Genomic DNA, 111720 nt, shown 5'->3' on the forward strand with positions numbered 1-111720 from the left:
AAGACTGGTCTTTTAACTCACACATGTCAATCTTTTCCTCCTGTGTTGATCTTCAGTTGAACAATTTGATTACCTATATATTTTTTGCTCATTTAATCTTGTAATCTCACTCTAAACAACCAGAAAGTTACAACAAGTCAGGAGCTGTTCGTCTACATGACTGCCTCTCTCTCTCATATACTTTATTGACAAGGCTCAAAGTAAACATTAAAAAATATGACATATAATATCAAACTCTCTCTCATACTCACTCACCTGCTAACAAAATTCTGTTCACAAATGTATTATTTTCTCTCTCTCTCTTTCTTTCTCGCTCTCACCTATCATTCCTTTCTCTCTCTCTCTCACTCTCCCCATGCCTCTAATACCCCTCTGACCTCCCTCTCCACTTTATAATCTCTCTCCCTCACTCGTTCTCTCTCTCTAGTCTCTATCGCACTCTCACACTTCCATTAAATTCAGTCCCGAAATTAAATACAATTTGCTACATTGTCATGGCTTACAAAATGCTTATTGTGCCCAAGTATTTACCTAACAACTAGATGTAACGCGTAAAACAACGTTAAGCAAGTATGAAGGATTAAAGAGCAAGGCATTCAATTCATATAAAACCACAATAAAAATAACTTTTAGAAATATTATATTCTTAAAAATGAAATATAAATGAACATTTGGGAGAAAAGTCTCCATAAGCTAATAAAGGGGAAGTTAAAGTAGAAACTGCAATCCATGGTTCACCTGGTTCATAGACTGCTTTCAGGGTGAGGAACCATCTAACATTGAGTTATAAAACACTGAACTTTCCCTTTAACACGTGCTGTGACAAACAAAAGGAATTGGTTTGATAAGATATGGCTTTAGTAAGGAAATTATTAACGGAGAGGGAGAAAATTTCTGGCAAAAACTCAACATGCTGATCTAAGCCGTGTCCTAGACTGGAACAGGTCCTTCTCTCTCTCTCTCGCTCTGCCAGCCAACCTTTTAACGCACCTCCACGCTCCCACTCACACACCGACAGCACATCTACACACACTCACGGTACATTCGCACACACACACATTTTTACAGACCACAATGCCTCTTCTATCCCTCGTTCTCCTTCACAGAAACCCATTCAAAAATACACATAACGACATAATGACAGAGATTCTCTCCAACACTGTCTCTCTTTATTCAACACTTACACCCACACACCATACAGTGTTCTCACATAACTACTGTACTGTTCACATATTGTAGATTGGCAAACAAACATGAACACTGAATACCTTTAGTAAATAGACATACCTATATTCACATCCCCCAAAAACATACCTACACCTACCTCCTCCTTTTCCAAATGACCACCACCTGGTTTGCCACATAGCCAGTGGGTGACACAGGCCTGCCCCTCCCCATGGCATGGTGTGATGTGATGTGATGCAGTGCTGTAGGACTGTATACTGGATAAAGAGCACGCAGGTGGAATCTTTGAAATGGTAAAGAGGTTTGTTTATAGAGCAGCACAGATGAAAGAGCCGCGAGGAGAAGCACGAGGCTGGAAGGAGGGAGGTAGGTAGGGAGGAGGAAGAGGAGGGGGAGCTGTTTTCTACTCCTCCGGAGCACATAGCCTTCTATTTGACACCTCTTCTTGCCAGAGGATAAGAAACACGCTCGCTATGAAAGATATACGGATGAAAGGACTGTATGCTGATGTAGTGCCAGCGGGGCACTTCATTAGATACACAGATCACCCTACAGAGCACAACCAAGACCATGGAGGTCATACAGAGAACTAGGTAGGGTAGGGCTATAGACTGTGTTTTGTACTAAAGTCTACGGCTAGGGCTGGGCAATATATTGTATTTTAAGGTATACACTCTTAGAAAAAAGGATTCCAAAAAGGTTCTTTTGTCCCCATAGGATAACCCGTTTTGGTTCCATGTAGAACCCTTTTATGTTCCATGTAGAACCCCCTACATGGAACCAAAACGGGTTCTACCTGGAACCATCAAGGGTTCTTCAAAGGGTTTTCCTATGGGGACAGCCAAAGAACACTTTTAGGTTATATTGCCAACTGCATACCACCCTGCATCCCACTGCTGGCTTGCCTCTGAAGCTATGCAGGGTCGGTCCCACAGATGTTGCTGGAAGTGGTGTTGGAGAGCCAGTAGGGGGCACTCTTCCCTCTGGTCTAAGGAGAGCCCAATACCCCAAGGCAATGAAGGGGACATTGCCCTGCGTAAGGTGACGTCTTTAGCTGATGTGTGGTGAGCGTTCTGGCACAAGCAAATGGTTGCTGTGCATCACCCAGGTGGGTGCTACACAATAGTGGTGGATGAGGTGAGTTCCCCCTACTATGTAAAGTGCTTTGAGTGCCTCATTTGGGTGAAAAGTGCTATATGAGTTCAATCAATTATGAATTAATAGTGCCTTTTTATCTAAGAGTGTACCGGTATGGATCCACATTCTGGTATGGATTTTTACAATACTGTCTATAACGATATTTTGATACAGTGCTAAATAAATAAAAAGTTCTACAAATTGGACTACTTCAATGTCAGTTTTGTCCTAGTTTGGTTCGTTATTAAACAATCAGAATGGAGAAAGACCATTGAAACCATAAACTATAATTAATTTGTTGCCATCCTACAGTCATCAACTATTCATTAAACAAGGGATGTAGTGGAGGGTAAACGCAGTTTACGCAACTTTTTATTTGGTCACTTAGCATTTACCCACTTATTATTGCAATTTTTAAGGTCCCACGTCTCCAGACGTTTCTACAGACATCCCCCAAACAAAAAAAACCTGACTCTTGAAGAATGAGTAAATGTAAAAGAACTGGTAAATAGTTGCTTATATATACACACTAAGTAATCTGAGGGGGGGGGGGTGTGCCTCCTTGTCAACAACAGTTGTGCGCAATCTCTAATATTAAGGAAGTCTCGAGGTTCTGATCGCCTGAGTTAGAATACCTCATGATAAACTGTAGACCACACTATTTACCAATAGTTTTCATCTATATTTCTCATAGCTGTCTATGTACCACCACAAACCGATGCTGGCACTAAGACCACACTCAACAAGCTGTATAAGGACATAAGCAAACAAGACAATGCTCAACCAGATGCGGTGCTCCTAGTGGCCGGGGATTAAATGCAGGGAAATAAATCAATTTGACCTCATTTCTACCAGGATGTCTCCTGCGCAACTAGAAGTGAAAAAAAGCTCTAGATCACACCTACTCTACACACAGAGACACATACAAAGCTCTCCCTCACCCTTTGGCAAATCTGACCATAACTCCATCCTCTTAATTCCTGCTTACAAACAAAAACTCAAACAGGAAGTACTAGTGATGCGCTCAATACGGAAGTGGTCCGACACTAAGCTACTGGACTATTTTGCTAGCAGAGATTCGAATGTGTTCCGGGATTCATCCAATGCCACTGAGGACTTTACCACATCAGTCACTGGCTTCATTAATAAGTGCATCAACGACGTTGTCCCCACAGTGGCCGTACATACATATCCTAACCAGAAGCCAAGAATTACAGGCAACATCCGCACTGAGCTAAAGGCTAGAGGTGGTGCTTTCAAAAAAACACTTTTTTCCGGATGCTTTAAAAAGAAAAATCACACTATGCCCTCAGACGAACCATCAAACAGGCAAAGCCTCAATACAGGACTAAGATCGAATCCTACTACACCGGCTCTGACACTTGTTGGATGTGGCAGGGCTTGCAAACTATCACGGATTACAAAGAGAAACCCAGCCACAAGCTGCCCAGTGACACAAGCCTACCAGAGAAGGTAAATGCCTTCTATGCTGGCTTCGAGGCAAGCAACACTGAACCATGCATGAGAGCACCAGCTGTTCCGGACGACTGTGTGATCACACTCTCCGTAGCCGATGAGAATAAGACTATTAAACAGGTTAACATTCACAAGGCCGCAGGTCCAAACGGATTACCCGGACACTAAGCATGCGGTGACCAGCTAGCAAGTGTCTTCACTGAGATTCTTAACCTCTCCCTGACCCAGTCAGTAATATCCACATGATTCAAATAGACCACCATAGTCCGTGTGCCCAAGAATGCTAAGGTAACCTGTCTAAATGACTATTGCCCCTTAGCACTCACATCTGTAGCCATGAAAAATGTTGCTAGGCTGGTCATGACTCACATCAACACCGAACACCCTGGACCCACTCCAATTCGCATACCACCCCATCAGATCCAAAGATGGCACAATCTCTATTGCACTCCACACTTCCCTTTCCCACATGGACAAAAGGAACACCTCCGTGAGACTGCTGTTCATTGACTACAGCTCAGAGTTCAACACCATAGTGCCCTCCAAGCTCATCACTAAACTAAGGACTAAACGACTCCTGCCACCCAAGTCACAGACTGTTCCCTCTGCTACCACACGACAAGCGGTAGTAGAGGGCTAAGCCAAAAGGCTCCTGAACAGCTTCTACCTCAAAGCCATAAGACTGAACAGTTAATTTATTAAACGCCTACACAGACTTTCTGCTTTTCACCCCCTACCTACATGTGCATAGTACTTTAATCAGACATCTAACCAAATCTACATGTAAAGTGCATTGAGAAAGCATTCAAACCCCTCGACTTTTCCACATTTTCTTACATTGCAGCCTTATTCTAAAACGTATTAATGTTTTTTTTCTCATGAATCTACGCACCATATCACATAATGACGAAGTGAAAACAGGTTTTTAGACATTTTTGATAATATAAAAAAAAAGTAAACTGAAATGTACATAAGTATTCAGGCCCTTTGCTATGAGACTTGAAATTGAGCTCAGGTGCATCCTGTTATCATTGATCATCCTTTAGATGTTTCTACAACTTGATTGGAGTCCACCTGTGGTAAATTCAATTGATTGGACATGATTTGGAAAGGCACACACCTGTCTATATAAGGTCCCACAGTTGACAGTGCATGTCAGAGCTAAAACCTAGCCATGAGGTCGAAGGAATTGTCCATAGAGCTCTGAGACAGGATTGTGTTGAGGCACAGATCTGGGGAAGGGTACCAAAACATTTCTGCAGCATTGAAGGTCCCCAAGAACATAGTGGCCTCCATCATTCTTAAATGGAAGAAGTTTGGAACCACAAAGACTCTTCCTAGAGCTGAGCAGGGCCTTGGTCAGGGAGGTGACCAAGAACGCGATGGTCACTCTGAGAGTGGTCCTCTGTGGAGATGGGAGAACCTTGGGAGAACCTTCCAGAAGGACAACCATCTCTGCAGCACTCCACCAATCAAGCCTTTGTGGTAGAGTGGCCAGACGGAAGCCACTCCCCAGTAAAAGGCACCTAAATGACTCTCAGACCATAAGACACAAGATTCTGTGGTCTGATGAAACCAAGTTTGAACTCTTTGGCCTGAATGCCAAGCATCACATCTGGAAGAAACCTGGCACCATCCCTACAGTGAAGCATGGTGGTGGCAGCATCATGCTGTGGGGATGTTTTTTCAGCGGCGGCAGGTACTGGGAGACTAGTCAGGATTGAGGGAAAGATGAGAGAGAGATCCTTAATGGAAAACCTGCTCCAGAGCACTCAGGACCTCAGACTGGGGCGAAGGTTCACCTTCCAACAGGACAACAACCCTAAGCACACAGCCAAAATAACGCAGGAGTGGCTTCGGGACAAGTCTCTGAATGTCCTTGAGTGGCCCAGCCAGAGCGGGCTTGAACTGATCGAACATCTGTGGAGAGACCTGAAAATAGTTGTGAAGCGACGCTCCCCATCCAACCTGACAGAGCTTGAGAGGATCGGCAGAGAAGAATGGGAAAAACTCCCCAAATATGTGTGTGCCAAGCTTGTAGCATCATACCAAAGAAGACTCAAGGCTGTATTCACTGCCAAAAGTGCTTCAACAGAGTAAAAGGGCTGAATACTTATGTAGATGTGATATCAGTTGTTTTCTTTAATAAATTTGCTTACATTTCTAAAAACCTGTTTTTGCTTCGTCATTATGGGGTATTGTGTGTAGATTGATGAGGGGAAAAAATAATTTAATCAATTTTAGAATAAGGCTGTAACATAACAAAATATGGGAAAAGTCAAGGGGTCTGAATACTTTCCGAATGCACTGTACATATTACCTCAATCAATCACCACAACTACCTCGTACAGTGGCAAGAAAATTATGTGAACCCTTCGGAAATACCTGGATTTCTGCATAAATTGGTCATAACATTTGATCTGATCTGCATCTAGGTCACAACAATAGACAAGCACAGTCTGCTTAAACTAATAACACAAACAATACGTTTTCATGTCTTTATTGAACACATTGTGTATGTGAACCCTTGGATTTAGTAATTGGTTGACCCTTCTATGGCAGAATTAACCTAAACCAAACATTTTCTGTAGTTGTGGATCAGACCTGCACAATTGCCAGGAGGAGTTTTGGACCATTCCTCTTTACAAAACTGTTTCAGTTCAGCAATATTCTTGGGAGGTCTGGTGTGGACTGCTCTATTGATGTCATGCCACAGCATCTCAATCGGTTTGAGGTCAGGACTCTGACTGGGCCACTCCAAGCTGTCCAGGCCCTGAGGCAGCAAAGCAGCCCCAAACCATGATCCTCCCTCCACCATACTTTACAGTTGGGATGAGGTTTTGATGTTGGTGTGCTGTGCCTTTTTTTCTCCACACATAGTGTTGTGTGTTCCTTCCAAACAACACAACTTTAGTTCCATCTGTCCACAGAATATTTTGCCAGTAGCGCTGTGGAACATCCAGGTGCACTTTTGCAAACTTCAGACTTTTTTTGGGGACAGCAGTGGCTTCTTCCGTGGTGTTCTCCAATGAACACCATTAGCCTAAGGGTTCACAAGCACACTATGTGTGTCTATTGTTGTGACTTAGATGAAGATCAGAACATCTCCCCATTCTATTTCTCTTGACTTTTTCAAATGTCCAGTGTAAATGAAGTATTTTGGGAGGGCTGACCTGATGTGTAACTCGTTTCATATTTGAAATACATAAAATTACATTAGGCCTTCCCTATACGACTACATTAAAATGCAAAAAATACACTTTTCGTTTTCGTTTAAATCTGTTGTTTGACTTATCTTGATCGCCCACTGTCACGTTCGTCATACGAATCGGACCAAGGCGCAGAGTGGTATGCGTACATTTTTCTTTATTAAAGAAAGAACACTGAACAAACTAACAAAACAACAAAACGAACGAAACAGGAAGCTATATAAAATAGTGCAGACAGGCAACTAAACATAGAATAAGAACCCACAAACACCAAAGGGAAATGGCTACCTAAATATGATCCCCAATCAGAGACAACGACCAACAGCTGCCTCTGATTGGGAACCATATCAGGCCACCATAGACATACAAATCACCTAGACCTACAAAACTCTAGACATACAAAAACCCTAGACAATACAAAACCCCTAGACAATACAAAAAATAGCGTATCCACCCTAGTCACACCCTGACCTAACCAAAATATAAAGAAAACAGGGATATCTCAGGTCAGGGCGTGACACCCACTGGAGTTTATAGTTTACACACTTCTTCTACCATTACATCACTGCATAAAACGTATTTACAACTTACATTTTTCAGAAACCGCCAAGTACCGTCATACCATCAAAAAATACTGTGGCATTATAATTTGGCTGTTGACAATGTCCTTTCCAACACAGTTCCAGCAACTATGGTGGCTGCGTAACCAGGCCAGCCAGTATAGCTTGGCTTGGCATGGTTTGGACATATAGTGCTGCTACAAAGGGAAGAAAGACAAGAAAGAGAGTGTAGCATGCATGAAGAATAAATATTGCAGCTAGGAACCATGCAGATGAGCCCAAATATCAAAAGAGGTAGCTAAATAAGATGCATGCATGCTTGCATAAACTATACCACACAAACACACAATCCCAAACTAGTGGCACAATCCCCTAGCTATGCCCTCTGTGTGTGTGTGTGTGTGTGTGTGTGTGTGTGTGTGTGTGTGTACAGTAATAAGACAGAAGCAGGGTTGTTATGGGGCTGAGGAAGGGTACAGACAGGCCGAATGTGTCAAATCACACTTGTGTGGTAGAAAAATAATTATATGACCACACACTCTCTAATCTAGCAAAGGAGGAACAGACAGATATTTGTATTTTGGCACTGGAGGTCAAAGTCTGATGATGAGTTACCAGTACTTGCTGTAGCGCTAACTGCTAACCATACAAAACAGTCTGTGACACATGATCCCGTTAGCTATTTCTTTTGACTGGTGTTCCCCAAGGCTCATAAGCTCAAGTTGCGTTTCAAAGCATGAGCAAATTTAGGACACATCTGAAGAGACTATGTGACTGGCTACAGCGCTTGGTCACTGGAGGGTCCTTCACAGCTGCCACTCTGTGTGCATGCAAGCGTGAAATGCATATTTGCTGCAGGAGGACTCAAGAATACTAATCATAATTTCAGCCTGTCAGAAGAGGAAAGCGGATTCCTCCTCTGTGTCTCAACAGGAAAGTCTGTGTTCAGTAGGCTACAATCTGAATACAGGAAAAACTTAAATGTAGGTTTCACGCTAGATGGATAGAGGAAGGGGAAAAGAAGCGTTCTTACATTAGAGGTTTATAAAAAAAAAAGGAGACAGGAGAGAAATCCACTTAGCATTGAAAGAGAACTGTGACACTGAAATAGTATGAAAGAACTTGACACCTGCTAAGAGAATATCGTTAGGGAAAGCACCAGGGTAAGATGAACTTCAAATGTCTATAAATTCTTCGGTGAAGATATTAAATAACTGTTATTTGATGCTTTGAAATAATGTATAGAGAATAGACACTGGGGGGAAAAAATGTTTAATCAATGTTGTTTCCATGTTGCACAGAAGAAGAAAAAAATCTATGTTATGGCGATGAATCAACGTGGTTAAAAAGTCATCAACGTAAGGAAACGCAAGGATATATAGACAATCTGCGCCCTGTGACATTACTTAAAGGTGCAATTCACCCGCAGAAATAAAAATCATGAAACTCCTGTCAATTTCGATGAAACTCCTGTCAATTTAGCGAAAGCCTATGTCCTGTCAGTGTGTAAAATAAAACAATTCATTATGATTTAAGTGGTCAGTCTGTGAAAATCAGGAAAACGTGTAGGAACGTGTCATAGCTACATCATTCTCATCCCTGGAGATAGGGGATAACACACTATCACATTTCATAATGTTTTTAAAACAATTGCCTGCACTCCAGATCGCCTAATGAACCAATAGATGGTATACACATACTAGTCTAGAGAACGCATCCATCCACTCATACCACCATGACAAAGGATATATTTCGCTTAGATATGCTCAAGCTAAACAGTATACCAAATTATTCAACTCCATTTCTACTTCAAGTTACCATGTCACACTGCGCCCTGTGTCTGTAGGAAACCGAGATATTACAACAAGAAAGAGATAGAAATCCCATTGGGCAATGAATGGAGAAACGACCCACCCAACTGGCTGTCGACCAACCGCATTCACGTTGTCATGCAGCGTCACGCGGTTGCTAAGCTAATTGTCCCTTCTCAAAGTCAGAGTATGAGTCGAGAAACGTGCCCGTCTTCCTCGAAAGTACTTAATGTCACGATTCCAAAGCTATACGATATTACAGACAACGCGTTATCTCACATCTTGTCTCACATCTTGGAAAATATTTGCAATGTTGTACTTCTTGTTGCAATGTGGTACTTCTTGTTGCAATGTGGTACTTCTTGTTGCAATGTGGTACTTCTTGTTGCAATGTGGTACTTCTTGTTGCAATGTAGTACTTCTTGTTGCACTGTTGTACTTCCTGTTGCAATGTTGTACTTCCTGTTGCAATGTTGTACTTCCTGTTGCAATGTGGTACTTCTTGTTGCAATGTGGTACTTCTTGTTAAGCTAAACGCCAAATTGACTCCCATTCAATCCTTGAAGGAGAGCTCTCCTAGTCCCAGAATCAACCAGAATGCACCGTGCGGCCCATTGTCAACTTATGGGCAAAGTCCACAATGGGAGTTAATACTATTCCAATGGAGTTTCCCATCTCCTCCTTAATGCTGAGAGTGACCTTGTTAGGACTGGAGTGGAAAAGCAGGACTCTGGGATACAGGACCTAGTATAGTAAAACAGCATGTTTTTAACATTGAGACCAAGTGTTTTGCCTTCTCCATTATTATGTTTCTTCATGTTCAACTGGGCTCTGGGTGTCTATTGTCAAATGCTCAGGAATGTTTTAAAAGTATTCTACCAGTCAAAGGTTTTAGAACACCTACTCCTTCAAGGGTTTTTCTTTATTTTGACTATTTTCTACATTGTGGAATAAAAATGAAGACATCAAAACAATGAAATAACACATGGAATCATGTAGGAACCAAAAAAGTGTTAAATAAATCTAAATAGATGTTATATTTGGGGTTCTTCAAATTGCCACCCTTTGCCTTGATGACAGCTTTTCACACTCTTGGCATTCTCTCAACCAACTTCACCTGGAATGCTTTTCCAACAGTCTTGAAGGAGTTCCCACATATGCTGAGCACTTGTTGGCTGATTTTCCTTCACTCTGCGAGCCAACTCATCCCAAACCATCTCAATTGGGTTGAGGTCGGGGGATTGTGGAGGCCAGGTCATATGATGCAGCACTCCATCATCTCTCACAAGAGGAAATCATCCGTTCACCCACACCACATCTCACAAAGCCACGGTGGTTGGAACCAAAAATCTCAAATTTGGACTCCAGACCAAAGTACAGATTTCCACCGGTCTAATATCCATTGCTCATATTTCTTGGCCCAAGCAAGTCTCTTCTTCTTGCTGGTGTCCTTTAGTAGTGGTTTATTTGCAGCAATTCGACCATGAAGGCCTGATTCACATGGTCTCCTCTGAACAGTTGATGTTGAGATGTGTCTGTTACTTGAACTCTGTGAAGCATTATTTGGGCTGGAATTTCTGAGGCTGGTAACTCTAATGAACTTATCCTCTGCAGCAGAGGTAACTCTGGGTCTTCCTTTCCTGTGACGGTCCCCATGAGAGCCAGTTTCATCATAGCACTTGGTTTTTGCGACTGCATTTGAAGAAACTTTCATAGTTCTTAAACGCTCTGTATTGACTGACCTTCATGTCTTAAAGTAATGATGGACTGTCGTTTCTATTTGCTTACTTGAGCTGTTCTTGCCATAATATGGACTTGGTCTTTTACCAGATCCGTGGGGCGACGCACAATTGGCATAGCGTCGTCCGGGTTAGGGAGGGTTTGGCCAGTAGGGAGGGTTTGGCCGGTAGGGATATCCTTGTCTCAGTATGTAAAAATGTAATAAAATGTATGCACTCTACTGTAAGTCGCTCTGGATAAGAGCGTCTGCTCTTGGCCGGTAGGGATATCCTTGTCTCAGTATGTAAAAAAAAATTTAATAAAATGTATGCACTCTACTGTAAGTCGCTCTGGATAAGAGCGTCTGCTAAATGACAAAAAAAAAAAATGTAAAAATGTTACCAAATAGGTATATATTCTGTATACCCCCTACCTTGTCACAACACAACTGACTGGCTCAAATACATTAAGAAGGCACACCTGTTAATTGAAATGGATTCCAGGTGACTACCTCATGAAGCTGGCTGAGAGAATGCCAAGAGTGTGCAAAGTTGTCATCAAGGCAAAGGGTGACTATTTGAAGAATCTCAAATATTAAATATATTTTGATTTGTTTAACACTTTTTTGGCTACTACATAATTCCATATGTGTTATTTCATTGTTTTGATGTCTTCACTATTTTTCTACAATGTAGAAAATAGTAACAATAAAGAAAAACCCTTGAATGAGTAGGTGTTCTAAAACTTTTGACTGGTAGTGTATCTCTGTGGTAAAGCAACATTACTCTGGTCTCCCTCTCTCTCTGGGTAGAGACGTTTATAGCGCAGTGGCAGAGACATACCGCAAGTTGAACTCATGAGTAAGACTGCTCAATTGATAGTGCAGTTTGTTTAGGCGATCTTACAGCTAGCTACAACACATGCTGATATTGACCTTTGCATTATTACGTGTAGCTATGTTTTCTCGCTAGCTAGCAACCTAGCTAGCTAGCCAGCCTGCCCAGAGAGACAGAGCATTGGATTGTGGGTTTTGTAGTAAACTTGAGCTGCAACAGACTTGAGCTGCAACATTTCACATGTTTCTACCAACCTTGTTATAATTACAAAATGAAACATTTGTTCACAAAAATTGCTTTCACATATTAGTGTGGTTAGGGGGCTATTATTTCATTCAGAAAAATAATAATCTTTGCACCAATAGACTACAGCGCTTAAGGCAATTTCACAAGTAATTATTATTATAGTCAAAGGAATGTTGACTTATTCTGTTGCAGTACCACAGATGTTTTCATTACTTATTGGTACATATGATTTCTTAGATAAAAAATGTAATACATTCCGAAGAACTACTCTTATTGTAGTGTTTCAGCTTCGAAAGGAAATACAGTGCCTTCGGAAAGTATTCAGACCCCTTGACATTTTCCACATTTTGTTAGGTTACAGCCTTATTCTAAAATGGATTATTAAGATATTGCTCCTCATCAATCTACACACAATACCCACACAAGACAAAGCAAAAACAGGTTTAAGAAATGTTTGCTAATTTATTACAAATAAAAAACCTGAAATTACATTTACATAAGTATTCAGACCCTTTACTCAGTACTTTGTTGAAGCACCTTTGGCAGTGATTACAGCCTTGAGTCTTCTTGGGTATGATGCTGCAAGCTTCGTACACCTGTATTTGGAAACGTTCTCTCATTCTTCTCTGCAGATCCTCTCAAGCTCTGTCAGGTTGGATGGGGAGCATTGCTGCACAGCTATTTTCAGGTCTCTCCAGAGATTTTCGATCAGGTTCAAGTCCGGTCTCTGGCTGGGCCACTCAAGAGCATTAGGAGACTTGTCCCGAAGCCACTCCTGCTTTGTCTTGGCTGTGTGCTTAGGGTCGTTGTCCTGTTGGAAGGTGAACCTTCGCCCAAGTCTGAGGTCCTGAGCGCTCTGGAGCAGGTTTTCATCAGTGATCTCTCTGTACTTTGCTCCGTTCATCTTTCCCTCAATCCTGACTATTTTCCCAGTCCCTGCCTCTGAAAGACATCCCCACAGCATGCATGTATTAAAAATAAAAAACAGAAATACCTTATTTACATAAGTATAAAGTCCCTTCGCTATGACACTCAAAATTGAAATCAGTTGCAGGATTGTGTCAAGGCACAGATCTGGGGAAGGGTACCAAAACATTTTGCAGCATTGAAGGTCCCCAAGAACACAGTGGCCTCCATCATTCTTAAATGGAAGAAGTTTGGAACCACCAAGACTGTTCCTACAGCTGGCCGCCCGGCCTTAACTGAGCAATCGGGGGAGAAGGCTCTTGGTCAGGGAGGTGACCGAGTTCCCGATGGTCACTCTGACAGAGCTCCAGAGTTCCTCTGTGGAGATGGGAGAACATTCCAGAAGGACAACCATCTCTGCAACACTTCACCAATCAGGCCTTTAAGATAGAGTGGCCAAACGGAAGCCACTCCTCAGTAACAGGCACATGACCGCCCGCTTCAAGACTGTTGGAAAAGCATTCCAGGTGAAGTTGGTTGAGAGAATGCCAAGAGTGTGCAAAGCTGTGTCTACTTTGAAGACTCTCAAATATAAAATATATTTTGATTTGTTTAACACTTTTTTGGTTACTTGTCACGTCCGTCGTTAAAGGAAGACCAAGGCGCAGCATGAGTAGAGTTCCACATATTTTTTATAACCCGAGACTCAGCAAAACAAAACAAAATCAACGAACGAAACGTGAAGCTATACAAATAGTGCTGACAGGCATCTAAACATAGACAAGATCCCACGAAACACAAAGGGGAAATGGCTGTCTAAATATGATCCCCAATCAGAGACAACAATAAACAGGTGCCTCTGATTGGGAACCGTATCAGGCCACCATAGAAATACAATTCCCCTAGATGACCCACCCTAGTCACTATCACGCCCCAACCAACATAGAGAATAAACAGCTTTCTATGGTCAGGGCGTGACATTACTACATGCCACCATATGTGCTATTTCATAGTTTTGATGTCCTCACTATTATTATACAATGCAGAAAATAGTAAAAATAAAGAAAAACCCTGGAATGAGTCAGTGTCCAAACTTTTGCCTAGTACTGTATATAAAATGAAATATTACTCTGATACCGAGAAATGGGTTATAGAACTGTGATACAGTGACCAAAGAAGCGAAATCTTTAGTAGCTTATTTCACACACACACACACACACACACACACAGTTAGTAACGTAAGCATTTCGCTGCACCTACTATAGCACCTGCTAAACTGTGTACTCGACCAATAAACTTTGATTTGATACATCTAATAGATAATTCACTTTGATTGAGCCAAGGTAGGCCTATATAACCTTCAGTTCTCCAATCCCACTCATGCATTTACGTCACATCGTGCCAATCATTCTAATTTACACTGATTAGCTAGGCCTAATCAGAGAAAATGAGTCGGAACGCGAGAGGAGCATCAGTGTGTCGGATAAGTGATTCCTGAATAAGTTTAAAAGGACGGTCCTATCCTCAATAAGTTCGTATAATTACTGTAGCAGTCGGTGCCGTTCACTTCATGTGGTGTTGAAAGCTAATGAGAGAGAGAGAGCGCGCACAGTACCCCCACCAGGGAAGGAGAAAGACATTCCCTCACCCCCTTCACTGGTTTTCGCTAACCGTCATGTAGGAAACTGTTGCTATAATAAAAGCAAACCACGGGACTGTAGAGGAAAAGAGGGGCAAAGGGGGGAAAGAGAGCAGGTGGTGTATAGGCTACGAAACATGTAGGCTGGGGAGACCGCCTAAGTAAATTGACCATAAATCTAATGAGAGAGAGCGAGAGAGAGAGAGAGAGAGAAAAAAAATCCGGGAAAGAAGAAGCAAATAGCAAAGAGACGCCAATTAGACCGGCAAAATCGGCCCGGAGCCGTGGAGAGCATAGCCACTTGCCTACTTCTGCATCGTCGGTTTTATAAATCAGAATTTTGAAGATATTATTTTCACAGTTGGCTTATTCTATCGATGCTGTTGGCTTGAATTTAGTTTTTTTCAAGGTAATTTACGGCCACAGTAGTTGGACCGCGTTTTACATTGTATGCTGTGCCTAGCTCTCCGTGGATTAAACGGTCGTCTCCGGAGCCTGCTGCAGAGGAATAGGGGAATTTCAGCACCCTGGACAGCGACTAGCAGTTGAGGTAAGCGGGTCCGCTAAACTTATCAGCTAGTGGTAGATATTCAAATGTGTTTTGCGTAATGTTTTACCACAGATGTAAGGGAGAAAAGTGCATTATTACATTTGAATGAGACATGTCAAAATATTAGCATAACTTGAATAAATTCGAGGAGGGTGAGACCTTCACAAAGGCGATAATTGGGTTTCGGGGGAGTTAGGTCAATGAGGGTGGTTTGTAATATATTCCAAAGGATGCAGACTGTTTGAATATGAACGCTGCTGCGGCTCTATTTCCTAATGAGTCCCTGCCTCTGCGCTCTCAAGTTTATTAGGCTACTCAACATAACATTCAGAAGAATAAATATGAAGTTAGTACGCCTTATCTATTTCGATACTGGATGTGTGTATGGTCAAGAATATTGTTCACTATGAGAGAGAGTGAATAGAGGTTCAAGTGATTGTAAACCAAAAATTGCACGTGCAGAATTGTCAAAGGATGGTGTTTCCGTTTGGGGGAGGCGGGTGGGGGAGAAAAACCCTAATTTTATTTAAGGCAGCTATTTATTCTGAGGAGTCAGCGCGTGCCCACTCAGCAGCAAAAAGCAGTGCATGCCTCCGAGTCTCCACAGAGAAAATCATCTCTTGTTCAGCGCGAGACATTTCTTCGCATTGGCACGGAGCCAAGAGAAGTCCCCCCGCCACACCACAAAAAAAGATTCAGAAACGGCGCGTGCTGCACTCACACCCCCGAATCCTAATTCAAACCGGTTAATAAACGATGTCTGACAAAGGAAGAAAAAAAAACACACGAACACACTGATATCATAAACAATTTTATTTGCATACAATACATAGTCCTACAAATGAGCTGGAGATAGCAACACTAACCAATGGACCTTGTCCTTCAGTGTCCAGTAATCTGGAAACATGCAGACATCCTGACACCTTGCATTACCTGCGGTTCTGACTCTCCTTTCTAGCACAACCACTTACCTCATCACCCTCTCAAACATTCGAAAAATGACAGGCCTCTCTCTCACTCTCTATTTCTCTATCGCTCTCACTCACTCACTGACTCTCACTCTCTCAATCTCTCTCCCACTCTCTCTGTCCACTATTCCCGAATTCCGGTGAGAGGAACTGTTTCAGTTGCAGCTTCAAATACGCCTATTGCGGTTTTACATTTTCCATAACACTGAATATGAAAATAAATCTCCTTCCTAGTAAACGCATAACAACAAAGATATGGTCCTTCACACTGTGTGAGTGAAAATAATGTTAGTTGTTAAGTAGGGGCGCAGACTCTGACAGAAATGAGAAGAAGCAACCAACAGAAATGACATTATTCCAGAAGACTGCACTCTGGCTTCCTTGAGGACTGAAAACAGTCTGAGCTCTGCCTGTAAAGTAGGAGTTGTGGGTTATGAAGTCTGCAGTGCTATTGTCTGTAAACGCTTCATTTTATCTTTACTATGTGAAACAATGACAAACGAATATGTCATGCTCAATTTATTGGACAATAAATAGCCGAGGTATTTCAAGTTGAATAGACACCCCACAGAAACATCAGAGAAAATATGCATCAGTGGAGGCTCCTCAGAGGAGGAAGGGGAGGACTATCCTCCTCAGTGAATTTCCAAAAAATGTAAGTGGTAAAACATTTAAAAAGTTATCCATTCTAGATAAAATTATGCTAAATATCATCACATCACCAAATAATTTATTAAAACATACAATTTTGCAAAGAAGGTCTACAGTGGCCTCAACAGCACTACTGTATGGTGTAGCTAGTGTAGCTGGAGGACAGCTAGCTTACGTCCTCCAGACTATCAGAGCTCTTGAAACATGAACTGACTTGTTGTCCACCCAATCGAAGGATCAGAGAATTAAATTAGTACCAATCAGAATCCACACTTCAAGATTGTTTTGATCACGCGGACTGGGAAATGTCCCGGGCAGCCTCAGAGAACAACATTGATTTATACGCTGATTCGGTGAGTGAGTTTATAAGGAAGTGCATAGGAGATGTTGTACCCACTGTGACTATTAAAACCTACCCGAACCAGAAACCATGGATAGATGGCGGCATTCACGCAAAACCGAAAGCGCGAAAAACCGCATTTAACCATAGAAAAATGACTGGGAATATGGCCGATTATAAACAGTGTAGTTATTCCCTCCGCAAGGCAATCAAACAAGCGAAATGTCAGTGTAGGGACAAAGTGTCGCAATTCAACGGCTCAGACACGAGACGTTTGTGGCAGCGTCTACAGGCAATTACAGACTAAAAAAGGAAAACCAGCCACATCACGGACAGCGACATCTTGCTTCCAGACAAACTAAACACCGTCTTTGCACGCTTTGAGGTCTTTACAGTTCCCCACTACCAAGGACTGCGAGCACTCCCTCTCCTTCTCCGTGGCCGAACGTGAGTAAGACATTTAAATGTGTTAACCCTCACAAGGCTGCCGGCCCAGACGGCATCCCTAGCCGCGTCCTCAGAGCATGCACAGACGAGCTGGCTGGTGTGTTTACGGACATAGTCAATCACTTCCTATCCCAGTCTGCTGTCCCCACATGCTTCAAAATGGCCACCATTGTTACTGTACACAAGAAGGCAAAGATAACTAAATGACTATCGCCCCGTAGCACTCACTTCTGTCATCATGAAGTGCTTTGAGAGACTAGTCAAGGATCATATCACCTACACCTTACCTGCCACCCTAGACCCACTTCAGTTTGCATACCGCCCCAACAGGTCCACAGATAATGCAATCTCCATCACAATGCACACTGCCATATCTCATCTGGACAAGAGGAATACCTACGTAAGAATGCTGTTCATTGACTACAGCTCAGCATTCAACACCATAGTACCCTTCAAGCTCATCATTAAGCTTGAGGCCCTGTGTCTCAACGCCGCCCTGTGCAATTGGGTCCTGGACTTTGACGGTCCGCCCCCGGGTGGTGAAGGTAGGATACAACATCTCCACTTCGCTCATCCGCAACACTGGGGCCCCACAAGGGTGCATGCTCAGCCCCCTCCTGTACTCCCTGTTCACCCATGACTGCGTGGCCATGTACGCCTCCAACTCAATCATCAAGTTTGCAGACAACACAGCAGTAATGGGCTTGATTACCAACATCGACGAGAGCCTACAGGGAGGAGGTGAGGGCACTCGGAGTGTGGTGTCAGGAAAACAACCTCTCACTCAACGTCAACAAAACAAAGGAGATTATCGTGGACTTTAGGAAACAGCAGAGGAAGCACCCTCTTATCCACATCGATGGGACAGCAGTGGAGAAGGAGGAACGTTTTAAGTTCCTCGGCGTACACATCACGGACAAACTGAAATGGTTCACCCACACAGACTGTGTGGTGAAGAACCTCATGAGACTCATGAGACTACAGAAATTTGGCTTGTCACCTAAAACCCTCACAAACTTCTACAGATGCACAATTGAGAACATCTTGTCAGGCTGTATCACCGCCTGGTACGGCAGCTGCACCACCCTCAATCGCAAGGCTCTCCAGAGGGTGGTGAGGTCTGTACAACGCATCACCGGGGGCAAACTACCTGCCCTACAGCACACCTACAGCACCCGATGTCACAGGAAGGCCAAAAAGATCATCAAGGACAACACCCACCCGAGCCATGTTCACCCTGCTACCATCCACAAGGCGAGGTCAGTACAGGTGCATCACAGCTGGGACCGAGAGACTGAAAAACAGCTTCTATCTCAAGGCCATTAGACTGTTAAACAGCCATCACTAACACAGAGAAGCTGCTGCCTACATACAGACTCAAATCATTGGATCACTAGTGACTTAATGCCACTTTAATAATGTTTACATATCTTACATTACTCATCTCATATGCATATACTGTATTTTATACAATCTATTGCATCTTGCCTATGCCGCATCTATATATTTATATGTACATATTCCTTTCCATCGTTTTAGATTTGTGTGTATTAGGTAGTTGTTGTGAAATTGTTAGATTACTTGTTACATATTACTGCACTGTCGGAACTAGAAGCACAAGCATTTCGCTACACTCGCATTACCATCTGCTAACCATGTGTATGTGACCAATACAATTTGATTGATTTGATTTGATAGCCATTCAGTGTATAAAATGTGGTGAGTGGTTGACTTAAAGAGAGAGAAAGACAGTAGTGGAACAGTTAACAAATCAATATCTCCCAAAATGAAGGGGAAGCAAGAGAGAAATAGAGAAAGAGCGAGATTGCCATTTTCTTTTCATTTTAGTTTCACTTAGTTAGCGAATGCAGCTAGCTAGTTTAGCCTAGTGAAACACCCTGCTCAAACAGAGGGATGCTATGTTAGCTAGCTGGCTATGACTTTCCAACACAACACTGGAACTCTTCCAAGTCAAGGTAAGCTTTTGGTATTACTGGCTTGGAAAGTTTTTTTTGCCTGGTCACATACAGCTGATGTGTTGTGCATTGAAGTCCACAAGCTAAGGGAAGAGGTGAGAGGAGAGCGCATAGATGCGAGAAGGAATACAACGTGGCTGCTATGAAAGTGAACTGTGTTTACGCGTGATCAGTGATGTAATCAAGCCACAGATTCTGTTGAAAAACGTTTGTTATACGGAAGCAAACGGAACAAAATGGGGATAAACATTTTTATTTTACCTTTTTTTATACAGGTTTTTCTCATTGAGATAACATCTCTTTTCCAAGAGAGACCTGGTCCAATAGCAGCAGGGGGAACAATGTTTCAGATAAAACAACTTACATACACTAACACAACATTAAACAAAATGATAAACACACATACAGTACAACAATTACATATTATGTTAAAAAACACGAAATTCTTGACTAAAAAACAGCTGTCCTAAAGACAATTACACTCTTCTATGATATATACTGTACATCAATCAAGTGTTTAAACTCCACCAACAAAACTAGATCATCAAATTTTTAAATGTTCAGGAGAGAATTCCAGGACCACGGAGCTGAGTAACTAAAACTATTTCTACCATGACCTGTTCTAATTTTTGGTACTGTTAGAAGCAAATCAGAATGGGACCGTAATTGATATTTATTTACCGACCTGATTAAAAAAGAACAGAGATAAAATGGCATTTTACCCAATATGGCCTTATAAATCAGTGTATACCAGTGTTTAAGCCTACGCAAGGTCAATGACGACCAGCCAACGACGCTGTAGAGATCACAATGTGTTAGACGTTTGTGATTTGTAATGAACCTGAGGGCTGCATGATACACTGAAGCAGGTGCTCTCAGGGTAGTGGTTGAGGCCTGCATATATATAACATCACTAAAATCTAAAACCACCAGTAATGTACATCGTACCAGCTCCGTCCTGGCCTCCAGAGAAAAACAAGCCTTATGCCGGTAATAAAAACCTATTCTCAGCTTGAGCTTCCTTATCAAGTTCTCTACATGCACAGTGAAACTCAGCTTGTCATCAACCCACACACCCAAATATTTGTACACTTTGACTTGATCTATAGTATGTCCAGCCAATGTAGCAATGACATGATTAGTAACATGCCTGGCATTAGAAAATACCATGCATTTTGTTTTACCTGGATTTAGAACCAGCTTTAAATCATACAGATTGTTGTATCATGTTAAATGCTCTTTGGGCATTTCCAAAAGCTAAAGATAAACAACTAACACTTGAATAAAGAACATACTTGAATTGGTCCAATAGAAACTCTCGTTTGCAACTGTTGAACTAATGATTACACCCTTTATCAGCTAGATGCAGGCAAGAGTGTGCAAGGCGTTATTGAATGTCACTGTCTGTCCATGTGTCACTGTCTGTCACCTCAAATTTGTCTCGCAAACTTTCGTTCATAGGCTAGGTTGTAGCAACCTCATGGTCGGTATAGGGGAAATTTCAGTATCATATAGTAGCCTAAACCTATCGATGTTACATTGAACTGGGTGGATGGAATATGAATGAGTCACTCAATATGATGTAATGGAAATAAGGCCCTGCTCATGAAAACAAATGTCTCCTCCCTCATCTTAAACGGCACCGACCGCCACTGATATTCATATACCTCTTATTTCCTCTCAACCGCATTTTGTTGACTTGAAAATGAACGTAATACACAGAGGGTAGAGTAAACTTGCTAGGTATGTGTCTCCTAATACCAAAATCAGCTCTGTATTCATCCTGATGTCCTGCGAGAGTACTAGGGTTATGGGTTGCATGGTGCACTGCCTTGGATTTCCTCTCTGTGAGGAACATGGCCTGGTGGTGTGAGTAGTCACACACACACACACACACACACACACACACACACACACACACACACACACACACACACACACACACACACACACACACACACACACACACACACACACACACACACACACACACACACAGCAGCACAAACAGCACCAGGAACCCAATACGACTGGCTGACCGCTTGATAACTGTGTTCACTGGGAGTTTTCCATGATCTAGATTTCAGGTCAGAGCGTTTTCATCAGAGTGCATGCTAACTGTACTGTGGCTTGTGTTCCTATACGCCCCAAATCACATTTATGAGTCTCTTTAAATTCAAACCCTGCTAGACGGATGTCATTACAACTGCATACAGTATAGCAGGCCAGTATGAACATGCAGAGAGAAGGCTGAGGTAAAACACACACCATCCCACACGGATGCACATACAGACACACACACGCAAACACACACAAATACTGTACACAGCAGTGGCGGTCGGTGCCGTTTAATGTTTTTTATTTATTTTCTATTACAGCATATTGGATGACTGTCATTCATATTCCATTCACCCAGCTCAATGTAACAGTGATAGGTTTAGGCTACTATATGATACTCCAATTGTCCCTATACCCATCATGAGGTTGCTACAACCTAGCCTATGAATGAAAGTTTACAACGCAGGTGCACATGTCGAGAGAAATTTGAGTGATCAAGGTGACAGACAGTGACACATTCAATAACGCCTTGCACACTCTTGCCTGCATCTAGCTGATCTAGGGTGTACCAGGGGTGGGCAACCCTGTCCTCAGGGGCCTGATCGGTGTCACACTTTTTATCCATTCCTAGCAAACACAGCTGATTTAATCAACTTTCATTCTAAACTGAAGATCATGATTAGGTGATTATTGGAGTCAGGTGTGTTAGCTGGGGCAAAACTGTGACACCAATCAGGCCCTCGAGGACTGGAATTGCCCACCCCTATAACCATTAGTCCAACAGTTGCACACAAGAGTTTTCTATTGAACAAACTCAAGTATGTTTCTCTGTTACGTTCAGTTTGCTTCTGTTTTAGAAACGTGTTTCAGCAGAATCGGCAAAATGAATACAACCCTGATGACACGCAAACACAGTTAGATTTTATAGAAGCCACAAACAAATAGCATGATCCCTTTGATCGTTGTATAATTCCTTTTCGCGTCTACTCGCTCTCCTCCTCTCACCTTTTCCCTTCGCTTCTGGACTTCAGTGCACAACACGTCAGCTGTCTGTGACGAGGTGAAAAAAACGTTCGAAGCCATATCATAACCACTAAAAGCAGTTCAGCAGTTACACTGGCAGGCCCCGGTGGCAATAAATATATACAACCAAAAGCTTACCTTGACTTGGAAGAGTTCCAGTGTTGGATAGCCTTCGCTAGCAAATTAAGTGGAAGATAAAAAATATATAAAATACTACATATAGCTCTCTCTCTCTCTCCTTAATTTTTAAAAGAAATGAATTTGTTCAAAACTGTTAAACTATTGTCTTTCTGTCTCTGTGAGTCAACTACTCACCACATTTTATGCACTACAGTGCTTGCTAGCTGCAGCTTATGCTTTCAGTACTAGAGTCATTTTCTGATCCTTTGATTGGATGGACAACATGTCAGTTCATCCTGTAAGAGCTCTGATTGGTTGGAGGACGTCCTCTGAAAGTTGTCATAATTACTGTGTAAGTCTATGGAAGGGGGTGAGAACCACAAGCCTCCTGTGTTTTGTATTGAAGTCAATGTACCCAGAGGAGGACAGAAGCTAGCTGTCCCACGGACTAAAGAGTGTAGTTAAAGCTACTGTTGACCTTCATTGCAAAACAGTGTGTTTTAATCAATTATTTGGTGACGTGAACATAATTTAGTATAGTTTTACCTAAAAAGGATAACTTTAATGTTTCACAATTTTTTTTAATGAAATTCAGAAAAGGATGATCTTCCCCTTCCTCATCTGAGGAGCCTCCACTGATACACACAAACCCCTGAACCCTTTCCCTTTCCTCACTCTTAGTCAATTGTGGTCAATTTGAATAATCAGAGCAAGCCAAACTCAGTAGCGCTGGATGTGGCTGTCTCAGAGAATATTAGGTTGCAATGAGCCATGCCAATAAAGGATGCGTGTGTTCAGAATACAGAATGCGCTTACTCACTCCGCTGTGCACTTTGTCAGCCTTTTCTACAGAGTACAGAGAGAGAGCAAGGTGCATGGTGGGATGTATTTTGGAGCACTGTGCTCTTTCTGTGCTGTGCTGTGTTGTGCTATGCTGTGCTGTGCTGTGCTGTGCTGTGCGTTGGTATCTTGGCTGAAACACACAGCTGCTTTAACAGTCAGCAGTCATCTCATCACTGGTTCTCGTCTCTTCAGAAACAGTGCTGCAGGGCTATAATCTCACTGGCATAATGACATCCACTCCAATCAATAGCCAAATGGCAGCAGGAATCAATAGGCCTAGATACCGTAATGTACAAAACGTGGTAATGCTAGAGACAGTGGAAATGGCAGCTCGAGGCTATTTCAGTTCAGCATCGGGACTTGAGAAAAAAGTAGCTTTTAGTATTAAAATCAACATAACGTTAATGAGCCATTTATTATAAATGGATGTGTCATCTGTGTTTATTATGTCAATATAATTGCAGCATTAAAAAAATATATAATAATAATTTTTATTGTTCCTAGCCCATTTTCCACATACACACACACCACACGCATACACACACACACACACACACACACACACACACACAACAGAGCATGGCTGCTGCGCAGGGATGCGGTGCAGGGTGAAACAGTGGAGACCTTGCAGCCCTCTAAGCATGCAGTTATCAGAGACACAGGGCTGATGGGAAATCAGTCAGCTGAAGTGGTGTGCCCTGTCCTGGAGGAGAGGAGAGACCACTCCACTATAGAGTGCCTGGTCTATGACTGTTCTATGTCTGCTAAAGTACATGACTAATCTATGCTTGCTCTCTCACTACTCCACGATTCATTTATGACTGCTATGTGACCAGTTTATGCATGCACTATATTGCCCTATGCAGGGTGAAACCTGCTCAGAAAAAGATTTGGTAGCATAGGGCAGGGATCATCAACTAAATTCAGTGCTGGGACGGTTTTTGTCTTTAGCTGACAGTCAGGTGGCCATCAACAAATCATTTGTACACTGCAAATTGACCGCAAGAAGCCCAAACAGATCTAACATTTGACTAAAACATAATCCTTTCAAATCTTGCTTATATTTCTATTGGATCAAATACATTGCTCTATCATGCGTGGGAATACTTTGAAACCGATTTCCAAAATTAAAATCCCTTGGAGCTGATTTGCTGGTGTTTTTACAGTCTTTTATGTCCAGCAATAAAACAAATATAATTATAATTTTTTGCTCAGAAAACTTGAGGGGCCAAATAAAAATCACCCACAGGCCAAATTTGTCCGGCGGGCCGCCAATTGGGGAACCCTGGCATAGGGTGATTGTAAAAAGGGATAACACTCAAAGTAGAGGCCATACCTCAAAGGATTAATGGCAGAGGAAGCAGGGCAGAGGAAGGAGGACAGAGGAAGAGAGGCAGTGGGACAGAGGCAGGGGGACAGAGGAAGAGAGGCAGGGGGACAGAGGCAGGGGGACAGAGGCAGGGGGACAGAGGCAGGGGGGCAGGGGGACAGAGGAAGAGAGGCAGTGGGACAGAGGCAGGGGGACAGAGGAAGAGAGGCAGGGGGACAGAGGAAGAGAGGCAGGGGGACAGAGGCAGGGGGCAGGGGGGCAGAGGCAGGGGGACAGAGGAAGAGAGGCAGGGGGACAGAGGAAGAGAGGCAGGGGGACAGAGGAAGAGAGGCAGGGGGACAGAGCCAGGGGGACAGAGGAAGAGAGGCAGGGGGACAGAGGAAGAGAGGCAGGAGGACAGAGGCATGGGGACAGAGGCAGGGGGACAGAGGCAGTGGCTGGCAAGCTACTTCGGACTGGCCAGGGGACAGAGCAGGGACGGTGAGTTAGCCAGAGGCAATGGTGGCTGCAGTCCAAGTGGCCATAAACATTAATAAAGCATGTAATCCCAAAGAGATTGTTTCTTTTACAATCCATTAAAGTGATGAATATAAACTCATTTTCACCAGGACATAGAGGGCTATCCTCTTAGTGGAAGTTAGGGTATGAGTAGGTGTGATGCGGACGAAAGACTAGTGCATGAAGGAGTTCACTTCTACTGCAGCGTTCGCTGTAAAATATAACGCCATGTTCTTGTGTGTGTGTGTGTCTCAGGCTCGGGGGTGAATACGAGGCTAGGCCGTCTAATGTCCCTACCGCCACGGCGTTTAAGACGCAAGTCAAATGGAGATCATCTCAGAGTGTGACGATCTGTAAATCAGGCATCAGGCAAGCCCAGCCCAGCTGCTTTGTGTACATCAACAGATGGTTGTGCTCACATTCATTTGTTTGTACAGCTGTACAGGGTACAGATGGAGGCTAGGTTGTGTTACGGCGCAGCTGTGCAGACCGACAGAGGTGAACCTGATGAAACTGATAGCGAAACGCGGCACTTGTTTGCACTGCATCATGAAAGAGAAAAACAAGGTTGGACGCCTGGTTTTTTTCTGTGTCCGGTTGGTTAGTCTTGTTTTTGAATATTAGAGGTAAAGTTGTGTTATGGTTCATGCTCATGCTGTGTAAGAACAGGAGTTTGGGTGTGAAGAAAAAAAAACGGGGGGATTAAATAAGGTATTGACTCAACACAGCCAGCAAATACTGAGAAACATTATCCTAACTCCGCATGACAAGCTACAATATGTGGAAGATGCATTTGCCTTTTAAGATTATATTGATCATGATATGCTGCAGTCAGTCCCGCTAACAAGCTATGTTCCAATAACGTTGCGGCAATGACTTTGGAATGTCCTCTGTAACTGTGTCATGTAAGCGGAAATACAAAATGAAATTATGCTCTCTTATTACTTTGCAGCCTACCTTGTCAGCTTGGGGATTCGATCTAGCAACCTTTCGGTTACTGGCCCAACGCTCGAATCACTAGGCTAGACTCTCTGGTGGGAATGTCTCTAGCCTGGTCCCAGATCAGTTTGTGCTGGCAAGACAGCACAATCAGTTGCGGGACCAAGCTAGAACGTCCCCAGGCCCAAGCAGTGTTTGCTGTGCAGGTGTAATTACATTCTATACTCTGGGTGTAATTTAGGCAGGTCCACAGTGTCAGCAAACAGGCTGGTGTTCTGTGGTCCCTCTATGCTGTCTCAGAACACTGGGTTATTTAATTACACACACACACACACACACACACACACACACACACACACACACACACACACACAAAGTACGAGCAGTCACGGTCACGCAAGCAAGCACACACACAGCCACACATTCGCTCTCTCTGTATTTCCCTCTCTCGCTCTCTCTCACACACATACTATGTGTGTGTGTGCCCGTGCAAACACACACACTCAGTGCCCGCTCACCCCCCCTCGTTTGTCCCCTGCTGCCCCCCTGCCCTGCTACAAGCCCTCACGGCTCAGTGACAGGGGTCACTGCTGTCTGGGTCTCTGTGACCTGCTTGTCGGACATTATTGCCTGTGTGGTGGTGCATCTCGCCCCATTGAGCATGGAGCTGTATAGCAGCAGTAGCGGGCCTAGGTGGGTGAAATGTACTAGACCAGTGCTTGTCGACTTTTTTTGTACCAGGCTGTGGTACAAAAACTGACTGAATTGGTTTCAGTGAACCATCTGACGAACCAGTCAGCAACACCCTCGGGACCGATACTGGTCTGCGAATCACAGGTTGAGCAACACTATATTAGGCTAGCTGGGGTAGAAAGCTAAGCAGTTGGTCTGGCTGGTCTGAACTGGTCATTTCTGGTCTGGACTGGTCTGGCTTGTCTACTGACTGAGGAAAATCAGCCTGCTTGATTTGACTGCGGGCAGTAGCTCTACTAGCTGCAGCAGCTGGCTGCTGTGTCACTACCTCTGGGCTCTGAGCTGTGGCTCCTTGACTGCTATGGCTCCTGTGTCACTTGAGACACCACGGCTCCTCTCCCACTGCTGCAATAAGACTTTCTGCGCTGCTGAGAGAATGCAAGGACACACACAAACCCACACACACACACTAACACACACAGGCTGCCGCTAGTGCTGTGTTTGTGTGTGATGTTTATGCGACATTTGTGCCATGTTGGTGCGCATATCTGAGTCTGTGTCTCTGTGTGTCGATCCCAGTTCAGTGATTTGCATGTTCTCTTTAGCTGTTCCATTTTCCTTCTCAAGGCATCCTGAGAGCAGCAGAAGCGCTCTGTAATTAGCCTGGAAAAGCCTTGAAAAACATCAACAAACAAAGATGAAACAATCCACGCCTAGCCTTCATTTTGCTACTGAGCACTATCATCATTACAACTAGATATTTTCAGTTTCCACAGGTGTAAGCTTATTCGCTAATTACAAACAAGCAACCCGACTCACTCTGGCCTTGAACAACATCAAAACATCAAGCATGTTCCAATAAGGAGTAAAACCCATATAGCGTTTTATATAATGGTTTTGGGTGCCAGATTGGGCTTGTTGGTTATTATAGTTGGACCTTGGACCCATCCATATCCACAGCTCTCTGTCCAACTGCAGGAGGTACCCAGTATTAGTGCCCATGGTTTCATCTGAGAGCCAGACAGAGGGAGAGGTATGGCTGCAGCAGCCCTTGTAGAAAGCAATAATGAGGGAAAGAATCATCCAGCCAACCCATCCAACTCCAGCCCTCCAATGGCAGACATGTTGGGTAAAAGAGATGGCTATATGTGATAAACAGATAGCTCTCACTATATATAGGTGTCTCTTTTTCTCTCCTTCCCCTTTTTGCCCTTTCTTTTTTTCTCATAACTCTTCCCCTATTCTCTCGCTTCCCCCTCTCTCTCTCTACCCTTCCCTCTCTCCTTCTTGTTCTCAATGTTTTTTCTGCCCTGGAAATCTTTACTTTTTGCATGAGTTCACCATGAGAATTAAGAACGAGTATGCATTATGTTTCATCCTGCACCATACAACCTTCTGAAGGTTATGTTCAGACCTGGCAAATTGATAATATTATTTATATGCTACTCTATCTATTATCATTGTAAAGGGCTACATTTATTTTGTTGGATTTGGAGACTCAGTAGGAATCATAATGTATCTGTTAGGTATCGGAGCTGTGGAGCTAGGAGATATGGTCTGTTTATCAAAACAGGAGTGTGACTATCACATGTTGAATATAAGCGCAGGGTAGACCTACACAACATCACATCATATAGTTGTCATATCTAACAACGCAGAGGAACGGAGCGAACTTAGGAATACCAAGAGAAGTCCACAACTAACTGTAAACAGACAGACAACAAGCTTTCATTTTAAAAGACATTTTAGAGTATTAGTCTGGTGGCAGACCTGTGTTGAAATAGCTACACTCTAAGAAAAAAGGTTCCAAAAGGGTTCTTCGGCTGTCCCCATAGGAGAACCATTTTGGGTTCCATGTAGAACCCTCTGTGGAAAATGTTCTACATGGCACCCAAAAGGGTTTAACCTTTTTTCTAAGAGTGTAGTATTTGAAATCCTCTAAATACTTTGAGCATTTGATTGAGTTTGTCTGGAGTACCAGATTACCTGTGGAACTGTTGCATTGGTTCTATTGCGCCAGGCGAACTCAAATAAATAACAGCTAAAGTACTTGAAAGAAAACAAATAGTATTGGAACGCAGGTCTGTCTGGTGATGGTCTTTTCCAAACCATGTCAGAAGCCTCTGTGTCAAATCAAATCCAAGTTTATTTGTCACGTGCGCCGAATACAACAGGTGTAGACCTTACGGTGAAATACTTACATACAGGCTCTAACCTCTGTGCTCCTTTTCCTGTAGCCCACAATCATCTCCTTAGTCTTGGTTACGTTGAGGGATAGGTTGTTATTCTGGCACCACCCGGCCAGGTCTCTGACCTCCTCCCTATAGGCTGCCTCGTCGTTGTCGGTGATCAGGCCTACCACTGTTGTGCCTTCTGCAAACTTAATGATGGTGTTGGAGTCGTGCCTGGCCATGCAGTCATGGGTGAACAGGGAGTACAGGAGGGGACTGAGCACGCACCCCTGGGGAGCTCCAGTGTTGAGGATCAGCGTGGCAGATGTGTGGCTACCTACCCTTACCACCTGGGGGCGGCCCGTCAGGAAGTCCAGGATCCAGTTGCAGAGGGAGGTGTTTAGTCCCAGGTTCCTTAGTTTAGTGATGAGCGTTGAGGGTACTATGGTGTTGAACACTGAGCTATAGTCAATGAATAGCATTCTCACATAGGTGTTCCTTTTGTCCAGGTGGGAAAGGGCAGTGTGGAGTGCAATAGAGATTGCATCATCTGTGGATCTGTTTGGGCAGTATGCAAATTCACATCAAATAAAATGTATTTATATAGCCCTTCTTACATCACCTGATATCTCAAAGTGCTGTACAGAAACCCAGCCTAAAACCCCAAACAGCAAGCAATGCAGGTGTAGAAGCACGGTGGCTAGGAAAAACTCCCTAGAAAGGCCAAAACCTAAGAAGAAACCAAGAGAGGAACCAGGCTATGAGGGGTGGCCAGTGCTCTTCTGGCTGTGCCGGGTGGAGATTATAACAGAACATGGCCAAGATGTTCAAATGTTCATAAATGACCAGCATGGTCAAATAATAATAATCACAGTAGTTGTCAAGGGTGCAACAAGTTAGCACCTCAGGAGTAAATGTCAGTTGGCTTTTCATAGCCGATCATTTGGAGTATCTCTACCGCTCCTGCTGTCTCTAGAGAGTTGAAAACAGCAGGTCTAGGACAGGTAGCACGTCCGGTGAACAGGTCAGGGTTCCATAGCCGCAGGCAGAACAGTTGAAACTGGAGCAGCAGCACGGCCAGGTGGACTGGGGACAGCAAGGAGTCATCATGCCAGGTAGTCCTGAGGCATGGTCCTAGGGCTCAGGTCCTCCGAGAGAGAGAAAGAGAGAAAGAATTAGAGAGAGCATACTTAAATTCACACAGGACACCGGATAAGACAGGAGAAGTACTCTACATATAACAGACTGACCCTAGCCCCCCGACACATAAACTACTGCAGCATAAATACTGGAGGCTGAGACAGGAGGGGTCAGGAGACACTGTGGCCCCATCCGATGATACCCCCGGACAGGGCCAAACAGGCAGGATATAACCCCACCCACTTTGCCAAAGCACAGCCCCCACACCACTAGAGGGATATCTTCAACCACCAACTTACCATCCTGAGACAAGGCCGAGTATAGCCCACAAAGATCTCCACCATGGCACAACCCAAGGGGGGGCGCCAACCCAGACAGGAAGATCACGTCAGTGACTCAACCCACTCAAGTGACGCACCCCTCCTAGGGACGGCATGGAAGAGCACCAGTAAGCCAGTGACTCAGCCCCTGTAATAGGGTTAGAGGCAGAGAATCCCAGTGGAGAGAGGGGAACCGGCCAGGCAGAGACAGCAAGGGCGGTTCGTTGCTCCAGAGCCTTTCCATTCACCTTCACACTCCTGGGCCAGACTACACTCAATCATATGACCTACTGAAGATATGAGTCTTCAGTAAAGACTTAAAGGTTGAGACCAAGTCTGCGTCTCTCACATGGGTAGGCAGACCATTCCATAAAAATTGAGCTCTATAGGACAAAGCCCTGCCTCCAGCTGTTTGCTTAGAAATTCTAGGGACACTTAGGAGGCCTGCGTCTTGTGACCGTAGCGTACGTGTAGGTATGTACGGCAGGACCAAATCGGAAAGATAGGTAGGAGCAAGCCCATGTAATGCTTTGTAGGTTAGCAGTAATACCTTGAAATCAGCCCTTGCCTTAACAGGAAGCCAGTGTAGGGAGGCTAGCACTGGAGTAATATGATAACATTTTTGGTTCTAGTCAGGATTCTAGCAGCCGTATTTAGCACTAACTGAAGTTTATTTAGAGCTTTATCCGGGTAGCCGGAAAGTAGAGCATTGCAGTAGTCTAACCTAGAAGTAACAAAAGCATGGATACATTTTTCTGCATCATTTTTGGACAGAAAGTTTCTGATTTTTGCAATGTTACGTAGATGGAAAAAAGCGGTCCTTGAAACAGTCTTGATATGTTCATCAAAAGAGAAATCAGGGTCCAGAGTAACACCGAGGTCCTTCACAGTTTTATTTGAGACGACTGTACAACCATCAAGATTAATTGTCAGATTTAACAGAAGATCTCTTTGTTTCTTGGGACCTAGAACAAGCATGTCTGTTTTGTCCGAGTTTAAAAGTAGAACGTTTGCAGCCATCCACTTCCTTATGTCTGAAACACAGGCTTCTAGCGAGGGCAATTTTGGGGCTTCATCATGTTTCATTGAAATGTACAGCTGTGTGTCATCCGCATAGCAGTGAAAGTTAACATTATGTTTTCGAATGACATCCCCAAGAGGTAAAATATATAGTGAAAACAATAGTCGTCCTAAAACGGAACCTTGAGGAACACCGAAATGTACAGTTGATTTGTCAGAGGACAAACCATTCACAGAGACAAACTGATATCTTTCCGACAGATAAGATCTAAACCAGGCCAGAACTTGTCCATGTAGACCAATTTGGGTTTCCAATCTTTCCAGAAGAATGTGGTGATCGATGGTATCAAAAGCAGCACTAAGGTCTAGGAGCATGAGGACAGATGCAGAGCCTCGGTCTGACGCCATTAAAAGGTAATTTACCACCTTCAAAAGTGCAGTCTCAGTGCTATGATGGGGTCTAAAACCAGACTGAAGCATTTCGTATACATTGTTCGTCTTCAGGAAGGCAGTGAGTTGCTGCGCAACAGCTTTTTCTAAAATGTTTGAGAGGAATGGAAGATTCGATATAGGCCGATAGTTTTTTATATTTTCTGGGTCAAGGTTTGGCTTTTTCAAGAGAGGCTTTATTACTGCCACTTTTAGTGAGTTTGGTACACATCCGGTGGATAGAGAGCCATTTATTATGTTCAACATAGGAGGGCCAAGCATAGGAAGCAGCTCTTTCAGTAGTTTAGTTGGAATAGGGTCCAGTATGCAGCTTGAAGGTTTAGAGGCCATGATTATTTTCATCATTGTGTCAAAAGATATAGTACTAAAACACTTGAGTATCTCTCTTGATCCTAGGTCCTGGCAGAGTTGTGCAGACTCAGGACAACTGAGCTTTGGAGGAATACGCAGATTTAAAGAGGAGTCCGTAATTTGCTTTCTAATGATCATGATCTTTTCCTCAAAGAAGTTCATGAATTTATTACTGCTGAAGTGAAAGCCATCCTCTCTTGGGGAATGCTGCTTTTCAGTTAGCTTTGCGACAGTATCAAAAATAAATTTTGGATTGTTCTTATTTTCCTCAATTAAGTTGAAAAATTAGGATGATTGAGCAGCAGTGAGGGCTCTTCGATACTGCACGGAACTGTCTTTCCAAGCTAGTCAGAAGACTTCCAGTTTGGTGTGGCGCCATTTCTGTTCCAATTTTCTGGAAGCTTGCTTCAGAGCTTGGGTATTTTCTGTATACCAGGGAGCTAGTTTCTTATGACAAATGTTTTTAGTTTTTAGGGGTGCAACTGCATCTAGGGTATTGTGCAAGGTTAAATTGAGTTCCTCAGTTAGGTTGTTAACTGATTTTTGTCCTCTGACATCCTTGGGTAGGCAGAGGGAGTCTGAAAGGGCATCAAGGAATCTTTGGGTTGTCTGAGAATTTATAGCAGGACTTTTGATGCTCCTTGGTTGGGGTCTGAGCAGATTATTTGTTGCGATTGCAAACGTAATAAAATGGTGGCCCGATAGTCCAGGATTATGAGGAAAAACATTAAGATCTACAACATTTATTCCATGGGACAAAGCTAGGTCCAGAGTATGACTGCGACAGTGAGTAGGTCCAGAGACATGTTGGACAAAACCCACTGAGTCGATGATGGCTCCGAAAGCCTTCTGGAGTGGGTCTGTGGACTTTTCCATGTGAATATTAAAATCACCAAAAATTAGAATATTATCTGCTATGACTACTTTGTCCAATAGGAATTCAGGGAACTCCGTGAGGAACGCTGTATATGGCCCAGGAGGCCTGTAAACAGTAGCTATAAAAAGTGATTGAGTAGGCTTCATAGATTTCATGAATAGAAGCTCAAAAGACGAAAACTGTTTTTGTAAATTGAAATTTGCTATCGTAAATGTTAGCAACACCTCCGCCTTTGCGGGATGCACGGGGGATATGGTCACTAGTGTAACCAGGGGATGAGGCCTCATTTAACACAGTAAATTTATCAGGCTTAAGCCATGTTTCAGTCAGGCCAATCACATCAAGATTATGATCAGTGATAGTTCATTGACTATAACTGCCTTTGAAGTGAGGGATCTAACATTAAGTAGCCCTATTTTGAGATGTGAGGTATCACGATCTCTTTCAATAATGGCAGGAATAGAGGAGGTCTTTATTCTAGTGAGATTGCTAAGGCGAACACCGCCATGTTTAGTTTTGCCCAACCTAGGTTGAGGCACAAACACAACCTCAATGTGGATAGCTGAGCTGACTACACTGACTGTGCTAGTGGCAGACTCCACTAAGCTGGCAGGCTGGCTAACAGTCTGCTGCCTGGCCTGCACCCTATTTCATTGTGGAGTTAGAGGAGTTAGAGCCCTGTCTATGTTGGTAGATAAGATGAGAGCACCCCTCCAGCTAGGATGGAGTCCGTCACTCCTCAGCAGGCCAGGCTTGGTCCTGTTTGTGGGTGAGTCCCAGAAAGAGGGCCAATTACCTACAAATTCTATCTTTTGGGAGGGGCAGAAAACAGTTTTCAACCAGCGATTGAGTTGTGAGACTCTGCTGTAGAGCTCATCACTCCCCCTAACTGGGAGGGGGCCAGAGACAATTATTCGATGCCGACACATTTTTCTAGCTGATTTACACGCTGAAGCTATGTTGCGCTTGGTGACCTCTGACTGTGTCATCCTAACATCGTTGGTGCCGACGTGGATAACAATATCTCTATATTCTCTACACTCGCCAGTTTTAGCCTTAGCCAGCACCATCTTCAGATTAGCCTTAACGGCGGTAGCCCTGCCCCCTGGTAAACAGTGTATGATCGCTGGATGATTCGTTTTAAGTCTAATACTGCGGTTAATGGAGTCGCCAATGACTAGGGTTTTCAATTTGTCAGAGCTAATGGTGGGAAGCTTCGGCGTCTCAGACCCCGTAACAGGAGGAGTAGAGACGGCTCGGCCTCAGGCTCCGACACGCTGCTTAATGGGGAAAACCGGTTGAAAGTTTGTCGGCTGAATGAGCGACACCGGTTGAGCATTCCTACAGCATTTCCCTCCAGAAGCCATGAGAAAGTTGTCCGGCTGCGGGGACCGTGCGAGGGGATTTATACTAACGTTACTATCTGTACTTACTGGTGGCACAGACGCTGTTTCATCCTTTCCTACACTGAAATTACCCTTGCCTAACGATTGCCTCTGAAGCTGGGCTTGCAGCACAGCTATCCTCGCCGTAAGGCGATCGTTCTCCTGTATATTGAGTACAGCAACTGCAATTAGAAGGCATCATGTTAATGTTACTACTTAGCTGGAAGTCCTGACGAACCATGTCCAGATAAAGCGTCCGGAGTGAAAAAGTTGAATGAAAAAAACAAAGTTGAATGAGGGAAAAACTAAAAATATAAACGGTAATTAAAAAGTAAAAACCGTAAAGTTGTCAGGTAGCAAAGTAAGGTGGGCAACAAAACGCACAGCAACACGTAAACAAATCGGAGTGAGTCTAGGGTTTTTGGGATAATGGTGTTGATGTGAGCCATTACCAGCCTTTCAAAGCACTTCATCGCTGCGGACGTGAGTGCTACGGGTCTGTAGTCATTTAGGCAGGTTGCCTTTGTGTTCTTGGGCACAGGGACTATGGTGGTCTGCTTAAAACATGTTGGTATTACAGACTCAATCAGGGAGAGCGTGATCACACAGTCGTCTGGAACAGCTGATGCTCTCATGCATGCCCCAGTGTTGCTTGCCTCGAAGCGAGCATAGAAGTGATTTAGCTCGTCTGGTAGGCTCGTGTCACTGGGCAGCTCGCGGCTGGGCTTCCCTTTGTAGTCTGTAATAGTTTACAAGCCCTGCCACATCCGACGAGCGTTGGAGCCGGTATAGTATGATTCGATCTTAGCCCTGTATTGACGCTTTGCCTGTTTGATGGTTCGTCGCAGGGCATAGCGGGATTTCTTGTAAGCTTCCGGGTTAGAGTCCCCACCTTGAAAGCGGCAGCTCTACCCTTTAGCTCAGTGCGAATGTTTCCTGTAATCCATGGCTTCTGGTTTTGGTATATACGTACAGTCACTGTGGGGACGACGTCCTCGATGCACTTATTGATAAAGCCAGTGACTGATGAGGTGTATTCCTCAATGTCATCGGAAGAATCCTGGAACATGTTCCAGTCTGTGATAGCAAAACAGTCCTGTAGTTTAGCATCTGCTTCATCTGACCACTTTTTTATAGACCGAGTCACTGGTGCTTCCTGCTTTAATTTTTGCTTGTAAGCAGGAATCAGGAGGATAGAGTTGTGTTCGGATTTACCAAATGGAGGGCGAGGGAGAGCTTTGTACGCGTCTCTGTGTGTGGAGTTCAGGTGATCTGAATTTTTTTCCCCTCTGGTTGCACATTTAACATGTTGATAGAGATTTGGTAGAACTGATTTAAGTTTCCCTGCATTAAAGTCTCCGGCTACTAGGAGCGCCGCCTCTGGGTGAGTGGTTTCCTGTTTGCTTATTTCCTTATACAGCTGACTGAGTGCGGTCTTAGTGCCAGCATCTGTTTGTGGTGGTAAATAAACAGCCACGAAAAGTATAGCTGAGAACTCTCTAGGCAAGTAGTGTGGACTGCAATTTATCACAATATACTCTACTTCAGGCGAGCAAAATCTAGAGACTTCCTTAGATTTCGTGCACCAGCTGTTGTTTACAAATATGCACAGACTGCCCCCCCTCGTCTTACCGGAGTGTGCTGTTCTATCCTGCCGGTGCAGCGTATATCCCGCTAGCTGAATATCCATGTCGTCATTCAGCCACGATTCCGTGAAACATAGGATATTACAGTGTTTGATGTCCCATTGGTAGGATATTCGTGATCGTACCTCGTCTAATTTATTGTCCAATGATTGCACGTTGGCGAGTAATATTGATGGTAATGGCAGCTTTCCTACTCGCCTTCTGTGGGTCCTGACGAGGCATCCGGCTCTTTGTCCTCTGTACCTGCGTCACTTCCTCTTGCGAATAACTGGGATGTCGGCCCTGCCAGGTATTTGGAGAATATCATGCGAGTCTTGCTTGTTGTTGAAAAAATCTTAATCTAATCCGAGGTGAGTGATCGCTGTCCTGATATCCAGAAGCTCTTTTCTGCCGTAAGATACGTTTGCAAAAACATTATGTACAAAATAAGTTACAAATAACGCGGGGAAAAAACACATAGTAGCACAATTGGTTGGGCGCCCGTAAAACTGCTGCCATTTCTTCCGGCGCCATGTAATATATATGTAATATGTAGAAATAGCTCTGCTATTTCCTGGTGTCTGAAACGTTTGTCTGATTTCAATTTATGTGACAAAACAAGCACTGTAGGAGAATCATTGTGCATTCTAAACCCCTGTGAAATATCTTTTGAATAATCAAAAATATTGTATTTTCAGCTGATGTACAAAACAGAAAGTAAAAAAAATATCTAAAACATGACACTTACGGAGGAGAAGCATAGAAAATATTGCAAATAGAACAGGGCCCGTATCCGCAAAGCAGATCAGAAAAGGTCTTAGGAATCCTGTTAAAACCTGTTTTAAGGCAACAACAAACAAAAAAACTCCCAGCTCAGAGTAGGTTTTAGGATGACACTGCTCAGACAAACGCTGAGCCAGGAGTAAAATCAACTCGTAAATGTTTCTCAGCTGGTAATCACAACAGTTTGAGGTACCGCAAAGGAAAAATAGTGATGACGCTCATTGACATTGTTGCAAATTATGGGAATTAACCAATCGTGATGAGGCATCGCCAGCTGTGCACGCTTCAGACAAGCACGGTGAATGTGACTGTCAAATTTTGGTAACATTAGGGACGCACCGATATGACATTTTTGGCCGATACAAATATCCGATATTTTCCCTGACAATTTTTTAAAAACATTTTTGCGGCCTTTTAAGCATTTTAGTACAGTTAAATAGTTGAAACACACACACACACACACACACACACACACACACACACACACACACACACACACACACACACACACACACACACACACACACACACACACACACACACACACACACACACACACACACACACACTGACCAAAACGTTATTCTGTTAGCATTTACGTATGTCCCCATTACCAGTAAAACATAATCATAACCTATTTCTTTCACTTACTTGCTGTACTCTTTCGTTGTTCATTTGTTCAGTTGTTTCATTCTCAACCAGGATTTCATCATACATGTCAAGCAGTGAAGTTTCAGCTCTGTCTGTCCGTGGCCTCTCTTCCTCAGTGCGCACTGTCACTGTATCCGTTTCCATCTTGTCCAGCTGTGTCTGTAACATTTCAACTAAACCCTGCTTCTTGTCTGCATCGAAGTAGCGGTCCTTGTACCTAGCATCGAGCATGGTGGCGGCACAGTAAAGAGGCTCAAAAGAATGCCACCGAATCACATGTTCACAGCCCCTTGTAGAGTACTTTTGCAAGTTCTAACCCCACGGTCTGTGTCGGCAGTTTTGTTGAGCAGGCATTTCAGTGCCATGACAGAGGGTATCACGTCTGCTACAGACACAGTTGATGAGCTTATTTCTCGAGTCAGTTGTTCGAATGTAGCTAGGAGTGTGTTCATGTTTCCAAGTTTCAAACGTGTTCTCAAATGCCATTGAAATGACAGCAGCGGTATGAGAACCAGCACATTCTTGAGCATAAAATATGGCTTTCCTCAGTACGAAATCCTCATCGACCCACTGTGCTGTCAGACTCAGCATGCTCATGGGGCTGACATCGCTGGTCCAAATGTCAGTTGTGAAGCCAATAGCAGTGACGCCTATAGCAAGAAGCTCAGTTGGCGAAAGACAACATCATCCACGACAGAGAACGGTTGATTGTCAAGGGCAATGATTCCATTATTTTGGCGTTAAAGGATTTCGCCTTGGAGTTGTCTCACTGACATTTTCTTACTCTTTCAAATGACTGCTCGACTTGAACTTGTTTAGTTGCTGGAAGTGTGTGCTTAGTATTTTTCTGCTTTTGTTCTGTGTAGCGCTGTATTTTTCATGGCGTCATTACGTCATATAGGTATCCACGTCAGCTTTTACATCAGTTTTGCACATCGGCGTTAAACTAAACAATGTTCGCATTTTTAGCTAATATCAGCCGATTCCGATATGCTTACTGATATATCGTGCATCACTAGGTAAAATGTTTGATAACATTTTCACCTGACACAATCACTTTGCCTACTCTTAATTATTTGCTAAAATGTTGACGTGCATATTATTTTTGTGACAAATCAACACACTTGTCACACTCGTTATCAACACACTCGTCACTCCCATTTAACAACTCTAAATTGGCTTGGCACAGTTGGCATCCAACCACTTGCTGATAATGTGACATAAAACGTTAGAAAGGTCTATAATTCTAATCGAACAAATTCAAAGTTAACATAGGCCCGAGATGCCTTTAATTCCCCAACTTATAGGCATGACCACTTAAGGAATAGTTTTTCACAACGTGATGTTGCGCTCCAAAGGGATAACTTGAAATCAATAATCAATAATAATGATGTAGGTTAATTAAATAATTGAAAGAAAAATATGTGATTATTTATTAGCCTGTGGGGTTATAAGCATTTAGGCATATCATGTGAAATAGGACTCATGTGAAATCATTTTCAAAAGCATGTATGTCTACATTATTTATGGATTTATCATATAGAAATATAAAAACATTATTTTAACAACTCCAAAGCAATTGCATGTGGCGCAGGAACCACATACTACTTTTTCTATTATCAAGACACCTGCTGGTAACTCTTACCTGGTTACCTGTTCAGAGGTCTGGAGTACCAGATTACCTCATGAGGTGTCCTAAATATCTGTCAACTAGGTAGGACTCTTATGACTAAAGAGACTTCATGCATAGCTTTAATTTTTACCCATAAGAGTAGGAGTAAAATGTTTCCATTCTCAACACTTACGACCAATTTCCTCCTCTGAGACGCTTAATACTGACCAAGATCTACAGCTTATTAAACTTGTTTTCAATGAGTGTGACAGATCTTTAACTCGCATTTCCATCTGAAATCAGTTGGGTGGTACACATAAACGACATAATTGTCCTTTAAAGAGATGTAACATCAGGTGAGCTCATCCACCAGCCAGATAAATACAGTGGCAATTCAGCCAGGTCACACCAGATCCACTGCATTATTAGACGTTTGTCCAGGTACCTAGGACATCGGGAGATGCCTTCAATACCGTCCACTATGGGCAACATGAAGGCCTATTACCATCCAATACCATTGCGGCTTGGATGTTGATAAAGGAAGGGCTTAAACCGCGAGCTACAGCTCCGAGGTTATGGGTTCAATCCCAGTGCTAGGCACTATTGTTTTGTTTCGTGTTAACCCTGTCCAAAACCTTAACCCTTACCTTAACCACTCTGCATTAATTCCCCAACGTAACCGTCAAACCCTTACCTACTTTCACTTCACCCATAGATGTTTACCCCCCCCTCCCCTCCGGATACACGTTGAGTACTGAAATGAGACCTTGAGATTGTGTTGGGCAATTAGCCTGGGGATGAGGTTAATCATAAGGTAGACTCTGTTCAGCTGGTCCATGTCTTATTAGGTTGACATCTCTCATTTCACAGCACGCGTGTGTCACAAATGGCACCATATTCCCCATAGGGCTCTGGTTAAAAATAGTGCACTATATAGGGAGAAGCCTGCCATTTGGGAAGCACACCTGTGTCTGCACTGTAGCTTACCTGATCAATGTTCCAATTTCCTCATATCTATCCCATACTAATTATGCTATTCCTGTCTATTCTCATCATGGATTTCACACAAAGATCCAAGTGCCTACGCCATCGCTGATGGATTTAATGACGCTGGGTTTCTATTTCTGTGTAGCTAGCTGTCCCTGTCCGGGTAACAAACCTGCTGTATGAAGGATGAAGTGTTGGACTGTGTGGTCTGCGTGACACACACACACACACACACAACCATACCCCAACCTAGCTCCCTCTCCAACTTCATCAAATTCACTTCCTCTAATAATCACCTCATGTTTCATTGGGAGCTAGCCATCCCCAGGAACAAATTATCACTATAAATATACAGGGAAACAAATTAACCAGCAGTGTCAAGATTCTAATGGTCACAATTAGTCAACACTTGGGCTAATGTGAATAATTTATAACTTCTACACACTGGATCTAATTGTAATTGCTCAACAGTTTAAAAGCTGCAAAACAGATGGAGTCCGGTGGTTATTACACGTGTCCTCTGCAGGCCTTTCATGAGTATTATTGGTATTAATCAATAGGTTTGGAAGGAGATTGGATATCTAATGTGAGACTACTTCAGTACTGAGACACTAACATGCAGAATCCAAGAGCCACATCTTAAGCCTAATTTACACCACTTGTAGTTAGGTCGCTGGTTCCTCTCCGGCTGGAAGGACCTTGAAACAAAATAGAGTCACCCTGTAGTATGTGGAGGGTTTTTGTATACCAAGGGATATACCTAGTCATTTAGTAGTAGAAGTTCGGTGTGAATAGGACTTTAGACGGTAGGATATCATATTATCCAAACATTAGAGTGTAATGGCCATATAAGATTATTCCAAAAAGGCTCTGAGAGTGGATTGCCGAAGCTAGACAGCCACTGGAGTGTCAGCATTGACTCTGAAAGTGGTTTGAATTGCAGGAGCAATCCAGAGACAGCCACTTGAGTCTGCAGCATTTATTGCCTTGACATAAAGGCTCCCCCACAGTTGAACTTAAAGCTAAGCCCTTGGTAGTAACGACACAGACCAGGTCAGCACTCTCAGTCAGACCCAGACCCAGCATGCTTAGTCTCTCTAGACCTAGGCCAAGCCAGCAGCTATGTCATGCAGGGATCTGAAGCTGTGAAGGACGACGCCTTGCCTCCTCCTCTCCCCTCCCTGCCTTTACTCCCACTGTGATATCTACTAAAGTGCCAGGGGGGAATTAGGTAGAAGAGAGAGAGGAAACAGAGAGAGACGGTGTGCCGTGCCGGGCGATAAGAGTAGTTTGTGTGCACGCGTGAGTGTGTACACTGTGTGTATTTGTGCCTGCCGCGGTGTGTGCTTGTGTGTGAACGATAGTATGTGTATCCTTGAATGTGTGTGTGTGTGTGCATCAATAATGCACTGTAGAGTGTGTTTCTGTGTTCTTAGATGTATGTGTGTGTGTGTGTGTTCATCAAAGATAGTGTATGTGTATTCCTAAATGTGTGTGTACGTCAATGCCTGCTTTTGTGTGCACGTGTGTGTGTGTACGCTGCTCATCGTGCATGTGTGTGTGTGTGACTGATAGACTGTGTGTGTGACTGATAGACTGTGTGTGTGTGTGTGTGTGTGTGTGTGTGTGTGTGTGTGTGTGTGTGTGTGTGTGTGTGTGTGTGTGTGTGTGTGTGTGTGTGTGTGTGTGTGTGTGTTGCTCATCGTCTCCCTGCTCACTGCCGTGGTTAATTATTCACTGGGGCTGTGCTGCAGAGATTAACTGAGAGGCCAGGGGATAAAGGCACCGGAGGAAGAAGATGAAATTATTAAATCCTAATGCTGGAACTCTGGCTGCATGGTAATTTCTTCAATTGATTTTAAAGAGGTGCTCAGACAGCAGGAGCAGTGCGCAGGAGATGCACTCCTAAGTTCCCTACCTCCATCGTTCTATCGCTCTATCTCGCTCTTGTTAACTCACTGGCTGTCTCTCGCTCTGTGACAAAGTCTCTCTCTAGCCATTTCTCCTTCTCAGTATCTCCTTATCCATCTCTCTCCTGCCCTCTGTGTCTTTCCATCTCTCCTCCTTACCGTGCACTCTCCCTCTCACTCTCTCGCTCTCTGCTCACATCCCACTCTCCTTCTCCACCTCTATCCTGTTTTTCACCTTCCTTCCTCCCACTTCCTCTCTAACTGATCCCTCTCCTCACTCTTACTTACCTCATTCATTATACCATCGCTCAACCCTGCTCTCTCCCAGCTACTCTGCCCCTCTCCATCCAGCACCTCCATCTTCCTCCCCCCGTCCCTCCCATCTCGCTCCTAATCCCTAACTCCATCTTTCCTTCTTTCTCTCCCAGCCAGTCTGCCTCATTTTTACCCCCCTTCAACCCCTCTTCTATTCCATATCACTTCCTCCATCTCCCTCTCTTCCACTCCATCTCCCCCTCTTCTTCCACTCCATGTCTCTCCCTCCATCTCCTTCTCCTCTTCCATTCCATGTCCCTCCCTCCATCTCCTCTTCCACTTCCATTCCATGTCCCTCCCTCCATCTCCTCCTCCTCCTCTTCCATTCCATGTCCCTCCCTCCATCTCCATCCATCTCCTCCTCCTCCTCCATTCCATGTCCCTCCCTCCATCTCCATCCATCTCCTCCTCCTCCTCCACTCCATGTCCCTCCCTCCATCTCCCTCCTCCTCTTCCACTCCATGTCTCTCCCTCCATCTCCATCCATCTCTTCCTCCTCCACGCCATTTCTCTCCCTCCTCCTCCACTCCATGGCTCGCCCTCCATCTCTTCCTCCTCCACTCCATGTCTATCCCTCCATCTCCCTCCTCTTCCACTCCATGTCTTGCCCTCCATCTCCTCCTCTTCCACTCCATGTCCCTCCATCTCCTCCTCCACTCCATGTCTATCCCTCCATCTCCCTCTTCTTCCACTCCATGTCTCTCCCTCCATCTCCCCCTTCCACTCCATGTCTATCCCTCCATCTCCTCCTCCTCTTCCACTCCATGTCCCTCCCTCCATCTCCCTCCTCTTCCAGTCCATGTCCCTCCCTTCCTCCATCTCCCTCCTCCTCTTCCACTCCATGTCCCTCCCTCCATCTCCCTCCTCTTCCACTCCATGTCCCTCCCTCCATCTCCTCCTTCTACACTCCATTTATCTCCCTCCTCCTTTTCCACTCCATGTCTCGCCCTCCATCTCCCCCTTCCTCTTCCACTCCATGTCTCTCCCTCCATCTCCTCCTCCTCTTCCACTCCATGTCCCTCCCTCCATCTCCCTCCTCTTCCAGTCCATGTCCCTCCCTTCCTCCATCTCCCTCCTCCTCTTCCACTCCATGTCTATCCCTCCATGTCCTCCTCCTCTTCCACTCCATGTCCCTCCCTCCATCTCCCTCCTCTTCCAGTCCATGTCCCTCCATCTCCCTCCTCCTCTTCCACTCCATGTCCCTCCCTCCATCTCCCTCCATCTCCCTCCTCTTCCACTCCATGTCCCTCCCTCCATCTCCTCCTTCTACACTCCATTTCTCTCCCTCCATCTCCATCTCCCTCCTCCTCTTCCACTCCATGTCTCGCCCTCCATCTCCCCCTTCCTCTTCCACTCCATGTCTTGCCCTCCATCTCCCCCTTCCTCTTCCACTCCATGTCTCGCCCTCCATCTCCCCCTTTCCTTGTCCCTCCCTAGTAGTGTGGGGCTGGCTGCAGAGGCATGCTGAAGGTAAGAGATAAGGCCAGTTATGGGCAGATAGCGTGATTGGGGCTCTGGGGTCGTTAGCTTCTGGCAGGGCCAGAAGGAGAGGGATAGAGGGAGAGGAGACAGAGACATGGCCGGAGTTCCCCTCAGCAATTAGAGACATCTGCTATCAGTGATCGGCCTCTGTGTCCCGGGGAGATAGGGAGCGAGAGAGAGAGAGAGAGAGAGAGAGAGAGAGAGAGAGAGAGAGAGAGAGAGAGAGAGAGAGAGAGAGAGGAGAGAGAAAGAGAAAGAACAGAGAGAGAAAGTGAGAGGGAGCGAGAGAGAGAGAAAGAGAGAGAGGAGGACAGAGAGAAAGAGAATGAGTGAGTGATGTACTACAGAATACGTCTGCTGCCGCTTTTCAATGTCATTCATTGTCCCTTCTTTTTCCACTTGATGGATGAGGCACACACACAGATACTCATTGTGCATTACACAGTCTCTCTCACACACACACACACACACACACACACACACACGTGAACATACACAGATACCGTCGCACACACACAATTCTCCAATCCCCTAACCTCACATTAGCATGTTTCAACTCCATGCAAATATCTACTTGACTGTAAACCCTCTTGTTGCTAGCGGCGGATTTACAGTACAGTGTGAAAGAGAGTAGCATCCGAGACCAAGAGGTTTTACTGCTTGGCTGAAATGTCACGTCATTTCCCTGCAAGGTTTTATGACTTTAATCTTGCTGGGTGACACAGACGCAGCTCTCACTGCTCTCACTGGCCTACGTCCCAAATGGCACCTATTCCCTATTTAGTGTACTACTTTTGACCAGGGTCCATAGTGCTCGGGTCAATAGTAGTGCACTATGTAGGAATGCTCTAGCTCAGAATGAAGTAATAGTGCATTAGGACACACAGGTGTCAGTATATCATAGAGATTCGCTCAGCTAGAATGTGTTATCCGATGAAGCCAATTTATAGGACCATATGTCTACCACTCTAATTCCTTAGATGAGGGACCCATCATTTGAATAATCTATAAGAGAGAGAGTGGATGGAGGGATATTTAACATGAAGGATGAGTAGGACGGATAACGTAGCGTATGTTGACTGTTACATGGGTAGATCTAGATCCTTGCTCTACACCGAGGGGGGAGTCATTGTTTACAGTCTCTGGGTCAGTCGGGGTCTTTGTTATTACATTTTCTCTTTCTCGTTTTCTCTCTCTCTCACACACACAATCACACACACAGACACACACACCTACGCACCCCCCCTCCCCGCCCACATACACACCTTCTGTTTCTCTCACACACACACACTCCACACTTCCATATCCCACGACTAAGACCGTTCTACCAAGAGACCGGTTGCCCCAGCAACCAAGGAATATGCACTTTCCCACAGTTGTGTTTGCTCAGTTGGACTTTTCAAGCTCAGGTCTGTCCCCTCCACACCTGTTGGGTCATATTACTAGTTATATCACACCAGAATATAAGACATTTAATGCCCTTTTGTCTATATGGGGTGAATCCTAAGCGCCACTTAAAGAGGTTGGTTGTAATAATATTGTAATAATGTTGTGAAAATTATGATAATGCCCTTTTAGTGTAAGATATACTTTTTTGGTGGGTTGGAGTCATCACTACGCGGTTAATTTGTTAATAGACCAATAAGAAAGAGCGTTCCAAACCTCTCTACCAATAACAGCTAGTTTTCAGTTTTACCCTCCCCACTCAGACCACTCCCAGACAGTCCTAGCAAAATTCTTGCTTGAGAAACTGCTCTTTGCTAAGAAGCCATTTTTGTTTATTGTTGACCATTTTAATTTAAAACAATCCCAATAAGGTACGTAACTGTTAAACACAAATTATTAAATTCACCTAGGAAGAGCATTCATTTGATCTTAGTCTATATAGATCTTCTTAGGGCTAGGAGTCCCGTCAGCAGGACATCTGTCAACAATCTCCGGTGAAATTGGAGGACGCGCAATTCAAATATATAAATCGTAAAAATTATGGATATTAAACATCTAGGTACATACGAGTGTCTTATATCGGTTAAAAGCTTAAAGTCTTGTTAATCTAACAGCATTGTCCGATTTACAATAGGCTTTACAGCGAAAGCATGCCATGCGATTGTTTGAGGACGGCGCCCCCAGATTAACATATTTTTCCACCAGCACAGGCTTCATAAAATCACAAATAGCGATTAAATAATCCCTTACTTTTGGAAAATCTTCCTCTGATTTGCAATCCAAAGGGTCCCAGCTACAACATGCATGGTCGTTTAGTTAGATAAAATCCTTCTTTATATCCCAAAAAGTCAGTTTAGTTGGCGCCATCGATTTGAGTTTAACATGCAGACAAAGGAATCCAAAGAGCTACCGCTAAACTTTGTTAAAACAAGTCAAACTACGTTTCTATTTAATCCTCAAGTACCCTAAAATGTAATTAAACTATAATATTTAATAATTCAAAGTAGTATTTTCAATAGAAATATAAAATTAGCAAGTGCGCACCCACAGCTCCCAGTACCAAAACTCAAAATTCTTTCTCGTTTTGGAAGAAACAAGCCTGGAACCTTGAACAAAGATTATTTGACATCTACTGGAAGCCCTAGGAATTGCAATCTGGGAGCTGAAATTGCATAGGACCCATAGCTTTCCATTGTAAGACCATGGTATCTCAAAAAAAAAAAAATCTGGTTGGTTTTTCTTTGGATTTTCTCCTACCATATAAATTGTGTTATAGTCTCATACATTATGTTAACATTTCTACAAACTTCAAAGTGTTGTCTATCAAATGGTACCAATTATATGCATATCCTGGCTTCTGGGTCTGAGTAACAGGCGGTTTACTTTGGGCACGTCAGTCAGGCAGAAATACTGAAAAAAGGACCCTAGCCCTAAATATTATTTAAGAATTATAAATGTATAACTTGCACTTCATTATCTGGTAAATGACCTTGAGGCTTGAGCTACATCATATGGACGTTCAGTAAACGTTCAGCAGACTAAGTTTGAATGAAAATGAGTGTGAACTCTCTCTGAGGTGAAGAGGGCAGATCTGTCTTTTCGAAGAAAAAAAATATTCTCTGATGAGAAGAGAGCCGTGAGGGAGCAGGGGTTCAGTCAAGGGGAGAAATTGGAGAATTTGAGCATTTTTCCCTGGTAGATACTCATCATTCAAGCTCAGGTATGTGAGAGGTGTGTGTGTGTGTGTGTGTGTGTGTGTGTGTGTGTGTGTGTGTGTGTGTGTGTGTGTGTGTGTGTGTGTGTGTGTGTGTGTGTGTGTGTGTGTGTGTGTGTGTGTGTGTGTGTGTGTGTGTGTATACATGTGAGCGTGAACGCTTATTGATTCCTTTTATCCATTGCAGCTTTATGGTTTCTTTCTCTACCCCTCCCATTAACGTTACAGCTTTAAAATCCCTCTCTCTCTCTCTCTCCAGAGCTCAGCCAGTTCGGGCCTCAACATAGCAGGAGAGGTCTTAGCCTGCCTGGGGAGAGATGACTAGGACTTGGGAGAGACATACAGAACAACACAGCCACACGGCATCAATTAACAGTCATAACCACACACACACGGATGGATGGACCCACACGAACACAGAGACACACACACACTTACTGAACCACACGCACACACACACATTACAACAGCCCTGATCATGCTCAATTAACAAAGTTCCACTAACTGTAATAAATAACAATACAAGTGTATCTGGAATAGATTGACAGCTCCTTGTTATCCCATTAGAAACGTTCGACTCTGACCAGAGTCTGGTCAAGTGGGTCACACTTTCGCCTCCGGAAACATTTGCTTCCCCCTGCAGCAGAGGGATCCCGGTTCGTTCCCTGCATGAGCCCTATGCATTTCTGCTCCCTCTACTCCGCCTCTTTGCTTCTGCTCCTATCCTGCCCCCCCAAAAAGCGTGTGAGGAGTTCAGAATTCCATTCTTAAAATATTAGATTCTGGTTAGCGCAAGCCGTCTGTCGTGACGATGCGTTCGTTCACTAACAAGCAACACAACGTGTCACGGCGGATTCGTGTCAAGCGTCTCGGTGTTACAGTAATTGGATGTCTCCAGCTGTTCCTACTTCCTCTTGTCGTCTTCTTCTCTTGCTGTTGTTGCGTTGCTTTTGTTTCACCTTCACCTTCCCTGCCTATCCTTCAAAAGCAGACCTGCAGTTCTTTCAGACTAGAGAGTTGGTTGTCTACTGATTTGAGAAACCAGTTCGAATCAGGTCATTGATAAATAACATGAAACAGCAGGCTTTGGTATTTGTATTCAAAGTCATGGGTTGGTAATTGTGTGTATGTCTCAGAGAGACAGAGACAGAGAGAGCATTAAGGAGCAGGGAATAATTTATGAGTGCCGCAACTTATAGTTGGTAAAAACTAAATTGCGTTTTAGATCTCTTGACCTTTTCCAAACAGCCTTATTCTAAAATGGATGAAATAAAAACAAATCCTCAGCAATCTACACACAAAACCCATAAAGAAAAATCTAAGACAGTTTTTTTTAATGTATTACAAATAAAAAACATAAATACCATATTTACAGAAGTATTCAGACCCTTTGCTATGAAACTCGAAATTGAGCTCAGGTGCATCCCGTTTCCATTGATAATCCTTGAGATGTTTCTACAACTTGGAGTCCACCTGTGGTAAATTCAATTAGTTGGACATGATTTGGAAAGGCACACAACGGTCTATATAAGGTCCCACAGTTGACAGTGCATGTCAGAGCAAAAACCCAGCCTTGAGGTCGAAGGAATTGTCCGTAGAGCGCCGAGACAGGATAGTGTCGAGGCACAGATCTGGGGAAAGGTACCAAAACATTTCTGCAGCATTGAAGGTACCCAAGAATACAGTGGCCTCCATTCTTAAATGGAAGAAGTTTGGAACTTTTAGCAGTTGATGTTACTCTTCAATGACACAGACCCCAAAGCAAATCAGGGAGAGAAAAATAGGTTTATTCAAAGAGAACGAATCATGCTGGGGAGTAGAGGGTCAATGTTCATTCTCCCCTGTCCTCAGTGATTTTATCCACAGAACAAAGTGACAGGATGCACTGTCACTTTTTTAACCACCAATGGCCAAATAACAAGTATCCTGTTTCAGGCTCAATGTACAGACAAATTCCTCCCATGTCTCTGACCCATTGATCATTAATTTAAAAAAAAACTATTTCCATTGATCGTTCATTCCCTCTTGACCTTTTGTCCTCTGTGTTGTGTATTTATCTTCAAAATATTCTTACAGAACCACCAAGACTCTTCCTAGAGCTGGCCGCTCGGCCAAACTGAGCAATCAGGGGAGCGGGGCCTTGGTCAGGGAGGTGACCAAGAACACGATGGTCACTCTGACAGAACTCCAGAGTTCCTCTGTGGAGATGGGAGAATCGTCAAGAAGGACAACAATCTCTGCAGAACTCCACCAATCAGGCCTTTAATGTAGAGTGGACAGATGGAAGCCACTCCTCAGTAAAAGGCACATGACAGCCCGCTTGGAGTTTGCCAAAAGGCACCGACAGACTCTCAGACCATGAGAAACAAGATTATCTGGTCTGGTGAAAGCAAGATTGAACTATTTGGCCTGAATACCAAGCGTCACGTCTGGAGGAAACCTGGCACCATCCCTACAGTGAAGCATGGTGAGGGGATGTTATTCAGTGGCAGGGACTGGGAAACTAGTCAGGATCGAGGCAAAGATGAACAGAGCAAAGTACAGAGAGAGCCTTGATGAAAACCTGCTGCAGAGCTCTCAGGACCTCAGACTGGGGTGAAGGTTCACCTTCCAACAGGACAACGACTCTAAGCACACAGCCAAGACAACGCAGGAGTGGCTTCAGTAGTATCTGAATGTCCTTGAGTTGCCCAGCCAGAGCCCAGATATTCTTTTAAATAAATTAGCCAAAATTTCTAAAGACCTGTTTTTGCATTGTCATTATGGAGTATTGTGTGTAGATTGATGAGGGGAAAAAGCGATTTAATCGATTTTATAATAAGGCTGTAACCTAACAAAATGTGGAAAAAGTCAAGGGGTCTGAATACTTTCTGAAGGCGCTGTATGTGGGAGGCAGTTAAATACAGGCCAGTTTCTGTCAAAGGCCTTTACAAAGACCCAACATGAACTAGCACACTACAGTGTCTTTCTACTGTCTTTCCTTCCAAGAAAATGATGAGCGGTCTTAATAATACAGCGGCTAAAATGAGACGACATCTTCAAGAGTGATTTAGTCCCATTTTGGCAGGGCCCGACAGCCAATGCTCTTTTGATTAATTCCTCCTTCTCAATTACACATTGGCATTTAATCGGTTCATTAGACTAGCCCACACCCTAAAAATGAACATATTGGGATGAGAGCGAAGACTGTTGAGATACTGTTGAGAATGAATGGTGAACCTTTTGGGATAGTGTAATAGCGACCTGTGAAAAACTGTTGTTCATCTTAAAATTACCATTTCATTAGACCTGAATACTCACATTGGCTCAAGCTCAGGGCCTTTAGCTCAGGGGGCTAACCAAATCTTGAGGTGCACAGGAGACCTGGGTTTGAACACTGGTCATTCACACTTCGCTTCTGTGGGAGGTCTGGTATAGATCAGTACAATGTACTGGAGGAGGAGGAGGAGAGGAAGAGGAGGAGGAGCGGGGGAGAGGAGTAGAGGAGGTAAAGAGGAGGGGAGGAGCAGAGGAGGTTCTCTCTCTGGCTCGTTGAGGGATCCGTCCTCATTCTGGAGAGGCTGTTAGCAGGTGGTTGATTGATCACTTTGGCTTTTAACCGACTACACACTGTCCAGCCTATCAGGCGCAGACATCAATCGATCAGCTGACAAGCACTCTCGTCTGGTGAGGACGAGGGGTGGGGGGGGTGGATGGGTTAAAGACTCCTCTGTGATCCTTCCCCAGTTAGGTGCCCTCTAGGGGGGATTGAGACCAGACAGCCTGGCTGGATCTCCCTGGCTGTGGATGGCGCATGGCATCGGTCTGTGTGGGGATTGCTTTGCGAGTCCCTTTAATAACCATCTGTTTGTGTAGTACAGTGGCAGGAGAGGTCTGTTCTTTTCAAATGGGGAAAGCTGCCACTGAGCTGCCATTTTGTGTTTGCTGATGCCAAACAAGGCTTCTGATGTTTTGTTTGGCCTCAGTGGTAGATAACTGCCTCTTAGGGGAATAAGGTAGACTGATATGTATGTATTTTACTGAGTAGTGTACATAGAGTTTCGATTTGTAAGTTGTGTTTACACTCTTAGAAAAAAAGGTGCTAAGTATAACCATATAGAACCCTAGGCTTCTTCATAGAACCCTCTATAAATGGTTCTACCAATAACCCTTTCATCGTCTAAAGATCCTTCCTATAACTCTCTACGAACGGTTCTGCCAATAACCCTATAGTTTTGTTATTTAAAAAATGTAACTCTGACAATACATCACATACTGTATATCATAAGCCCTTTCTTTGAGGGCCTAGTTATACCCTAACACAGTGGTCTAAACTCCTGGTTTACAGGCCAAATCAGGCCCGCAAGTCACATTATACTGGCTTGCAAAATGATGTGTAATTCCTATTGGAATCCGGCTAAAGTGAAGATATTGAACAATTGGATCTTTGATCAGCTACAACCACCATTTAGAATGACTGCCAGGGTATGAAAGATTGATTGTTGAGACTACCTTAATCATCTAAACTGGAACAACCATCTCAGTAACGGGTACAATAACTCTAACTACTAACAGATTTAATTTGTTTGTAAAAATGTATGTTATTTATGTTTGTGCAGCATAAGATTAAGAAACCAATCAATGTACATGCAAAAACACAGATATTAAAACAAACAATTCTGAAAATCAACCTACAATAGAGGATGCTGGGAAATACGATAATGATGGGCAAGGTTTTGAGTATTCAGAGTAAAAATGACATACTGTAATCACACTCAACGATGGGGTTCTTTAACACCACTGAGTCACAAAAAAACCCTAGGTAGCACTTGCCAATTTGCTGTGTACCATACAATACGCTGCTTGTTCACTCCGATTCCCTTCTATTCTCCTACTCTCTGCTCAATAAAAATCACAGAAAAAGCACATTTTAAAGACAGAGATCATGGCAAAGACAACTGTGTCAGTACTGGATATGTAAAATGATTAAGGGAATACCAGATGCATGCACAACAATTCCTATACTCTAGGTACCGAGAAAAACATTCTCACAGCTATCTTTTTAGCAGTTTCAGATTACTCAAACTCTTGATGTTAAAGTTTAAACACTGAGGTAAACAATAATGCTCAGGCACTACATAATCCTCATACTACCGACGACCCCAGAGGCATCTTTTTTTATCATATAACTAGGCATAAGTGTGAACAAAATCTAAATTACCTTTCATATATGCTTAGCTGCAGTCAAAACAGCTTAGGAAAGCATGTCAGCGGTATGAATACATGGTAGAACTGTACGTGTGTATTCTCTGAAGAATAGTTATTTTACGGGAAATGTTCTATAAATACCAGAATTCCCATAATATCCTCCAATATTCTATATGTGCATCTTGTTATGGTATTTCGGTTGCTATAACATTTGGTTTGTATTGACTTTGAGGATGTAGCCATGAATTTTTGAAGCACCCTGCCATAGGCCCTACCACTCCCATTGTTTCACAAGCAGCGGTGCTAATGCTAGCTGTGGGGTAAGTAAATAAAGGCAACTAAGCCATAGTTTTGGTCATTCTCTCTCAATATCAATGGATGAATCACTTGTTGTCAATAAAATTAAGTATATTTAACATTTTGGTGTACTGCCCCTGTAGATGGCTGTCATTTTTACCACATACAGTACCAGTCAAAAGTTTGGACACACCTACTCATTTCAGTATTTTTCATTATTTTTACTATTTTCTACATTGTAAAATAATAGTGAAGACATCAAAACTATGAAATAACACATATGGAATCATGTAGTAACCAAAAAAAGTGTTAAACAAATCAAAATACATTTGATATGAGATTCTTCAAAGTAGCCACGCATTGCTTTGATGACAGCGTTGCACACACTTAGCATTCTCTCAACCAGCTTCATCTGGAATGCTTTTCAAACAGTCTTGAAGGAGTTCCCACATATGCTGAGCACTTGTTGGCTGCTTTTCTTTCACTCTGTCGTCCAATTCATCCCAAACCATCTCAAATTGGTTGAGGTCGGGTGATTGTGGAGACCAGGTCATCTGATGCAGCACGCCATCACTCTCCTTCTTGGTCAAATAGCCCTTACACAGCCTGGAGGTGTGTTGGGTCATTGTCCTGTTGAAAAACAAATGATAGTCCCACTAAACCCAAACCAGATGGGATGGCGTATCGCTACAGAATGCTGTGGTAAAAAAAACTAAATGGTAGTCAACTACCATCAAATTATTGTAAATCAGCTTTTTAGTACTTATGTGGATTGTAAAAGCTGCACATTACTTAAGGGAAAAAATATTTTCATTTTACATTATATTACATTGTAATTTTGCTGAAATATGTATTTTTTGGTTATTGTTTATTTCACTTAACATAATTTACTTGTCTAATGATATTTTGATAAGAATTATGTTGATATTTTGCTATGATTGTTGCTTCTAGGTAATCCATGTACAGTGCATTCTAAAAGTATTCAGACCCCTTGACTTTTTCCACATTTTGTTAAGTTACAGCCTTATCCTAAAGATATATTTTCCCTCATCAATCTACACACAATACCTCGTAATGACAAAACAAAAAACAGATTTTTTTAAATGTTTGCAAATTCATAAAAAATAAGTCAAATGAAATAGCACATTCACATAAGTATTCAGACCCTTTACTCAGTACTTTGTTGAAGCACCTTTGGCAGCGATTACAGCCTCGAATCTCCTTGGGTATGACACTACAAGCCAGAGATGGAAATTCGAGTGCGAGTCTCAGAAAATGACCTGCGACTTGACTTAGACTCGTGATCAATTGACTTGAAACTTGACTTGGACTCTAGATGAGACTCGTGAACAATGCAAGTCAGTGCTGGGATACGTTTTTGCCGTGCATCCTGTCAGATAACATGGAACAGGCTGCGTTGTAACACAGAGAAAGTAGTTTAATACAGAGGGCTGAAAAACGTTCTAGAACGTCTGCGTCATCTGTTAGTCGCTGTAGTACTACAGCCAATCGTACATCAGCAAATGTCATCAGGTGGTGAGGCTTTCGTTATTACATTTGGTTACAAGAACCTGCAGTGTAATGCCAGTGGCAAAAAAACAAAATGCTGTTTTTCAAAACTTGTGGAACTAACATTAAAAGATGCTGGCGCAACTACATCGAACTTCATCCAACGTTTGAAAACTCACCGCGAAAGGTCAGTTAGGCTAGCTAGCTAACAACATTACAATGTAGTTAAACTAATAGTAGTCTGATAAGCAGATGCCAGCTAGATATAGCTAGCTTTCTTGCGTGTCATCTTTTAGCTAACTGGAAATGTCTACTTTTTAGCAGAGATGATTAAGTTACATCTCGGCGACATGCATACCACTCTGAGATGTAATGTACTTTCTGTTGTAGCCTGGTCCTAGGAAGTAGCTTAGTATGAAACAAGAGTTCAAAGCATGCAACTTCTTGGACATGTCTGCTGAAAAATCTCATAGACCATATATATTTGGTTGTGTCCTTGTACTTCCATCTCCAGTCAGCAACAACTATCCATCATGTTGTTCATCTGCAGTTTCACTGAATTCTGCAAAGCAAAGGTGGCTAGCGCAGGGACAGAAGGAGCAGCATTGACTCATTCTTGACCACCACAGGTGTCCATGTGTACAGCCAGGGCCACCACAGGCAGAAGGCCATAACAGAGGCTATACTCTAATACCTGATCCTTTCCTGCAACCTGCCTATGTCCTTAGTGGACAACCCTCACTTTAGGCTTTTCATGTCAGTGGTAGATGACAAATATAGACCAGGATGTATGCCCACGTCGACCAGGCGCCTGCATGACTTAACACTGAACAAAGAGGCTACAATCAAAAGTGCCCTAGAGAAGACAGAATCAGTGTCTGTCACTGTAGATATACAGTGGGGAGAACAAGTATTTGATACACTGCCGATTTTGCAGGTTTTCCTACTTACAAAGCACGTAGAGGTCTGTCATTTTTATCATAGGTACACTTCAACTGTGAGAGACGGAATCTAAAACAAAAATCCAGAAAATCACATTGTATGATTTTTAAATAATTAATTTGCATTTTATTGCATGACATAAGTATTTGATCACCTACCAACCAGTAAGAATTCCGGCTCTCACAGACCTGTTAGTTTTTCTTTAAGAAGCCCTCCTGTTCTCCACTCATTACCTGTATTAACTGCACCTGTTTGAACTCGTTACCTGTATAAAAGACACCTGTCCACACACTCAATCAAACAGATTCCAACCTCTCCACAATGGCCAAGACCAGAGAGCTGTGTAAGGACATCAGGGATAAAATTGTAGACCTGCACAAGGCTGGGATGGGCTACAGGACAATAGGCAAGCAGCTTGGTGAGAAGGAAACAACTGTTGGCGCAATTATTAGAAAATGGAAGAAGTTCAAGATGACGGTCAATCACCCTCGGTCTGGGGCTCCATGCAAGATTTCACCTCGTGGGGCATCAATGATCATGAGGAAGGTGAGGGATCAGCCCAGAACTACACGGCAGGACCTGGTCAATGACCTGAAGAGAGCTGGGACCACAGTCTCAAAGAAAACCATTAGTAACAGACTACGCCGTCATGGATTAAAATCCTGCAGCGCACGCAAGGTCCCCCTGCTTAAGCCAGTGCATGTCCAGGCCTGTCTGAAGTTTGCCAATGACCATCTGGATGATCCAGAGGAGGAATGGGAGAAGGTCATGTGGTCTGATGAGACAAAAATAGAGCTTTTTGGTCTAACTCCACTCGCCGTGTTTGGAGGAAGAAGAAGTATGAGTACAACCCCAAGAACACCATCCCAACCGTGAAGCATGGAGGTGGAAACATCATTCTTTGGGGATGCTTTTCTGCAAAGGGGACAGGACGACTGCACCGTATTGAGGGGAGGATGGATGGGGCCATGTATCGCGAGATCTTGGCCAACAACCTCCTTCCCTCAGTAAGAGCATTGAAGATGGGTCGTGGCTGGGTCTTCCAGCATGACAACGACACGAAACACACAGCCATGGCAACTAAGGAGTGGCTCCGTAAGAAGCATCTCAAGGTCCTGGAGTGGCCTAGCCAGTCTCCAGACCTGAACCCAATAGAAAATCTTTGGAGGGAGCTGAAAGTCCGTATTGCCCAGCGACAGCCCCGAAACCTGAAGGATCTGGAGAAGATCTGTAGGGAGGAGTGGGCCAAAATCCCTGCTGCAGTGTGTGCAAACCTAGTCAAGAACTACAGGAAACGTATGATCTCTGTAATTGCAAACAAAGGTTTCTGTACCAAATATTAAGTTCTGCTTTTCTGATGTATCAAATACTTATGTCATGCAATAAAATGCAAATTAATTACTTAAAAATCATACAATGTGATTTTCTGGATTTTTGTTTTAGATTCCGTCTCTCATAGTTGAAGTGTACCTATGATTACAGACCTCTACATGCTTTGTAAGTAGGAAAACCTGCAAAATCGGCAGTGTATCAAATACTTGTTCTCCCCACTGTATGGACTGACAGGACCATGAGGGGCTTCATGGGAGTAACGGCCCATTACATGGTCCACGGAAGAGAAGAAAACACCCAGACTGGAGTCAGTTCTGTTGAGCAGTGATAGATTCACAGGGTCACACACTGGGGAAAGAATCAGTGACACATTTGAAATAATGTGATCATTTTGCCATAAAACATAAATTAGATGATATCATATGTGATAACGCTGCAAACATGAAAAGGGCCTTCACAGTTTGTTTCCCCAAAGCAAGCGATGATGATGATGATGATGTGGATAACCCCAGCCTATGGGAAGAATTTGGTGAAGAGTACAATGCTGATGTAGAAGCTATCCAAACCAACAGCAGGCAACAGCGCTTACAGTGCTTTGCCCATTCATTACAACTGTGATTTAGAGATGGACTAAAGGAAACAAAAAACATAAACCGTCTGATAGCTAAGGTAACTAAACTTTGCAGCTTACTACATACTACCTGTGGTCTGAAAGAAGCATGTGAAGCTGAGATCGGAGCCAATCGTAGTATCCCTGCTGCTGTGTCTACCAGATGGAATTCAAATCCTCCGGCTTGTTAAAGCAGTCACCAATCTGAATCAACAAAGCCTCAATACTCTACTTGAGGCCCAGGGAAACAAGGAGCTCTGCTTATCACCAAGGGAATGGAGACAGCTATTGGAGCTAGTGGACATTTTGGACCCTTTTTGTCAGTCACTCAAACGCTGATTCCAGGGAGTGTTTGTGAACGTCAGAATGGAGCACTCGGATGAACAGGCAACAAAACTTCCATTTGGTGACAATGTATACATAATGGCTGCACTGCTGGACCCATCTTTCTGCCGTTCTGGCTTGATCATGATGTCCTCATACCACATGAAGATAAAGCTCAATTGAAGGAGAGTTTGATTGGTAGGTACAATGCATTGCAACACACAATGTTTTCTAAGCCACTTGCATTCAAATAATGAATAATTTTTTTCATGTACTGTCACGATCGTCTGTGGTGGTAGAAGGAGAGGACCAAAGCGCAGTGTAGTTAGTGTTCATCTTGATTTTAATAGACAGAGAACACTAAACGAAACTAATACAAAAACGACGACCGTGAAGCTAAATAACAAATAGTGCTTACACTAAACACTACACACAGACACTCACCCACAACCCACAATACAAAACCGGCTACCTAAATATGGTTCCCAATCAGAGACAACGCAAAACACCTGTTTCTGATTGAGAACCATATCAGGCCAAACACATAGAAATAGACAAACCAGACATACAACATAGAATGCCCACTCAGATCACACCCTGACCAAACAAAACATAAAACATACAAAGCAAACTATGGTCAGGGCATGACATGTACAATGTATACTGTTATATTCTTCATCATATACATCAAGTCACTGTTTCGGAGAGGATTAGTGGAGAAGAAGAACAACCACCTGCCAAAACCTCCAGACTGTTCTCTGGCTACAAGATCAGCAAGAAGAAAGGAGACAAAGTCATCTGTCAGAGCAGAGATTATTCGTTACATTCAAATATCTTCTGATGAAAATGAAGTTGATTGCTTGGATTTTTGGAGAATACATGCAAAAGACTGTTCAAGGCTCAACCAGGTAGCAATGACCGTGTTGGCTGTACCTGCCACCAGTGCCCCAGTGGAGAGGGTGTTTAGTCATGGAGGCCTCATCATGCACCCTCATCGTGCCAGGCTTAGTGCAAGAACGATGACAAACTTGACCTGTCTGCAACATAAATGTTCTCGGTCTTAGAGCACAGGAAGTAATTTGCTACTTGTTACAGAAAATTGTATTTCTATTAAGTGTCCAGGTCAGTAAGTATATTTTAGGGATAAAGGTCATTTATAGGACACTTTAGTGGTGCAGTAATTGAACAGTTGTCAGTCATTTTGGTTTACATTCACACTTGTCATTTATCTTCATGTATCTTCCCTCACCTACAGATGTTCTGTTTGTGTGACAGAATGAAGTGAAATAGACTGTCTGACACAAAATACCATACACTTTTAAATGTTATGTTTGCTTTTTTTCATATCCAGTATAATTACTTTTATTCATGTAAACTGTCTACATTTTAAAAGGAAATGTATTTTGATTTAAATAGTGCCTGATGTGCTTTCTTTCATACAGGTATGGACTAATGAACAAGCGAGTCTCTTCAAATAATTTACAAGGTTTATAGACCTAACCCACAGCAGGAAGAAAGCCATTGCCAAAAGGGACTTGACTTAGACTTGGCCCTAAAAGACTTGAGACTTGACTTGGACTTTACCTCAAAGACTTGTGAATATCTCTGCTACAAGCTTGGCACACCTGTATTTGGGGAACTATTTTTGGGTTTCTCCAGAGATGATCGATCGGTTCAAGTGGATGGGCCAATCAAGGACATTCAGAAACGAATCCCGAAGCCACTCCTGCGTTGTCTTGGCTGTGTGCTTAGGGTCGTTGCCCTGTTGAAAGGTGTATGTTCGCCACAGTCTGAGGTCCTGAGCGCTCTGGAGCAGATTTTAATCAAGGATCTCTGTACTTTGCTCCGTTCATCTTTCCCTCGATTTTGACTAGACTCCCAGTCCCTGCCGCTGAAAAACATCCCCACAGCATGATGCTGCCACCACCATGCTTCACCGTAGGGATGGTGCCAGGTTTCCTCCAGACGTGACGCTTGGCATTCAGGCCAGAGTTCAATCTTGGTTTCATCAGACCAGAAAATCTTGTTTCTCATGGTCTGAGAGTCTTCAGGTGCCTTTTGGCAAACTCCAAGCGGGCTGTCATGTGCATTCTACTGAGGAGTGGCTTCCGTCTGCAGAGATGGTTGTCCTTCTGGAAGGTTCTCCCATCTCCACAGATGAACTCCGGAGCTCTATCAGAGTGATCATCGGGTTCTTGGTCACTTCCCTAACCAAGGCCTTTCTCCCCCAATTCCTCAGTTTGGCCAGCTCTAGGAAGAGTCTTGGTGGTTCCAAATTTCTTCCATTTAAGAATGATGGAAGCCACTGTGTTCTTGGGAACCTTCAATGCTGCAAAGATGTTTTGGTACCCTTCCCTAGATCTGTGCCTCGACACAATCCTGTCTCTGCGCTCTACGGACAATTCCTTTGACATCAAGGCTTGATTTTTGCTCTGACATGCACTGTCAACTGTGGGACCTTATATAGACAGGTGTGTGCCTTTCCAAATCATGTCCAATCAATTAAATTTACCACAGGTGGACTAAAATCAAGTTGTAGAAACATCTCAAGAATGATCAATGGAAACATACAGCATTTCATTTTTTTTACTTATAAATTTGCAAACATTTATAAAACCTGTTCCGTCATTATAAGGTATTGTCTGTAGATTGATGAGGAAAACATTTAATGTAATCCATTTTAGAATATGGCTGTAACGTAACAAAATGGGGATAAGTCAAGGGGTCGGAATAATTTACGAATACACTGTATATCAAATATATTGGTCGTATGAGGGTAAACAAAATATACAAAATACAACAAAAAAAGTTTATTCAGGTGCAGAAGGGCTCTATGTAGATGCCTTCTTGGCTTTCAAAGAATCATCAACGGTTCTTAGAATGATTAATGGTCTAGGTAGAACCCGTTGCCTTACAAAGAACTCTCGCCTTCCAAAAAGAGCAAAACCCTATCTCTCCTCAAATAACCCCTTTTTCTAAGAGTGTAGCTATATTTGCATTGTCTTTAAATAACATGTTCGGGGATGCAGTTCCCATGTGAATTGTATGACACACATTCCCAAACTTTCACTTCATTTTTTCTTTCTCTCATTCCTCGCCCGGAAACCGGTTGCTATGGAAGTCAACGTGTGGTGGTGTCTTGTCATCGTGTAAACAGGAATCTCTAAACCTGAGTGAAATATTGTTTTCCATTTCATTATCGTACAGAGGAGGTGTCGCCGTGGGGAGCGAGAGAGCGACAGTTGAGTGTCATTTTATCAAAACTCCTCTTTTGGAGTTATTCGCAAGACAACATCCAAAATATTATTATGAAATCACACAAAGGGGTTCGAAGACCTGTCTGACATATCCACACTGCCTCCTTTGTTGGTCTCTGCGGAAGTCTCTTGAAAAAAAAAGTAAATTCATTCTGTTCTCTTTTAGAAAGCTTCCTGGGACTGCTACATAGGCTGGTTCATTATACCTGTGCTTCAGATGATTCTCCCTGTGTGTCTGGCTGGCACTCAATCAGTTTGAGAGATTTCCTCGCTCGTTTTCTCTGTATTGGCGCCTCTCCCCTTTGATGGTAGTTCCCTCCTTTCTCTGTATCGTTCTCTCTCCCCCCCTCTTTTTCGCTCTCCCTCAGTATCTTCTTCTCCACTCCTTTATTTTCACTCCACCTCTACACCGTTGCGCCAGTGCATGAAAGTGACTGCTCTCTGCCCTTCACTACACGTTGGTCTTAAGCACGCCATAGGGGCGAAGGGAGACTGTGTGTTTGTGTATGTGGTGTGCGTTTACCTTGGATAGGAACTACAGCGAGTCATCTGGCCTGGGGGCAACAACAAAACTCACAACTTTTAAAAGGACATTTTTAAACAGATAATAATTACAGCATTTAAATCCATTACTGCTTTATTTTATATTGTGCTAGGTCTCGGATTGTTTACGTCTTTTGAGAGTCATTTTCGTCGATATCGTGAGGCAGTGGATGATACCAAGAATGCCATGCAACTTGAATACAATGAAGTTAGACGCCACTCCCGTAGTGCGGCAAGAGCAGAAATGTCAACTGTCTGAAAGAAAGAGAGAAAGAGAGGAGAGAGAGAAAGGGGGGAGGGAGAGGGGAAAAAGAGAGAGAGAGAAATGGAGAGGGAAAGAGAGAGAAATGGGGAGGGAAAGAGAAAGGAGGGAGGGAAAGGGGAAAGAGAGAGGGGAGGGAAAGAGAGAAAGGGGGAGGGAAAGAGAGAGAACGGAGGAAGGGAGGGAAAGAGAAATAGAGAAAGGGGGGAGGGAAAGAGAAAGAAAGAGAGGGAGAGAGAGAGGAGGGAAAGTGAAAGTAAGAGGGGAGGGAAAGAGAAAGAGAGAAAGAGAGAATGGAGAGGGAGAGGGGAGAGAGAGAAATGGCAAGGTTAGGGTTATCCAAAGAGGAAGTTGGGGGGAAATATCGACACAAAGATTAAGTGGATCTCCCCTGCATAACCAGTGGATAAAAATCACTAATGGCCTGAGGTGATCAGAGCACCAAATCATCATTAGAGAACTGTGCCATGTTTTGCACAGGCAAAATCAATATGTTTCTAACTCTCACTGAGGGAGAATTCCACTTAAACAGTAGGCTGCTTTATTACATACAGTAGCTTGTTACCAGTTTAAGACACGAAGGATGGATGTGAATCATTACAAGACATTTCCAAGAACTGGAATAACTACAGTATATTTCGAACCACTATAACCACAGTATATTTATTGGCTGTTGCTGTGTGAAGCACCGATCCTTCATTTCTTCATCCCTGTTTTGCTGCTATGCTGAGGGGTGCAGGTTCCCCCCCTATAAACACCCGGCAAAAAACGGCCCAATGTTAGCTAACCAGTAAAACTAAAATATACCATGTGATACTTCAATAGAAAGGAACTTTCAAATTGTTTTTTAATTTTTTGGGGCTATTTTGACTATTTATTTAACAAGGGGTCTGGTGGTAGCTCTGCCGACACTGGAATATGCATCTACCCTGGGTTACGTGGGTTAACATGTTGATGTAAAGCTTTTTCAAGTATCCTCCTCTTCTCTCCTTTCCAACCATACTGTAACAAATGGACCTAAGGAGATTGAAATTCCCCTCTCCTTTGAAGGACTTTATGAATACTCCCACACAGTCACAGTGTCACTCTCTGCACGCATGAGGACCTTGGCCCTTACAAGTACTATTTGTTCCTCCCCTGCATTAGTGACTTATACTGTCAGGAGGAATGTGATGTCAGAGGGCTGTGGATTTCTGTTTGATGATGACTTAATGCCGTGATTCACCGTGATTCTTTCCCCTAGCTTCGTGAGTAAAGAATGTGCCACGTGTGACGGTTTTCACACATTTCTAGCATTTTGATGAAAAATACACGTCTGTCAAGTTGAAAAAGCACTCGGTTTTTACTGTTGAGATTGAGTTGGAGTGAGAGATTTCTGAGGGGCTTTAAACATAAATGTAACCTAGGGGAGTGTGAGAGAAGTATTTTTTTGCCCGTCCAACGCATGTCATGTTCGATATATTTGATTGGGGGATTACGTTTGATCCTATTTCAACAATCGTTAAAGAAAAGCTCTTGAATACGCTTCAGGAATCCTGATCACAGGAGAGTGCATTGAAACACTCAAGTTCTTTGAACATACAATATGACAGAGTGCTTTAGAGAGGGAACATCAACCTTAATCATCCGTAATGGATGGTAAAATAAGCTTAGCCACAGCTACAAACACCACAAGCCTCTTTACTCAAAGGTTGTTCTACTCAGTATTCCGCCCCACTGCAACCTCACAAGCAATTATAGCCAAATTAAACCGCAGTACCACACTAATAATGTAAAGCACCCGAGAGAAGAAAGGGGTTTTAAAGGTGTGCCTAAATAGCTGAACACGCTGTTGTGTTCGCATGAAACACCCAAGCCTCGCATTAAACTGCATGAATATTTTTTTCAGAAAACGACTGAAAAAAACCACGCCTGAAATAATGATAACAAAAGAGAGCAGGCAATTTCCACACCTACTTCAAGCCAATAAATAAATATACAATTGGAATGATTATGCATTAGGAGCAAGGCTTAGGCCCATGAGAGCCCTGAGTCCTGCAGTTAGCATATGTTAAGTAAATAGATTGCCACACATACAGTAATGCAATATGGGTAATCCCATTGTATTTGCTTTCTCTGATGGAATTTAACTGTGTTCCACTGAGCTTGCCTGAGCTTGTCTGGTGCAATGGAACCCATGGAAGAGTCCCAAAAGTGCAAACCCCCGCCCGATATTGCACTACAGACAGGCTCAATCAAACCCTCACATACTATTTGAACCCAGGTCTCTTACTCAGGCCTATTATGACTAACACAAGTAGGCGGTATAACAAACATACTAAGGTGGTTGGACTATGATGCTTTACTGCTGTAAAAAAAAACATGGGGTGCATGTGGTTACAGCATGTGATCGGGAAGTGATGGACGTGAATGTGAGAAAGACATGATCCAATGATAACCACCCTGTCAGCATCCTCCTCTCCTTCAATGAGACATTAACAGGGTAGAGAGAGAGCTGTGTGCAAAGTTCCTCTGTGTTCCACTGGGAGGGTCTGAGGCAATCTGCCACCTATCAGCAAAACTGGCAGTGTATTCACTGCTCAGCCCAAACACAAAAGGACGTCAGAATCAGAAAGCACCTACTGGGAGGGATAGTGATGGCGGAGAGCCAGGCCGCCATATGGATCTCATTTTGGAGACTAATGAAGACAGCGAGACTTAAATACAGTTGAAGTCGGAAGTTTACATACACTTAGGTTGGAGTCATTAACACTCGTTTTTCAACCACTCCACTAATTTCTTGTTAACAAACTATAGTTTTGGCAAGTCGGTTAGGACATCTACTTTGTGCATGACACAAGTAATTTCTCCAACAATTGTTTACAGACAGATTATTTCACTTAATCACAATTCCAGTGGGTCAGAAGTTTACATACACTGAGTTGACTGTGCCTTTAAACAGCTTGGAAGATTACAGAAAATGATGTCATGGCTTTAGAAGCTTCTGATAGGCTAATTGACATAATTTGAGTTAATTGGAGGTGTACCTTTAGATGTATTTCAAGGCCTACCTTCAAACTCAGTGCTTCTTTGCTTGAAAACATGGGAAAATCAAAAGAAATCAGCCAAGACCTCAGAAAAAAATTGTAGACCTCCACAAGTCTGGTTCATCCTTGGGAGCAATTTCCAAACACCTGAAGGTACCATGTTCATCTGTACAAACAATAGTACGCAAGTATAAACACCATGGGACCACACAGCTGTCATACCGCTCAGGAAGGAGACGCGTTCTGTCTCCTAGAGATTAATGTAGTTTGGTGCGAAAAGTGCAAATCAATCCCAGAACAACAGCAAAGGACCTTGTGAAGATGCTGGAGGAAACGGGTACAAAATGATCAACATCCACAGTAAAACGAGTCCTATGTCGACATAAGCTTAAAGGCCGCTCAGCAAGGAAGAAGCCACTGCTCCAAAACCGCCATAAAAAAGCCAGACTACGGTTTGCAACTGCACATGGGGATAAAGATCGTACTTTTTGAGAAATGTCCTCTGGTCTGATGAAACAAAAATAGAAATGTTTGGCCATAATGACCATCGTTATGTTTGGAGGAAAAAGGGGGAGGCTTGCAAGCTCGGGGGGCAGCTCGGGGGTGACAGCATCATGTTGTGGGGGTGCTTTGCTGCAGGAGGGACTGGTGCACTTTACAAAATAGATGGCACCATGAGGATGGAAAATTACGTGGATATATTAAAGCAACATCTCAAGACATCAGTCAGGAAGTTAAAGCTTGGTCGCAAATGGGTCTTCCAAATTGACAATGACCCCAAGCATACTTCCAAAGTTGTGGCAAAATGGCTTAATGAGAACAAAGTCAACGTATTGGAGAGTCCATCACAAAGCCCTGACCTCAATCCTATGGAAAATATGTGGGCTGAACTGAAAAAGCATGTGCGAGCAAGGCGGACTACAAACTTGACTCAGTTACACCAGCTCTGTCAGGAGGAATGGGCCAAAATTCACCCAACTTATTGTGAGAAACTTGTGGAAGGTACCCAAAACTTTTGACCCAAGTTAAACAATTTAAAGGCAATGCTACCAAATGCTAATTGAGTGTATGTAAACTTCTGACTCACTGGGAATGTGATGAAAGAAATAAAAGCTGAAATATACCACTCTTTACTATTATTCTGACATTTCACATTCTTAAAATAAAGTGGTGATCCTAACTGACCTAAGACAGGGAATTTTTACTAGGATTAAATGTCAGGAATTGTGAAAAACTGAGTTTAAATGTATTTGGCTAAGGTGTATGTAAACTTCAACTGTATCTCACAAAACGGACTGCGCCTCAGCTCCTCAGTCACTGCAAATCCAAGCTGTCCCCCCACTGCAGTGTTTTTGACATTGAAGTAAGTCAAGTAGTAAACCACAGAATTAAATCAAACACTGAAGCAAACACACTGTATATTCGACCTGAGGTATTTTGAGTGGGAGGAGGAAGCTGGTTTGCGGGTGTAGCCAAGCCGCATACTATGATAGTTATTTAATGCATAACAATACATCTTCCCAACAGCATAAACATCACGACTCCGATAAATGAGTACGCAGTTTTTGAAGACACCGAGCCACAGGTAAAGAGGCAGATGCTCAAAGCTTTGATGGAGTTTCTACGGTGCTGGTGCCACAAACGCACGTCTATCTCAAGGCAACAGTTCACCAAACAAACTTTACAAAAGAAAACATTTACTTCTGTGGAAACTACTCCTAGTAGTTTTCAAAGACTTGAATGCCCTTGGGCACAAAGCTAACATGCTGTATACGCCAAACAATCAAGTGTAATGAAAAGTGCAAACGGAGAACACACTAACCCAACAATAAAGGAAAAACCTGAAATGAAAATGTAAAAATACCTCAAATAAGCTGCCTGTAAATCCTTTTCTAAACCCCTGAAGTTCTGGGTTTGATAAACCTAGATAGCTAACTATTAAAGCTCTGCCACCTTTCTGTCGTCTTCTTCTCCCCTCATCACCTGTTACACATGTCCTGTCTTCCCTTCTCCAGGCAGTGGTGTTTTAGAGCAGTTGGCAAATAAACTAAATTGGTGCTTTACTACCCGTCTGCCCCGACCTCTGTCATTGGTGTGATACATAGTTGGGCCTGAGGAATTGTCTAGATAGGACCCTGGATGTCTTGTGTTGTGGCTGCCATGTACATTGATTGTTCAAAACATTAGGAACAACTGATCTTGCAATGACAGACTGACCAGGTGAATCCAGGGGAAAGCTATGATCACTTATTGAGGTCACTTGTTAATAAATCCACTTCAATTAGTGTTGATGAAGGAGAGGAGACAGGTTATCGAAGGATGTTTAAGCCATAAGAGAACTGAGACATGGATTGTGTATGTGTGCCATTCAGCAGGTGACTGGCTAAGACAACAGATTTAGGTGACTTTGAACAGGGTATAGTACTAGGTGCCAGGCGTGCCGGTTTGAATGTGTCAAGAACTGCAACCCTGCTGGATTTTTCACGCTCAACAGTGGAAAGCATTGGCGTCAACATGGGCCAGCATCGCTGTGGAAGGCTTGACACCTTGTTATGTCCATGCCCAATGAATCGAGGCTGTTTTAGGGCAAAAGGGGGAGGTGCAACTCTCGATATTAGAAATGTTTTCCTCAGTTTAAATAGAATGGGTAAAATAGATATTGTGTTCCATAGTATTGTTGTTGCATGAAGAACAAAGCATTCTGAGAGATGATGTGATAAGCATAGAGACACAGTGCCCTCAGAAAGTATTCATACCCATTGACTTATTCCACATTTTGTTGTGTTACAGCCTGAATTCAAGATGGATTGCATTGTTGTTTCTCACCCATCAACACATAATTCCCCATTTTCTTGCACATTAATTGAAAATGAAATATAGAGTTTACACCACGAAGTCAATACTTTGTAGAAGGGCCTCCCGAGTGCTGCAGTGGTCCAGTTCACTGCATCGCAGTGCTAGCTGTGCCACTAGAGATCCTGGTTTGAGTCCAGGCTCTGTCTTAGCTGGCCGCGACCGGGAGACCAATGGGGCGGTGCATAATTGGCCGAGCGTCGTCCGTGTTAGGGGAGGGTTTGGCCGGCAGGGATGTTCCTGTCCAATCGCGCACTAGCGACTCCTGTGGCTGGCCGGTCACAATTCTCGCAGACACGGCCGCCAGGTGTACGTTTCCTCCAACACATTGGTGAAGCTGGGTTCCAGGTTAAGCGGGCGTTGTGTCAAGAAGCAGTGCGGCTTGGCTGGGTTGTGTTTCTGAGGATGCGCGGCCTTCGACCTTCTCCTCTCCTGAGTCCGTACGGAAGTTGCAGCGATGGGAAAGGACTGTAACTACCAATTGGATACCATGAAATTGGGGAGAAAAAAGGGGTAATTTTTTTAAATTAAAAATAAATAAAAAATATTGCAGAAATGTTTAACTTTGTGAAAGAAACTTTGGCAGTGATTACAGCTATGTCTTTCTCGGTCATTTGGAAATCAGACTGAACCAGGTTCTCCTCTAGGATTTTGCCTTTGCTTAGCCCCATTCCGTTTCTTTCCCATCCTGAAAAGCTCCTGAGTCCTTAACGATTACAAGCATACCCATCACATGATGCAGCCACCACTATGCTTGAAAATATGGAGAGTGGTACCTAGTAATATGTTGTATTGGATTTGCCCACAAACATAACACTTTGTATTCAGGACAAAAAGTTTATTGCTTTTCCACATTTTTTGCAGTATTTCTTTAATGCCTTGTTGCAAACAGTATGCATGTTTTGGAATATGTTTATTCTGTACAGGCTTCCTTCTTTTCACTCTGTCAATTATGTTAGTATTGTGGAGTAACTACAATGTTGTTGATCCATCCGCAGCGTTCTCCTATCACAGTCATTGAACTCCGGCAACTGAGTTAGAAAGGATGCCTGTATCTTTATAGTAACTGGGCGTATTGATACACCATCCAACATGTAATTAATAACTTCAGCATGCTCAAAGGGATATTTTTTTATACCCATCTACCAAAGGGTGCCCTTCTTTGAAAGGCATAAGGAAAACCTCCCTTGTCTTTGTGGTTGAATCTGTTTGAAATTCACTGCTCGACTGAGGGACCTTACATATGTGTGTGGGATACAGAGATGAGGTAGTCGTTTAAAAATAACGTTAAACAGTATTATTGCACACAGAGTGAGTCCATGCAACTTATTATGTGACTTGTTAAGCAAATGTTTACTGTTGAACTTATTTAGGCTTGCCATAACAAAGGGGTTGAATACTTGACTCAAGATATTTAAGCTTTTCATTTTTAATACATTTGTAAAAATTTCAAAAAACATTATTCCACTTTGACATTATAGGATAGTGTGTGTAAATCAGTGACAACATGTTTTCATTTGATCCATTTTAAATTCTGGCTGTAACACAACAAAATGTGGAAAAAGTCAAGGGGTGTGAATACTTTCTGAAGGCACTGTAAATGATTGCATATCAATTCCTCAGGTGACAGTTGTTAATTCATCAAACATTTTAAATAATACACCCAATATGGCTGCCAATCCACATAATGGATCATTTTCCTGGAATGTCTATTCTACTTATTCTAGCTCTACTCTAAACCCCAAGATGGATCTACAGTGGATGAGCTACACATTACGGATGTGCTAATAGAATTGATATGCAAAGCGCTGCCACACACGCCTCACTCCACGTTTCTGCAGACTAAGGCGATTTAGCAGCCAATGTGACAGAGTAGATTAACAGTCATCCATTACTGCCAAAATGTATCACAATTTTCGGTTCTCGCTTCACTACGTAGCACTGAAACATTGATGACATCTCACGGTTCTCCCCATTTCATTCCTGAAGAGGTCCAAACCGTCCAATTAAAACGGGCTCATGTTATCACGAGCATATAGACGCTAATCCGTTCATTAGGAAAACAAATCTCTAACAAAGTTTATAATTAATGTCAGTTAAATGATTATGTGATATATATATATATATATATATATATGGGCGCACTGTTCCTTATAGCATGAGAATGACACAGGCTTCAGCTAATCAGTCAATTAATCAACATTTTATGAATTTAATCTCTCACTTTGGCCCTGTTCTACATAATAGGTTTTAAACATTCAGACACTCGATAGGATTACAAACGAGGTGCATAGTGCCCTTACAAGGCTTCTTCTATCCACTGTGTTGTCCAAAACCTACCACATTCCTTTCATTTTCTTACCATGTGTATCTATCGATTTCTTCCAAACAAAAATAACTAACATTATTATTGTCGGTCGGTCGAGCCGACCGACACAAGGCAAAGTTACTTTCATAAACCACAAACTTGTTAGAAATGAAAGATTAGGGAACTTGGTCTTTGCAATATCAGTCTATTCGATAGGAAAATCATAGGGGTTCAACAAATGAATAGTCCTGTCAGAGCCAACTGTCCGAAGACGTAAATGAAAACCTTAGCCCTACCTGAACATCTGGTTGAGTCTTTGGGTCTTCGGTCCAATTAAAAACCATTAAAAAAACTAAGATATAAAGTCAATTATCCAACAGAAATCCAATCGGTCTAATGGAAATGGATAGCTCTTGTCTATTTTCCACTAAAGCAGTCTGGAATATGAGAGAAAAGTGGCCTAAAATCACTATTTTTAGCAGACAATGCTAGGCTCTCCTTTGCCCCCCAAAAATCTGACTGATACCAATTATTGGTATACAGTCTGAAATAAAGCACTGCAAAATAGAGGCCATTTTCCTTACAAGCCAGAATGTTTAATTAAATTACATTTGAACTACCTCTACCGGTTGGTCCTTCAGCTGCTCAAAATGTTTTAGAGTGCCAGTTGGCTCAGGTGCAAAACCATGTAAGCGCCTGTTAGTATGCATGCATCGCGTGCATGTACTTCGGTCATGAGCAAACATTTTGATTGCCACACACACAAAGTCAGGTTAATAATACTTTCCTGAGGATATTTTGTCTACAATTTCGACCAGCTGAAGAACCAACACCACGGACAATCGGCAGAGTATGTTCAAATACCTGTATTCAACATTCGTGACAGAGAAGGGACATTTAGTTTTTTTTCTATGTGAATGTGCTTGACGTTGCCTAGACAATTGAGGCATCGTGACAAGGCTCTCCTCAAACAATTGGTCGTTACTAGTAACCACAGCCTATTTATACAATTTCTCTTCTTAAAATATGGATTTTAACCTAACCCTTACCACTGCTAACCGTATGCCTTACCCTAACCTTCAATTAAGACCAAAAAGCACATTTTTGTTTTCATACATTTTTACTATATAGCCAATTTTGACATTGTGGTTGTGGTAACTACTGACCACCCAAACATTGGGCTTGCAGCCCAATTCAAGAAGGACACACCTCCAACCACACCAATAGCTTCAGCCTTGAAGGCCTACTATTCAACAGGCAATTATCATCACAATACAGTGTGTAAACATATTCTTGGCCAGGTACATACAGTAACAAAATGATTTTCATAGTTTCATAATTCCATTTCTTTTAGGGGCAATGTCTCATTTAAAATGTTCACTTTATCCTTTCATGCCAATGCATGTTACACAGTCAGCTTCAGGATGCACACATTTGTCTGACTGAATGTGTCTCTAATGATTTGTAGATCAATGTTGGTTAATACTGCTTGTTGAACATCCCTCCAGCACTAACACATTCGGATTTTCAAAAGCACATAGCAGCGTGGCCTTGTGTTTCTCCTAAACAGAAGTGAAACTACAGTACTGTCTGTATCACCAGATGGTCTTTGCTCGAAGCTTCCTCTCACAAGTGGCAATCTACGTTTGTGTCCAACGCAGCTCTGAGTCTCAACATATAGCGCTGAGATATTCTGTCTTGCAGCGTCAAACAAAGAGGGTATGTCATTGGAAGAGTAATGTAGGATATGTACAGTATATGCACTTCTATTCATTTTCTTGACCAAATAATTTCAATGTTGAACAACTTTGTTAAAGAGTAGTTCAGGTATATTTTGAATGCTGCATTGTACATGAAATTGAAATGCTACATACAATACATGACTAAAAGTATATGGACACCTGCTCGTCGAGCACCTTATATCATTAATATGGAGTTGGTCCCCCCTTTGCTGTTATAACAGCTTCCACTCTTCTGGGAAGGCTTTCCACTAGATAGTAGAACATTGCCGCAGGGACTTAATTCCATTCAGGCACAAGAACATTACTGAGGTTCTGGGACTGATGTTGGGCGATTAGGCCTGGCTCGCAGTCAGCGTTCCAATTCATCCTAAAGGTGTTCGATGGGGTTGAGGTCAGGGCTCTGTGCAAGCCAGTCAAGTTCTTCCACACTGAACTCAACAAACCATTTCTCTATGAACCTCGCCTTGTGCACGGGGGCATTGTCATGCTGAAACAGGAAAGGGCAGAATCGTCTAGAATGTTATTGTATACTGTAGCGTTAAGATTTCCCTTCACTGGAATTAAGGGGCCTAGCCCAAACCATGAAAAACTGCCCTTCCTCCTCCACCAAACTTTGCAGTTGACACTATGCGTTCGGGCAGGTAGCGTTCTCCTGGCATCCACCAAACCCAGATTCATCCGTCGGACTTCAAGATGGTGAAGAGTGATTCATCACTCCAGAGAACGTGTTTCCACTGCTCCAGAGTCCAATGGCCAGCATGCTTTACACCCCTCCAGCCGACGCTTGGCATTGCGCATGATGATGCAAACGAACAGTTATTGTGCTGATGTTGCTTCCAGGGGCAGTTTGGAACTCGGTAGTGAGTGTTGCAACTGAGGACAGATGATTTTTACGCGCTACGTGTTTCAGCATTCGGTGGTCCCATTCTGTAAGATTGTGTGGCCTACCACTTCGCGGCTGAGCCGGTGTTGCTCCTAGACGTTTCCACTTCACAATAACAGCACTTACAGTTGACCGGGACAGCTCTAGCAGGGCAGAAATTTGACGAACTGACTTGTTGGAAAGGTGGCATCTTATGATGGTGCCACGTTGAAAGTCACTGAGCTCTTCAGTAAGGCATTCTACTGCCAATGCTTTTCTATGGGGATTGCATGGCTGTGTGCTCGATTTTGTATACCTGTCACGGCTGTCGGACGTAACAGTGTGACAACTGACGCTCCAATTAAAATTGAAGAAGACATTTCTCGATTAACCCGTTCTGTTTCTTCTCCCTTCTAACATTTATACGCTGGTGTGTTATTTATGGATAAAGCGAGCAAGATCGAGTGGCTGGCGTATGCTGGTAATGTTTAGCGCCCAGCATAATCTTTTATTTTTACAAAGTGCAGTAAATTTCGGAGCAGACGGTTGACGAGTGCACCTGTGACCTCACCTGTCATAGCGCTCAACGTGCACGTCAATATGAATACTAAGCAGGTCAAACCACACGCACCTTCAAACATCATTCAACAGAATCAGAGGGAAAGCTTGATACATTATTGATATATTAAGTAACACTCTGCAGGATGGCTGAATGTTCTACCGTTATTGACTGGCATTGAGACTTCTGTTTTTATTGAGAAAATATGTTTTCTCCTGTCTGTGGAGGCATATTGGACATAGATAGACATATCCTGTCTATTTAACTTGTGAAAGTGTGTATTGAGAAGTCTATTCTATGATATTGTGTACCCACTTCTGATCACTTGGGATTAATGCAGATCCTGTGAATGATCTAGGAGTAAATGGGGCAAAGGTCCAAACAGTTATGAAGTTATTGTAGTACGAGCTATCATTTTTTATCACAATATGATAGGGGAGACTGAGGGCAATTGTGACAGTTTTTGTATTTTACTCTTTTGCTCAGAGACCACTTGAACTACTAGTCTAGTAACTTGTTTTAATATATAAAGAAACGTACATCTGTCTCCTAATCATTCATACCATTTATACGTCTATACATAAGACGGTCAGCTCACAGTATTGATTTGAATCAGAAAAGTCCGGAAGTCGGCTACATTTGCCCCGGTGCCAGGGGTAGCTGCAGTAGCTGGGGTCAAATGTAGCAACTAAAAAATATGAATTGTCTATGATATGTAATGATTTTGTAAGAAATATGAGTATGTCTTTGTACGAAACCAATAATTATAGTAACACTCATTATTTTGCATGGTCATTCAGTTCCTCTCAAAACATCTGAATTCTCTGATGGTGCCCAGGTTATATGTGTTGACAACTTCTTTGTCAGTCTACAGGACCACAAGGTTATTTAAAGTTATTATTTATATAATTCATGTACAGTGCCTTCAGAAAGTATTCAGACCCCTTGACTTTATCCACATATGTCAGCCTTATTTAAAATGTTATCGTTTTTTCCCCCTCAATCTACACACAGTATCCCATAATGACAAAGCAAAAAACTGTGTCTAGAATTTATTGCAAATGTTTTAATAAAAAGCTAACTGAAATATTACATTTACCTAAGTATTCAGACCCTTTACTCAGTACTTTGTTGAATCACCTTTGGCAGCAATTACAGCATTGAGTCTTCTTGGGTATGACACTACAAGCTTGGCACACCTGTATTTGGGGAGTCCTCCCATTTTTCTCTGCAGATCCTCTCAAGCTCTGTGAGGTTAGATGGGGAGCGTCGCGACACAGGTATTTTCAGGTCTCTCCAGAGAGGTTCGATCGGGCTCTGGCTGGGCCACTCAGGGACATTCAGAGACTTGTCCCGAAGCCACTCCTGCGTTGACTTGGCTGTGTGCTTAGGGTTGTTGTCCTGTTGAAAGGTGTACGTTCACCCTAGTCTGAGATCCTGAGCACTCTGGAGCAGATTTTCATCAAGGATCTCTCTGTACTTTGCTCCATTCATCTTTGCATCTATCCTGACTAGTTTCACGGTCCCTGCCGCTCAAAAACATCCCCACAGCATGATGCTTCCACCACCATGCTTTACCATAGGGATGGTGCCAGGTTTCCTCCAGACGTGACGCTTGGCATTCAGGCCAAAGAGTTCAATCTTGGATTCATCAGACCAGAGAATCTTGTTACTCATGGTCTGAGAGTCTTTAGGTGCCTTTTGCCAAACTCCAAGAGGGCTGCCATGTGCCTTTCACTGGAATGTTCTCCCATCTCCACAGAGGAACTCTAGAGTTCTGTCGGAGTGACCATCGGGTTCTTGGTCACCTCCCTGACCAAGGCCCTTCTCCCCCGATTGTTTGGACGGGCGGCCTGCTCTAAGAGTCTTGGTAGTTCTTGGGGACCTTCAATACTGTAGATATTTTTCTGTACCCTTCCCCAGATGTGTGCCTCAACACAATCCTGTCTCGGAGCTCTACGGACAATTCCTTTGACCTCATGGCTTGGTTTTTGCTCTGACATGCACTGTCAACTGTTGGACCTTATATAGACAGGTGTGTGCCTTTCCAAATCATGTCCAATCAATTGAATTTACCACAGGTGGATTCCAATGAAGTTGTAGAAACATCTCAAGGATGATCAATGGAAACAGGATGCATCTGAGCTCATTTTCTAGTCTCATGGCAAAGGGTCTGAATACTTACATAAATAAGGTCTTTCTTTAATCAATTTTAGAATAAGGCTGTAACGTAACAAAATGTGGAAAAAGTCAAGGGGTCTCAATACTTTCCGAAGGCACTGTATAATTCATACAATCCTAAAGGTCAAGTGACTTGTTATCATCATCATTTGGCTGCTTGGCTCAGGGTCCTTTTACAATTGCCCACAACCCAACAGCCATGACAAAACATACGCCTAGCAAGAGACAACAATATTGACACATGTCATTCATGTCAATGTTTGGCCAACATATAGTGATGAAAATTATGCTAGTTTGAATTATTGTACATTAATGCTCAGGGCAGTATAAGAAAAATAGAGCTGGTGGGAAAACTTCTTTCACCCCTAAAAAAACAACCATTTGCAAATAGTGAAATATTTGGCTGTAACATTTCAAGACGAGAGAGAACCTAAATGGGTATGTACTGTGTGAGTTTTATCACTCTAGCTTGTGTTACACTTGCCCCCTGTTACAATTTCCCTCTGTCTCCCCTACCTGCCATTCTAAGTTATTTTAACATGGACCAAGTCTTCAGGCACTCCCTATTACACAGTGATATAGCGATGACAGATGGTCTAAAATGGTCCTGAGTGGTGCAGCATCTTCCTCCCACCCTACACTGTAACAAGCAAGACCACATCTTAACCATACTGACACACTTCCTGGCTTCTAGCTTGTTGACAGCCTGCTGTCTTTGGCAATGAGCGCTGCATTATATAGCCCAGTTGCACTGACAGTTCTCTTTTTCTCCCTTTCCCCATCCCCCTCTCTACCTTTCACTCTCTCTCCCCCAGGCATTGGCGAGGCCAGCACGTGGCGGAGGGGCGAGAGGATGTTGTGTCTCTGGCCCAGTGTGAGAGCCTCCCTCCGGGGAAGCTGGCGTTGGACGCGGGGCCCAACGGGTCGCTGACCCCCCCTCCCTTGTCTCTGTGATTTATGGCTACTGGGGATCTGGCCACTGCAGAATCCTCTTTCGCTTCCACATTCACATACACTGCACCACTGGACAGAGCCACACACACTGCACCACCTTCGCCAGTGCTGCCCCACAGGGTGATTCCGCCACACACTGAATAACAGAATCTCTCTCAGCCTCCACACGCACTGAGAGACTGAGCTGCACAAACACACTGCTTTTCTCTAACCCATAGAATCTCACATTGCACTCTGTGTCCTATACATGCCCCTCACACACCCCTCTGTGTATCTTCCACTCCCCCTCAGTGTGTGGATTAGCATCCCAGTATCAGTCATGGACCGTCAGCCATATAGCACCTCACTGTGGCACCTGCTTTACTAGCAGAAGGGGATCAATGGAACTGCGCTGAGTGATGAGATGATGTTCCTGTGTTCGCATGGCCTGAGAAATGACCTACCAGCCCTACAAAGACTGACCCCTCCCACAACTTCACTGTTTTTACTCACTGGACTGACTCTCAATAGATTAACTGTATGACTCACTGGTGTTCCCACAGGAACCCATTATTTTTCTAAACTCGGCAACCGTGAACTGGAGGTGAGAGCCAGCAGGCGGTCGGGTCCGGTCCTCGCCATGGTGTTGCCACCTCCGGACAAACGCCACGTGTGCCTGACCACCATCGTCATCATGACCAGCATGGCCTTCATGGACGCCTATCTGGTGGAGCAGAACCAGGGGCCTAGGAAGATCGGCGTGTGCATCATCGTGCTGGTCGGGGACATCTGCTTCCTCATCGTGCTGCGCTACGTGGCCGTGTGGGTGGGCGCCGAGGTGCGCACGGCCCGCCGCGGCTACGCCATGATCCTCTGGTTCCTCTACATCTTTGTGCTGGAGATCAAGCTCTACTTCGTCTTCCAGAACTGCAAGGCGGATAGGAAGTCTCTGGAGACTGTGGCCCGGAAAGCCTTGACTCTGTTACTGTCCGTGTGCGTCCCAGGGCTTTACTTGGTTCTCGTGGCTCTGGACAACATGGAGTACGTGAGGACCTTCAGGAAGAAGGAGGACATGCGGGGGAGGCTCTTCTGGGTGGCTCTAGATCTTCTGGATCTTCTGGACATCCAGGCCAACCTGTGGGAGCCTCAGCGGACAGGCCTGCCCATCTGGGCCGAGGGACTGATGTTTTTCTACTGCTACATCCTTCTCCTCATCCTGCCCTGCGTCTCGCTCAGTGAGATCTCCATGCAAGGGGAGCACGTGTCGCCCCAGAAGATGATGCTCTATCCCATCCTCAGCCTAGTCACCATCAACGTGGTCACCATCCTGATCCGTGGGGTCAACATGGTCCTGTTCCAGGACAGTAGAGTCTCGACCATCTTCGTGGGCAAGAACGTGGTGGCGATCGCTACGAAGGCGTCCACGTTCCTGGAGTACCGGCGTCAAGTGAAGGAGTTCCCTCAACCGCAGAACACCATGGCGTTGGAGCTGCAGCAGAACTCGGTGTGCCATGGACATGCGCCCCACACATCGCACTCGCAGACCCTGCCCAACTCCACCAACCTGCCCCACGAACCCTCGCCAGCTCGCGACATAGACACATGACCGCCAGACACATGAGTCACTCCACCGTTGTGATCAGTGACTAACCAAAACCCTAAGTTCTGGTTGGACTTGTTCGATCTATCCAGCCGTGGAAAGATTGGTGTTAAGAGAGAAATGGGTTTCAAGACAGGATTGTATTGTTCTTCCTGTCATACAACTGTGAACAACTGTGGATATAACAACTAGAGGAATATTTATAGCCTAGACTGTCTGTTGGAGAAGGAGATTCACCTTCTTGATTCTGACAAGAAGGAACTGACATGGTTTTTATTGAATTGTGTATCGAATTGTGTTTTTAAATTAACCGTTTTAAAACTTTATTAATAATATCGGACAATCTCCAAATTCTGCAGCTCAGTGATGTACGTATGTTGTGTAACAGTAAATTGGAAAACGTGTTCCTCCCTGAATATATGGGATTTTTTCAAATGCCCCTTTTCAACCGTCCATTACGTGGCTTTTATTCTTTGTTGTCCTTAGAAACGGAGGTACACCACTCGCTCTGAAGAAGCACTTCAGTTGAAGTGGAGAAAGAGAGGATGGAGAGAAAGCGAAGGAGAAAGGGTCAATAAGAAGGTTTGTTTGAGCTGTGGTGGGGGAAGGGTGGCAATAGAGTGAAATTTAGCCTCTGCTTGGTTCTGCTGAGAAAGGAGCCTGCTGCCTCTGTCAGTGTGATGTTTTATGACCAAATGTCTGATAAAAGCACCAGAGCTCAGCACTATACACTCCACTCAAGGCAGCCAACTCTCTGTGTGTGTGTGGGCGGATGGGGGGGATTCGTGTGAAACTGTATTTCGATGTACTGTAAGCGTGTGGCTTAAAAAAAGTGGGTGTGAAAGAAACAGCAAAGGGGAGAAGAGATGTGTTCATGTCAGAAAAACAGAAGGGAAAAAGATCATGTTGATTTCCCTTACTGTACAGCCTTGAAGTCAAAGAATGCAGAGAAGTGCAGACATGGCCTCGTTGACAAACGTTAAAATATAAATGTACAATCCAAATTGAAAACTGCAAACTATTTCTACTTAACTGATGAAGTGAGTGTTAAAGTATTATTCATATGATTAACATTATTATTATGTACATTCTTTACAAAAACGTTATGTTGGAGGCAAGTAATGTTTTAATAAAAGTATCCAAAGAATGTGAGAGATTTGTCTTTCTCTGAACCCACAATCTCTGACTTGGAGGCTACATAACCGAGGACGTGTTGTAGTACCCAGCATTATACAGAAGAGGAATGTAACCTTTAAAAAGCCAGGTTAAAAAGGATACAAAATTTACTTTTGTCTACAAGAAAATTAATTCATTCTCTTTTCAATTTTTCTAAAGAAAACCGATGTAAAAAAAATAATAATAATTGACAATTCCACTGACTGCACTTTTTCCAAATAGCACTTTCATATTTTTCTAACCCCCCTCATGTTGTATTCTCTATTTTCTCCTATTGTCTGAACTCTTCCATGGCCCCTGTCAAATCTCACTTCAAACGCTATGTGAACTCTGATGTTGCCATGGAAACATTGTTACATGGGCCAACCCTAGCATTACAGAGAGAGTTCAGCCACGTAAACAATGTACTATTATGTAACCGGAATGATCCATGCACAGGTCAACTACAGGTAACAGCACTCCAAGACACAATGGAGAATCCTCAGGGCCCTTTGACCCCATCAACAATAACTGACTGGAACTCAGTGACAGAACCCTTTAACCTACAGAAAGAAAAGAAAGGTGGCACCTGACGACAGCAAATGGAAGAATGACAATTCTCTTTTTCCATTCTTTGAAAATGAGCAGAGCCCTTTCAAATTTACACTATTGCTTTAAGATTAAAGAGGATACATGCCATAAATACTGTTGTGAAGATCATTCAGCTTACTAGAAGGTAGAAATATGGGTTTGTTACATCTAAGCCTTGCTCTCAGTGTGTCTCCAGCTCAGGGCAGTTGTTCCAATAACACCATGTTAACACCACCACAGATTTCCACTATTGTTTGAATAAATCTTGTCAGAGGGGAGAGAAAGTAAATGGCAAACTTGGAAATAGGAATAAATTACCTGTAGCCGCCTCAGCAGGAGCTCACCTTAGCGAGAACTCTTGCAGGGCGAGACTCATTCACAAATCAACCAGAGCCTGTGCATCAGGAAATTAATTGTGTTCCCTCCATACGTAATAAGGTTTGTGAAAGCACTTTCTATCTCTACCTACCTGTGATTTATTTTGCATCCATAACTTTGTGAAATATTCAATTTCGATAACATTAATTCAGGACGGCATGCATGGAGGCGATAAGGGGACTCAGGCGAGCTACTGTAGTGCGGGTGTTGTGGGTGTTGACCAACCTTGCCGACTCGACTGTTTCTCCAATCTCCATGCGGCTGGTCTATCCTCTGCTCTACTACGCCCCAAACCCTTGAATCACTTAGCCAGCCACGCTAGCTGCCCTGAGCCCAATACCACTTCCCACTGTGTGAGAAGGAGCCCCATCTATATGGAAATACAGGTACTGGAGCTCTGCCTCTGGTGGGTACATGTCATTCACACTTTTGCCACTAGAGACCTCATCAACAAATTGAGAGAAAGGGAGGGTTATTCCAAATGACGCCTTGTTCTTTTTATAGTGCACATATTTTGACCAGGGCAATAACACACGCACAAGGGAAATAAAAAACACTGTCACCAAAAAGTTTTCAAAATACATCAAGACTTTACCACCTCACCCAACACACCTTTTCCTGTAGGCCTAGTCAGCTGCCATTTCTCATTTTCAATGCCTTTCTCTGTAGCCTAAACCAATCAAAACAATGCTTGAATCCCCGTGAGCGACACAACACATAACTTTAACACTAAAGAAATGTATACTGAAGCAAACATTTCACCCACCTTTCAAATATCCGCATACCTTTCTGTCATATCCATCCAAATGAAATAATTCCATGCGCCCGCTTGGCTTTTGTCTTCATAAAAACTCACTCAAAATGCAAAGCACACTACTAAAATTCTGCACAGACATTCCATCGAACCTTGCAGAAACCTCTGGAGTTCATGACTCAAGATTAGTTCCTTTCTCTAGGTCGCGTCAAATTAGCTCAATCGCCAATTTCTCAGCCTCTGGGTTTCACAGAAACACAACACTTTTAAATGAATGATGTGACAAATGTTCCTAACAAGTGGCTATGGGTGAAATGTACTAAAAAATATTTTCAAAACATGGAAAATGTACTAAAATGTATTATTTCTTCATCTGCAACAGAGGGATATTTCTTCAACTGCAACAGAGGGCGCCCTAGCAGTGGAGGTTTTAGTGAAGAGGCAACAATGTGGAGCATATTTTCTTACACAGTGAGGCTTTTATTTGCAAGTGGAGATACTAGCCAGCGACTGTACAATACTTACAAATAAAAATAAACACAGGAGTATACTGCAAAGCAGGTTCAATGACTTAGCCAGCTAACATCAATAAACAGCCAGAAATAACTATAGATTTTCTGGTTCATTAAGAAAGCTAAACTTGGTTGTTAAGATAATTAGACCATGCCCATTTCATTCTTATCTTTCTGTATCAGTCGTCCGTTCTAAATATTCCATTGCCATACTGGCTGGCAAAATTCTTATCCCTTGCTTGCTAGCTAGCCAACTACGGCTAATTTACAGTCACGTCAAACAGTGCAGACAGAATAACAGCAAAGTAGCTGCGTTTGTTTAAGCTGTTTTCTAGTGACATTTGGATACATCCATAACAATGAGCTAATAAATAGCGATTTCTCCTGGCATATAAAAACTACTCTCTCGTCAGGAAGGAGCAAGCCAACTTCAAACTGAAGATGGAAAGACTGCAAACTAGCTGCACTTTGTTTCGTTTTTACCTTTTTTTCTATTTCTATTTCTTTGTATATATCCATAAAAAGGATGCCAGCTGATTCATGATTTCGACTGGCTGAAATACGATGTCTGTCTGTCTTGTCTACACTACCAACCCCGACACGTTCATTACTATTGGACAGCTGGAGATCGAATTTGAATATTGAAACAACGTTGCAAATGTTGGAGAGACAGGCAGCACGGTTTATACAAATCTCTTCGCTGTTGAAAACTACATGTTAGTCTAAAAGAAATGTGAGATAATGTCCACATGCTTTTTATAGTGGAGATCAAGTCGATAACTTGCCTGGCTGGGCTGATGAAAAAAGTGGATTGTGCAGTCAGATGGAACAGAGTAAATAGTCATTTTAACGTCATAGATTTAGCCAGTGGTAACTTGTGGAATAGACACCAGCTGGAATGCGTTTTTTTACAAATCCGCATTCAGGATGAGACCCACCCGTTGTATAAACAATGATTAATTAACAAAAAAAGGCAATAATTGTTTTATCAGTAAGAAGTGTTCTTTTGATTGGTATAGTTATTGTTATATTTTCTCACAAGCTTTAGATTAGATTTGTATTGGGAGTACATTGTAACATTTGTTACAATGAACCCCTTACCTAAAGTGCAATGGTATTTAGACACATTCACATAATGATATAAACTGTCACTTCTTTACATCAAGTTTGCCAATACAACTAAGATAATACCCTAGAAAAAGTATATTCGTATTCAAGTCATATTCATACTTTTGAATTCACGGGGGCATTTTACCACCACTTTTGGTTGAATTGTAAATGACTGGTATGTCCTAGAAATGTTGTTACAGTGTGTAATGGTGGCTAACACCGTACCCAAACCGGCCGCGCGCGTGCACAAATAGACTTTGTCCCCCCACACCAAACGTGATCACGACACGCAGGTTGAAATATCATAACAAACTCTGAACCAATTATATTACATTTGGGGACAGGTCAAAAAGCATTAAACATTTATGGCAATTTAACTAGCTAGCTTGCAGTTGCTAGCTAATTTGTCCTATTTAGCTAGCTTGCTGTTGCTTGCTAATTCGAAATGAGAAATAAACATTAAGTTGTTATTATGCACAATGCACAAGGTCCTCTACTCTGACAATTATTCCACACATAAAATGGTCAACCGAATCCTTTGTAGCAGTGGTTCTTAACCTGGGTTCGATCGAACCCCAGGGGTTCGGTGAGTCAGTCTCAGGGGTTCGGCGGAGGTCAAGACACACATCCGACTCATATGATTCGTGATGACACGCCCCGCTTGGCCAGCATTGGCTGCAGGTGATCACGCTACATCGCTTGGCCTATCTGTGCTGCAGGGAATTTGGTGCGCTCAGTAGTCGACTTGTGACTGTCGTGATGGTACGTCTTGTGATTTCTTTCTTAATATTTTAATCCCTTCATACTTACTATGTCGAGCAAAAAAATAAAGTGGTCGGACGAATATGTACAATATTGATTCACATGTATAACGGAACGTGATGGGAGTCAGCGTCCTAACTGCATGATTTGCAATGCCAAGTTGAGCAATTCTAGTCTAGCACCGGCAAAACTAAGAGACCACTTCCTTAAGCTGCACGGAGATGGAAAATACAAGAACACAACGCTCGCTGAATTCAAGGTGAAGAGAGCCAGATTCGATGAAATGGCTACTCTGCCTGTTCTCGGCTTTGTACCCATCAACAAACCGATCCTCACAGCATCGTACGAAGTTGCTTACCTGATCGCAAAGCAGGGCAAACCACACACCATTGGTGAAACACTCATAAAACCAGCTGTGTTGAAGATGGCGAATATCATGATGGGAAAAGAGGCTGAAGTTAAGTTATCCCAAATTCCTCTTTCAAATGACACCATCAGCGACAGAATAGAGGACATGAGCAAAGACATCTTGGCTCAAGTAGTTGCAGATCTGATTTCAAGCCCGGCAAAATTCAGCCTTCAACTCGACGAGACCACAGACGTTTCCAATCTAAGCCAGCTTGCTGTATTCGTGCGCTATGTGAAAGACGACGTGATAAATGAAGATTTTTTATTTTGTAAGCCTCTTACAACAACAACTAAGGCAGCCGATGTGAAGAAACTTGTGGATGACTTCTTCAAAGACAACAATCTTTCGTGGGATATGGTTTCTGCAGTTTGTTCGGACGGAGCTCCAGTCATGCTGGGAAGAAAGTCTGGTTTTGGTGCGCTAGTGAAAGCCGATGCACCACACATCATTGTTACGCATTGTATTCTGCACAGGCATGCGTTCGCAACAAAAACCTTGCCTCCAAAACTGGCAGAAATGGGCTCTGAATTCGAGGTACTTCTGTACCATTCTAACTTTCGGTGGATATCCCGGCGACAGGTGCTGAATTGTGTTTTTGCCGTGCGTGTGGAATTAGCCCTGTTTTTGCAAGAGCACCAACATTGTCATGCAGATTGCTTCAAAAATTCTGAGTTCATTCTCATTTTAGCGTACATGGCTGATATCTTCGCAGCTCTCAATCATCTCAATCAAAAGATGCAGGGCGGTGGAGTCAACATCATCGAAGCGGAGGAAAACCTGAAGGCTTTTCAAAAAAAGCTACCGTCATGGAAACGACGAACAGAGAACGATAACTTCGCAAACTTTCCCCTGCTGGACGACTGTGTAAGTAAGATCGAAGATGTATCTGGAATCGGAGACATTTCTGTACACGCGGAACTGAAGCAAGCAATTGCCACGCACTTAGATGAGCTTGCAAAGTCTCTCGACGGATACTTCCCTACAAGAGAGTCATATCCAGCATGGGTGAGACAGCCGTTCACGTTTAGTGTTGAGACAACAGATGTCAATGATGAATACCTCGATGAAATCATTGAAATTCAGCAGAGCCAGGTTCAACAGCAACTCTTCAGAACAACAACGCTTTCAACGTTTTGGTGTCAACAAATGGTAACGTACCCTGTTATTGCTAAGAAAGCTCTGGAGATTTTCATACCGTTTGTTACAACATATCTTTGCGAGCAATCCTTTTCGAGGATGCTGGACATAAAAACGAAGAAAAGGAACAGACTTTGTTGCGAAAATGACATGAGAGTGGCACTTGCCAAGGTGAAGCCGCGCATTTCTGAACTGGTCTCTGAAAGGCAACAGCAGAAGTCACACTGATTTGCAGTAAATATTCATTATTATGTTTTTGTTTTTGTGTGAAAATCATGTTTTGATGATTTTGTTCTTTGAACACACGGTGTTGATGTTGATGCACGGTTCATTTTGTGCACCAGTAAAATATATACCTATGTTTTGAATTTGAAAAGATCCTATTTTATTTTTCCAATTAAGAAGGGTTCGGTGAATGCGCATATGAAACTGGTGGGGTTCAGTACCTCCAACGAGGTTAAGAACCACTGCTTTATAGTCATCTCTCCTCCTTCCAGGCTTTTTCTTCTTTGGACTTTATATGGCGATTGGCATCTAACTTTCATAGCTACCACAACGACCGACCAAACTCAGTTCATCTTTCAATCACCCACGTGGGTATAACCAATGAGGAGAAGGCACGTGGGTATCTGCTTCTGTTAACCAATGAAGAGATGGGAGAAGCAGGACTTGCACCGCGTTCAGTGTCACAAATAGAACTGACTTCTATTTAAGCACTTGGCAACACAGATGCTCGTTGGCGCACGCAAGCAGTGTGGGTGCAATAATTGAATACATGTTTAAATTTATTTTGCAATGCTCACGCATGCGACCCGAGCAGTGTGGTCAGCATGTTAGATATGTTGTATGTTGTTTGTATACAAATATTATGAATCTACCTCAAATAATATTTTCTAAATAAGCAAAACCTATAAGTGTTACTTTGTGCCCCGGTCTCATGAAGGACAAACAAGGTAAACATTTGCATTTCTTTAGATTTGCCTTCAAGTTGTAATTGGTAAACATATGCCCTGTGAAACAAAACCTCTGGATCGTGAAACGCATGGTACATAAACAATTCTATTAGTGGGAGACGCAAAACAAAAGATTTTGGTGCCAAACACACTGCCGATGCTCCCAACTCAAACTCGAATACATGTCTCTTTTCGTTCACAGGGGATCAACAATCAAAAAGACATGGCCTTACACATAATATTTAATTAAATAAAGGTGCACTCATAATCCAATAAACCATGTCAGATGTCAGTTATTTAGAGTTTATTGACACACCCGTTAGTCAATCTATTTAACATAATAAAAACATCCACATCAAAATTTGTCGGTTTAAACTAGAGATATCTGTTTTTTGTATGGGCTGTGTCTCAATCCTCCACATCCGCCTATGTTAGCATTTCGTATCTGTGGTGGAAAGTGGCTGGGTGAGTTACAGCGATATTTGTACGACCAGGAGACATCCCGAAAATCGGTCTTCTAACAAAAACGTCCGTAGCGTCCATACGGTTTGGCCGACTAACTAATATGATATTCGATTTTCTCCGTTTTGGGACTTGTCTGGAGTTAACTAAGTACTACACATTAAAACAATTTGTGGAATATGGAGGTAGTTTAGTGCCATCAAAAAAAGGGGTTAAATATGTGTCCCTAAAAATATCCTAGATATAAAACAGACACTTCAAAACCTTCCTCCTAATGATTTTTTGTTTACTCTGTTTTTCCATTAAGGAATGTGCTATCCAATGCATTTTTATGGTCTATAGTAATAAAGCCCAAATTCAATATTTTATCAGATAATTTGTAAATATACAGTACCAGTCAAAAGTACAATGAGTAGGTGGACACACCTACTCATTCAAGGGTTTTTCTTTATTTGGACTATTTCCTACATTGTAGAATAATAGTGAAGACATCAAAAGTATGAAATAACACATATGGAATCATGTAGTAACCAAAAATGTGTTAAACAAATCAAAATATATTTTATATTTGTCAAGTCTACTCCCGCTTCTCCCATCCAGTGTTCGACATCGGCGGTTTACTAACCACCGGTCCTTGGCAACCATCATTACGCACACCTGGCATAAATCATTACGCACACCTGCACTTCATCATGAGGCCCACCTAGACTCCATTACCTCACTCATTACCTCCCTTTATCTGGCACTCCCTTAGGTTCATTTCCCAGGCAGTATTGTTTCTGTCTTTCATGTCAAGATGCTACTCCTATGTTGTGCTGATCCATGTTCTTTGTTGTATTAAAATTACCACCTGCTTCTCAACTCCCAGCATCTAGGTTACAGAATACTGCCTCAACAAATGGAAGCAGCAGGAAATCAGAACATCTCCCAGATGGTTGACGAGCAGGGATACGTACTTCATCAACACCACGACCAACTGTCGCAACTGGGGACGGCTATGGAAGAAGTTCTTCGCAGTGTTCAACGTCTCAAACATACCCGAGAGGCATTCCCTTCAACTATTGGAGGATACTCTACCACCAGTCGGACAGCGAGCCAGCACACCAGCCCATTCAGCAACCCACCCAGGTCAGCAATGCCCGTTTGTCTGGATTCGTATGAGGGGTTCATGGCTCTGTTCAAAGGTATCTTCGATCATCCACCAGAGGGCAGAGAGGGGGGTGAGGAACTACTCCAACTATGGCAGGAGGACCAGACTGCTGCCGAGTACGCGCTCACCTTCCAGACAGTAGCAGAATCCTGAATGAGCCGGCGCTTCGTACGCTATTCAGAAGAGGACTGTGCGTGGAGGTCCAGACGGAACTGACCTGTCGAGATGACAACCTCTCCTCGCGATGGCCATCTGTCTGGATAACCTACTTTGGGAGCATTGGTACTCTAATCGCTTCTTTCCCTCCCTCAGTGAAAACTTTGGATTAGAGCCTGAACCCATGGAGGTAGGGGTCACACGCCGCCCCGCGGCGCAGCAACACAGACAGAGACAGCTGGGTCTCTATTGTGGTTAAGAAGGGAACCAGCTCCAGCAGTGTCCGAAACATCCCAAATCGGGATCCACGAGAGCAGAGGGACAGCCAAGTGATCTACCACCTCCTGGGGCAAGTGTGAGTATCCCTTCATCACTTTCTGACAAACCCTTTTTGGTGTCGATCACCAAAAAGGGTGTCCCTCGTACTGTTTATACAGCGTTAGTGGATTCCGGTGCCACGGGGAACTTTCCTCCTCTCTTAACATCACCTCATACCTGCTCACCTCTCCTTTCCCGGTTCAAGCCTTCGATAATCGTCCACTAGGATCCGGGACCCTCACACACATCACCAAACCACTCACCCTCACCATGGAGTCCATCCATCAGGAGAACTTTCCCTTCTTCATCACCAGTGCACCAGCTCACAAGATCATCCTCAGCCTCCCTTAGCTTCAACACTCTAACCCCACAATCTCATGGTCAAGGATGAAAATCACGGACTGGGCACCCGAATGCCGGAGGACCTGCTTTCCCATCCCCTGTGGTTCCACGTCGGTTGAGAGTCCTGTGGTTGCCCTTCAGCCCAACATCCCGGAGGTATACCATGCCCTGCGGGAGGTATTTTCCAAAACCTTTGCCACCTGTCTCCCTCCTTACCATCCATGGGACTGTGCCATCGACCTGCTGTCGGTGACTGAAACCAAAGCCATGGAGGAGTACATCCATGAGGCGCTCCAACAAGGTTTCATCTGCAAGTCCACTTCTCCTGCGTCTGCAGGCTTCTTCTTCGTGGCCAAGAAGGATGGAGGGTTCCGCCCATGTATTGATTACAGAGGACTCAATAAGATCACCAACTACCGTTACCCTCTCCCGTAGGTGACGGAAGCCATCGAACAGCTCCGCGGGGCCCGGTTCTTTACCAAATTGGGTCTGCATAGTGTGTACAATCTCATCCGCATCCGGGAGGGGGATGAATGGTAGACAGTTTTTAGCATGATGTCTGGTCACTTAAAGGCACTTGGTGACAGCATTTGGCTTAGCCAATGCTTCGTCAGTGTTCTAGGCATTCGTCAATGAGCTGTTCTGGGACATGCTCAGACGCCAGGTGGTCGTGTATGTCGACAAACTCCTGGTCTACTTGGCTACCTTTGAGGATCACTTCGCTCACATCCGAGTAGTCCTGGAACGATTCCTGGCTAACCAACTGTTTGTCAAGGCAGAGAAGTGCCAGTTTCATCAGGAGGCTGTAGCCTTCCTAGGCTACCAAATCAGCCCGCAAGGAGTGAAGATGGATGTCAAGAAGGTAGATGCGGTAAGGTCATGGCCAGTCCAAACCACCATTAAGGGGTTCCAACGGTTTTTGGGGTTTGCCAACTTCTACCTCTATTTCATAAGGAACATTAGCTCCATCGCTGCTCCTCTCACCTCTCTCTCAAAGGTGGTCCCTATAGGTTGGTGTGGAGTCCAGCAGCTGACTAAAGCTTCTGCCAACTGAAGGGATGTTTAACCTCCGCCCCATTGCTCAAACACCCAGATCCCACAATACCCTTTGTGGTGGAGGTGGACGCTTCAGAGGTGGACGTGGGGGCAGTTCTGTCTCAACGACAAGGTAATGCACAAAAATTGCATCCGTGTGTATTACGCTAAGAAACTGTCTCCTGCAGAGAGGAATTACGATGTCAGCGATCGAGAGCTCCTGGCGGTGAAGTTGGAATTAGAGGAGTGGCTGGAGGGCGCCAAGGACCCATTCATTATCCTCACCGACCATCGGAACCTGGAGTACATACGGACAACGAGGAGGCTCCAAGCATGGTGGGCCCTTGTCTTTACGAGATTTGACTTCACGCTGACCACCACAGTCAATGCACCGGCCCCTCTCTACGATTCGGGAGAGGATCCTGTCCTGAATGCACCCATAATCTCTTCCTCTCAAGTCGTTGCCCCTGTGGTCTGGGATGTGGACATTCGCCAGGCTCTGGAGAGGGAGCCCACACTCACTACCTGTCCTCCTGAGCGCATCTACATTCCCACAAGGATAAGGGAACAGCTGCTGACCTGGGCGCACATGGATGTCGTCGCTGGACATCCAGGTATTTCTCGCACTCCTCAATCTATCTCCGAGTAGTATTGGTGGCCTACGTTGGCGCAGGACGTTATTCGCTACGTCAACTCCTGTTCCGTATGTGCTCAAACCAAATGCCCCCAGCACGCTCCAGCAAGGAAACTTCTTCCCGTGCCTCAGCGTCCCTGGTCTCATCTATCCATTGACTTTGTCACTGATCTCCCCTCCTCTGACGGGTTCACCACTATTTTGGTGGTTGTGGATAGATTTTCCAAATCCTGTCGTTTCAGGAGCTGATCAGGAGCTGGGGAGGTTCCTGAGGAGTCACTGCCAGGACTGGCAGGGAGAGTGGGCCCGATTCCTTACATGGGTGGCGTACACCCAGAAATTGTTACCTCACTCTTCCACTGTGCTGACTCCCTTCCAGTATGTTCTGGGTTTTCAGCCTGCCCTGGCTCCGAGGACCCCAGGCCAGACCGAAGCTCCTGCGGTGGATGAGTGGTTCAGGTGTGCAGAAGAAGTGTGGAGCGACGCTCACGTGAGACTCCAGCGTGCCGTCCACCGTCAGAAGGAGCAGGCAGACCGCCACCGCAGTGCGACCCCTGTGTTCCTTCCTGGGGATCGTGTCTGGCTCTCTACCAGAAATCTCCCACTCCGCCTGCCCTGCAAGAAGCTGAGCCCCTGGTTTGTGGGGCCGTTCAACGTTCTCCAGGGGGTCAACGAGGTGAAGAAAAGGTTACAGCTTCCCAGTGACTACATATTACAACTTCTTCTCATGTCTCCCTTCTCAGGCCGGTGGTTCCTAGTTCCCTGGCGGATACTGTCCCCCACGACACCCCTCCGCCCCCCATGGACGTTGAGGGAAGTCCGCCTATGTCGTCAGATCCCTACTGGACTCCCGACGTCATGGGGGTAGGCTTCAGTACCTGGTAGACTGGGAGGGGTACGGCCCAGAGGAGCGGTGTTGAGTTCCGGTGGAGGACATTCTGGATCCCTACATCAGCATAATCGATAATATTTCAACCGGACGGTAACCTATTCAATACTACAGAGAAAGAAAATGTCGAGCTACATCTGTCGCGCGCAGGAACTAATCAAAGGACACCTGACGCGTTTTGAAAAATCTCGCTCATTTTTCAAAATAAAAGCTTGAAACTATGTCTAAAGCCTGGTCACAGCCTGAGGAAGCCATTGGACAGGGAATCTGGTTGATACCCCTTTAAATGGAGGAGGGGCAGGCAACGGAACAGGGATTGTTCCAAATAAAACTTTACGGAAAAAGCACACCATGCAATAATCTGAGTACAGCGCTCAGAGACCAACACAACCCAAACAGGTATCCGCCATGTTGTGTAGTCAACAGAAGTTAGAAATATCATTATAAATATTCACTTACCTTTGATCTTCATCAGAATGCACCTCCAGGAATCCCAGTTCCACAATAAATGTTTGTTTTGTTCGATGAAGTCCATCATTTATATCCAAATACCTCCTTTTTGTTTGCGCGTTTAGCCCAGTAATCAAAATTCATGGCGCGCGATCACTCGGTGCAGACGAAAAGTCAAAAAGTTCCGTTACAGTCCGTAGAAACATGTCAAACGATGTATAGAATCAATCTTTAGGATGTTTTTAACATAAATCTTCAATAATGTTCCAACCAGAGAATTCCTTTGTCTTCAAAAATGCAATGGAACGCAAGCTAACTATCACGTGAACGCGCATGGCCAGCTCGTGGCTCTCTGGCAGACCTCTGACTCAATCCCCTCTTATTCGCCCCCACTTCACAGTAGAGGCCTCAATCAAGGTTCTAAAGACTGTTGACATCTAGTGGAAGCCTTAGGAAGTGCAATATGACCCCATTTCCACTGTTGAAAAACTACAAACCTCAGATTTCCCACTTCCTGGTTGGATTTCTCTCAGGTTTTTGCCTGCCATATGAGTTCTGTTATACTCACAGACATCATTCAAACAGTTTTAGAAACTTCAGAGTGTTTTCTATCCAAATATAATAATAATATGCATATCCTAGCATCTGGGCCTGAGTAGCAGGCAGTTTACTCTGGGCACGCTTTTCATCCGGACGTGAAAATACTGCCCCCTACCCCAAAGAAGTTTTAAGACATGAAGGTCAGTCAATCTGGAAACCATCAAGCGCTATGATGAAACTGGCTCTCGTGAGGACCGCCACAGGAAAGGAAGACCCAGGTTGTGGGTTGGAGAAAGGTTTCAGCATGCCCTTTGAATACGTTAATCATTGCTTTAAGCCACACCCCACCACACCAGACGGCGCAAATGTACCTCAGTCTGTTCAAGAACATTGGTGAAAATTTGCAAAGTTGTGTAAAGGTTTGAACTGAACGACACTTTTCCCCAAAACGTTCTTCAAACTGAACGGACAGGTAGTGATGGCTTCCAGAATGGTTTCCAGATGAATCTGTCTTATTAATCTGTATTATAGGTGTGGCTAAGAAGTGACCTGGGCGAAGCCCAAAGCCTATACACATCTCAAGGAACCATGGAACACGTTTTCTGTTGCAGGACGGTTTAAAAACGTTTTCTGTTACGTGCCCTAATATAATCGAGCTCGGAGAGTCACACTGTAGTATCATGTATTAGCCTATTAATTCAGTGTCATGGTAATTTCTCCCTGCTTGTGGGTTCTAAATGCCTAAATTGCAATGTCATAAACACAAATAAGAATTAATATGGCATGTGTCTCTGTTAATCTATCTTTAATAAATCTACTTTTCAAAATGGGTGCCACAATCACTGACCTCAACTTTATTTCTATTTATTTTTAATGTAATCTAAATGCAAGGTTCCCAGACAGTTTTAGAAGGCGCATACAGGTCAAATTGGAATTTTAAATGGAACAGTATTCAGACCCAGAGACACTTAGGAATTTTTGGAGGTAGTCGAGAGACCTTGAAGGTGCCAGAAAGAGCACTGTTCAGAATACTGAGTGAGATATTGGAAGAATGGTTAAGTCCCTGAGAGAAAATGTACCCTTCTGTCCTTATTACATCAGCTGATGTCACAAAGTGCGGTACAGAAACACAGCCTAAAACCCCAAACAGCAAGCAATGCAGGTGTAGAAGCACGGTGGCTAGGAAAAACTCCCTAGAAAGGCCAGAACCTAGGAAGAAACCTAGAGAGGAACCAGGCTATGAGGGGTGGCCAGTCCTCTTCTGGCTGTGCCGGGTGGAGATTATAAAAGAACATGGCCAAGATGTTCAAATTTTCATAGATGACCAGCAGGGTCAAATAATAATAATCACAGTGGTTGTCGAGGGTGCAACAAGTCAGCACCTCAGGAGTAAATGTCAGTTGGCTTTTCATAGCCGATCATTTGGAGTATCTCTACCGCTCCTGCTGTCTCTAGAGAGTTGAAAACAGCAGGTCTGGGACAGGTAGCACGTCTGGTGAACAGGTAGTAGTAGTAGGTTTCATTGGTTTCTCGCAGTCATAGACTGAATTGTAAACCAATTTACAATCATACAATTATCAAATAGTAAAATCCTAAACTATCAAAACAACGTTAAATATGCAATATACTGTACGCAAAACAACAATACTACAACAACAAGGTTTGGGGTGGAGTTTTAGAAAATACATATTTAAAGTTCTTAGGAAGGTATTTCTAAGGCCCCTGGGCTATATGGTGTGCATTGATCAGTTTAGTAAAGTATAGAATGGAATTTACAATCTGTTACGGATTAATCTGTATTAATGTAAAGATTTATATAAAACAAAACGTATATCTAATTTTAAAAAGACAGGATTGAGGAAAGTTTAAAATATATCCTCTGCAAAAAACGATATACTGTATTGTTGTGAAACAGATACCTGGAGGTATCCATTCCTTTTCTCTACTCTCTGACGAGGTTTTCAATACACTACCGGTCAAAAGCTTTAGAATACATACTCATTCAAGGGTTTTTATTTATTTAGACTATTTTCTACATTGTAGAATAATAGTGAAGACATCAAAACTATGAAATAACACATATGGAATCACGTAGTAACCAAAAAAGTGTTAAACAAATCAAAATATATTTTCGATTTGAGATGATTCAAAGTAGCCACCCTTTGCCTTGATGACAGCTTTGCACACTGTTGGCATTCTCTCAACCAGCTTCAGGTGCCTTGTTAAAAGTTAATTTGTGGAAACTCTTTCCTCCTTAATGCATTTGAGCCAACCAGTTGTGTTGTGACAAGGTAGGGGTGGTATACAGAAGATAGCCCTATTTGGTAAAAGACCAAGTCCATATTATGCCAAGGACAGCTCAAATAAGCAAAGAGATACGACAGTCCATCATTACTTTAAGACATGAAGGTCAGTCAATATGGAACATTTCAAGAACTTTGAAAGTTGCTTCAAGTGCAGTCGCAAAAACCATCAAACGCTATTATGAAACTGGCTCTCATGAGGACCGCCACAGGAATGGAAGACCCAGAGTTACCTCTGCTGCAGAGGATAAGTTTATTAGAGTTACCAGCCTCAGATATTGCAGCCCAAATAAATGCTTCACAAAATCGAATCAAAATGTATTGGTCACATACACATGTTTAGCAGATATTATTGCGATTGTAGCGAAATGCTTGTGTTCTAAAGAACTTTCTTCTGAAACTCGTCAGCCAATTCTTGTACTGAGAAATGAAGGCTATTCCATGCGAGAAATTGCCAAGAAACTGAAGATCTCGTACACCGCTGTGTACTACTCCCTTCACAGAACAGCGCAAATTGGCCCTAACCAAAATAGAAAGAGGAGTGGGAGGCCCCGGTGCACAACTGAGCAAGAGGACAAGTACATTAGAGTGTCTAATTTTAGAAACAGACACCTCACAATTCCTCAACTGGCAGCTTCATTAAATAGTACCCGCAAAACACTAGTCTCAACGTCAACAGTGAAGAGGCGACTCCGGGATGCTGGCCTTCTAGGCAGAGTTCCTCTGTCCAGTGTCTGTGTTCTTTTGCCTATCTTAATCTTTTATTTTTATTGGCCAGTCTGAGATATGGCTTTTTCTTTGCAACTCTGCCTAGAAGGCCAGCATCCCAGAGTCGCCTCTTCACTGTGGACATTGAGACTGGTGTTTTGCGGGTACTATTCAATATCAAATATATTTTGATTCAATTTGTTTTACACTTTTATATGTGTTATTTTATATGTGTTATTTCAAATGTTGTTTTTTTGTATTTGCTACTTTGAGTGTAGTTTCCCTCAACATCAGCCCAGTATGCCTACCTACCACCCACCATCCATCCATCACTGTGAGCAGATCAATTTGCAGAAACAGTGGGAATGAGTCAAAAATACCAGGGAACAAACACGAAACAAAATGCTCCAAAATACTACCACAGATGGCTGGAAGAACATAGTTTTTCCTCCAGAACTCTAAAATGGCAGTTGGACTACTAGTTAGATATGTAGGCCAAAACCTGTATAGGCCATTGTTTCATGAGTGATATATTCATGAGGTAAAGCAGTCTGAATGGAACACTTGTTATGGGCATTAACAATAAGAGGCTCAGAGCACAAGATAATGGTTGAGAGAGAAGAGAGGAGATTTGGTTAATTTTCATTTTCTCTATAATTTAAAAAAAACTCTTATACACAGTGCATTCGGAAAGTATTCAGACCCCTTCCCTTTTCCCACATTTTGTTATGTTACAGTCTAATTCTAAAATCGATTAAATTAATGCATTTCCTCATCAATCTACACACAATACCACTTATTTACATAAGTATTCAGACCCTTTGCTATGAGACCCGAAATTGAGCTCAGGTGCATCCTTGTTTCTGTAATGTAACTGTCACGTCTACTCCCGCTCCTCCCCTCCGGAGTTCGATGTTGCTGGTATACTAACCACTGGTCCTGGCATCTATCATTATGCGCACGTGCACTTCATCATGAGGCACACCTGGACTCCATTACGTCAGTTATTACCTACCCTATATCTGGCACTCTCTTAGGTTCTTTCCCCAGTCAGAATTGCTTGTCTCGTTCCATGTTTGTTGTTTTATTAAACGTATCACCTGCTTCTCGACTGTCTTCATTACAGTATCAAAATGTGGAAAAAGTCAAGGGGTCGGAGTACTTTCCAAATGCATTGTACATATTTTTTATTTATGAGTGGGACATACCAGACTAACAACATGGAAAAATTTGATAGAACTGCGGGTATATATTTATTTAGCTTGGCACCATTGTTTTCCCACCAAAGAAATTATGACACTTCCTGAATGTGGTGTCATTGTAGGAAGGGGTTGTTTTCTTAAATGGACAGGGTTGAAAGTGAAATCAGTGACACACAGAACATTTTAAATAAAATATGGTCAATACAATAATCATGATGTTGTGTTAATGTTGAGAGAGAATGTAACTATTTAACTGTAAAATAATGAAGAAATATTTTGAATAATAAAAGTTGTATTTCCTGTGGACAGAAAAGGCACTGCATTGTAGGAATGACCCAACTGGCATTTGCCCCAGCACTTTTCAAATCAGGTTAATTTAGTTTTTAAAATATTGAAGCGTTGAAAAGAGGGACAATGTAGGCTACTGTTTTTTGCTTGCCTTGTGATTTGTCAACTTGTGCACCATCTATCTGTCTTTCACATTGAAGTCCTGCAGGGTCTGTGTGTGTTTGACCAATCAGATTCACGGAAATCACAGGTCTTGCTAGGCTACCTAGACCTTCAATCCAAAATGATTAACTGGAATTAACTGGAATTAATCAATCAACACAATATTGATGACATGCCTACATAGACTGTGTGAGTAGACTAACTTTTTAATTATAGTTGCATATACCTGCCTACACGATACAAACCTGCATAAAGCATGCTCAGCCCTGCATGGTTTATATTGTCGAATTGCAGTTGTTGTTTCTGTGTCTGTAGTCTGTGTACAAAGAAAGCCCAGCTGTTAGTCTTGTTTTAAAATATAATTCATATGAACAAGTACAAGGTTGCTGCAGACAGTTTGACAGGGTTTTCATCCTCCCTAACGTGATTAGAAACCTCTAGTCCCATCATAGTCCATATAAAACCTTTTTACAACTGATTAATCACTGTTCCCCAAAAAATTCACCCCACAACACTAACACCTGTGATGCCACCTCTGAACAGAAGGGGGAGGGGGAGAGAAGCTTGTTAACAGTTAGGTGACTTGGGGGAAATCAGCCCTGTATTAACGGGAAATTTATATTTTATGACAGAAGAACAGCAAAGTTTGGTCATTTTTATTCAATAAAAATAGAAACTTTAGAAAGGGGCGTTTTGCCCTGTATTCGTGGTAAACCTGAAGATTAGTCTGCTAAAATCTATTTTATATGTTTTATTTCAGCTTTTTGGGGGGGCGGGGGGGAGCTTCGGAAGCAAACGTCCCATTCTACACTGAACAAAATATAAACACAACATATAACAATTTGAAATATGTTACTGAGTTACAGTTCATATAAGGAAATCAGTCAATTGAAGTAAATTAATTAGGCCCTAATAAATGGATTTCACATGACTGTGAATATAGGTATGCCTCTGTTGGTCACAGATACGTAAAAAAAATGTAGGGCCGTTGATCAGAAAACCGGTCAGTATCTGATGTGACCATCACCTGCCTCATGCAGTGTGACATCTCCTTGGCATAGAGTTGGTCAGGCTGTTGATTGTGCCCTGTGAAATATTGTCCCGCTCCTCTTCAATGGCTGTGCGAAGTTGCTGGATATTAGCGGGAACTGGAACACGCTGCCATACACGTCAATCCACAGAATCCCAAACATGCTCAATGGGTGACATGTCTGATGAGTATGTAGGCCATGGAAGAACATGAGGTGATGGTGGCAGATGAATGGCACGACAATAAGCCTCAGGATCTCGTCACGGTATTTCGGTGCATTCAAATTGCAATCAATAAAATAGAATTGTGTTTGTTGTCCGTAGCTTTATGCCTACTGTTCTGGACCTGTTTTAGCACCCCCTAGTGGTAGTTTAAGCGCAGCAGTGCAGAATTTACCTGTTTGTGTCATGTGACAGGAAGCAGTTCCAAAAGTGAAGGAATTTGAAAGATGTGCAAGTCCGACAGAGTAGTTACAATCCTTCTTTATAAGCTTTGTAAGACACAATGTCTGTATGTACATTTGTTTATTAAGACAAGATGAATGTTTATCAACCATTGTTTTGAAGTTTGTCAGTATTATGAATTTAGTTAGCTACTTAGCATCAGCTTCTGCTGTTTCTCCATAGGGGACACCTAGCTTAGCAATATCAAGCATACATTTGCATTTCATAACTTTATTTCATACATTTAGTACAGTTATTGTGTAAGATATTCTGTGCATTATGTCCTTCTCTTTTTGTTGCAGTTTCACACTTATTTAAGTAGACTTCCAAAACGGCACCCTGCTTGTCATGGAGTTATTGGAATGAGTGTTTAGCTAACTGGATAGCTGGGTAAGAGCTACTGTACATTTAGCGATTCCAGTATACCGGCCCATAACATAACCCCACCACGACTACGGGGGGCACTCTGTTCACAACATTGACATCAGCAAACTGCTCACCCACACAACGCCGTACACGCTATCTGCCCGGTACAGTTGAAACCGGGATTCATCTGAACAGCACACCTTTCCAGTGTGCCAGTGGCCATCAAAAGTGAGCATTTGACGACTGAAGTTGGTTACGTTGCCGAACTGCAGTCAGGTCATGACCCTGGTGAGGACGACGAGCACGCAGATGAGCTTCCCTGAGACAGTTTCTGACAGTTTGTGGAGAAATTCTTTGGTTGTGCAAACCCACGGTTCAATCTGCTGCCCAGGTGGCTGGTCTGACAATTCCGGTGAAGAAGCCAGATGTGAAGTTCCTGGGCTGGTGTGGTTACATGTGGTCTGTGGTTGTGAAGCCAGTTGGAAGTGCTGTCAAATTCCTTAAAATGACGTTGGAGGCAGCTTATGGTAGAGAAATGTACATTAAATTATCTTGCAACAGCTCTGGTGGACATTCCTGCAGTCAGCATGCCAATGTCATGCTCCCTCAAAACTTGACACATCTGTGGCATTGTGTTTTGTGACAAAACTGCACATTTTAGAGTGGCATTTTATTGTTCACAGCACAAGATGTACCTGTGTAATGATCATGCTGTTTAATCAGCTTCTTGATACACCTCTCAGCTGGATGGATTATCTTGACAAAGGAGAAATGCTCAAAGGATGTAAACAAATGTGTGCACAATTTGAGAGAAATAAGCTTTTTGTGCATTTGGAAAATTTCTGGGATCTTTTATATCAATCATGGGATTGGGATTAACACTTTACATGTTGTGTTTATATTGACTAAAATGAATAGTGTGCTTGTATACAACATTTTGATATCTTTTATACTTTTTAAACTTTGTCCTTTTTTTGTCCATCTTAAATTTACTTTCATGGCAATTTCTCAAGGTTGTAAGGGGCCCCATTGTGACATCATCACTTCCAACATTCCATTCACTGTAAATGCAACAATCCAACTTTGATGCAAATCAGCTACTTTGACCACTTTGCCAAAAACTTTTAAATTGGTTAATGTATGAAATCTGTTATTCAAATCTGACATTTGAACAAAAATATCTTATTCCGATAAAAAGTTACAGCTGTTTTAGTAACCGTATCAACAATATTTTCTGTAACTTTCTATAAACATACATTTTGACCATTTCCCCAAACAGTTAGACAAAAAAAATGTAGGGTCTGACGTCTTCGTCTACTTATCTGCTATTGAAATCTGGTCGCAGAACAAAAATACTGTATATTTTACGGGTCTAATGTTACAGCTGTTTTAGTAACTGCATTAACACATTTTCCCCAAACTTTTTCCAAACTACTGACTTTTTGACCACTCCCCCAACAGGTCAGCTACTTACTACAACTACTGACCACACAACCACAACTACTGACCACAACTACTAAACTACTGACTTTTTTATTTACCTTTATTTAACTAGGCAAGTCAGTTAAGAACAAATTCTTATTTACAATGATGGCCTACCGGGGAACAGTGGGTTAACTGCCTTGTTCAGGGGCAGAATGATAGATTTGTACCTTCTCAGCTCGGGGATTCAATCCAGCAACCTTTCAGTTACTGGCCCAACACTCTAACCACTAGGCCACCTGCCTCCCCAAATGACCACAACTACTGACCACAACCACAGCTACTGATCACAACCACAACTACTGAACCACACACCTACTTACTAAACTACTGACCAAGACTACTGTCCACAACCACACAACTACTCACTATTAAACCAAAAAGACTGACCAAACCTACTTTTTCAACTATAACCAGTCACCACCATTGCTACTGCAGACACTACCACTGCTATAACTTATTTCAATACATACATACTTTAAAACAAGCACACCACATTTTCTTCAGGAAATGTACTTTTGATTACTGTTAGCCTAAGAGTTTATTTATGAGATAGGTGTAGGTCTATCTATCAGTAGGTCTACATTCAAACCTACTATTCAACTACCAGAAAAATATTTTTAAAGAGCTGTCATGACTAGATGCACTATCAGATTTCTCTCCCCAAGTAATAGCATAACTTTCTAATCATTATATCATTAAGCTAAAATCATACTTAATTTACACTGATGGTTTTACAAAAGTAAAACGTGCACCTACTGTATTTATCTGAAACCCACAGCATGCATGCGTCAGAGTTTATTTGCTTTCCTAAGAGTGTTGTACACTTGATCATGATCCTTCTGACAGAAGATTGCTTGTTCCTATGACTGTCTTCTTTCAGTTTCCACACGCAACAACTGCCCCACAATCCAAAGTAATAAGGTTGATATAGTAGTCTATAAAGTAATCAGACCAAGTATTTTAGCAAATTTAACTTTGACTATACAGTATAACGGCTTTTAAAACAACTACCAAAGATAATTTGAAAGAGTTGAAGCAAGTCCCACCAATTGTACTACATGTACAATTACCATCTAGTTGACTCTTAAAAAGCTAAAGTCTAGGTATCTTATTTTAATTAAATATATCAAGTATCGGAAACAAAATGACATTGCACATTACTATTAATATCCTCGCCCTTCCTGTCCAAATCATCCTAAAGTATCTCAAAATTACTTCTAGATGATTTGGTCATTATTTGGAAAATGCTAATATAGTTACCATTAACTTGCACTGATTTTTTTGCCACAATTGTACTACTTTATTAAAAACGGATTACACATTTTAGAATAAGGCCATAACATACCAACATGTGTTATAAGTCAAAGGGGTCTGAATAGTTTCCAAAGGCACTGAACAAAAACATAAAAGCAACATGTAGAGTTTTGGTTTCAAGAGCTGAAATAAAAGAACCCAGAATGTTTCCATATGCACAAAAATATTATTTCTCTAAAATGTGCACAAATTTGTTTACGTCCCTGTTAGTGAACATTTATCCTTGGCCAAGATAACCCATCCACCTGACAGGTGTGGCATATCAAAAAGCTGATGAAACAGCATGATCATTACACAGGTGCACCTTGTGCTGAGGACAATAAAAGGCCACTCTAAAATGTGCTGTTTTGTCATGCAACACAATGCCACAAATGTCTCAAGTTGAGGGAGTGTGTATTGGGGGGGGGGGGGGGGGGCTGTCTGTAATAAAGCCCTTTTGTGTGTAAAAACACATTTTGATTGGCTGGGCCTGGCTCCCAGTGGCTGGGCCTATGCCCTCCCAGGCCTACCCATGGCTGCGCCCCTGTCCAGTCATGTGAAACTATAGATTAGGGCTTAATTAATTCCTTTCAATTTACTGATTTCCTTATTTGAACTGTAACTCAGTTAAATTGTTGCGTTTATACAGTATTTTTGTTAAGTATAGTATGTATATATAGTCTAGTGTGTGCATAGGGTCCATGCAGATAGTTCGGGTAACCATTCATTGACTATTTAGTAGTCTTATAGCTTGGGGGTAGAAGCTGTCTCAGAGCCTGTTGGTCTCAGAGCCTGTTGGTCCGAGAGCCGATGTGCTGGTACCGTTTCCTGGACGAAAACAGAGTGAACAGTCTATGGCTTGGGTGGCTGGAGTCTTTGGCAATTTTCCAGGCCTTCTTCTGAAACTGCCTGATATAGAGTAGAGGTCCTGCATGGCAGGGAGCTGGGCACCAGTGATGTACTGGGCTGTCCACACCTCCCTCTGTAGCGCTTCGCGGTCGAGGTCAGTGTATTTTCCATACCAAGCTGTGATGTAGCCAGTCAGATGCTGTAGATGGTGCAGCTGTAGAACTTTGAGGATCCGAAGGCCCATGCCAAATCTTTTCAGACTCCTGAGGGGGAAGAGGCACTATCGTGCCGTCTTCATAACTGTGCAGGTGTGTTTTCAAGAGATTGTTAAATACATTTTTACTATTCGGTTGTAATATCAAATTGCTATAGCTAATTACCCTCTTCCTCTGTTTCTGAAATAATTTGAGGCTGTCTTTTTCTAGCTGGCAAAATAAGTGAGCTAGATTTCGTTTGTGTACTGCCATATGTCGATAACAGCCAAGTTTGTCACTGGTAGAGGGATAAAAACTCTAGATCAACTTTCCTTCACACACAGAGATGCGTACTGTACAAAGTTCTCCCCTGCCCTCCATTTGGCAAGTCGGACCATAACTTTAAACTTCCTGATTCCTGCTTACAGGAAACATCCTCACTGAGCTAAAGGCTAGAGCTGCAGCTTTTAAGGAGCAGGACACTAATCCGGACACTTAAGAAATCCCGCTACACCCGCCGACGAACCATCAAACAGGCAAAGCGTCAATACAGGACTAAGATCGAATCCTACTACACTGCCGAGAGCTGCCCAGTGACGCAAGCCTACCAGATAAGCTAAATGCTTTCTATGCTCAGTTCAAGGCAAGCAACACTGAACCATGAGTGAGAGCACCAGCTGGTCCGGACGACTGTATGACCACGCTCTCCGTCGCCGATGTGAGCAAGACCTTTAAATAGGTTAACATTCACAAAGCCACAGCGCCAGATGGATTACCATGACGTGTACTCAGTGTCTTCACTGATATTTTCAACCTCTCTCTGACCCAATCTGTAATACCTGCATGTTTCAAACAAACAACCATAGTCTCAGTGCTTAATAACACCAAGGTAACCTGTCTAAATGACTACCACCCCGTAGCATTCACATCTGTATCCATGAAGTGCTTTGAAAGGCTGGTCATGGCTCACAACACCATCATCCCAGAAACTCTGGAACCACTCCAATTCGCATACTGCCCCAACAGATCCACAGATGACGCAATCTCTATTGCACTCCACACTGCCCTTTCCCATCTGGACAAAAGGAATACCTACGTGAGAATGCTTTTCATTCATACAGCTCAGCGTTCAACACCATTGTGACCTCCAAACTCATCACTAAGCTAAGGACACTGGGACTGAACACCTCCCTCTGCAACTGGATCCTGGACTTCCTGGCGGGCCGCCCCCAGGGGGTGAGGGTAGGCAACAACACATCCACCATGCTGACCCTCATGGGGGCCCCTCACAAATGCGTGGCCCCTCACTACTCCAACAGAGGAGGAAAGAATGAACTTTGTTTCATCTACTGCTGGTTTGATAATGTTCACTCAAATACGTTTTTCCACATAATTGATGAAATTAGATTTTTAGTCTATAAAGATTGTAATTGTGTCAATATGTTGTGAATATTGTAGAAAAATCCTCAACGTGAAGTACAACCTGGTGCGCACCAGCTTACCATGTGCAGTAGGCTCACCGTGTGAGTCATCAAAATTACATCTTGCGTTTGGGCCTTTCCGGCAGTTTTCGTGGTTTTCATATTTCAGGGAACATAAATTGTACATTTGTAAACTAAAAAAGTATTGTTCAAGTTAGAACCAATGTATATTAGTTAATATACAGCACCAACTACAGAAGGGTGCGATAGTCCAGGTTGCAGATAATGGACCCTATAACAATCCTACGGCATGAAGCTAGTTGTCAATCATTTCAGTGGAGCCGTGGGTCTCCTTGCCCCCCAGCAGCCAAATCAAATGCTCTGCACCATATTCTGATGTTTAATTTATAACCTATATTCAAGGACTGTGAGACAAATGTACAGGAATTATTTAGCCATTTAATTTTTTTCACATTATTGCTTTACAGTAAAATGCATCGGTTGGATATGTCCAGTACAGCAAGACAATACATTCATATAAGTTATACAGATGTCCTCGATAATTTTTTATAGTAACTAACTTTACATTAAATATACACTACATGACCAAAAGTATGTGGACACCTGCTAATCGAATATCATGGACATTAATATGGAATTGGTCCCCGCTTTGCTGCTATAACAGTCTCCACTCTTCTGGGAAGGATTGCCACTAGATGTTTGAACATTGCTGCAGGGACTTGCTTCCATTCAGACACAAGAGCATTACTGAGGTCGGGCACTGATGTTGGGCGATTAGGCCTGGCTCGCAGTCGGCATTCCAATTCATCCCAAAGGTGTTCGATGGGGTTGAGGTCAGGGCTCTGTGCAGGCCAGTCAAGTTCTTCCACACTGATCTCGACAAACCATTTCGGTATGGACCTTGCTTTGTGCACGGGGGCATTGTTATGCTGAAACAGGAAAAAGCCTTCCCCAAACTGTTGCCACAAAGTTGGAAGCACAGAATCGTCTAGAATGTTATTGTATGCTGTAGCATGAATATTTCCCTGCACTGGAACTAAGGGGCCTAGCCCGAACCATGAAAAACAGCCCAAGACCATTATTTCTCCTCCACCAAACTTTACAGTTGGCACTACGCACTGTGGCAGATAGTTATTTTTCCTGTCATCCACCAAATCCAGAATCGTCCGTCAGACTGCCAGATGGTGAAGCGTGATTCATCACTCCAGAGAATGTGTTTCCACTGCTCCAGAGTCCAATGGCGGAAAGCTTTGGCATTGCTCATAGTAATCTCAGGATTGTGTGCAGCTGCTCGGTCATGGAAATCCATTTTATGAAGCTCCTGATGAAAAGTTATTGTGCTGACGTTGCTTCCAGAGGCAGCTTGGAACTCGGTAGTGAGTGTTGCAACCGAGGACAGACGTTTTTTACGCACTTCAGCACTCGGCGGTCTTGTTCAGTGAACTTGTGTGGCCTACCACTTCGCGGCTGAGCCATTGTTGCGCCTAGACATTTCTACTTCACAATAACAGAAGTTACAGTGTACCGGGGCAGCTCTAGCAGGGCAGAAATTTGATGAACTGACTTGTTGGAAAGGTGGCATCCTATGACGGTGCCACGTTGAATGTCACTGAGCTCTTCAGTAAGGCCATTCTACTGCCAATGTTGTTTATGGAGATTGCATGGCGGTGTGCTCGATTTTATACACCTGTCACCAACGGGTGTCGCTGAAACAGCCAAATCCACAAATGTGAAGGGGTGTCCACAGACTTTTGTGTGTATATATATATATATATATATATATATATATATATATATATATATAATAATAGTGTATTATCATAATAATAATAATAATTATTAATATGATTATTATTGTTATTATGTATTCCCATTTTTATTGGTTGACAAATGACTCCCACATCACATTGAGCTCACAGTGCATCTGGTCGCATTCATTCAAGAGAATTACATATGGTTCCACTCCGGTGTTCAGTAGTTATAGTTATTGTGTGTGTATGTGTGTGCAACATTTTCATAGTGCAAACAAATTGTGCAAAGAGCAAAAAATACCGTAAACCTCAATCTAACAGCGTGACAAAATGTGAAACTTCTTCACCATCAAGTGACATTTTGACCCTAATAAGAAATTATTAATTAACAATCACAGCAAAATATCAACTTATTTATATCAAAACATCATTAGACATGTCATTAATGTTATCTGGACTATTATTTTAGCAAAATTACTGTAAATTTGCATATTTCGTAAAAAGAAAACATATGTCCGTTATATGATGTTCAGCCTTTTTCCAAAGTACAATTCCACCTTAGTACTGAAAAGCCCATTTACTAAAGTATCATTTAGTTTTGTTTTTTGAAGAAAATATGAATTTGTGGTAAAATTGACTGCCATTTAAAGGGGCAGTACACCAACATTTGAAATAATTTAACCCTGAAAGACATTGACCAAAACTATGGCTTCGTTTTCTTTAATTACGTACCCCACAGCCAGCGTTAGCATCTATGTTAGTGAAACAATGGGAGTGGTAGGGGCAATGGTAGCATGTTTCAAAAAGCATGCCCGAATCCTTTAAGTTACTTTAAACCAAAGGGTATAGCATCTAGAATATCATAACACCTTGCACATAAAGTATATTGGAGGTTATTATAGGAATTTTGGCATTTAGAATATTTTCAGTAGAATATTTTTTGGGGGAGAATACACACCAATATTATTAATAGAACCTCACAATAAGATGCAGAGCATTCAATTTGCCTGCTGGGGGAGGGGGGGGGGGGGCAAGGAGACCCCCAGCTCCGCTAAAACCATTGACAACTGTGTGCCGTTTCAAAGGGATTGTTAAATACATGTTAACTATTTGGTTGCAATATCATCACCTCTTGAATAGCATAGTCAGAACTACACATTCCAGATTATTCCATGCAAAACAATTGATGACATTTAGCTCTATCATCAGAGTTATACAGCAAGTAGCTGCCTGCTTTTCATGATCAGTAAACATCAATTGATCATGTCATTTCAGATACATGAGGTTAGCCTCACAATATATCTCAATATTGGCCAACATTAATTAGATATGACTGATATAAAATATAAGTGAACTATACCTGACAAGTATGAGTGGTTTAGGTTCATTTCCCATCCTTTGTAGGGTCTCCCTGTCAATCAGCAGAAGGGCGCATTTGCCAATGTACTGTCAGTTAGCTGAGAATGTTTACTTTGCAAGCTACCGGTAGAAATGTTGTACAGTTGGCTAAACATAGTGATAAGTAGACCTAATGTACTTTTTTCTCCAACCAACATAGGCCTACCTAGCGAAGTTGGCTACCATTATCCCCTTTTCAACATTAAACACGTAAAAACAATCACGATTGCTGCTGACAGACAGGATAGGCTATATTAATGGATGGACCACGTCAGATTGGCTAGCTAGCTAAGAATAGATCACGTCAATATGGCTAGTTAACAAGCTAACTTTCAGGGGATAAACTAGATGGCTGTATATCCAAATATGTGACTTGTTTCAGGAAACTAGGCGTATGTCGTGTGTCACTGCTTCCCAGGAAAGGCATTTGAACGTAAAAATCAAAACGTATTTTTTGGCAGAAATGCCTTCTGGAACATGCAAACTTTAATGTGCCTTAATAACAAACTTGTATGCCAACTGTAAATACAAATACAATTGTTAAATTACGAGCCTAGTTGGTTTCGCCACAGAAAAAGACAAGAACCTTCCCGCTAGCCATGATTGGCTGAGATAATGGATGGGCTGGACATGCCGAGAGATGAGTTTGGAGTGGTCTGCCATGTAGCTCGCTTCTGTCTATAACATGAGCTGGTCAGTATGTGTAGGTAATCCTTTCCAACGCGTCTTTAAAAAAAAAATTCACGTAGTAGAATTGCAAAAGTATGTGTTTACCAGAAACAGTAATGTGAAGAACATGACCTGTACCAAAGTCAAATTAGTATTTAACGTTAGGCCAACGAGACAGTGTCCAAGTTCAAAAATTATCTGGTAGAAAGATATTTTCTGTAATTATTTGAACTGTCTAGCAAGCTAACATAACATCAGCTAGCTAGCTAACATAACATCAGCTAGCTAGCTAACATAACATCAGCTAGCTAGCTAACATAACATCAGCTAGCTAGCTAACATAACATCAGCTAGCTAGCTAACATAACATCAGCTAGCTAGCTAACATAACATCAGCTAGCTAGCTAACATAACATCAGCTAGCTAGCTAACGAGCCAGAAAGAACCAAACATTGTTTAGAAAGTTGCTTTAAGTTGCCTGGTTTGCTAGATTGACATATACCAAATTCATTTTTAAACGGGTGGGTTTATTGGTGTTAAACTACATTAGTTATGCTATTTTGGACCGCCAGGCTGCTGATATCATGCAGCCTGTAGTTTTTGTGTTCATACTTCAAATTTTGCTACATAAGACTGAATCAAGCCGGTCGGTCACATACTTATTGATTTGCCACCTCTGGTGGTGTGGATAACTTGTTACCATGTCTCCAGAGAAAACTAGATTCAAATAAAAGGTCCCATTTATCAAATTACTATAAGCAGAATTAGGTGTTTTTGCCTGGGGTCTTTTAAAAAGTCCATATTCATACATAAACACGAAAACAATGATTTAGATTTAAGAACATGTTGATCGACAAAGTCATGAAATATTTGACAATGACCCCAGTCAGTAGCTTGAGGGTTAAACCATGTGTGTTATAAAGAGGCGGATTATTTAACTAGTTTAGTTACCCGAGCAATACATAAATAGTGGTCTCTTTATACACACATTGTTGAAGAAAAAAGTTTTTTAAATTGTCACTCTCAGATTATGAGGTTTATGGTATTTTTGTTGTCTTTGCACTATGATACGTTTCAAATTAAATCACACTACCAGATTATAATTAACAAGGCCTGAGAGGGTGTGGTATATTAGCCAATATACCACGGCTAAGGGCTGTTCTTACGCTTGACGTGAAGTGGAGTGCCTGGATACAGCCCTTAGCTGTGGTATATTGGCCATATTCCACAAACCCCCGAGGTGCCTTATTGCTATTATAAACTGGTTACCAACATAAATAGAACAGTAAACAAGTATTTTTGCCTCACACCCATGGTATATTGCCTGATATACACACGGCTAAATGCTGTTTTAGCCAATCAGCATTCAGGACCCAAACTACTCGGTTGATAATGAGGTTTACGGTAATTGTTACACTTTTTAATAATTATTTCGCACTAAGTAAATGTTGCCCTGGGTGTATGTGGCTATGTGTGCTCTTTTATTTTGTACAACATGGTTTCCATGTATTTTTAATGCAGAGCTATGGCATGATTTATGGTATCTGAATTCAACTTATTTAAAAAAAAAAGTGATTGATAATAAACGTTTGTGGCAGATAAACTGGCAATGTGTGGATGTGTGTGTTGGATGAGTTTAAATAGTCAAACAGTAGGAGCAGTGTGAGCTACTGTGCTGTTGTTACTTTCAGGACCTGGCAACCAGTGCCCAATTCCAAGGCAACCCCTAGACCCTATGCTCTATTCGCTTGTGGAGATCCAAGGATTTTATTGGTATTGTTACGTTCCCCAATAAATAAATACAAATCGTTGCTCAAAAGAAATAGGGACCGAACAACTGAGCCGCTGACAACCAGAGCGAAACCGTTTTGGTTTCAAAGTGTGTTTTGAAAGGTATCCATGTGGGTGCTGGAAAACACACACACAACTTAGGTGAGACACAAGATACAGTAAAAAGCTTTGTTTACAACCTTAAAGAGGAATAGCTAAACAGCAGTGGAGGCTGGTGGGAGGAGCTATAGGAGGACATTGTACTGGCTGGAATGGAATAAATGAAACGGTATCAAACATAGAAACCACGTTTGAAACCGTTCCATTTATTCCAATCCAGGCATTACAATGACCCCGTCCTCATAGCTCCTCCCACTAGCCTCCACTGCTAAACAGCCGTATAGCTCTTCCAACATCTCCATTTCCACTGGAACACTGTGCCAGCACAGGTGAAACTATTGGCTGATTAACAAGGCGACAGGTGCAACACATCCTGACCAACAAGGATGATTCCAATCAGGGCAAGCCACACCCAAACAGGATCAACCCTCGAAATTGAGCAAAACCCCAAAGCCTATAACAGCATTAGCGCAAAATAGTGAAACTTACACTGAACGTTAGGTGGCTATGTGGAGCTATTACTGATTGCTTACACCTGTCAAACCCTCTCAGATCTCCACAAGTGCATAATGTGTAGGATCTAGGGGTCCATTTGGGATTGGTCCAAGGACACGACCACACAGGTGTTAACCCAAACCCACCACTTAAAACCAATGACAAACAAACGGAAATGTACAATGGAAAACAACCCCCAAAAAACTTTTGACATTGAATCAACTCAGGTATATGCTTGTTCCTTTGACCCAAAAAGCTGTTCAAAAATGTACAGTTCAAGTCGGAAGTTTACATGCACTTAAGTCATTAAAACTCGTTTTTCAACCACTCCACAAATTTCTTGTTAACTTGCATAAGTTAACAAGAAATTTTTCCAACAATTATTTACAGATTATTTCACTGTATCACAATTCCAGTGGGTCAGAAGTTGACATATACTAAGTTGACTTTGCCTTTAAACAGCTTGGAAAATTCCAGAAAATTGTCATGGCTTTAGAAGCTTCTTATAGGCTACTGCACATGGGGACAAAGAAATGTCCTCTGGTCTGACAAAAATAGAACTGTTTGGCCATAATGACCATCGTTATGTTTGGAGGAAAAAGGGGGAGGCTTGCAAGCCGAAGAACTCCATCCCAACCGTGAAGCACGGGGGTGGCAGCATCATGTTGTGGGGGTGCTTTGCTGCAGGAGGGACTGGTGCACTTCACAAAATAGATGGCATCATGATGGAAAATGAGGATATATTGAAGAAACATCTCAAGATATCAGTCAGGAAGTTAAAGCTTGGTCACAAATGGGTCTTCCAAATGGACAATGACCCCAAGCATACTTCCAAAGTTGTGGCAAAATGGTTTAAGGACAACAAAGTCAACAAATTGGAGTGGCCATCACAAAGCCCTGACCTCAATCCTATAGAAAAGTTGTGGGCAGAACTGAAAAAGCGTGTGCGAGCAAAGAGGCCTACAAACCTGACTCAGTTACACCAGCTCTGTCAGGAGGAATGGGCCAAAACTCACCAACTTATTGTGGGAAGCTTGTGGAAGGCTACCCAAAACGTTTGACCCAAGTTAAACAATTTAAAGGCAATGCTACCAAATACTAATTGAGTGTATGTAAACTTCTGACCCACTGGGAATGTGATGAAAGAAATAAAAACTGAAATAAATCATTCTCTGTACTTTTATTCTGACATTTCACATTCTTAAAATGAAGTGGTGATCCTAACTGACCTAAGACAGGGAATTTTTACTAGGATTAAATGTCAGGAATTGTGAAAAACTGAGTTTAAATGTATTTGGCTAAGGTGTATGTAAACTTCCGACTTCAAATGTACATATGAACCACGGGGTCTGAAATGATTGACACCCTTGATAAAGATGAGAAAAAAATACTGTATAAAATAAATAATTCAAATACTGAGCTATATTGTATTCAAACAAATAATTGGGAGATTATGATTTTATACTAATATACTACCAATTTCTCAGAGAAAGATTTTGTTTAACAAGTCATATTTATTGATGAAAATAGTAGGGGTCCAATTTTACCTTTAAAAAACATGCTTCATTCTAACAGGAGGCTGAAACTTTGCCGCAAGTGGATGTTCCAGCAAGCCAATAACACCAAGCACACAAAATCCACAAATAAAATGGTTAATCGGCCCCAAAATCTACATTTTGCTATTGCCATCTCAGTCTCCGGACTTGAAACCCATTGAATACCTGTGGTTTGAATTGAAGAGGGCAGTCCATAAGCGCAGACAAAGGATATCAAGGATCTGGAAGGATACTGTGGAGAAATGATCTATTATTCCTCCCAATGTGTAGAAAAAGTCTCAGTGCCATTATCCTCACAAGGTGAAGTATTGAAAACAGGGGTGTCAATCATTTTGACCCCTACCCTTTGATGAAAAAATAAATATTACTTGCTAAACAAAATCTCTTTCTCTGAGCAATTATATTAGTATAAAACCACAACATTTACTTTTTTTTGTGCATACAATATAGCTCAGTATTTGAATTATTTATTTTATACTGTTATTTTTATCAAGGCTGTCAATAATTTCGGGCCCCACTGTATGTATAGGTAATAACGAAAAACGAAAAGATTGAGAATGCAACAACCGTTAACAAGAAGGAAACAATGAGAATCAAATCCAAATGGCACTAGTAGAGAATACTTTTTCACTCTTCTACAGGGAAAAGACCCACTGGGGGGCATACAGTGCAGTGAGGGTAACTGCTATAAATTGATGGTCGAGCGGGGTGGAGGACACACGATACGGGTAGC

The 111720-nt window shown here is 42.9% G+C and overlaps 1 protein-coding gene across 1 annotated transcript; it reads left to right on the plus strand.

Moving 5' to 3' along the window:
* The first annotated feature begins 14709 nt into the window (after positions 1 to 14709).
* On the plus strand, positions 14710 to 78880 carry LOC139556500 (transmembrane protein 121). Its single transcript, XM_071370538.1, has 2 exons — positions 14710 to 15274; positions 76009 to 78880. Exon 2 carries the CDS (start codon positions 76767 to 76769, stop codon positions 77730 to 77732), a length of 966 nt encoding a protein of 321 aa, XP_071226639.1. The 5' UTR covers positions 14710 to 15274; positions 76009 to 76766; the 3' UTR covers positions 77733 to 78880.
* Positions 78881 to 111720: the final 32840 nt, after the last annotated feature.

The sequence above is a fragment of the Salvelinus alpinus genome, chromosome 27 (assembly GCF_045679555.1).
Source record: "Salvelinus alpinus chromosome 27, SLU_Salpinus.1, whole genome shotgun sequence".
Taxonomy (NCBI): domain Eukaryota; kingdom Metazoa; phylum Chordata; class Actinopteri; order Salmoniformes; family Salmonidae; genus Salvelinus; species Salvelinus alpinus.

Bases quoted from the DNA above. Each gene is read 5' to 3' on its own strand.
- LOC139556500 (XM_071370538.1), top strand. From the start codon at position 76,767: ATGGTGTTGCCACCTCCGGACAAACGCCACGTGTGCCTGACCACCATC.